General features: G+C 42.8%; 8 protein-coding genes and 2 long non-coding RNA genes across 11 annotated transcripts; 2 read left to right on the forward strand and 8 right to left on the reverse strand.

Moving 5' to 3' along the window:
* Positions 1-19,677: 19,677 nt before the first annotated feature.
* LOC310879693 (NLR family CARD domain-containing protein 3-like) lies at positions 19,678-24,837 on the reverse strand (the record flags this gene model as incomplete). Its single annotated transcript, XM_083794501.1, has 6 exons — positions 19,678-20,327; positions 20,685-20,734; positions 21,019-21,168; positions 21,508-21,681; positions 22,118-22,291; positions 23,090-24,837. 6 exons carry the CDS (start codon positions 24,835-24,837, stop codon positions 19,690-19,692), a joined length of 2,934 nt encoding a protein of 977 aa, XP_083650627.1. The 3' UTR covers positions 19,678-19,689.
* Positions 24,838-25,117: 280 nt separating this feature from the next.
* LOC310879749 (uncharacterized protein) lies at positions 25,118-30,716 on the reverse strand (the record flags this gene model as incomplete). The annotated part of the gene is made up of 8 exons (XM_083794576.1): positions 25,118-25,163; positions 26,380-26,487; positions 26,903-27,010; positions 27,633-27,746; positions 28,204-28,311; positions 28,933-29,046; positions 29,504-29,611; positions 30,601-30,716. The coding sequence occupies 8 exons, from the start codon at positions 30,714-30,716 to the stop codon at positions 25,118-25,120; spliced, it is 822 nt and encodes a 273-aa protein (XP_083650702.1).
* A 467-nt stretch (positions 30,717-31,183) lies between these two features.
* LOC310879751 (uncharacterized protein) lies at positions 31,184-33,944 on the reverse strand (the record flags this gene model as incomplete). The annotated part of the gene is made up of 4 exons (XM_083794581.1): positions 31,184-31,331; positions 32,161-32,274; positions 32,732-32,839; positions 33,829-33,944. 4 exons carry the CDS (start codon positions 33,942-33,944, stop codon positions 31,184-31,186), a joined length of 486 nt encoding a protein of 161 aa, XP_083650707.1.
* Positions 33,945-34,453: 509 nt separating this feature from the next.
* On the reverse strand, positions 34,454-37,175 carry LOC310879694. The gene is made up of 3 exons (XR_014571030.1): positions 37,072-37,175; positions 35,389-35,502; positions 34,454-34,559 (listed from the first exon to the last, which is right to left on the reverse strand). It is a non-coding gene; the product is annotated as an uncharacterized lncRNA (long non-coding RNA).
* A 1,785-nt stretch (positions 37,176-38,960) lies between these two features.
* LOC310879752 (uncharacterized protein) lies at positions 38,961-42,328 on the reverse strand (the record flags this gene model as incomplete). Its single annotated transcript, XM_083794582.1, has 5 exons — positions 42,072-42,328; positions 40,992-41,105; positions 40,427-40,540; positions 39,456-39,567; positions 38,961-38,966 (listed from the first exon to the last, which is right to left on the reverse strand). The coding sequence occupies exons 1-5, from the start codon at positions 42,137-42,139 to the stop codon at positions 38,961-38,963; spliced, it is 414 nt and encodes a 137-aa protein (XP_083650708.1). The 5' UTR covers positions 42,140-42,328.
* Positions 42,329-47,025: 4,697 nt separating this feature from the next.
* On the reverse strand, positions 47,026-48,647 carry LOC310853741. The gene is made up of 2 exons (XR_014568827.1): positions 48,434-48,647; positions 47,026-47,869 (listed from the first exon to the last, which is right to left on the reverse strand). It is a non-coding gene; the product is annotated as an uncharacterized lncRNA (long non-coding RNA).
* Positions 48,648-57,972: 9,325 nt separating this feature from the next.
* LOC310853188 (uncharacterized protein) lies at positions 57,973-72,371 on the forward strand. Of its 2 annotated transcripts, none has more exons than XM_083757428.1 (7): positions 57,973-58,100; positions 59,852-60,054; positions 60,464-60,556; positions 61,560-61,655; positions 68,617-68,727; positions 69,357-69,480; positions 70,262-72,371. In XM_083757428.1, exons 1-7 carry the CDS (start codon positions 58,061-58,063, stop codon positions 71,764-71,766), a joined length of 2,172 nt encoding a protein of 723 aa, XP_083613554.1. In that variant the 5' UTR covers positions 57,973-58,060; the 3' UTR covers positions 71,767-72,371. The 2 variants fall into 2 exon arrangements, with proteins under 2 accessions (XP_083613554.1, XP_083613555.1); XM_083757429.1 differs by having other exon boundaries at positions 58,015-58,110.
* A 3,613-nt stretch (positions 72,372-75,984) lies between these two features.
* LOC310879753 (protein adenylyltransferase SelO-1, mitochondrial-like) lies at positions 75,985-84,843 on the reverse strand (the record flags this gene model as incomplete). Its single annotated transcript, XM_083794583.1, has 9 exons — positions 75,985-76,637; positions 77,223-77,379; positions 77,779-77,964; positions 78,566-78,773; positions 79,071-79,348; positions 81,659-81,785; positions 81,935-82,122; positions 82,892-83,095; positions 84,389-84,843. The coding sequence occupies 9 exons, from the start codon at positions 84,841-84,843 to the stop codon at positions 76,449-76,451; spliced, it is 1,992 nt and encodes a 663-aa protein (XP_083650709.1). The 3' UTR covers positions 75,985-76,448.
* A 20,900-nt stretch (positions 84,844-105,743) lies between these two features.
* Positions 105,744-109,494, reverse strand: apex1 (APEX nuclease (multifunctional DNA repair enzyme) 1). The gene is made up of 5 exons (XM_083794480.1): positions 109,391-109,494; positions 108,327-108,470; positions 107,724-107,890; positions 107,146-107,338; positions 105,744-106,935 (listed from the first exon to the last, which is right to left on the reverse strand). Exons 2-5 carry the CDS (start codon positions 108,391-108,393, stop codon positions 106,421-106,423), a joined length of 942 nt encoding a protein of 313 aa, XP_083650606.1. The 5' UTR covers positions 108,394-108,470; positions 109,391-109,494; the 3' UTR covers positions 105,744-106,420.
* Positions 109,495-110,546: 1,052 nt separating this feature from the next.
* On the forward strand, positions 110,547-122,241 carry osgep (O-sialoglycoprotein endopeptidase). Its single transcript, XM_083757772.1, has 12 exons — positions 110,547-110,666; positions 111,244-111,371; positions 112,925-113,044; positions 114,044-114,219; positions 114,686-114,781; positions 114,893-114,942; positions 115,620-115,698; positions 117,832-117,897; positions 118,380-118,470; positions 118,559-118,634; positions 120,606-120,704; positions 121,815-122,241. Exons 2-12 carry the CDS (start codon positions 111,257-111,259, stop codon positions 121,852-121,854), a joined length of 1,008 nt encoding a protein of 335 aa, XP_083613898.1. The 5' UTR covers positions 110,547-110,666; positions 111,244-111,256; the 3' UTR covers positions 121,855-122,241.
* The last annotated feature ends 4,598 nt before the right edge of the window (positions 122,242-126,839 follow it).

Raw genomic sequence — 126,839 nt, forward strand, 5'->3', positions numbered from 1 at the left:
GGTGAAGTTGGGCCCAAATACATGGACCTCTATGGAGATTTTTTTTGGGCCCAATGACAGCGCCACAACAGGCCATTATATAACTTTCAGGAAATCCCGATTTCCTCAGTGGCTTCACAAAATATCTGTCTGACTGCCCCCCTGGTGCGTGCGCGTGAGAGATTTGGCAAGTGTTATTTTTAAGATGCATGTCTCACATCCATCCGATAACTTCAACACTTATTGCAGGATGATTGACGGCAGCTGTGCCTTTTCTGTATATTTTGAAATGAGGCTTTCGTTGCATTTGCTTCATTTGCTTTGTATATTTGACCCCGAGCAGCAGCTCTCTGTTATAATAATAATAATAATAACTTTAATTATAATAGCACATTTCTAGACAAGGTCACAGAGTGCTGTACAACAAATACACACTAAAAGGAGGGGAAACAGAAGTCAAAGTCGTACGATTTGTCACACACGTTACCGCAGTGACATTTTAAATAATCATAGTTAAATCATCATAAAAAAGCTCTGGGGCTTGGATGAAGAGCAGAGATGAGGCAGGTGCAGAGGAGCTGCTCTGGGGGGCCTGGATGAAGCGCAGAGGAGCCCTTCTAGTTTAGTGACAACGGCTTTCCATGATGTGTCATCATTTGTGCAGGCATGGGGGGCTGTTTGGACCCGCTCCCAAAATGTACAAGTCTGCAGTAAAGAAAAGGACGTCTTAATTGACCAATAATTGTTTGAATGAAGTCATGGAGATCTAACGGTTAACTCCAGTGTCTCTGCACAGCTCCACAGCATGTGGACCACCATGCATTCCCTCGTTTAGATTGACCTCCTCCAGCTCTCCTAAACCTGGACGAGTTCTCTTTAACTCATTTAGATCCGAGACCAGTTTAACTCATTTAGATCTGAGACCAGTTTAACTCATTTAGATCCGAGACCAGTTTAACTCATTTAGATCTGAGACCAGTTTAACTCATTTAGATCTGAGACCAGATTAACTCATTTAGATCTGAGACTTTGATTGATTGATTGAAATATTTATTAACAGTTTGCAGAATTTACAGTACATTTCAAGCACAAACTCAATACAAAGACTGTTAACTGTGAGTGGACGACCCAATTAAGCATTACACTTGTTTACAACAGGGTCCACATTGTTCAATTCATCAAAACATTTAGAGACATACAAATAGACATTTCTATGTAGCTAAAGAACAGAACAGGAATTCATCATATAGGAAGCAAAAAGGGAAAAGATACATATACAGTGAGGGGAAAGGGGGGGGGGGGTGGGGTGGGGGGGATTCAGATCTTACAGAGGCCAGTTTCGAATTGCAGCCATCCGTAGGTGCCCTTTGAGAGCGGTTTTGAAGGAGTCAAGGGATTCACATGTCTTAATGACTGTTGGTAGGGCGTTCCACATTTTGGTGGCATAGGAGCGAAAAGAATTTAGTCCCTTGTTTGTGCCGAATCTGGGTTGTACATGGTTTGTTGCACTCCCTCTGGTGTTGTGGGTGTGGACTTCGTTTACATTAAGGAAGTATTTAGACAGGTACATGGGTATCTTGGTGGTGTAACGAATCTTGTGGACCAGACCCATTGCAAGATGCTGTACTCTGTCGTTGACCCTAAGCCATCCCAGCCTGTCAAAGTGGGCAGGGGTGAGGTGGGTTCGGGGGGTGAGGCCAAGTAGGAGCCTGACCAGTTTGTTTTGGGAGGTCTGGAGCCTTGTTTTAAGGGCCTTTGAGGTGCTGTGGTACCAAGAGGTGGATGCATAGTCAAAGAAACCTTGTACGAGGGCTCCTGTTAAGGTCTTCAAGGTGTTTTTGCTGACCAGTGAGGAGATCCTGTAAAGGAATCTTGTTCTTTGATTGACTTTTTTGATTACGTTGGTGGCCATTTTATCACCGGAAAGATTGGCCTCCAGGATGGAACCTAGGTAGGTAATTTGATATTTTCGTGTGATAACATTGTCACCCACTCTAACCAAGAAGCCATCTGCCTTGCTGAGATTACTATTTGATCCGAAGAGAATGGATTCAGTTTTTCCCAGGTGTAAGGATAGTTTGTTATCAGCGAGCCAGGTGCAGATTCTACCGAGTTCAGAGCTGAGGGTCTTTTCAACCTGCAGTTTGTTCCTGTCCGAGACCAGCAGTGCTGAGTCATCTGCGAACAGGAACAAGTTGCAGTCACAAGCTGAAGTCATGTCATTGACATATAATAGTAAAGGCCCTAGTATGCTTCCTTGTGGGACGCCACAGCTCACTGGGAGGGGAGGGGACAGTGTTCCGTTCACCTCCACCATCCATCCAGATTAACTCATTTAGATCTGAAACCAGATTCCACAAAATGTCTTCTAAATCCTATCAGTTTTGGTGCTCCACCTTTTTCATGTCAAGGACCCCCAGAATTATCTGCATTTGGCCGCCGACCCCCATCTGAAAATATGTTGCTCCAGGGACGATTTTTCTAAAATAGCAGACCTACAAGCTCCTATGAGCTTGTAGGTCTGCTATTTTTCAATAGCTGAAGTGTGACATAATGCTTAAAACACCAAAAGGGGTTCCCACCCAGAATGTGTTAACTCATTTAGATCTGAGACCAGATTCTATACAAAATGTCTAAATTATGACCGTTTTCTGAAAAACCTATGTTTCTATATCAGAGGTTCCCGAAACATTTTATGTCAACCTCCAGAAGCAAAGATTTGAGTTTTGCTGCGAAATAATATATATGCAAAGACTTGCGCCACATTTGCACGATTAAAAAATAAGCAGATCTACAACTTGTATAGAGCTACGAGGTACGAGCTAAATAAAGTTTAAAATAATGGTTAAATTGGTTAAAAGCTAATTGCTGCATGACACAGATGCGTTCCAGGTCTTAATGGGTTAATATGTTAAAAGTGAATTAGTCATATATGCAATTCCCTTGATATTTTCTTTACATTTCTAAGAATTAAGCTCTGTAACCCCCCCCCCCCCCCCCCCCCCCCCAGCAATTGAGGTCCACTTCCCATGTCCTTCTAATCTAAGGGACAAACTATTTCCAGCAGATAGTTTAAAATAAGAATGATGCCGTACTACTGGAGAATGAAACAACTGAGGCCCTCGGGACCCCCTTGGGAAAACATCTCATACCTGATGCCAGATGTCTAAAAACTAAACTAGGGGGACCACAGTAGTCGAGCCAAAGGCCCCTGCGTCAACGCATGTACGATCAGCTGGAGCTATAGCGCCAAAAACTGATTCCGAGGGATATCAAAGTGCTCCTTTATAGATTTTTTTTTTTCAATATGATGTCATTTGTTATATCCTTCATCATAGAGATCACCTAGAACTTGAATCCCTTTATTTGACATCATCACCACTGTTAAAAGGGGGGAAAAGGGTGTATATTGCTGATGAAGATATTTAGACTGATTTTTTAATAACTCCGCGCATCTGTCCTCCAGATCCTCTGTATGAGATCAGTGTTGTTTTTGGCAGCACATTTAGATTTTAGTTTTAGTCATTATAGTCTCTTGAATAATTTTCATTTAGTTTCGGTGCACATTTTAGTCACCTGGAATGTTTTAGTGTTAGTCTAGTTTTAGTCGACTAAATATCATAAGATTTTAGTCGACTAAATCTATAGTTGATTTTGTCGAACAAAATGTGTTTTGGCGGGCCTTGATGGCGTCGTAATGACAGTTTTCTTTTTCACTTGCTGAAAATAGCCGATCTATAAGCCCACAACGTGACGCGTTTTGAGCTTGTAGGTCGGCTATTTTCAGTAGTGTATCTCTTATCCACTAGTCCCTTCCTAACATTTTAGTCTAGTTTTTATTTGTTTATTTGTTTTCATAGCTCATCATAGCTTAGTTTTCATGTAGTTTCCGGTAGGTAGTCGACGCACATTTAGTTTTAGTCGACGAAATCAACACTGATACACAGTGCATTTTTTTCAAGGTGTCTAACAGAGGGTGTACAGTATGCGCGTTGCATCATCATCATGTCGGAAGTTATGCGGGAACGCCTACTGAGTGGCAAAAAACTATGTTCTGGCCTCGACAGCCCATTCATTCAAAGAGAAAAGTCATATCTGATTGACAGCCTATACATCCAAACAGAAAAGTCCTATCTGATTGCATAAAACGACGTTAAACTCACTTTGCCATTGCCACGAACGTTATATATGCATGCGCAATTGCGCAATTTTTTTATTTCTGTCAGTTTGTGAGAAAGCGAATCTATAAATGTCTTTATGTTGAGTCTCCAGAGCTCTCGATCCTCTCGTTGCGTATCAATGGAGCTGTTAATGCAATGAATCTGTTTGTGTTCGCTGGGCGAGACTGTGCTGTGATGAGAGAGAGACTTAAGGTTTCAGAGAACGAGACTGTGCTGTGATGAGAGAGAGACTTAAGGTTTCAGGGAACGAGCATGAGGGAAAACACTCTTTGTTTCACCACTCGGACACGCACGCACGTGCGCACACACACACACACACACACACACACACACACACACACACACACACACACACACACCGTTTTCCTTAAGGAAAAGAGCAGCTGAGAAAGTGATTTTTCTCAGACCCTGACCCTCGCTGTGTGACACAGATGCATTTCCTCAGGAGACATGTAAAGCACACACACACACACACACACACACACACACACACACACGTGTTAACCACATGAACCCTTAGTATAGGGTTCCTATTCTGTGGCTCTACAACCTCAACGTGTCGCAACACGTTGTGAGAGGGTGGCACTGACCATATTTGACCTATTGAGATCCCATTGAGATTATATGGATCATTTCCTGTGCTAAAAGTCCAACCATATCAAGCTCATATCAAGCTACGAGCTTGTAGATCTGCTATTTTTGGGGAAGAAATTGTGTCGCAAATCCTTGAATAAATATTCTTTCAGAGTGAACATTTTTTACTCGTATATCTTTGCTTCTGGGTGGTCCCTGGAACAACATATTTTCAGAAGGGGGTTCGGCGGCCAAATACATATAGTCCCTGACATGAAATAGTTTTGAAAATCACTGATATAGAAACGCTGAATCCAGGGCAGTCGGTGTTCTTTTTCAGGCGAGCTGATTTGCGTCAAATTAAACATTCACAGACAGGCATGAACGACGCGCACACTTCAATGAAACAATGGTGGGAAATGTCGCATGCACGCAAAGCCCTCAAAGTTAAAATAAAAAGAAGTGTCCCTTTAATCAAAAACCCAATACACCATAATTATGTCTCTCTAATTGTGCTGCTATTGCATGCGTCATGGGTCCTATATTTCCTGTTGCATATTCACAAACACTGCAGGAAACAGGAAATAAACTTTTGGAATCCATTTGGAATGTTTATCTCGTGGAGCGTGAAAAGGGTCTACGGGGAAATGTGGACGCCGTTGCGAACTCACTTCACTTCCAGGGTTCAGGAATACAAACGGAATGCACTCTATTCCCTCCAAAGTGATGAATCCATAACCTTTTAGCCACTTCCTTTAGATTTATAATTAATGTTGGTAGATAATCAATCCCACCACTAAAACTAACACTGAAACTATATAGACAAAAGGTATCCTTCCTCCAAGTAGTACTGCTTGTCAAAATGTGAATTGCAGACTTGAAAAGAAAATAATCCAAGGCACTCCGTCTTTGGTGAAAAATGAAATAATTTATTTGATGATGAGCAAGGCAAATAAATAACAGGACCTACGCGTTTCGACCAAAAGGTCTTCGTCAGGGTCTATCCAACACTGAAACTAATTCCCTCCCATCTGGCACCGTATAAGTATATGTTCAAAACAAAGCATGAACTTATTTAATTGTGAATGAATACGACTTGACCCAAGCGTGGTCAGTCAGTCAGTCACACCTTTACAGTAAAACCATCTGGGGTTAATTCTGAGTTGAATTAACGCAGATTTTAACGTGTGTGAGGGAAAGGGATGAGCGGGGGAGGAGATTATTTATGACGTTTCGGAAACCACTCACTTACAGAGAGAGGGAGAGAGAGAGAGGGGGGAGAGAGAGAGGGGGGAGAGAGAGAGAGGGGGGTGAGGGAGAGGGAGAGAGAGGGAGAGGGAGGGAGAGGGAGGGGGAGGGGGAGGGAGAGACTGACGAGACAGTAGATCTAGAAAAAGAAAGCTGACCCACAAGAAGGTCACATACATGGGAAATAAAACATTGCAGATTGAGAATGGAATTTGACAGAGAGAGAGGGAGAGAGAGAGAGAGACAGAGACAGAGACAGAGGGAGAGAGAGAGACAGAGAGACAGAGAGAGCCGTGGGGATGGGCGGGGGAAGCGCCGTTGTCGTGATGATTCACACTCGCACACACACACACACACACACACAAATCCACCAGGAATTAAAGATGGACAATAATCACTGCAGTCCTCTGATTACACGCATGCAGATTGCACGCACGCACACACAGACAGTGTGACATAATTTCAATCTGTCCAGTTTACGTTCTTCTATTTTGCGCTATAGAAACAGACTGTATCAAATATGAGGGACTGACTGTCGTAAAACGATACAGAGACACACCTCCCCGACAATATTGTTGAGAGACAGTGTGTTTGTTTTTGGACCACAATGCTTATATACGAGACGATTTTAAGATGACCACATGTTGTTCTCCATATAGAGAAATGACTTCCGCAAACCACGGGATGAGCGAGTGATGTCACGTCAGTAGCATCCACCTGGGTGACAGCAGACTGCTGGGTGAGTAGCATCCACCTGGGTGACAGCAGACTGCTGGGTGAGTATCATCCACCTGGGTGACAGCAGACTGCTGGGTGAGTATATAGAATCCCCCTGGGTGACAGCAGACTGCTGGGTGAGTATCATCCACCTGGGTGACAGCAGACTGCTGGGTGAGTATATAGAATCCCCCTGGGTGACAGCAGACTGCTGGGTGAGTATATAGAATCCCCCTGGGTGACAGCAGACTGCTGGGTGAGTAGCATCCACCTGGGTGACAGCAGACTGCTGGGTGAGTATCATCCACCTGGGTGACAGCAGACTGCTGGGTGAGTATATAGAATCCCCCTGGGTGACAGCAGACTGCTGGGTGAGTAACATCCACCTGGGTGACAGCAGACTGCTGGGTGAGTAGCATCCACCTGGGTGACAGCAGACTGCTGGGTGAGTAGCATCCACCTGGGTGACAGCAGACTGCTGGGTGAGTATCATCCACCTGGGTGACAGCAGACTGCTGGGTGAGTATATAGAATCCCCCTGGGTGACAGCAGACTGCTGGGTGAGTAACATCCACCTGGGTGACAGCAGACTGCTGGGTGAGTAACATCCACCTGGGTGACAGCAGACTGCTGGGTGAGTAACATCCACCTGGGTGACAGCAGACTGCTGGGTGAGTAGCATCCACCTGGGTGACAGCAGACTGCTGGGTGAGTATATAGAATCCACCTGGGTGACAGCAGACTGCTGGGTGAGTATATAGAATCCCCCTGGGTGACAGCCAGGGGGGCAGTCAGACAGATATTTTGTGAAGCCACTGAGGAAATCGGGATTTCCTGAAAGTTCATATAATGGCCTGTTGTGGCGCTGTCATTGGACCCAGAAAAACCCATAGCCCCATAGAGGTCCATGTATTTGGGCCCAACTTCACCTAGACTGTATTACCTTAATAAAAATGGTCATGAATACTTTCTGCTTCCAGTCACTAGTTTAAAGTCTCATTTCTATGATCGGGATTCCCCTCCCACTCGAGTCAAAATAAAAACCAACGGAGAAGAAGGGGGGAAGTCCCGCCTCGTTGTCTGGGACAGCCAATGGGCCAGCTGGGCCCAAACGGATCTAGAAAGATGGCGACTTACAATTCAAGGCATAGTAGTAAATATGTATAGTTTATATGTATAGTGTATGTATAGTTTCATTATATAGATATTCCACTGTTACTTTCTTAGCTTACGCATGTTTCATGATAAATGCTTTTATGTGATGTATTCCCATGCTTTTGTTCTTGCTTAAATGTAAGTCGCTCTGGATTAAGAGCGTCTGCTAAATGCCTAAATTGTAAGGACTGACAGGCTTCATTTTACGTTCATGTTAGACCCGGAGAACACAGTCTATGGTGACAGCAGACTGCTGGGCGAGTGCTGGCGCTTTGGCATGGGGGGGTCAGATCAACATATGGAATGAATTCTGTACTGGCCATGTATGGAGGCTGTCTTCAGTGTACAGGGTTTGAAGAGGTCAGATCAACATAATGGAATGTCAGAACAGGTCAGCTCCATGTATGGAGATCTAAGGGTTTGAAGTTTGAGGTCAGATGGCCGGCTGCATATATTATGCAGATCTATAGGTGATGATCCAGTCTTCTCCATGTATGGCTATCCAGGGTAGAGGGTTTGATGTCAGATTGACGTATGGAGTGTGTCACGAGGCGTGATGGACTGACAACCATATATGGAGATTGGAGATGTAAGGGTCTTCATGGTGTCACGAGGCGTGACCATATATGGAGATGTGATGTCATGAGGCGTGACCATATATGGAGTTGTAATGTCACGAGGCGTGACCATATATGGAGGCGTGGGTAACTAACGGAGATGCAGGTTTTCATAGTAACGGTCGCACAAGAGACTAAACATGTTTCCACGAGAGTGCCTTGGTATTTTCCTACTTGCCAAGAAACATTATATATAAAAACTCATAAAAAATTGTGGGATTTGGCTTCTTTCAAAGAGAGGGGGAGAGAGAAGTGTAAAAGGGGTCTTGCACTGCTTTTCTGTACAGATTGTATTTCTTTTCCACACCAGGGTTAAGTTGTTGTTTTTTTTGTTTTTTTTCTTCTTTTTTAATCACTCTTACATAATCTGAGAGATCCTAATCTAGGAGAGAGGTGGCAGAGCAGCCCTTTAATCCGTCTATGACATCACAAGGGGTGAATCCCTCCACCACCGCAGTGAACACATCCGTTCAGGATTTAGGCTAGCCTGCTCCTCTGATGAACCAGGATTTAATTAGGAGGGAGAGAGAGAGGGGGAGAGAGAGAGAGAGAGAGAGGGGGGGGGGGGGAGGAGAGAGAGGGAGGGGGGGAGAGAGAGAGGGAGGGGGAGAGAGAGAGAGAGAGAGAGAGGGAGAGGGAGAGGGAGAGAGAGAGGGGGAGAGAGAGAGAGAGAGAGAGGGAGGGGGGGAGGAGAGAGAGAGAGAGAGAGGGAGGGGGAGAGAGAGAGAGAGAGGGGGAGAGAGAGAGAGGGAGAGAGAGAGAGAGAGAGAGAGGGAGAGGGAGAGGGAGAGGGAGAGAGGGGGGGAGGGAGAGGGAGGGGGAGAGGGGGAGAGAGAGAGATATGGCTGGGTGAGCAGAGATTATGGGACCTTTTGACATGAACTGTGCATTTATTTAGTGCTCCATACATACATACATACATCAAAGCATATTATGACCTTCTGTACAGTAAGTGTAAACCCCTTCATGCCGTAACATCAAAGCCATCCCGGTATGTACAGTAGTATACGGGGTCAATCCATGCTGCTTATTATGGCGCTGATAAGGAAGAACATAGTAAGCACGAGACTTAACCCATTCTGACCTGAGATCAGATTCTTCTACATCCTGACAGTTTTCTGAAAAAGATATGTTTCTATGTCAGTCGTTCTTCGATTTAAAAAAAATAGCAGACCTACAAGCTCATAGCGCGCCACTCGGTGGCGCGCTATGAGCTTGTAGATCTGCTATTCTTTCAATAGCTAAAGCATAGCATAATGCTAACACCAAAAGGGGTTCCCGCCCAAAATCCTCCCCAATGTTGTTGTTAGTTTTACTTAAGTAAATGTATGTAGGCCCAGGCCGTAGCGTAACGGTCTGGGCACCGGACTGGTAATCCAGTCGCAGTGTGCCGCGGGTTCGACTCCCGGACCCGACACGGCCTTTACTGCATGTCATCCCCCCATCTCTCTCCCGTTTCCTGTCAGCCTACTGTCTGTCCCTTCAAAAAATCAATAAAAGGCGTAAGCCGCAAAAAAATATCTTAAAAAAAAAAAAAAGTAAATGTATGTATACTACAATGTAGATGTACTCTGTTTGGTAAACGTCCCAGGCCATATATTTCAGATATTCCCCACATTTTTTTATTTGGGTCCGTTGGCCATACGCTGGTATCAAGTGGTTCAAAGTTTTGTGATTGACTAATATAGAACAAACGCCGTAAAATCCTCAGTGTTCATGTATTATTATTATTATGTATTTACACTAGAGTTTTAACACTGGGGATTTGTACTGTGTACAATATAGTGGAGAGAGAGAGAGAGAGAGAGTGAGTGAGAGTACTGGGCGCTGTTCCAAGGACAGCACATCTATCTGTCAACATCCAGAGCTCATTTTGACCACCGGGTTAAGTGTATCACAGGCAGCTAGGGGACTGTTTTCCACTGGGTTGTGTATGAGTTAGCCTGGGGTCTACCTATGCTTTCTATGGCACATATAGGCAGCTACGGCAGGATCCGCCGGGAGAATCTAGGCAGCTGCACGACATGAGACTAATTAATTAGAGCGACAGAGAGAGGTGTGTGTGTGTGTGTGTGTGTGTGTGTGTGTGTGTGTGTGTGTGCGCGTGTGCGTCAATTTAACAAAGGTGCAGACGATCAGAAATCAGCAGAGAGTGATCGACGTTTGCGCTACTGTATGCCACTATTGAAGTATCCCCAATACAGTATATCAAAGATCATAATCCTTAAAGCCTTGGCCTGGAGAGAGGTCATCAGGTGGTCCCCAGCCTTACTTTTCTCTTATGCCAGAGCCTTGTGTGTTCTTGGGGGATTGCAGGCACTGAGAGGTCTCTAGGACTGTGGTTTGCTTCCTGCCTATAGGTGCAGTGTGCATGCATGCATCCGTCCTAGTCCACACTTGGTCTTTCTCTGGTGTTTTTGAGTCAAGGTGGGGTTGTTTGAGCCTTCTCTGCGTCTGTGTTACTCACTGTCTTTGTCGTTGCCGCTGAATCTGTCCTAGCGAGTCTCTCTTCCTCCCCTCCTATTATTGCTAATGCTAATTTGCAATTTGGAATGAATGAATGAAGACAAAACATAACACCTTTACTCTCACGGCATGATCTCGGTATGATTTTCACATACAGTCAAGTCTAATAACGTCTGGCTCTTTCCTCTTACAATGCATAATCTATGAAGCTATTACGAGATGTGGAGAGGCTGTTTTATCCCAAAATAAAGCGGGAATGAAGAACTTCCCTATGTCATGTTTCCACAAACTCAGACTCACTTATCATCGGTATATAACTGCCTTCTGTGTATTTGCCAACGGGTCAAATTAAATCAAACAAATTAACGAGATAATAAGGAAGTGTTGTGTAAGACGTTGACTGCAGTCCCTTGTTCTGTGTCTCAGCGCAATAATTCGCTATAACTTCGTTTTTTGGGGTTGGGGACAGGTGCCATAAGGACACTTGGAGTTTCAGTGTATTTGCCACAGGCCAAATTAAATCAAACAAATTAAGGAAGGGTTGTCCAAGACATGACTGCCGACTCTTGTTCTCTTTCAGCTCAATTTGAGAAGTTAAATCCAGGCATTATAAGGACACTTATGGTCGGTTGCAACAACATAGTTTAAAATTTTAAATTGGATTAAATCATGGTTTATCTAAATCCTGTTGCACCAAATTTTAAACCTGGTTCAAATCTAGTTCACATTTAATCCTGGTTCAATTTAAACCTTTGGCAATCTCCGTTTAATTTCCACCACTAAATTGCATTCAAATATATACATTTTTTAAGTCAAAACTGGATTTGTTATATTTAAACCTCTCCGGGATGAGGTTTATGTCTGTCTCATTTTGATTGACAGCATATTTGCACATTTTCACTGGGTGTGATTAAAGAGTTTCTTGCAGGAAAATTCAAGACAGGATTTTTATAATAAAGAGTTTTCCCAGCCAAGCAGACTTACACAATCTGTCATCTGTCTCCATGGGAGTGAGCTGCTGTGCTGTGCCCCTTTTGTGTAGTATTTCCACTCCCCATCATTCTTCCACTCCCCTCAGAATTTACAGTAACTCATCGTAATTTACAATTTAGGCATTTATCAGACGCTCTTGATCCAGAACGACTTACATTTAAGCAAAAACAAAAGCATGGCATACATCACATATATAAAAAGTAGTTATCATGAATCATGTATAAACCAAGAACGTAACAGTGGAGTATATATGTCAGCTATACATACTATACTATATTATATATTATACAATACATGTGTACTATAAAGTGCTATGACTACATAAAATGCAGTGATGTCTAGTGCTGTTACGTATAACAAGCTATAACTCTGTCTAAAATACTATCTAAGTCTAAATAAAGTGCTATCTAGAATCTACAGTAACTCATCGTACAAAGGCAATCCATGTGTACAATTAAGATGTGCAACATGTCTTCGACTGATTATAACCTACTTTTTTTTTTCTAACCCTAAATCAGACTCAGGATTAATGTAATCCATGTCGGTGCAATCCTGAGCAGAGTACAAGGCAATGGCAGTGTACAGACTGATTAACACCAATCCTTACGTTTAGGATTGTTAAAGTAAATGTCCGTAAATTACAAATATACTTGAGTAAAAGTAAAGTAAAATATATTGGTATCAAAATGTACTTAAAGTACCAAAAGTAAGGTACTAATTATAATGCAGCATGTCCCATTTGTCATGTTAAAAATGTAACAAGTGTATTTGTACATTGCAGTATTGATACTTTTACTTAACCCATTGATGCCTGAGGCCGAATCTGGGAACGCCTTCTAGGGCCTAACCTAAGGTTTCTGAAAACCTTCAAATTCTGATGATTTCTTTTTAAATAGTTATGTTGCTACATGTATAGCAATAGCTGATGAGACACAGAGAGCGCGCCGGCATCAAGGGTAGAACAACGTATACGTTGCAGCAGGCGTCAATGGGTTAAGTATAACCACCACTAATCTCTTGTCATGTCTGAAGTCTGAACATGTACACCCCTTGGATAGTATATGTTGTCTGTCAGACTCCCATTCATCTTTCAAAGAGCTTTAGTCCTTAAATGGTTATTCTCTCGTTCCAAGCATTTCATATAGTTATGGGCTTTCAGTAAAACATTATCTATATTCCTGGTGACGTGAGAACAGAAACAGACATTCTCCATTTCATCTCAGTATGGGTCCACCCTGGAGCATAGAACGTGAGTGAATAGAACCGTCTTGACGATGAAAATTTGTCTCAGAAATGTTTGGTAGACCGGTACTGTGTGTCTTTGGCCTTTGTTGGCTTCAATCGCAATGTAACGAAACTGAAGCTCTGTGGTGTGGTGGCGTAGGCTATAGGGAACTCTGGAACTGAAGCTCTGAGTGGTGGTGTAGGCTAGGGAACTCTGGAACTGAAGCTCTGAGTGGTGGTGTAGGCTATAGGGAACTCTGGAACTGAAGCTCTGAGTGGTGGTGTAGGCTAGGGAACTCTGGAACTGAAGCTCTGAGTGGTGGTGTAGGCTATAGGGAACTCTGGAACTGAAGCTCTGAGTGGTGGTGTAGGCTAGGGAACTCTGGAACTGAACCTCTGAGTGGTGGTGTAGGCTAGGGAACTCTGGAACTGAAGCTCTGAGTGGTGGTGTAGGCTAGGGAACTCTGGAACTGAAGCTCTGAGTGGTGGTGTAGGCTATAGGGAACTCTGGAACTGAAGCTCTGAGTGGTGGTGTAGGCTAGGGAACTCTGGAACTGAAGCTCTGAGTGGTGGCGTAGGCTATAGGGAACTCTGGAACTGAAGCTCTGAGTGGTGGTGTAGGCTAGGGAACTCTGGAACTGAAGCTCTGAGTGGTGGTGTAGGCTATAGGGAACTCTGGAACTGAAGCTCTGAGTGGTGGTGTAGGCTAGGGAACTCTGGAACTGAAGCTCTGAGTGGTGGTGTAGGCTATAGGGAACTCTGGAACTGAAGCTCTGAGTGGTGGTGTAGGCTAGGGAACTCTGGAACTGAACCTCTGAGTGGTGGTGTAGGCTAGGGAACTCTGGAACTGAAGCTCTGAGTGGTGGTGTAGGCTAGGGAACTCTGGAACTGAAGCTCTGAGTGGTGGTGTAGGCTATAGGGAACTCTGGAACTGAACCTCTGAGTGGTGGTGTAGGCTAGGCAACTCTAAGCACTCCTAGTAGGGTTATCCCGATCCGATCACGTGATCGGAAACCGGGGCCGACCGGGGCCGACTAGGATATCCCTAGTAACAATATTATATCCATAGCATGATATTAGACTGGATATCATGCTATCGTGTGTACGGGTGTACGTGTGTGCGTCAATTTAACAAAAGTGCAGACGATCAGAAAGCAGCAGAGAGTGATCGACATTTGCGCTACTCTATGCCGAATTGAAGTGGACTCGGCCCCAGACTTTTTTTTCTCTCCCTGGAAATAAAAACGTCTGGGTTTCCGAGGCTACCCGGTCATTAACATATCTCCATTTCATGAAAGACCGCCTTAAATTAGTGCCATCACTTGTCATAGTTTCGAAAAAATATTCTCAACGGTCCTGATCAACAACAATAACGGAGAACAGAGCGACATGGAGGCTGCCATGACTCCCCATAGACAATGCATTGTGCCTCAAGAAGCCCTGAGAAGCGTTATTAGAGTTATATTTGTGACTACATTTTACTGAGCGACATTGGATTTATTTATTTATTTATTTTATGTCATCATGAAAGCAGGGAAACATAGCTTCAAATTGACATATTGGTTGTTCAGTTTGACCCACCAGTTTTGTAGATATGGTTTATGGCTTATAGAGTAATGTCTTGCAGAAAAGAGCGAGTTGAGAAAACAGGCTTGAAAGGTTCACTTCTCTCCAACATTACACCTAGCTACATGTTTAAGCATTTATTTCATATTTACATATCGATTTCACCTTTGACACTTATTTCAGACATGCTCTAGTATGCGCAATGGCAGGCTCTCAGTCAAATCTGTTCCGGTCGCGTGGTCCAAACGGGTGACGTGTTTAATAATCAACACGATCAAAGTCTTCACTATCAAACTCCCCATCCGGTGCAATACAGAAAGGATACATCGGACGCTATTTTTCACAATCTGTCCGTTCTAGTTCTGTATCCTAGAGATGCCCTTCTCGGGTGGGCACCCATAGAACCATGTATCAGGGTCAAGAGCTGAGGAGAGGGCCCCTCGGTGGGCACCCATAGAACCATGTATCAGGGTCAAGAGCTGAGGAGAGGGCCCCTCGGTTCCCATGCTTGCATGTACACTTAAAACGTTCGCTCTTTATTGGTCATGAAGGCAGCGGTCGCTCCATGCTTTTTACAGCTTACAGTAGACAGTGACCCGAAAGAGGCCCCGCTCCACTTCCCAGGACCACTTGTACAGTACAGACTCTTAAAAACTGATGTTAAGTCAATATAGGAGTTATATATATATATATATATATATATATATATATATATATATCATTAGGGTTCCCCGAGTTCTCATGAGCCCCATGCACATGTAACGCCCAGGGTTCGAGCTCAGGTCTCCCACGTGAACGTCCAATATCTTAACCACTAGACCAAAGGGACATCGCTGTCTATGGACCGGGGGAGATATTAGACTTGTTCAGGCCATCAGGCTGAGGCTCTGAGACACTATATACAGTAAATACACTATAAAATACACTAAATGGGGCGGCAGTGGCTCAGGGGTAGAGTTTCCGGATGGGCTCCCCCAGAGTTAAGTGTCGAAGTGTCCTTGAGCAAGACACTGAACCCCTAATTGCTCCTGATGTGCTGGTTGGTGCCTTGCATGGTTTCTGCCACCATCGGTGTATGAATGTGTGTGTGAATGGGTGAATGTAATGCACAATCTATGTAAAGCGCCTTGGATAAAGGCGCTATATAAATGCACCATTTACCATTTAGATCGGCTATTTTCAGCATACAACCAAGTGTAAAATGACTTGGGCTATACTGGATCTCTTGTCCACGAGTCCTAACATGTTAGTCTAGTTTATATCTCTTGATGAAATTGTCAATATATTTAGTCTTAGTTTTAGTTATAATAGATTAGTTTTCATTTAGTTTCCATTTAGTTTTCGTCAGTGAAAAAAGGTAGTCGACGGACATTTTTCGTCTTAGTTTTAGTCAACAAAAACAACACTGCTGCCCCCTATTATAATAATAATAATAATGATAAAACTTTATTTATATAGCACCTTTCAAATTGCATTACAAAGTGCTTTACAACAAACAGAAAAATATACAGCAAAGACATTTCAATAGAAAACAAAAGCAGGAAAATAGATACTAAAATGTTAGATTGGCAGTGAAGGCTATAAAAAGTGGGTTTTTAAAAGGGATTTAAAAGAGAACACTGATTCAGCACGCTTGATGTGTAAGGGCAGTGTGTTCCAAATATCGGGTCTAGGAATTGCCCCTTCGCAATTCTCCCAATATTATCAATAACTCGGAGACAGTCCTCCGGTACGGTGCGCTTCCTGCTGCGCTGCTGCAGCTATGGAGCATTATTACAAATACAAAAGACTGTATTGTACAGGCCAGCATTAATCATATTTCTATTCAGGCCTCTCTTTTTAGCCCTGTTGTATCAGTATTATATTGTACTGCAATGCTTGTTGTTGTTTATACATTGTTTGTTTCTGTATCATGTCAGTATCATGGCCAGTATCATGTCAGTATCATGTCAGTATCATGGTCAGTATCATGTCAGTATCATGGCCAGTATCATGGTCAGTATCATGGTCAGTATCATGGTCAGTATCATGTCAGTATCATGTCAGTATCATGGCCAGTATCATGGCCAGTATCAGGTCAGTATCATGGTCAGTATCATGTCAGTATCATGTCAGTATCATGTCAGTATCATGGTCCGTATCATGTCAGTATCATGGCCAGTATCATGGTCAGTATCATGGTCAGTATCATGGTCAGTATCATGTCAGTATCATGGTAGTATCATGGTCAGTATCATGTCAGTATCATGCCAGTAACATGTCAGTATCATGGTCAGTATCATGTCAGTATCATGGTCAGTATCATGTCAGTATCATGCCAGTAACATGTCAGTATCATGTCAGTATCATGCCAGTAACATGTCAGTATCATGGTCAGTATCATGTCAGTATCATGGTCAGTATCATGTCAGTATGATATGGTCAGAATTATGTCAGTATCACCAGAGATAACTGCTGTGACATAATTTATTAATCATAATTGCTGCTTAGTCCAGCGTTTGTGCGTGTGTGCCTGCGTGCGTGCCTGCGTGCTAGCGTGTGAATAGTCTAACAACATATCCATCAATTGGAATTCTATCAGACCCTAGACACATCTAAATGGAAAGCATATGTGCAAACAAACAGTAAAATAGCTACAGGCATTCTTCCAACTATAAAACTCAACCACACCAGCTGTGCAGGCCACTGCCCAACAAGTCCAATATAAAACATCACTCACTATAATATTACAGACATAAGCTTTATCTGTAAACATTATCGGCTATTGTCAACTATTTGCACTATTTGTCATTCCTGTGTACATGTTTTGCTCAGCAGGCAGAACAATATGTTTTGACCATAATGTGTGATACGCCCTGCAGTTAGGCTATAGCCTCTTGAACATGCCATAGTGATTTAGACGTTGTTTATACGCAAGTAAGTGCTTCTTTGAGATAGGCGTGGGTCGGGGTGGTTATGACTGGACATCTAATTCAGCATCAAAGATTTTTATTTTTTCCCAACAGTCTGTTTATTGATATTTTCAAGTTTACAAAAAGGACATGAACAGGTGAACGTGATGAAAACAACTGTAAATTTCTGTTAATCAGACTTTCACAATGACAACGCAAAATGCTGTAGACACGAACATTTAAATCAAATCAAAAAGAGACAGACTTTGAAACAAAGGTGTAACATACTGTGCACTTCAGGACGGCTTTCCATAAACGTTGTTTAATCATGCAGTTATCACTTGACCAAACAATCCTGTAGTTAAAACATAAACAAAGATGATGATGAGCCATGAAGAATACAATGTGTTTAATTCAAAGCCTTATACCACCATCTAGTGGTTGCTTTGATATTGACTCATATTTCCAATACCTGCTAGAAGGGATATGCTTTCATTTTCCACACGTGTGAAAGAGTGTGAAGATTAATTTTTGAGGGGCGCTAGCCCCTTCTATATTCAGCTTTGGGGTAGATTTTTGTCCTAACACAAACATGAAATGCCATTGACAATGAATGGAGAATTATGTTTATCTGTTTTTGTTGAATGCACTAGCTAGGTTTATTACATGTCATGATTTACATTTTACATGATAAGCTTATTACCCAGGCCCAGAGAGGACGTATAAGGCCTTAGTCCTACTCCTCCTCCCAGCCAACACTCCCCACTGACAGGTAGTTACCCCCCCAGACACACCTTGGAAAGCATGATTGTCTATTTCAAACAAAGTGTTTTTTGACTGGGGGGTCACATTTTGACAGCTGGAATTTGACCCCCCAGTATTAGGATGTATTACTTAGGATGTTGATATTCATTCATCAGCCAACACTCCCCACTCACAGGTAGTACCCCCCCCTTTTGATTTACATCAAAAGGGCAGGTGAGCTCAAACCCACAATTCAACATTTTGGTTGTAAGATGTTGATATTCGTTTTGTATTCATCCTTAGGACCCCAAATCACACCTTGGAAAGCATGAGTGTCTATTTCAAACAAAGTGTTTTTTGCCTGTCATAATTTGACCCCCCAGTACTCGGATGTATTAGGATGTTGATACTCATTCATCAGCCAACACTCCCCACTCACAGGTAGTACCTGACACGTGGGAGGTTACCCTGTTGGATGTAGCGCGTGGAGGGAACACCAGGGGGAGTTAGTTTAGAGACCAGGATTACTGTATGTTTTTGTGAGGGTACCTACCCTAGGGGACACGGGGAGAACATGCAAACTCCACACAGAAAGGCCACAGAAAGTGACTGACCCCAACTGCACAAATTTACTGTACGTCCAAAATTGTATTTTTTTATAAACAGTATTGTATTCATTAAAACAGTTTAAGAGCCATAAACGTCAAGACGTCTAATTGCCAATTATGTACCGGATGCCACGGACGACAAGACGTCTTCCCTTGGGATTTTATTTTTTATCCATATTTTGAAAATTCCTCTAATCTGGTGTACAGGTGATGACATGCACAATAGAATTACAAATTATTCCTTTCTTTACAATGGGAGAATTGGCACTCAAAGCCTAAACTGGTGGCGCTGAAAGAGTTTTAATGTAACTTTGGCACAATGTAAATGCAACAGCACTGGTTACATTTTATTGAAGATATGAGTAAACATACATGAAAGGTTCAACATAAATGTGAAATTACATTTTATAGGTAAAATACAATGATTTTCAAAACCCTTCATTGGAGTAATGGAAAAGAAATTCCATTATGAATGAAACTATCCAATATTCATCTTTAAATGTTCTATCCATCCTGACAGGCACTTGGCATTGAGTTGAGGCATTACATTTAGTTTGACTCGCTTCCACACATTCCATAATTATATTATATTGTTGCAATATGGCATTGTGAGCTTGTAGATCGGCATTTATCACAATTTGCCTCTTTCTTTGAGGTATTAAAAAAAAACCATAACCAAACCATATTGATTCTGTAAACACCCCCACCACCACACCTGATTATTAAATTATGATACAACACACTGTTCGTCTTTCAACACTCTGTCAGTGCTCACAGCCTGTCTGTCTGTCCTCACAGTCTGTCTGTCTGTCCTCACAGCCCGTGTGTCCTCGCACAGAGACACAGAGGAGTCGGGGTAAATCCCAAAGCCGGCGTAGAGCGGTTCAGTGAACGTGTTCTGGAAGGTGTACAGGTGCGTCAGAGTGTCCTCTAACACTCTGCAGAAGGACAGAGTCCCAGCGGGACGGTCCAGAAACACCGCTACTCGGTTGGAGCCAGAGGGACGGATAGGAAGGTTCGTGACCTTGCTATCGTGTACGACAGAGTACGCGTCGCCGTGGCGGCCATCGCTACAGAAAAGACTCCAGGACACCTCGTTCCATCCCAGAAGACTGTCCTGGCCCTTTCCTTTCCTACCGATGACACCGAGGGTCAGTGCTATGCGAGCCCGCCCGCTCCACTCCACCTCACCATACCAGCGTCCGGCCACGCTCTCTGCACACAGAACCTGAGCCACGCTGTCGAACCGGTCCGGATGATCAGGATATGAATGAGGCTGCTCCGCCCGCGTCAGCTTCCTGTTGTTCTCAGACAGAGAGACTCCTCTGTATGCCGTGTTTATGTCCAGCGTGAGACACTGGAAATCTGATGAGAAAACAACACGGTAAACATTAAAAACATTATGGCATGCACTGAGCGACACACACACACACACACACACACACACACACTCGGCCCCCTTTTTCCACCGGTTTGTTCTAATAGGGAACCGGTTCAGTTCTTTTTGGTTCTTAGTCCATGAGCCAGAGCTATTCCACTTTTTAAGTTTTTAAGCTGCTCGATTCAGTATTTAGATATTTGATATTAATTTTAGCTGCCCCGCCCCCTTCCTATACAAACCCATTGTAGCTTCAAACACATTTTAACCATGGTAGATTCATTGAAAACACCTGTCCTTTTATATGGTGACTCATAGACAGGCAGACAGACAGACAGACTCACGTCTTGTAAGGAGTTGAGGTTTAGTCCAGTGTTCTCCTTCATGACTCACACTGTAGGAAGTAGAACAACAATGCATCAAGTAAAAACCTCCACTGTTTTAATGTCTCATATGGGCCTGTTTTAGCGGCACCAACTATTTAGGCTACTAAACACACACGTTTTGATCATTCTCCCGCAGATTTTGTCCCAACACGACGCACATTGGTACTGTGATTCAGGTGCTGTCCAGACGAGGACCTATTCTGCGTTACTCATGCAAGTATTTAGCCGATCTGCCCATTTTGTCACACGGAGACAGCGTTTTGGGGGAATAATTGGTCTATAGTCTACTCACTTGACAGTCTCCACTGCAGCAGACAGTGTTTTCTGACCAGATTCTCCTAAGTGGCTGAAGTTCAAGTCCAGCTGTTTCAGCTGGGAGGATGGGTTGGATGTCAGAGCTGAAGCCAGAGAAGAACAGCCTTCCTCTGTGACTCCTGACAACCTGCAGAGAAATACATATTTAACAAACTGCTGTTGATGTTCAAGTAGAGATCCACACAGAGAGAACACACATTCTTTACCTCAGGATCTGCAGTCTACAATGTGGACTCTTCAGTACCGCACAGAGCTTACCTCAGGATCTGCAGTCTACACTGTGGACTCTTCAGTACTGCACAGAGCTTACCTCAGGATCTGCAGTCTACAATGTGGACTATTCAGTACCGCACAGAGCTTACCTCAGGATCTGCAGTCTACACTGTGGACTCTTCAGTACTGCACAGAGCTTACCTCAGGATCTGCAGTCTACACTGTGGACTCTTCAGTACTGCACAGAGCTTACCTCAGGATCTGCAGTCTACACTGTGGACTCTTCAGTACCGCACAGAGCTGGAGCAGTTGTGATTCCTGCATCCAGATGAAACTGAGGTCCAATTCTTTCAGATGGAGAAGATTAGAGCTGAGAGCTGAGAGCAGAACTTCAAATCCTGTCTGTGTCATACTACAGCCAGCAAGTCTGTAATTACACATGAAATATTTGGCTTGAATATCAGAGTTTTGGAGTAAAGACCCCAAGAGTTGCAGGCGGGAATAATGTGAAGTAAATCATCTTCCTCCAACAGGAAGATAACCTACATGAAACAGGAAGCTGACAGACAGACAGACAGACAGATATGATCATTCCATATTTCCCAAGCAGCCATGAGGGATCACATATTGTAGTTACTGTACCGTAGCATTGACACAGATCATTCCATAGCAGCCACTGTGATCACATAGTGTAGTTTTACCGTAGCATATTGTGATGCGAGAGTGCAAACTAGACAACAAAAACTCTGACCATGTTATTATTCTAATCAGTGTGGGATACCATGGTGTCAACGTAATTCACACTCTAGACTCTACTATCAAACAACATGATAAAACAGAACTAATCAAAAGAATAATCTGACCTCAGTATCTCCAGTTCACAATTTGGACTCTTCAATCCAGCAGTGAGCACGTCCATGGATTCATCCGTTATGTCATTATAACTGATGTCCAATCCTTTTAGATGTGAAGGCATAGAGCTGAGAGCTGAAGCCACAATCTCATATTCTGGCTTTTGGAGTTTAGAGCCAACAAGTCTGTAGATGTAGATTATGTATAATCAGTGGTTATCAACACAGATTAGATCAAGTTCATGTTCAAGGAAATGAACTAAAGTGTAATGTAAATTTACAATCTAGTTGGTCAGATATTGACAGATCATATAAGAACAGGGATTCAGAAAAGACAGATAATCTGTATTAAATCCTACGGTGTGTAACTTGCATGGATCTATGATTTTTTTGTATTTATTCTTTTTACTTTGTTCTTCTCATACAGATGTAAAATGACATACCGTTACATGCCTAATTTACACGTGCACACACACACACACACACACACACACACACTCCTCTCTCTCTCTGTCGCTCTAATTAATTAGTCTCATGTCGCGCAGCTGCATCTAGATTATCCCGGCGGATCCTGCCGGGAGCTGCCTATGCCATAGAAAGCATAGGTGGTCCCCAGGCTAACGACCGGGTGATTCTTCAAAGGTTTATGAAAAACTCAGTGAAGCCCATTTTACGATAAATAATTCTGGCGACAAAAGTGTTAACACGATGGACGCCAAAAGGCCTCGTAACCCGTCAGATGACGGGTTAAGATTTAACCCCGGAGGTCGCCAAACCCGTCAGATGGCGTGTAGTAAGGGTTATATCAGTACCATGCAGCCGAAGCTCAACACTAACCTTCCATGCTGCCATGCAGGCTGCTAGACAGCGCCTACGTTCTATCACTAATCACTATTTGAGACCTGATTAATATTGAATATTTTAAGTTAACCATGATTTGTACTGATACTGTTCAGTGTGACGGTAGATTGATTGACTACTAACCGAGCCTTTCTGTGGTTCCTCACAGCTGGGATCAGACAGAAATTCCCCCATCCTGACGTATTGTATTTGTCCAGGTCAAACTCATCCAGAACCTTCTCTGACGTGATGAGCATGAAGGCCAGAGCTGAACACTGGGATGGAGACAGTTGTGTCTTTGATCTGTCCCCTGAGGTCAGGTACTGTTGGATCTCCTGATGTACTGAGTAGTCGTTCATCTCCATCAGACAGTGGAAGATGTTGATGAATCTGTCAGGAGAGAGACTTCCATCCTCATTTTTAATCTCCTTCAGGTTGTTGATGGCTCTCTGCATGCTCTCTGGACTGTTCTCTGTCTCGCCCAGCAGGCCTCCTAACAGACTCTGGTTGGACTCCAGTGAGAGGCCATGAAGGAAGCGGACAAAGAGGTCCAGGTGGCCATTCTTACTCTTCAGGGCTTTTCCCATGGCTCTCTGCAGGAAGTCATCCAAGGAACTCACATCAACTCCCAGGAATGTCTTCACTACCTCCACGTTCTTCTGTGTGAAACAGTGGAACAGGTAGACTGCAGCCAGGAACTCCTGGATGCTCAGATGAACAAAGCTGTAGACCTTTCTCTGGGATTGAACAGTCTCTTCTTTGAAGATCTCTGTGCACACTCCTAAGTACAGTGCGACGTCTTTCACATCAAGACCGCACTCTTCCAGGTCTTCTTGGTAGAACATGACGCTACCTTTCTCGAGATGTTCAAACGCCAGCATGGCCAACATCAGAAGAACTTCTGTGTCAGTCTCCTCATCATACTTCTCCTTCTTCCTCTTTGTCGTCTGGATCCAAATGAAGTAGCTATACATCCCAGTCATGTTCTTGGGCAGCTGTCCTGTCTCGTCTGTCTTCACCAGGTGATCCAGGACGGTAGCGGTCATCCAACAGAAGACTGGGATGTGACACATGATGTGGATGCTCTTTGATGTCTTCACGTGTGAGATGATTCTGCTGGCCAGGTCCTTATCATCACTGAACATCTTCCTGAAGAACTCCTCCTTCTGGGGGTCTGTGAACCCTCGGATTTCGGTCACCATGTCAACACATGCAGGAGGGATCTCACTGGCTGCTGCAGGTCTGGTGGTTATCCAGAGGAGAGCCGAGGGGAGCAGATTCCCCTTGATGAGGTTTGTCAACACCTCGCCCACTGATGATGTCACCGTGACATCAGAGAGGATGTCATTGTTGTCGAAGTGAAATGGAAACCTTCTTTCATCGAGACCATCGAAGATGAAGCCAACCTTCCACACAGCGAGATGCTCTGCTCTGACCCTCTTTAACGTTGGATGGAACACATGGATCAGTGAGAGAAGACTGTGCTGCTCATCTCTGACCAGGTTAAACTCCCGGAATGAGAAGGGAACCAGGAGAATGACATCTTGATTCTCAAAACCTCTTGCCCAGTCCAGAGCAAACTTGCGCACAGAGAATGTCTTTCCGATGCCAGCGATGCCCTTGGTTAGAACTATTCTGCCAGGGAGGAGCTCGAGGGTCTTAAAGACGGCACGGCACTTGATTAGAACGTCATGGAGGGACTTCATGTTGGAGGCGGTCTCAAGCTGCCACACCTCATTTTGGTAATTAACCCCTTCACTCTCTCCCGCTGATAGGTGGAGGTCTGTGTAGATGCTGGAGAGGGAGGGCACTTCAATGATGTATGTCGCACGATCAAGACTGTCCAAAGTGACCTTATAGACCTTTAAATCCTCCTGCAGATCCTCCAGCATATCCTCTGATATGAGAAGAGAAACAATACATGTTACATATTCAGCTTCATTCATAACTAATCTGATTTCTATAGCATATCTTTACATCAGATATAGAGGGTTTGATGAGGTCAGATCAACGGAATGTCAGAACAGGTCAGCTCCATATATGGAGATCTTAGGGTGGCAGCTTGAGCAGTGTCTTGTGTGCAGGGTTTGATGAGAAATCTAGTTTTCACTGGCTGCCGGACGCGGCTGCACTAACAAGTAATAACTTTGGGGCGTCTAGAGTTTGAATGAATCAGTCATAAGGGACTTTAAGGGAGACATCGAAGACGAGGGAGGGACTGATGGGGAAGGATCAACATGTCATGTGATGTCACACGGACTGATGGGAAATGCACGTTTTCATAGTAAATGCGACCTGCAGTCACAATAAATGGAAATCTAGAATTCATAAATGAACACTGGAATTTTTCATAATAAAGGCCCTAGAGTGCCCTGCAGATGAGAGAGATTTTACTCTGAAAAGCTCCGCCTTCCATTTCCCCCCAAAACCAGGAGGTGTAGGTTAATGTTCCATTACTACCTTGTGCTACTTCGTCTGATCTCTCTTTAGAAGTGTTAATATTCCAAACGAGATGCTTGGTTAAGTCAGAAATTAGGACAGAACATCGCCAAAGATTTGTCGGCCCGCAAAACATGTACGGAATCGATGAGCAAGGCTTTGCCTAGCCTAGGGTAGGTACCCTCACAAAAACATGCAGTAATCCTGGTCTCTAAACTACCTCCCCCTGGCCCGCTGGGGCAGGTGGAGGTGGAGGGGAAAGGAACTGGTCGGAATAACCTGTCCTTCCACACGCTCCGACCAGTCCAGCCGGGGAAAACTCTCCCCCTTCAGGTGAAAAGAAGCAGCTTGGACTCAGAGGAAGTGTAGCGCCCAGGATTACATTAGATAATTTGACACTGGGTGAAAAAATGTGTTTCAAAATCGCGGGATAAAAATGTAAGAAAACAAAAGGACTTATAAAGACGTCCCCAGATGTCTTGGGCCTCCTACGTGTACTTTAATTGGATCACATGTTTTTGTCCATAGTTAGATTTGCAGCATCAATATTTGAACACTTTTTATGGACAGTCTTACCGTGTCCACTTGTGGTTTGACCAGATTTCTTCAGTCCAGGTGTTGATGTCTCTCTGTGGTGGTTAATATATCAAATCATTAGTGCTGTCCAATGATTAGAATTTTTAATCCTGATTAATTAATGGCACGATTTGTGCAGTTAATCGTATGATTAATCACATAATAATCAAAGAAAATATTGGCTCAAACTTGAATGATAAACAGAAAAGCAGTGCATTGTGTTGTATTACGGGGAAGGATGCCTTCAAAAGGCTAGTAGTGTGCGCCCAAAGTCACGGCCAAAAAATAAATGGATGAATCCCACACGCAACGTAGGAATGGTCGGAAATCCCGGTATGCTCCCGGTCTATACCCATAGTGTGTATCTTGTATAGTGTTATAGTGTTTTATATATTTCTAGGAGGATTGGATTCACATACTTGGAGTCAGGAGGTGCAGGTTCATTACTGAAGTGTGGAGGATCATTTTTAGACTTGTCACTCTTCATAGACAGAAGGCTGGGTGTTGGAGACTCTGCTCTGTGTCTCCTTGACATTGCAACAACAAGAACAAGGAATAGTACAATAACATTAATTATATACATTGCTGCATGCTTGATATTCCATAGTTTGTTACATAAATAGATAGATATTCAATAGTTTGTTACATAAATAGGTAGATATTCCATCTTTTTGTTCATAGACACATTATTCAAAAGAACCTCATGGTGGCGCTATAACAGACATGCGTCACATTTTGTCTTGAACCACGGAAGTTCATACAATTAAACAAACTAACCTGCACGGCATTGGCGAAAGATGAATGAAAGCTTAAAATAAAACACCACTCGTCCAGGTGCCCACACGTCCCTAGGTGCTATAGTGTGTAAATAGTGTGTATATTGTACAGTGTAATAGTGTGTATATTGTATAGTGTTGTATATTTATAGGAGTTTTCACATACTTGGAGTCAGGAGGTGCAGGTTCATTACTGAAGTGTGGAGGATCATTTTTAGACCGGTCACTCTTCATAGACAGAAGGCTGGGTGTTGGAGACTCTGCTCTGTGTCTCCTTGACATTGCAACAACAAGGAATAGTACAATAACATTAACATTGATGGATAGATATTACATACAGTGTTGCATACTTAGGCAGATATGATTACATAGTTTGTTACATAAATAGATGGATAGATAATTTAATAGTTTGTTTATATTCCATAGTTTGTTGCATAAATAGGTAGATATACCATAGATATACCATAGTTTTGTTCAAGGATAGTTTGTTGCAATAACACATTTGATCCGGAGGATGTATATACTCGTCTTAATTAATTGATTACGTGAGGTGCTCTTGAAGAGTAGCTCGTCTTAAGGCGTTTAATATCGCTATAAGATTGCCTCGCTATTTTCCATTTTTGTAAGCGCTCTGGTTGCTATGCACGGTGATGATGATGTAGGTGGATACGAGCGCCCTTCACTTCACACAGGTGTGATTTTTATCTTCACATTCCGTGCTCAGCCAATCAAATCATCGCTATGTGGTACACAAAGACACAAAGCTGGACATAGGAGGGGCTAGCACCCCTCAAGAACTAACCCTAAAAGGTGATCAAACATTATGATAACCATTACATACAGTAGATACTGTATAGATAAGGAGAGACATATATCTGACAGACAGATTGACATACGTTGTGTGGGAAGGTCCAGGTTCATTACTGAAGTGTGGAGGATCATTTTTAGACTTGTCACTCTTCATAGACAGAAGGCTGGGTGTTGGAGACTCTGCTCTGTGGTGAACACGTCTGGAATCATACAGACAGAAATAGCAATACATAAACAACAGAGACAGTAATGAATAGTGCATAACAGTAGCTTGTATTCCATATAGTGCAACGGTGCAATCAAATCCCTCAAAACCAAGCTACAGTCAGCTCATATATAGAATTGTCATCAGGGTTACATTAGGGAAGCCAGTCTACTGTGTATGATCATGATCTTTCAATAGGAAATTGTCAATCCTTCATCTTTGGAAGATTATTTTTTCTTAATTCCACTATTTCACATTTTCTTCAAAACACATTGTTTGCTAACTAGTCCTACAACATTTCAGCCCTGGGGAGGCAACCCTGCCTGGCGGGGGATCTGCGCTCTGAGGAGTGCACTTTTCTAGTTTGACTATACTGTAGGTCTTGTTTTATAATGATTTACACAAGGCTGATATCACCTTGTTGTTTATATTCTATAGGAGGATTCACGTACTTTGTGTCTGGAGGTCCAGGTTCATTACTGAAGTGTGGAGGATCATTTTTAGACCGGTCACTCTTCATAGACAGAAGGCTGGGTGCTGGAGAGACTGCTCTGTGTCTCCTTGACATTGCAACAACAAGAACAAGAAATAGTACAATAACATTAACATTGATGGATAGATATTACATACAGTGTTGCATACTTAGGCAGATATTATTACATAGTTTGTTACATAAATAGATAGATAGATATTCAATAGTTTGTTTATATTCCATAGTTTGTTGCATAAATAGGTAGATATACCATAGTTTTGTTCAAGGATAGTTTGTTGCAATAACACATTTGATCCGGAGGATGTACAGTATATACTCGTCTTAATTAATTGATTACGTGAGGTGCTCTTGAAGAGTAGCTCGTCTTAAGGCGTTTAATATCGCTATAAGATTGCCTCGCTATTTTCCATTTTTGTAAGCGCTCCGGTTGCTATGCACGGTGATGATGATGTAGGTGGATATGAGCGCCCTTCACTTCACACAGGTGTGATTTTTATCTTCACATTCCGTGCTCAGCCAATCAAATCATCGCTATGTGGTACACAAAGACACAAAGCTGGACATAGGAGGGGCTAGCACCCCTCAAGAACTAACCCTAAAAAGTGATCAAACATTATGATAACCATTACATACAGTAGATACTGTATAGATAAGGAGAGACATATATCTGACAGACAGATTGACATACGTTGTGTGGGAAGGTCCAGGTTCATTACTGAAGTGTGGAGGATCATTTTTAGACTTGTCACTCTTCATAGACAGAAGGCTGGGTGTTGGAGACTCTGCTCTGTGGTGAACACGTCTGGAATCATACAGACAGAAATAGCAATACATAAACAACAGAGACAGTAATGAATAGTGCATAACAGTAGCTTGTATTCCATATAGTGCAACGGTGCAATCAAATCCCTCAAAACCAAGCTACAGTCAGCTCATATATAGAATTGTCATCAGGGTTACATTAGGGAAGCCAGTCTACTGTGTATGATCATGATCTTTCAATAGGAAATTGTCAATCCTTCATCTTTGGAAGATTATTTTTTCTTAATTCCACTATTTCACATTTTCTTCAAAACACATTGTTTGCTAACTAGTCCTACAACATTTCAGCCCTGGGGAGGCAACCCTGCCTGGCGGGGGATCTGCGCTCTGAGGAGTGCACTTTTCTAGTTTGACTATACTGTAGGTCTTGTTTTATAATGATTTACACAAGGCTGATATCACCTTGTTGTTTATATTCTATAGGAGGATTCACGTACTTTGTGTCTGGAGGTCCAGGTTCATTACTGAAGTGTGGAGGATCATTTTTAGACTGGTCACTCTTCATAGACAGAAGGCTGGGTGCTGGAGAGACTGCTCTGTGTCTCCTTGACATTGCAACAACAAGAACAAGAAATAGTACAATAACATTAACATTGATGGATAGATATTACATACAGTGTTGCATACTTAGGCAGATATTATTACATAGTTTGTTACATAAATAGATAGATAGATATTCAATAGTTTGTTTATATTCCATAGTTTGTTGCATAAATAGGTAGATATACCATAGTTTTGTTCAAGGATAGTTTGTTGCAATAACACATTTGATCCGGAGGATGTACAGTATATACTCGTCTTAATTAATTGATTACGTGAGGTGCTCTTGAAGAGTAGCTCGTCTTAAGGCGTTTAATATTGCTATAGGATTGCCTCGCTATTTTCCATTTTTGTAAGCGCTCCGGTTTGCTATGCACGGTGATGATGATGTAGGTGGATACGAGCGCCCTTCACTTCACACAGGTGTGATTCTTATCCTCACATTCCGTGCTCAGCCAATCAAATCATTGCCGTAGTCTGAAAACCCACCTATTCAGACTCCACCATGGCCCGTAGCACTTGCCCTAGCCTAGCCCCTTAGATAGCATTTTATGTCGACTTAGATAGTATTTTAGACAGACTTATAGCTCGTTAGGTAGACAGCACTAGAATTGCATTTTGTGTAGTCATAGCACTTTATAGTACACATGTATATTGTATAATATATAATATAGTATAGTATGTATAGTTGACATAGATACTCCACTGTTACGTTCTTAGTTTATACACGATTCATGATAACTACTTTTTATATATGTGATGTATGACATGCTTTTGTTTTTGCTTAAATGTAAGTCGCTCTGGATCAAGAGCGTCTGCTAAATGCCTAAATTGTAAATTGGGTACACACAAAGACACAAAGCTGGGCATAGGAGGGGCTAGCAGCCCTCAAAAACTAACCCTAAAAAGTGATCAAACATTATGATAACCATTACATACAGTAGATACTGTATAGATAAGGAGAGACATATATCTGACAGAAAGATTGACATACGTTGTGTGGGAAGGTCCAGGTTCATTACTGAAGTGTGGAGGATCATTTTTAGACTTGTCACTCTTCATAGACAGAAGGCTGGGTGTTGGAGACTCTGCTCTGTGTCTCCTTGACATTGCAACAACAATAAATAGTACAATAACATTAACGGATAGATATTATATACATTGTTGCATACTTAGGCAGATATTACATAGTCTGTTATACATAAATAGATAGATATTCAATAGTTTGTTGCATACATAGAGATATTCCATAGTTTGTTACATAAATAGGTAGATATTCCATCGTTTTGTTCATAGATAGAGATTGGATAGTTTGTTGCATTAATAAACACCACATTGTGATTGACCCAGTAGGTCACCATTCTTCACCACACATTATTCAAAATAACCTCATGGTGGCGCTATAACAGACTGCGTCACATCTTGTCTTGAACCACGGAAGTCCATACAATTAAACAAACTAACCTGCACGGCATTGGCAAAAGATGAATGAAAGCTTAAAATAAAATACCACTCGTCCAGGTGCCCACACGTCCCTAGGTGCTATAGTGTGTAAATAGTGTGTATATTGTATAGTGTTACTTATAGTGTTGTATATTTATAGGAGCTTTCACATACATGGAGTCAGGAGGTCCAGGTTCATTACTGAAGTGTGGAGGATCATTTTTAGACCGGTCACTCTTCATAGACAGAAGGCTGGGTGTTGGAGACTCTGCTCTGTGTCTCCTTGACATTGCAATGACAAGAACAAGGAATAGTACAATAACATTAACATTGACGGATAGATATTACATACAGTGTTGCATACTTAGGCAGATATTGTTACATAGTTTGTTACATACATAAATAGATGGATAGGTAGATAGATATTCAATAGTTTGTTTATATTCCATAGTTTGTTGCATAAATAGGTAGATATACCATAGTTTTGTTCATAGATAGAGAAATGATAGTTTGTTGCAATAACACATTTGATCCAGAGGATGTATATACTCGTCTTAATTAATTGATTACGTGAGGTGCTCTTGAAGAGTAGCTCGTCTTAAGGCGTTTAATATCGCTATAGGATTGCCTCGCTATTTTCCATTTTTGTAAGCGCTCCGGTTGCTATGCACGGTGATGATGATGTAGGTGGATACGAGCGCCCTTCACTTCACACGGGGTGATTTTTTTGAGTGGTGCAACCACTCCAAGGAACAGCAATGTCCGTGTTCACCTATGTGTGTGCCTCTATGTATGTGTTGGTTCATGAGCACCAGTATGACTATGACTACCGTACCAGTAGGGGCGCTGTTGTGCCAGAAACAGAGAGAGAGCGATAGTATTAGTTGCACCACTCAGTTCACACAGGTGTGATTTTATCCTCACATTCCGTGCTCAGCCAATCAAATCATCGCTATGGGGTACACACAAAGACACAAACCTGGGCATAGGAGGGGCTAGCACCCCTCAAAAACTAACCCTAAAAAGTGATCAAACATTATGATAACCATTACATACAGTAGATACTGTATAGATAAGGAGAGACATATATCTGACAGACAGATTGACATACGTTGTGTGGGAAGGTCCAGGTTCATTACTGAAGTGTGGAGGATCATTTTTAGACTTGTCACTCTTCATAGACAGAAGGCTGGGTGTTGGAGACTCTGCTCTGTGGTGAACACGTCTGGAATCATACAGACAGAAATAGCAATACATAAACAACAGAGACAGTAACGAAGAGTGCATAACAGTAGCTTGTATTCCATATAGTGCAACGGTGCAATCAAATCCCTCAAAACCAAGCTACAGTCAGCTCATATATAGAATTGTCACCAGGGTTACATTAGGGAAGCCAGTCTACTGTGTATGATCATGATCTTTCAATAGGAAATTGTCAATCCTTCATCTTTGGAAGATTATTTTTTCTTAATTCCACTATTTCACATTTTCTTCAAAACACATTGTTTGCTAACTAGTCCTACAACATTTCAGCCCTGGGGAGGCAACCCTGCCTGGCGGGGGATCTGCGCTCTGAGGAGTGCACTTTTCTAGTTTGACTATACTGTAGGTCTTGTTTTATAATGATTTACACAAGGCTGATATCACCTTGTTGTTTATATTCTATAGGAGGATTCACGTACTTTGTGTCTGGAGGTCCAGGTTCATTACTGAAGTGTGGAGGATCATTTTTAGACTGGTCACTCTTCATAGACAGAAGGCTGGGTGCTGGAGACTCTGCTCTGTGTCTCCTTGACATTGCAACAACAAGAACAAGAAATAGTACAATAACATTAACATTGATGGATAGATATTACATACAGTGTTGCATACTTAGGCAGATATTATTACATAGTTTGTTACATAAATAGATAGATAGATATTCAATAGTTTGTTTATATTCCATAGTTTGTTGCATAAATAGGTAGATATACCATAGTTTTGTTCAAGGATAGTTTGTTGCAATAACACATTTGATCCGGAGGATGTACAGTATATACTCGTCTTAATTAATTGATTACGTGAGGTGCTCTTGAAGAGTAGCTCGTCTTAAGGCGTTTAATATTGCTATAGGATTGCCTCGCTATTTTCCATTTTTGTAAGCGCTCCGGTTTGCTATGCACGGTGATGATGATGTAGGTGGATACGAGCGCCCTTCACTTCACACAGGTGTGATTCTTATCCTCACATTCCGTGCTCAGCCAATCAAATCATTGCCGTAGTCTGAAAACCCACCTATTCAGACTCCACCATGGCCCGTAGCACTTGCCCTAGCCTAGCCCCTTAGATAGCATTTTATGTCGACTTAGATAGTATTTTAGACAGACTTATAGCTCGTTAGGTAGACAGCACTAGAATTGCATTTTGTGTAGTCATAGCACTTTATAGTACACATGTATATTGTATAATATATAATATAGTATAGTATGTATAGTTGACATAGATACTCCACTGTTACGTTCTTAGTTTATACACGATTCATGATAACTACTTTTTATATATGTGATGTATGACATGCTTTTGTTTTTGCTTAAATGTAAGTCGCTCTGGATCAAGAGCGTCTGCTAAATGCCTAAATTGTAAATTGGGTACACACAAAGACACAAAGCTGGGCATAGGAGGGGCTAGCAGCCCTCAAAAACTAACCCTAAAAAGTGATCAAACATTATGATAACCATTACATACAGTAGATACTGTATAGATAAGGAGAGACATATATCTGACAGAAAGATTGACATACGTTGTGTGGGAAGGTCCAGGTTCATTACTGAAGTGTGGAGGATCATTTTTAGACTTGTCACTCTTCATAGACAGAAGGCTGGGTGTTGGAGACTCTGCTCTGTGTCTCCTTGACATTGCAACAACAATAAATAGTACAATAACATTAACGGATAGATATTATATACATTGTTGCATACTTAGGCAGATATTACATAGTCTGTTATACATAAATAGATAGATATTCAATAGTTTGTTGCATACATAGAGATATTCCATAGTTTGTTACATAAATAGGTAGATATTCCATCGTTTTGTTCATAGATAGAGATTGGATAGTTTGTTGCATTAATAAACACCACATTGTGATTGACCCAGTAGGTCACCATTCTTCACCACACATTATTCAAAATAACCTCATGGTGGCGCTATAACAGACTGCGTCACATCTTGTCTTGAACCACGGAAGTCCATACAATTAAACAAACTAACCTGCACGGCATTGGCAAAAGATGAATGAAAGCTTAAAATAAAATACCACTCGTCCAGGTGCCCACACGTCCCTAGGTGCTATAGTGTGTAAATAGTGTGTATATTGTATAGTGTTACTTATAGTGTTGTATATTTATAGGAGCTTTCACATACATGGAGTCAGGAGGTCCAGGTTCATTACTGAAGTGTGGAGGATCATTTTTAGACCGGTCACTCTTCATAGACAGAAGGCTGGGTGTTGGAGACTCTGCTCTGTGTCTCCTTGACATTGCAATGACAAGAACAAGGAATAGTACAATAACATTAACATTGACGGATAGATATTACATACAGTGTTGCATACTTAGGCAGATATTGTTACATAGTTTGTTACATACATAAATAGATGGATAGGTAGATAGATATTCAATAGTTTGTTTATATTCCATAGTTTGTTGCATAAATAGGTAGATATACCATAGTTTTGTTCATAGATAGAGAAATGATAGTTTGTTGCAATAACACATTTGATCCAGAGGATGTATATACTCGTCTTAATTAATTGATTACGTGAGGTGCTCTTGAAGAGTAGCTCGTCTTAAGGCGTTTAATATCGCTATAGGATTGCCTCGCTATTTTCCATTTTTGTAAGCGCTCCGGTTGCTATGCACGGTGATGATGATGTAGGTGGATACGAGCGCCCTTCACTTCACACGGGGTGATTTTTTTGAGTGGTGCAACCACTCCAAGGAACAGCAATGTCCGTGTTCACCTATGTGTGTGCCTCTATGTATGTGTTGGTTCATGAGCACCAGTATGACTATGACTACCGTACCAGTAGGGGCGCTGTTGTGCCAGAAACAGAGAGAGAGCGATAGTATTAGTTGCACCACTCAGTTCACACAGGTGTGATTTTATCCTCACATTCCGTGCTCAGCCAATCAAATCATCGCTATGGGGTACACACAAAGACACAAACCTGGGCATAGGAGGGGCTAGCACCCCTCAAAAACTAACCCTAAAAAGTGATCAAACATTATGATAACCATTACATACAGTAGATACTGTATAGATAAGGAGAGACATATATCTGACAGACAGATTGACATACGTTGTGTGGGAAGGTCCAGGTTCATTACTGAAGTGTGGAGGATCATTTTTAGACTTGTCACTCTTCATAGACAGAAGGCTGGGTGTTGGAGACTCTGCTCTGTGGTGAACACGTCTGGAATCATACAGACAGAAATAGCAATACATAAACAACAGAGACAGTAACGAAGAGTGCATAACAGTAGCTTGTATTCCATATAGTGCAACGGTGCAATCAAATCCCTCAAAACCAAGCTACAGTCAGCTCATATATAGAATTGTCACCAGGGTTACATTAGGGAAGCCAGTCTACTGTGTATGATCATGATCTTTCAATAGGAAATTGTCAATCCTTCATCTTTGGAAGATTATTTTTTCATAATTCCACAATTTCACATTTTCTTCAAAACACATTGTTTGCTAACTAGTCCTACAACATTTCAGCCCTGGGGACGCAACCCTGCCTAGCGGGGGATCTGCGCTCTGAGGAGTGCACTTTTCTAGTTTGACTATACTGTAGGTCTTGTTTTATAATGATTTACACAAGGCTGATATCACCTTGTTGTTTATATTCTATAGGAGGATTCACGTACTTTGTGTGGGAAGGTCCAGGTTCATTACTGAAGTGTGGAGGATCATTTTTAGACCGGTCACTCTTCATAGACAGAAGGCTGGGTGCTGGAGACTCTGCTCTGTGTCTCCTTGACATTGCAACAACAAGAACAAGAAATAGTACAATAACATTAACATTGATGGATAGATATTACATACAGTGTTGCATACTTAGGCAGATATTATTACATAGTTTGTTACATAAATAGTTAGATAGATATTCAATAGTTTGTTTATATTCCATAGTTTGTTGCATAAATAGGTAGATATACCATAGTTTTATTCAAGGATAGTTTGTTGCAATAACACATTTGATCCGGAGGATGTACAGTATATACTCGTCTTGACTCTTAATTAATTGATTACGTGAGGTGCTCTTGAAGAGTAGCTCGTCTTAAGGCGTTTAATATCGCTATAGGATTGCCTCGCTATTTTCCATTTTTGTAAGCGCGCCGGTTTGCTATGCATGGTGATGATGATGTAGGTGGATACGAGCGCCCTTCACTTCACACAGGTGTGATTTTTATCCTCACATTCCGTGCTCAGCCAATCAAATCATTGCCGTAGTCTGTGAAAACCCACCTATTCAGACTCCACCATGGCCCGTAGCACTTGCCCTAGCCTAGCCCCTTAGATAGCATTTTATGTCGACTTAGATAGTATTTTAGACAGACTTATAGCTCGTTAGGTAGACAGCACTAGAATTGCATTTTGTATAGTCATAGCACTTTATAGTACACATGTATATTGTATAATATATAATATAGTATAGTATGTATAGTTGACATAGATACTCCACTGTTACGTTCTTAGTTTATACACGATTCATGATAACTACTTTTTATATACGTGTATGTGATGTATGACATGCTTTTGTTTTTGCTTAAATGTAAGTCGCTCTGGATCAAGAGCGTCTGCTAAATGCCTAAATTGTAAATTGGGTACACACAAAGACACAAAGCTGGGCATAGGAGGGGCTAGCACCCCTCAAAAACTAACCCTAAAAAGTGATCAAACATTATGATAACCATTACATACAGTAGATACTGTATAGATAAGGAGAGACATATATCTGACAGAAAGATTGACATACGTTGTGTGGGAAGGTCCAGGTTCATTACTGAAGTGTGGAGGATCATTTTTAGACTTGTCACTCTTCATAGACAGAAGGCTGGGTGTTGGAGACTCTGCTCTGTGTCTCCTTGACATTGCAACAACAATAAATAGTGCAATAACATTAACGGATAGATATTATATACATTGTTGCATACTTAGGCAGATATTACATAGTCTGTTATACATAAATAGATAGATATTCAATATTTTGTTGCATACATAGAGAGATATTCCATAGTTTGTTACATAAATAGATAGATATTCAATAGTTTGTTGCATAAATGGTAGATATTCCATAGTTTGTTACATAAATAGGTAGATATTCAATAGTTTGTTACATAAATAGGTAGATATTCCATTGTTTTGTTCATAGATAGAGATTGAATAGTTTGTTGCATTAATGAACACCACATTGTGATTGACCCAGTAGGTCACCATTCTTCACCACACATTATTCAAAAGAACCTCATGGTGGCGCTATAACAGACTGCGTCACATTTTGTCTTGAACCACGGAAGTCCATACAATTAAACAAACTAACCTGCACGGCATTGGCGAAAGATGGATGAAAGCTTAAAATAAAACACCACTCGTCCAGGTGCCCACACGTCCCTAGGTGCTATAGGGCCTGATTCTTCAACGCGCTTCCGCTTATATATTGACGTGACGCTAGCGGAAAGGCATTTACGTGGATTTCCCACATTAATTTGGAATTCATGAAAATGGCCGTGAACTTGACGCTGGCTTTGCTTCGTCGGAAATTCCGCTAAATCCTCCGCCACCTCTTTAGGTGGCGGAGAAATTTTCGGAAGGATACACTTGCATATAGATTTATTCAGAAGGCTTTAGTCTTCATGCTGAATCAATAAATAGTCCCCAAATCTCAGATAAAATATGTAGGCATGTGCCCCCAACATATTGGTCGATCAGCAAAAAACGATATATATATATATATATATATATATATATATATATATATATATATATATATATATATATATATATATATATATATATATATATATATATATATAAAAGCCGAGTGCACTTGTATGCCTAAATGCATGCATTCTAGAGGCAAGTTAGCCTATAGAGTCCCATAAGGAAACTGCCCCTGCAAGCCCCGACACCTTTTTATTTATTTATTAGGATATTTCTATAGCATGCCATGCGCGATTGCGCTGCTCACTGGACAGCCTTCTCTAGGCTACTCGCAGTGCAACGCGTTGTGAGCTTGTAGATCGGCTCTCGCGGACTGCATGTTAAAAAACAAACTCACAATTATAATAAGAACATAGGCCTACACTTATCTGCATTTTGCACTGTACGAATCTAACGTTGTTTCGGTGTGTGTGTGTGTGTGTGTGTGTGTGTGTGGGGGGGGGGGGGGGGGGGGGGCAGACAGCAGCGTGCTGCCGATCCGATTCACATTGGAAAATGAATAGGGCTAATTAGCCCTATATAAAAAATAGAAGACCACATTTATAGCCTAATGAATGCAGCGTGTTTGAAAGTCGGCCAGTCATATCAGTTTTAAACCAGCTCACCTCCACTCGTGAACATGACGGACAGACAGACAGAATTTATAATAATGTATATTGATATTGATCACATGGATGCCACACACAGAATAGTTTAACTCACTGGATAAACTCACTGGATTATAATTTCTTCAGACAAGAGGATCCCAGGCCTAGGTAGGTCTATAATATATTTACTTATGAATGTATGGGGCTATGGGCTACTGTTCTTTATCGCGCAACAGTGTCGAGGGCCCATGCAGCCCCCCTCCCTCTCTCGTCTCTCTCTCTCTCTCGCTCTCTCTGAAAAGACGACTTTTGCATTGACATATCTATCGGATATGTTTTACCTCTGCATAGGTGTGAGAGAGCACCCGCCTTGGTCCCGAACTTAATTAAATAAATTATAATTATATTGCTTCAGCGGAGCACGCACCGTTGCAAGCTTCGATAGCAGTGACCGCGGCTGTGATCTCAGACAAACTGCTGTCTGCTGAGTCATGCTTGAAGCCTTTTATGGTATGAAATTGGGCGTGGATCAATGCAGATGAGGTTGTCGGGTGCTTTTCCGATCACTTTGCACCCGCTGCATTCAGTATGACATACACCTGCGATACACCTGCGCACCTGTGGTACACACCACTCTCTGAATAACACGTCATCTCAACGTAGCTTGATCGGACGGATAAATACGATATCTGTTTCCGCCACCGTTACACTCTGGCGCATTTCGTTTTTGAAGAATCAGGACCATAGTGTGTAAATAGTGTGTATATTGTACAGTGTAATAGTGTGTATATTGTATAGTGTTATAGTGTTGTATATTTATAGGAGCTTTCACATACTTGGAGTCAGGAGGTCCAGGTTCATTACTGAAGTGCGGAGGATCATTTTTAGACTTGTCACTCTTCATAGACAGAAGGCTGGGTGTTGGAGACTCTGCTCTGTGTCTCCTTGACATTGCAACAACAAGAACAAGGAATAGTACAATAACATTAACATTGATGGATAGATATTACATACAGTGTTGCATACTTAGGCAGATATTATTACATAGTTTGTTACATACATAAATAGATGGATAGATAGATAGATAGATAGATAGATAGATATATAGATATTCAATAGTTTGTTTATATTCCATAGTTTGTTGCATAAATAGGTAGATATACCATAGTTTTGTTCATAGATAGAGAAATTATAGTTTGTTGCAATAACACATTTGATCCAGAGGATGTATATACTCGTCTTAATTAATTGATTACGTGAGGTGCTCTTGAAGAGTAGCTCGTCTTAAGGCGTTTAATATCGCTATAGGATTGCCTCGCTATTTTCCATTTTTGTAAGCGCTCCGGTTGCTATGCACGGTGATGATGATGTAGGTGGATACGAGGACCCTTCACTTCACACGGGGTGATTTTTTGAGTGGTGCAACCACTCCAAGGAACAGCAATGTCCGTGTTCACCTATGTGTGTGCCTCTATGTATGTGTTGGTTCATGAGCACCAGTATGACTATGACTACCGTACCAGTAGGGGCGCTGTTGTGCCAGAAACAGAGAGAGAGCGATAGTATTAGTTGCACCACTCAGTTCACACAGGTGTGAAGTGTGATTTTATCCTCACATTCCGTGCTCAGCCAATCAAATCATCGCTATGGGGTACACACAAAGACACAAACCTGGGCATAGGAGGGGCTAGCACCCCTCAAAAACTAACCCTAAAAAGTGATCAAACATTATGATAACCATTACATACAGTAGATACTGTATAGATAAGGAGAGACATATATCTGACAGACAGATTGACATACGTTGTGTGGGAAGGTCCAGGTTCATTGCTGAAGTGTGGAGGATCATTTTTAGACTTGTCACTCTTCATAGACAGAAGGCTGGGTGTTGGAGACTCTGCTCTGTGGTGAACCCGTCTGGAATCATACAGACAGAAATTGCAATAAATAAACAACAGGGACAGTAATGAATAGTGCATAACAGTAGCTTGTATTCCATATAGTGCAACGGTGCAATCAAATCCCTCAAAACCAAGCTACAGTCAGCTCATATATAGAATTGTCACCAGGGTTACATTAGGGAAGCCAGTCTACTGTGTATGATCATGATCTTTCAATAGGAAATTGTCAATCCTTCATCTTTGGAAGATTATTTTTTCATAATTCCACAATTTCACATTTTCTTCAAAACACATTGTTTGCTAACTAGTCCTACAACATTTCAGCCCTGGGGACGCAACCCTGCCTAGCGGGGGATCTGCGCTCTGAGGAGTGCACTTTTCTAGTTTGACTATACTGTAGGTCTTGTTTTATAATTTACACAAGGCATCACCTTGTTGTTTATTATTCTATAGGAGGATTCACATACTTTGTGTCTGGAGGTCCAGGTTCATTACTGAAGTCAGGAGGCTTTCCCATAGACGTGTCACTCTCCATAGACCCACAGCTGGGTGTTGGAGACTCTGCTCTGTGGAGAACACTTCTGGAATCACAATGAATTTTTATAAATTATCATGTGAATGAAAACTACTGTTTGTTCAACATTATTTAGTTAGTTGGATAGATAGTTAGTCAATTAATCAATTAGTTAAATAGATAGTTAGTTAGTTAGATATTAGATAGTTAGAAGTGAGTTAGTTCATTTATTTTGGTCATTTAAGGAAAAACAATAAAAAAACAGTTGTTTGGCCAAAACGTTTATATTGCCCATCTTATTACCAAAATATCTATATATCACTAGAGAAAACGTAAGACAAAATACAATGAACCATCACAAAGCTTAAAGTATTACATTTCAGAACAGACGAAACAAAAACAAACAACATTTCGGTTTACATGTAATAGTTTTTCAGACGTAACCTTTGGACCTATCGGTCGTGTGAAACTTTGCACACGGTCCCAGTCAGGGCCGAGGACGAAACTCGACCCTAAAATAAATTATTCAAATCAGCCTCCTTGTTGGTGCTAGAGCAGAGCTCTGCTTCATATTTTGGTCTATATAACATAGACAATCCACATGTTTAATTTGTCATGTTATAGAGCGTCGCAGTCCCGCCCCCTCGAGAGACCCGGAAAATAAATCCCCGTTCATTTTCCTCATAGACTTTTCAGAAAGTATTTATTTAAAGACGTTTACGCCGCGGACAAAGCCAACTCTTGTCGTGACAAATCATGACAATAAACACTTTTTTTGTTCTTTTTCTTCTTTGTAATTATTTGTTTGGTCCATGATTTGTCACGACTCGAGTTGACTTCGTACGATGCTTAAAAGGTCTTTAAATAAATTCGTTTTGAAATGTCTATTGTTAAAATGCATTGGGAATTATTTCCTGGGCCTGGCGTCGTCATGAAAGGGGGTGGGACTGCAACGCTCTATACTTGTTGTGCATATTGTATAGTGTTATAGTGTCATATAGGCATATTGTATAGAATGTTTGACATAGCCTACTGTGTGTGTTCAGGTCCAGGTTCATTAGTGGAGTCAGGAGGTCTTCCTCTGGACCGGTCCAGAGCCATTTAATAGAAGAGTTGCGACATTGAGGGGGCAGAAAATAGCCCGGTCACGTGGTTCATGGCCTCTGTCTTACTCTATGGCTCTGGACCGGTCACTCTTCACAGACACACAGCTGTCTGTTGGAGACTCTGGTCTGTCGGCTCCCTCCTCCTCCTCTCTCTCCACACGCTCGCTCATCTTTAGCTCTTTATTACACCTGTCAATGAAATAGATCATATTTAGGTCTTCATTAACCCTAACACACACACACACACACACACACCAAAATCCGTTTCGATATCAAATATTGATATGCGATTAAAATGTATTTAATTTCAATTCATTCATTACAATGCATCAAATGATTTTTTTTTTTAATCGAGTTACAGCCCAAATATATAAATATGAAAGGAGTCAATAATATCACCATCATATCCTGAAGCTTCACTAGATGTAATACCTGTACCAACCAGTAGGTGTCCTACCAGACCACACTGGGAGACCAAACAAGAGAACTATACTTGCTGTATGCATGTATGTATGCATGCATGCATTCATTCATTCATTCATTCATTCATTCATTCATTCATTGTCATTTCATCGTCTACTCAGGTGTCCGTGAACAACTTGGTCAGTTTTTAACATATTATGGACCTTTACAGGTCTGTAACTGAGTGTACAAATGGAACTAAATGGACCCTTACAGGTCTGTAACTCTGAGAGTGTACAAATGGAACCAAATGGACCCTTGATCAAGGTCAAGTTTATTTGCATGTGCCAAATTGGGCTATTCAGTTTAAAGCAGGTAGAAAAGCTCTAAAAACAGTAAACTAAAGACCAGTGTTGATTTAGTCGACTAATCCTAGATGACAAAAACTGTTTGTACAAAATGGAAACTAAATGAGGGGTTCCTGGAACAACATATTTTCAGATGGGGGACGGCGGCCAATTTAATTTATTTTTGGGAGTCCTTCGCAAGAAAATGTTTGAGAACGACTGACATAGAAACATAGGGTTTTTCAGAAAACTGTCAGGATTTATAAGGCATTTGTAGAATCGAAGCACCTGCTCGTCACTCAGGCAGGTGAACTGTACGCCAACAATCTTGCTCGCCACCTTGACAATCCCTTGAGGGCATGTTTCTGTCTAAGGCCAAGGTTTCCATACCAACAAAATGGCGGAACAGGTAATAAAAGATTCTGTGAACGCCCTGTGGAATAGAATCATCAGTGACTTATCTACCCCCAGCATCTACCTGACATTTAGCTAGCTTCCTTATCCCATTCCGGGCGGGAACCCCTTTTGGTGTTAGCATTACGTTATGCTTTAGCTATTGAAAAATAGCAGATCTACAAGCTCGTAGCGCGCCACTCGGTGGCACGCTATGAGCTTGTAGATCTGCTATTTTTCAATAGCTAAAGCACCAAAATCGGTTCCCGCCCCAAAATGCGCTGCACAAGGTGCCCCTTTTTTCACTTGAGTACCTGCCCCTCTAAATGTCTGTGCACGCCGCTGGTTAATAACTTAACACAAGTGTCATGTCATGTCATGTTTCATAAACAAATGATCACCTTCACATTTACAGAAATAAAAGGGACGTTTGCAAGACCGGGTGGGGAAATAAATTACTTCTCTGTTCTACCTACTGACATAGAAACATGGCTTTTTCAGAAAACTGTCAGGATGTAGAAGACATTTATAGAATCTGATCTCAGGTCAAAATGGGTTGGCGCTGCTGACCTTTCTTACACACCATTTCAGTATTGGAGTCCAATTTCAGACGATTATCAATAATGGACTCAAGATATTTATAAGTGGTTAGTGGTTACCAAATCCACTGACTGGACATTTATGCCACTATACTTATGTTCTAACTCACATTCTTTTATAATAAGTTATATTAACTAATTAACTCTTACTGTATATTAGTATTATAATACTATAATATAATTAGGCTACAGACATTTAAATTGAAGCTCCTGTCCTGATGTGCAGGTTGGTGCCTTGAAAGTTCCTTTGCATAGGCCCATATATTTATTTTTTCCTGTTCTTGAGGTATGTCATGGATGTATTATTTGGCTGTTGTGTAATGTAATTTGACATTGAAGTGTAATTAGTTTCTGCCTCTTGGCCAGATCCCACTTACAAAGAGATTCTGCCACAATGTGTGTTTTACTGGTTAAATAAAGGTTGAATAAAATTAAATGGTCTCCTCCGCCATCGGTGTCACGGTCGGGTGTGTTGAATTGAATCATAGCACTTTATAGTACACATGCATATTGTATAATATATAATATAGTATAGTATGTATAGTTGACATAGATATACTCCACTGTTACGTTCTTAGTTTATACATGATTCATGATAACTACTTTATATATATGTGATGTATGACATGCTTTTGTTTTTGCTTAAATGTAAGTCGCTCTGGATCAAGAGCGTCTGCTAAATGCCTACATTGTATATTGTAAATTGTGTGAATGTGTGTGTGTGTGTGTGTGTGTGTGTGTGTGTGTGTGTGTGTGTGTGTGTGTGTGTGTGTGTGTGTGTGTGTGTGTGTGTGTGTGTGTGAATGAGTGATTGTAATGCACAATCTACCGTATGTAAAGTGCCATGGATAACTAAACTACTGTACATAAATCCACCATTTAGTACGATTAGCCTATACATTCATTAACCATACCTGATTAATAACACTTACCCTACACATGAATCTTTGTGCTTTATCCCCCATGGTGAAACATCAGCCAGTCCAACACTGTTCAGAAACAGTTCAGAGTAATTGTGACACTGTGTGTCAAACAATAACATACTGGGTGTGGTGTGTCTAGAGAGAGAGAGATCATATGACGCATGTATGTACTAGTCTGTACCTAACATCACCTGACCTCACCTGAAGAGACAGACAGATGGAGAGATCGGATAACTTGGTTTCAGCCAAACAAGTTCAACAAGACACCCCACCCCACACACACACATACACTGTAAACACACAGCAGGTGCGTGTAGCAACCTGAGAATGTAGTTCATTCAGAACCACAAACACTAAATTATGTTAATAACTTTCTGCTCGTCAGCTCTGCTCAGCACTTTGATCACGTTTATAAATTCATATGTTATATATAGGACTAATCTATCAGAATGATAAGAGTACTTTATTCTCAAATGGAGTTGTGGCGGATAAGTGGGATTATTAATGAACCTTTGGCCTTCCTATCACCTCCATCTGACCAGGGGGAAGCAGTATAGAGAGCAGGATTAATGCATGTTTGTTTTTTATTAGGGTACATACCATAGGGAAAGAAATAGAGTCCGCAACACTGGTAAGGAATAACTCAGCTCCACTGGTTTATTAATTCAATGTTTCATTCACATTCCTGAAGAGAGGCACACACACACAATATAAATGTCTTTAAATTACTTTCTAAATAGTCTCTCGAGACACTGTTCCCAGATTGATGTGATACCGACACCAGGATACTAAGAACACATAGCATGACGAATAATCAAATATTAGGCTTGACCAGCCATTTATGAGTTAGGCAGTAATGTAGAATTATCACACAAGTAATATTTAGGACATAACACGAGGCTTTATTCACACATTGAGGCAAGGCGATATGAAGTTTCATTGTAAATTGTAAATGTTCAATTTCAGAATAAGAAAGTCAGTAGCTGGAGACTGAGGCTTATTGTCGGTTATCCCCCTCTCACAATACACTGAGGTGGAGTGCAGCACCTCAGCTGCCAGAATGTTAAAAATGTATTGTATGTATTTTATTTATTTAAATTATTTTCTTTGGCTAAAACAAGTGTTAAATAGCTCTGTATTCTGATATAGTGTTTGTTCAGTAGCAAGAAACTCCAGCTCTTTAATAAATAAGTCAGGATAACGTGGCAATTTTATCCAACCAGGACATAGAACTCAGTCAGGATGTGTACATTTGAAAGTGATCACATTACACAAAGAAATGTACTGTAGACACTAGTAGACAATGAAGCTGATAAATGGGTACTCTCCTGATTGGCTGAAATGTTGTCACCTACTGTACACCTACTGTACCTACCCAACATAATTTATATTGTATAGATTTCATTAAAGAGCTGGAGAGACCCGTTACTGAACAAACACTAGTCTATACTAGCAATATATAGAGAATACAGTCAACTGTAATACAGTCAACTGTAACAGAGTGCTTTATTTCTTTAACAGAAACCTTTTCACTTTCCCAAAGAATATCCCCAAATACCCCACCTTTAAATTAAATACAAGATCTTAAAGCATCTCAATACAAATTACATCTCCAGCCCATTTCAAATGACAAAATACAAAAAAAAAGTGCTACTGAGATAAAAATAATAATAACAGCCAACAGGGCAAAGAAAAAGACATCAGGCATATGCACATTTGTCTTGAGGTTAAGAGTTCAAATTCAAAGTAATTTTTAGTGTTTGAAAGTTAGCGATCATTGTCTCAGTCAGGCTGGACGGCTTTTGCCCGCCTGTCCGTCCGTGGGTCTGACACATTAGACTGTGGGTCTGTGTGCAGCTAATCTTCAGAACCGTTGGGCTGGTCTTTGCAAATACCCTGCCAGCAGGCCAAGGAAGAACCTCATATGTTTAATATCGGCCTAATGGTTGCACTAGAACAGGTCGCTTCACATTTTGGCCTTGAACCTTAGGTCATAAAATCTAAATTATTTTAGGTTGTCAAACATTTTTAAATATGAATGTACCTAACATGTGAATTATCATTTCTGTGTAGTGTGTAAAGATAGCAGGCTAAAATATAGATGATGGTCAAGCTGCTCAAAGACAGTTTGGTTTCTTAGTACCGTATGCATTGTGAATACCATTTTACTTGCAAGGAAATAGTACGTTTTAGGATAGAATTAGAAGCAAATAGAAATAATTTAATATGACTTTATTTGTAGGGTATTCCATGGGCAGCTTTAGCAGCTTGGACCAATTGGCATTGGATCCATATAGTTCTATTGTTCATCCTTTGTAATAGGCCATTGAACAAACATTCAAGAACGTCCAGTTGTAGGAAGTAAAATTAACAATAATATTGTCATCTTCTGAAATGTGAAATCACTAATCTAGTCACCCCAAGAAATTTGCGACATAATCAATGAAGGTATTCGGACAAAAAAAGTTGGGTTTTTCCCTTTACATAGTAAAGAAAAATGTATAATTAAAAGGCAACTGCCAACATGTTTCTATTTTCTACCTTGGGAGGTCTTCATTAGGGTGGAGGAAAGGGGGAGAAAAGCTAAATCCCTACTTGTCTCTTCTCCAGAGAAGTTAACCTCATTGTTAAATGGACAATCTGGTGGTGACAGAAATTAAACACACCAGTAAACCTATATGGCAAATGCACAGTAATACAAGAAAAATAAAAGATCACATCAGTGATCGCACTGTGTGCATAATCACTAGTGTCTCTTTATCTAATGACTCTTGTCAATTTTACAATTGCCCCGGCCAGGAAGTACTTGTTGGGGAATCATATCCCTCATAATTATAAAAGAGTCATTTTGAAATATCAGCCGTGGAAACAGAATGCCCATGCAGGGAATGAAGCTTGAAAATAACATCTTCTTGGATCTTTGAAATGGGTTGAATGATATCCGCCAAAGTTGTTGTAGCATTTCAGTATCAAGAGTCTAAGCAGTAGTTGCCATAGCAGCTTGGGGCAAGGACAGCACTTCAGGGTTTCCACTTCCAGCTTGAATGTCTGACTGACATGTCTAGAAGAAAGATAACAAATATACCGTCTGTGACAAAATAATGTGTAAAAAAGAAATCCTGTGTTAAATCCATCTGTAAATCAATTTGGTTAATAGTGGTTACGTTTGTACATTCAGTGTTAAAGCTGCAACTTATTTTATCCAACCTAATAATACTAATAATAAAAATGAAATGTGTTTATTTTACGCACTTTACATTTGAAACAAAGCTACAATGCAATCTACAGTGGATAGTCATATGAGATGATGCACTAGCTGTGAGCCTGTGACACAAAAGCCATTTACTATCATCACCACCAACCCTTCAGGGTCAATAAGCTAAATTGGTCAAACAAGTGGTTTTCCAACCTTTTCATGTCAAAGGACGACCCCTTTGATATGTCTTTCTTTAGCCACGGACCCCCGTCTGACTATTGTGCCATGATGATGAGACCCCCATACAAGATTTATGTTATATAAAAAGAAGTCTCAAACAAAACACGCCTGCATGTTTCTTTAAAGTTGTACACGGTGGGCTGGCAATAACTTCCAACAAGGAACTGAAACTCAACACACTTGACTTACCCACTACTATTAAGGGACTACGAAGTACATAACCAGGAAAAACGCCACGTCAAACACCACGAACACCCAGAAGTCGAACCAGTAGGAGTGTTTCGGTAATAGCGACGACGACGCCGCGGCTCGTTGTTCACTCGTGACAGTGTTCTCCCCGGACCCCATGGTGGTGGTTGTTGCTGCTGTAGTAGTAGACGGTGAAGACGAAGCTGCTGTCATTTCTGCTGTCCGCCGGTGTTCTAGTTTGTCGTCAGACCATGTCAACTTCAGTCCCTTGTTGTCCGCGTCAACCGTCGCCGTAGAGACGGACCCACAACGACAGATGTTTTTCACAGTGAAATAATGCGTAGCTGTCCGCGTCAATGCCTGTGTTTCCCCTTTATTTTAATCACAATTCCAAACAACATAGCCTATAGCCTACCGATGTGATTCTTGTCTTAAGCGTCGGGCAGGCGTTGTGTGGAGTCTGTGGACCTTCGCCAGGTTTTGTTGTTGTTGACAGTCACGGGAAGAAGGGGTTGTCTGACTCTTTCTGTTTCTTAAATTATCCATTAGCTTTTATACATTCTATTCTATTCGCCATTGAAGTATGAGTACGTGTCACGTACATTAACCATGTAGCCCAGCATGTAGTGCGTGAAAATAAACGCATTGATGAATGAAGGAATAAAAAATAAAAATAAAAAACCTTTCTGACGGGATTCGAACTTGTCTTGTTCTCAGCATAAGTTCACCCGTCTGGAGCATAGTCCAGTGTGCCATTCTATCCATGACGTTAAGCAACCACAATCACATTATCTAGTATGGATGGAACCAGCCATTAACGCACAACCATGATCACTAGGTTAAGTTCAGACCTCAGTCACCACAATGGTTTGCAACATAGCTGTTTAATACTGATTTGTTAAACATCTCTCACCATCATCACCTAAATTCACCTTAGAGTCATTATGTTATACAGGCTACTTAGAAATTGTAAATAATTGAAGCATTATAGGGTAGACAGTGTGTTTATAACATGACTTCATAGACAACAAAGATCACTAAAGAGGCCAAGTAAATCAGCCAACCACATGATTTAAAAGTAAAGTTATTTTATTTGGCACATCCCATACATAGTACACAAGAGTAACATTCTTGCCTTGCCCACTGTTCTACAGTGTGGAACAAAAATGACCACAAAAGGGCACACTGTCTGATGTCTGATTGCTCCTGATCACATCAGGACAGTGGTTGCAGCTCCTCTGTATCAGTTTGTAACCTTTCCATGTTGATGGAGCAGGTGACATTGGTTGGCAGTGTAGAAATTCACCATAATAGATGTTAGGGTTGAACTTATCATTTAGGCATTTAGCAGCTTTAACTTATCCAGAGTGACTAACAAGTTACAATAAGCAAGGTAAACATGCATCAAATGCAGAGAGACAAATGTTGCCTCAGTAAACCAGGATTACAAATAATTTACACATTGAAACTATAGGATAGTATATACATAATTAACCTAGTATCTAAATAGCATTCCATCTCAATTTAATTGGAATCTTTGCATAAGTATGTATGGTCATCCAGACTAGGCCAAGACCAACAAGACAGGTCATCTTTTCTTTTCTCCCACGATTTTGTAACACATTTTACCACCAGTGCCAATTTCTTAAAATGTAATCCTGGGAGCTACTCACCCTCTGCCAACCTGGAGAGAGCCCCAAACTGAACTCATCCTTCAATGCATGAGGAGTGAGCAGTGTTTTTAAACAAAAGAAATAAGGCCCAAGCTGAGCTCATCCTTCAATGCATGAGGAGTGAGCAGTGTTTTTATTACTTAAAAAAAAAAGAAAAGGCCCAAGCTGAGCTCATCCTTCAATGCATGAGGAGTGAGCAGTGTTTTTATTACTTAAAAAAAAAAGAAAAGGCCCAAGCTGAGCTCATCCTTCAATGCATGAGGAGTGAGCAGTGTTTTTATTACTTAAAAAAAAAGAAAAGGTCCAAGCTGAGCTCATCCTTCAATGCATGAGGAGTGAGCAGTGTTTTTAAACAAAAGAAATAAGGCCCAAGCTGAGCTCATCCTTCAATGCATGAGGAGTGAGCAGTGTTTTTATTACTTAAAAAAAAAAAAAGGTCCAAGCTGAGCTCATCCTTCAATGCATGAGGAGTGAGCAGTGTTTTTAAACAAAAGAAATAAGGCCCAAGCTGAGCTCATCCTTCAATGCATGAGGAGTGAGCAGTGTTTTTATTACTTAAAAAAAAAGAAAAGGTCCAAGCTGAGCTCATCCTTCAATGCATGAGGAGTGAGCAGTGTTTTTATTACTTAAAAAAAAAGAAAAGGCCCAAGCTGAGCTCATCCTTCAATGCATGAGGAGTGAGCAGTGTTTTTAAACAAAAGAAATAAGGCCCAAGCTGAGCTCATCCTTGTGTTTTTAAACAAAAAAATAATAAATAATAAGGCCCAAGCTGAGCTCATCCTTGTGTTTTTAAACAAAAAAATAATAAATAATAAGGCCCAAGCTGAGCTCATCCTTGTGTTTTTAAACAAAAAAATAATAAATAATAAGGCCCAAGCTGAGCTCATCCTTGTGTTTTTAAACAAAAAAATAATAAATAATAAGGCCCAAGCTGAGCTCATCCTTGTGTTTTTAAACAAAAAAATAATAAATAATAAGGCCCAAGCTGAGCTCATCCTTGTGTTTTTAAACAAAAAATAAATAAATAATAAGGCCCAAGCTGAGCTCATCCTTGTGTTTTTAAACAAAAAATAAATAAATAATAAGGCCCAAGCTGAGCTCATCCTCATCCTGTTTTTAAACAAAAAATAAATAAAATAAAAATTATGGCTGGCCAACGAGTGCAGTGATTTATGCACAGGGTATGCAGGCTGGGCACAAATACTCCTCATCCTCATGGTTCTCATTTATGCCTACACATAATTGGTGGTACCATAAGGCACAAGAGGTGCATTGAATCTGAAAGAACATGAATACATTGTTATTCATGTATTTAGTTAAAGTTCACTCACAGTTAGGTTTTTGTATTGAGTTGTGCTTGAAATGTACTGTAATTCTGCAAACTGTTAACGAATACCTCAATCAATCAAATTAAAGAAAGCATGTGCTCTCCATGTAAAGAACTTTAAACGTTTCCTACCCAGTCATCCACAGCAGATGACCTTCCTGCCTTTCCTGTTGTTACCTCCCCACAAAAGCGGCAGAGTTTTGCCAGGTCATCTATGAAAATATATTATTCAGTTAAGTGAAGTCAAATGTTTTGCTTTTGGTGAGGCTAATAAAAATCAAATATGTATATGAAGCCTACCAGAGTCCTCCATTAACTTAATGCCAATGTTGGCCCTTGTGACATTTATGTCGGACTCGTACTTGGTCCCCATGAGCAGCTGCTCTGCAATCTTAAAATACAGGTTAGTGTTAGTTGTGTTCTTTTAGAATGTATGAAATTAATTGTTACTATAGGATATAAATTATAGTCTATATAATTACTTTACTTACTTTGCATACAAGCACCCCACAGGAAGTTGCATCCCTTTGAGGAGGATGAGAGACAGTCTCACACTGCCACCGTGAAATGGTGCCGCCGCTCATCCTTCGTATATAAGCTCTGAAGAATAAACAAAACTGTGTGTTACGTGCACGTCAGAAACCATTGAACATATTTACAATGAAGCACAATAAATGTTGGATTTTCTTGCCTTGTTGCATTCTCACATGTCTTCACCTTCTGGGGTGTAGCCATCATTGGGTCAACAAAAGTAACCCTATTCTCCCTGGGATACATGACCTTCAGTAGATAGGATACATTAATACTTCAAAATATTAGTTGTAAATATAGCTGCATAATTTGCATTAATTAAAGTTCACTTACTACAAGTGTGTAGTGGCCGTCTTTGCACACTGCCCCCATTATGATTTCCCATGCCAGGGGATCAATCTGCAATTGATCATTTAATTTGTGAACATGGTGTGATTGTAACACTGTAACACTTTTAAAAGCAAACGTTATCCTTACTTTTTTAACGCCCCTGGATTTTAATTCCCATATAAGGGTCATCTCCGATACAGGTATGACCTTGATTGCCCTTTTGGCCTTTTGGGCCACCAATGCCAGGTATGCATTTATAATCTACACACACACACACACACACACACACACACACACACACTAAGTTACAATTAAAAAACACTTGCATATCAACACTTGCTCACAAAACAAGACACTTACTTCGCAGTGGACCATTGTTCCTGGAGCAAGGCTCTGAATGTCCATGGTCAATACTTTGAATTGGTCCACCTTGGACCATATAATTTGGCCTTTTTGACCTCTCCATACAGCGTGGAGAACTGCAAAATCAGAACATTTCAGTCATTCAAAATTGTACATGGCATTATTATTCTGGATGTCACATTATTGAAGGTATTTACCATCTTTATGATCCTCTCCTGATCTGGCAGGTGGTGAGTTTGAGATGCCTGCAGATGGTGGGTTGTGGAGGGCAGGTGGAGGCCCAGAGGGGCTGAATGAAGGCTGTGCGGGGCCCAGGTCAGGAAGAGGGCTGGAACAGGGACTGGGTGACTGCAGTTGGGGAGGGTGAGGAACAGGAGGGTGAGATAAAGGACAAAGCGGTGGTGGAGGGGGGTGAGCCAGAGGAAAGGTTCCAGCTGGCTTTAGAAGCTTTGCTGGAATCCTCTCCTCTGGCTCTACGTAGCGCGAAAGCTGGTCCAAATTAGCAATAAGCTTCTCATGTTTGTTCCCAACCAAGTACACCGTTTTGTCCTTTATGTCGGTGATGGTGTATGGCCCCAGCATTGCTGGGGCCATTTTACCTCCCTTCCTCTGCTCCTCCCTGATGTTTTTTTTCAGGACCAAATCCCCAACTGCAAAGTCGTCATCCCAGCCCTGCTCCAGCTTCCTCTTCCTGACCTTGTCCTGTTGTTTTTTGACATTGCCCCGCACAGCCTCATATATAGCGGGTTGCTTTTTCAGCCCCTCAAAGACCTCCTCCTGCAGCACCAACTCCTCCATTCTTTCTGGTGTCACCTAAAGTACAGAAAAATAAAAAAAATAGCAAATGTATAACGGGGTTTCAACGTGACTTGGTGCTAACAAAAGGAGCCACTTACATCATAGTCCACCAGAACCTCCGAGGGGTACCTCGCCTCTCTCCCAAACATCATGTAATACGGCGAGTGCAACGTGGTGAAATGTTTTTTGGTGCGCACAGCAAACATTGTGGCCTGCAGATGTTTATCCCATGTTTTTGGGGTTTTAGCACAGTGTGCTCTGAGAGACCTGAAAATGTTCACAATACATATAGCAGACATTAAGATGCATTCAATGTAGTCTACAGCAGTCTACAACATGAGTTGTGTAGGTGTGTCTGGACAGAGATGCAATTAACTTACCTCTGGATGGTGCTATTCATTTTCTCCACCTGGCCATTTGTCTGGGGATGGTATGGCGCAGAGAAGCTGCGCTGGATGTGAAGCTGTTCACAGAGCCTCTTATTCACCTTAAATTACATTTTGCATTCATAATAAATTAGATTTCTAATGGAATTTGACACAAATAGCAAAGTGCTACATTGCATCAAAGTCTCAAAGAAGTATCATAATTCTGCTCAATGGAATGATTGAGTCCCAGCCCCGACTATACACAGCTACTACAAATTATAAAAAAGAAAAAAAAGAAAAGAAAAAAAAAAGTATAATTTGTAATGTACTGTATATATTGTATGTACTGTACCTGGTTCCTGAATTCTGAGCCTTGGTCAGTCAAAAGACGTATAGGTGCCCCCCACTTGTAGACATAATCTAAAATACACGCCGTGACCGTTTCGGCATCCTTTGTTTTTAGGGCGTATGCCTCGGACCACTTTGTGAAGTAATCGACTATTACACAGATGTATTTGTTACCATCCTCTGTCTCTGTCAGGGACATCAGATCCATTCCCACCAATTCAAATGGCTCCTTGACCTGAAAATAAGTTTGTTTAAAAAGAGCAATTATACAGAGATCTGTATAATTGCTGGTGGTAGCCCATCTTAGCACATTAAGATGCATGGGATATTCAGTTGCACAAGACTCACAGAGATGGGGTTGTACTGCACTTTGCCTTTTAGGTTGCTCCTCTTTAGTTGGCAACTTGGACACTCTGCAACCTTAAGTCAAATGATATGCACATTAACTCTCTCTCTCTCTCTCTCTCTCTCTCTCTCTCTCTCTCTCTCTCTCTCTCTCTCTCTCTCTCTCTCTCTCTCTCTCTCTCTCTCTCTCTCTCTCTCTCTCTCTCTCTCTCTCTCTCTCTCTCTCTCTCTCTCTCTCTCTCTCTCTCTCTCTCTCTCTCTCTCTCTCTCTCTCTCTCTCTCTCTCTCTCTCTCTCTCTCTCTCTCTCTCTCTCTCTCTCTCTCTCTCTCTCTCTCTCTCTCTCTCTCTCTCTCTCTCTCTCTCTCTCTCTCTCTCTCTCTCTCTCTCTCTCTCTCTCTCTCTCTCTCTCTCTCTCTCTCTCTCTCTCTCTCTCTCTCTCTCTCTCTCTTACCCATTTTCTGATGTCCTTTTCCATACCAGGCCAGAAATATCTCAGTATGATAGCATTGTGTGTTTTCTCTGACCCACAGTGACCTCCAATGTCACTATTATGGAATTCATCAAAATACGCTGATGCCTCCGCAGCCGATAACACAACCTACATAGTTAGATAGCATAGAGATGAGATAGACAGATCTTTTGTTACCCATGGGTAATTAAAGTCTTTGAGCACCAAAAGTAACAAATATATTTACCTTAGCCAAATGTGGCTCTTGGTTCTTCCTGCGTTTGCACCAGTATTTCAGCACACCATCTAGTACAAATAAAATTCAACCTTAAATGTGATGGCAAAAATATACAATTTCTGATCTTATAAAACAACTTATGGAGATTGACAGTGTAACAGCATACATACCATCAAGCACGTAATTCTCATCTCTCTTCTTTACATTCCACCTGTCCTGCTTTGTTAATGTTTTTCCTTCTTCAGGCTCTGGATACTTTTGGTGTAACTTGAAATCCATGATCTTTTTGTATAGTTTTGGGTCCATATTTTCTCAGTATATTCAATCTTAATGTAATGCAATGTAATGCTACGTAATGCTACGTAATGCTCCTACTCCCACAGAGGTGTGTGTTTTGCACAACCTTATATTGTGTTTGTTAATTGAGCAAGCCAATTAGCATCACACCTAAGTCACCCCCCCTCTACATTTTTTCACACCATGTTAAAGGGATAGTTCACTTTCAAACATGTTTGGGTTGATTTTAAAATCTAAGCTGGCTTTTGTGAGCACCCCAGACAGTTTTAAAAGTTTGTTGATTCAGTCTGATATTTGATATTAATTTTATCAAACATTGCCAACTTCCTATACAAACCCATTGAACTTAAAACTGATGAAATATGCCTATGTATTTAAGCCTGGATGCTACTACTCACATTAGTCAGGGGACATGAATAAAATCTGGGAATACATTTCTTACCAAGAAACTGTCAAACTAGGGGGTTTTCATCATGATTCTGAATCCATTCCAAACATTAGTTTTGCACAAAAACACTCCTTGGGCTTAAAAAGAACATAGTCGTCATCACAAATGTGATGAGGTCAGCACATTCGGGCACATTTGGGTAAGTGTCTATGGCTGTTTTTAGCCCAAGGAGTGTTTTTCGTGCAAAACTAATGCTTGGAATGGATTCAGAATGATGAAAACCCCCTAGTTTGACAGTTTCTTGGTAAGAAATGTATTCCCAGATTATACTGATAATATTCCCTGACTATGTATGATATGGATGGTTACTAGTTGCTGTCATGGTTACTAGATCTAATGAGTTAACTGAGCAAAGGCTGTGCTTCATGGCCAGACCAGTTTGCTCAGCATTAGCAATATAAGCGCGTATTTGCCTAGTATTCTATTATTATTATTATTATTATTATTATTATTATTATATATTTTTCCCCCTTCTTTTGAGAGAGAGAAGACAACATGACAGACTATTTGATGCCCTCTTATGTTGGATATTTTAGGGGGCCTGAAGGGATTGGCAAGCCGAATAGTTATTAAAATAACACAAACAAAATAAATGCCCCCCCCAGAGTTGGTGCACCCAGTGGCCACCTAGTTCACATATAGAAAGTACTGTAAAAACTCAAACTGCAAAACAGAACAAGATGTGTGTGTGTGTGAGAGAGACCAGGGGTCAATGGGTCATTGGGTCGTGCTCAGACATGGAGACATACAGACATACAAACTCAGTCAGTTATGGGAGCAGTTGGCACCGCTCTGAAATGAAGAAAAAAATATCTTAACTAAAAATGTTTCCATATGGTGCCCAGATGTCCCTAATGCCCACCTATGCTGTATCTAAAACAAACAGTTTGTCTACCTATAATGCTTCATATATTTAAAATGTCTAATAAATAACGATCAGTCCCTAAGTAGCCTGTATAACATAATGACTCTAAGGTGAATGTAGGTGATGATGGTGAGAAATGTTTAACAAATCAGTATTAAACAGCTATGTTGCAAACCATTGTGGTGACTGAGGTCTGAACTTAACCTAGTGATCATGGTTGTGCGTTAATGGCTGGTTCCATCCATACTAGATAATGTGATTGTGGTTGCTTAACGTCATGGATAGAATGGCACACTGGACTATGCTCCAGACGGGTGAACTTATGCTGAGAACAAGACAAGTTCGAATCCCGTCAGAAAGGTTTTTTATTTTTATTTTTTATTCCTTCATTCATCAATGCGTTTATTTTCACGCACTACATGCTGGGCTACATGGTTAATGTACGTGACACGTACTCATACTTCAATGGCGAATAGAATAGAATGTATAAAAGCTAATGGATAATTTAAGAAACAGAAAGAGTCAGACAACCCCTTCTTCCCGTGACTGTCAACAACAACAAAACCTGGCGAAGGTCCACAGACTCCACACAACGCCTGCCCGACGCTTAAGACAAGAATCACATCGGTAGGCTATAGGCTATGTTGTTTGGAATTGTGATTAAAATAAAGGGGAAACACAGGCATTGACGCGGACAGCTACGCATTATTTCACTGTGAAAAACATCTGTCGTTGTGGGTCCGTCTCTACGGCGACGGTTGACGCGGACAACAAGGGACTGAAGTTGACATGGTCTGACGACAAACTAGAACACCGGCTCATCCTTCTCTCCTTCCGGGTTCTTTTGGATGGAAGGAGTGGTCGGGTACTCGGGTCGACCGCACGCGCACGCACACGCGTACACTCCTTCGTGTTTCCGGAATGTCAAAATAAAATGTGATTTTTTTTTTATTGATTGAAATATTTATGAACAGTTTGCAGAATTACAGTACATTTCAAGCACAAACTCAATACAAAGAGTGGAGCGCGAAACGGCCGTACGGATGGACCATCAATTCGGCTTCATTACTTTTATTTTGAAAACGATCCGAGGGTGACGCTGATGGCCCAAAAAACACTTCCGCAAAACACAGACGTCAATCCGTTTATCTGTAAACTATTTGGTGTTTAATGTTTTGACTAGTAATATTTATATCTGGACGGAAAAAAAAAACAAAAAAAACACCATCCTAATATTCGTCAAGATTATGGACGCTTGTGTCACGTCCAAGCAGTTGGGAAGTGCAGGTATGTTTAGGTAAAAGTGTGTTGCTATAAATTGCTTGTCTTTTTGTAACTGCTGCTGCTGTTAGCTCAGTTGCTATAAGGTCAAAGCTAACAGTGTCCACATGAGCTGCAAGTTAAACAAACGCAATAAAGTTACAAAAGTAACGTTTAACGTTAGGTTTTAATTAATGTACACCTCCTGTGTACGTCTCTAAATGTTTTGATGAATTGAACAAGCTGGTTGGCCCTATTGTAAACAAGTGTAATGCTTATATGGTTTCGTCCACTCTAGTTGAGTTGTGCTTGAAATGTACTGTCATTCTGCAAACTGTTAATAAATATTCCAATCATTCAATCCTCGTTGTTGAGTGAATAAAAATAACAATAACTGACACATACATATTCACATAGATGTCATGAGCTGAGATCATAGGCTTAGATGAATGATTGACTGATATTGGAGAGAGAAAAAAATAAATTGACAAAGTATGAGAAAATAACTTCCAATATCACTATCATCACTATATCTGGTTAATTATGGCTGGTTGATGTTCAGCAAATCATGCATTGATTTAATTATTTAGTAACCGTATGCAGAATGGATACATTTCAGTTGACAATACAAAAACTGTTACTGAGTGAGGACGACACTGGTAAAGCATTCAAAAATATAAATATATTTTCGTGTACGGAAATGGCAGGCTTGGCAGCTTTCTTACTCGAATTTCGGGAGGTGTAAAGTTCCAGATTGTGGAATAGTTGTCTGGCTACGCGAGACTCCACTTGTTTACAACAGGGTCCACCATTTTCAATTAATCAGAACAACGAGACGCACAAATATACACTTCTATTAAAAAAAGAAAATAAATAATTAAATAAGAAGTGACTGAAAGAGAGCAAAGTGTGACTGTTGGCCTTATAGGAAAGGCTTCAGTAAAGAGTTCCAGTTCCAACAGTTACTAATGAGTAAGATACAAGTGGATGGGGTGTGGTCACGGTGCCACATCCTCTTATTAATCGTAACCATCATGATGGTGATTAGAGTGGAAGCAAAATGATATGAGGGAGACAGTAGGACAAATCCTATGGAATGGATGTACAACAGAAAAGACTCCTATCCTATCCATCCATCCATCTTCAACCGCTTATCCGTAGTCGGGTCGTGGGGGCAAAAGCTCCACCAGAGAGCTCCAGACTTCCCTCTCCAGAGCAACATTAGTGACTTCCTCCTGGGGGGATCCCGAGACGTTCCAAGGCCAGTGAGTCAATGTGTTTCCTCCATCTGCGCCTTGGTCTGCCCCGGGGTCACCTCCCAGTTAAGTGGGACGTGCATCGAGGACCTCCCTAGGGAGACGCTCGAGAGGCATCCTAACCAGATGCGCGAACCACCTAAGCATGGCTCCTTTCTAGAAAGGACTCCTAGTCAGAGTTATTTTCCTCCTAATTAACCCATTTTGGGCGGGAACCCCTTTTGGTGTTAGCATTACGTTATGCTTTAGCTATTGAAAAATAGCAGACCTACAAGCTCGTAGCGCGCCACTCGGTGGCGCGCTACGAGCTTGTAGGTCTGCTATTTTTTTTAATCGAAGAACGACTGACATAGAAACATAGCTTTTTCAGAAAACTGTCAGGATGTAGAAGACATTTTTAGAATCTGATCTCAGGTCAGAATGGGTAAATGGTTCCAACACGTCATGCATTGGCCGCTCAAAGGTCTATTTGTCACCTCAGGCCACATCATGACGTTGTACACCCATGTGACCAATATGCAGATTTATTCCTCCCGCTGTCGTCTCTACGCCTGCTCATACCGCCGCTGCGACTGGTGTCCGCCGCCATGTGGCAAGTGGCCCAGCGAAGAGACGTCGTCGACTACGCCAAGCTGGACGACTTTGTGACGCTGGTGACGGCCGTGGTCCCAGACCTGCTGGAGCCGAAGCAACGAGGGAAGCTGCTGCTTCGACTGAGAGCCAGAGTACGTGCGTTGAATGGGTAGTCGGTAAAGTCTTGTTGTTCCAATAGTGGTACACACATATATACTGTATAAATTGTTGTTGTCTTTCACGGTATCGGTGTTGATTTTGTGGTGAAGAGCAAACCACCACCACCGCTCCAGCCCTTCTCTCTGTTTTTACTCACCACCGCTCAACGTTATTTCGCGTTGGTCGTGGTGGTCAGCTCACCACCGAAAATCCAGACTATGAATAGGCCTTAACACTAAAACATTCCAGGTGACTAATATAAAATGTGACTGAAACTAAATGAAAGCTATTCAAAAGACTGAGCAAAACTAAAATCCAAAAATGTCCTCTTCAAAAACAACACTGCACTGTATGTATCTCAGAGTGATTTGCTAATGGGACGACCGTTTTGACTCATTGCAGCCTATATTAGAGTTGTGTGGTGTGGAACAGACGGCCAATATCGTATCTGTACAACCCCACCTGGAGAGGATCCGTCCCCCGGGACACAAAGGGGTAAGTGAGACCAGATTCTACAAATGCCTTCTAATTCCTGACAGTTTTCTAAAAAAAAAGCTATGTTTCTATGTCAGTCGTTCTTCGATTAAAAAAAAATAGCAGACCTAAGCTCTATGAGCTTGTAGATCTGCTATTTTTCAATAGCTAAAGCATAACATAATAATAATGTTTCTATGTCAGTCGTTCTCAAACATTTTCATGTCTAGGAGCCCCAAGATTATATGTAATTGGCCGCCGACCCCCATCTGAAAATATGTTGTTCCAGGGACCTCCCAGAAGCAAAGATTTGAGTTAAAAACGTCCGCTCTGAAAGAATATCCATCATTTTACACTCTCAAGAGTTACATTATTGTTAATTAAACATCTGCATTACCGGTACTTAATTTTCAAGAAGTCTACACAATTAGAGAATGTAGAAGAAGAATTGTTATTTTGATCAACGTTTGCCTGTTATCTCTCCTGTGGTACCAACATCAATACAGCATGGAATTGTGGACAAGATCGTATCCAATGACAGCAAAATATTGGGTCTGAGAGGTCTAAAATCTAAATGTGGTCCGCGGATCAAATGCCAAGTAAATAATGGGCCTTGATGTGAAAAGGGTTGAAAACCACTGGTTTGAGCGAAATACAAGGTTCACTCGCTCACATGTACTGGCTCGTTCGCCCAGGCACAGGGGCTGCGGTGGCCGAACGGTTTGCGGAGTGGTCTTGATACCGGAAGGTCGCTAGTTCGTATCCCCGGACCGGCACGTTAAAATTACCACCGCTGAAGTGCCCTTGAGCAAGGCATTGAACCCCTACCATGAACGAGCAGGGCCTGGCTGTAAACAAGTTATTGAGCTTAGTCCAGTTACCCTGGGTAAACATAGTAACTTTGCTTTGCTTTTTTTTGTTTCCTTTGAAAACAAAACGCCTGCGGTTTCCGAGGCCTACTTTCTCCCTCTCTCTCTCTCTCTCTCTCTCTGACCTGCCGGTGGTAAATGATCATCTCTTCCAGAGTGGGGAGGCTGAGGTGGATGCTGAGGAGGCCATCTTCCTGGAGCTTGTCCAGACGCTGCTAAATGACCCAGCAGAAAGAGAGCATTTTTACCAGGCAAGACATCTTCTCAGCTCTGTGTGTCACGCACCAAAAATAGCCTGTTTACTGTTTACAAGCTCAAGGCATTAATAACGCATCAGTGCAGTGTCGTAGTTTTTCTGACTCCCAGAATGTAACTGGACATTAGGGGTTCAATCTTGCGCCTCCCTTATCCCTAAACGTATTTACAATGTTTTACTATTTTACATTAAAATAGTTCAACTAGCCGAACTACATCGAGACATTGTGAGCTTGTAGATCGGCTATTTGAACTATTTTAAAAGGGGGTTTTTTAAATAGTGAAAAATGGCAAATTAGTTTAAGGGGTGGTGTTAAGATATAGCCCTAGATCCCCACATTGACTATTAGTTCTGTGTCTGCCTACCTTTTGTGTCTTGTCTCTAGCCCATACTAGCCCACTTGACCCAAAGTGCCTGTTTGGCTTGGTAGTGTTAAAGGCCCGCTGACACACCCCTCGGGAGATAAGAACGGCTATCAAACAATGCTATCATGATTCTGACGTCAGGCTGTGACAAGCTTTCTCCATCGACTTCTATGCGGGCTCGCCGGGCTTGGTGGCCGTAGTAGCATAGCAACTTATGCTACTATTTTGGTGTCACATTTAGAGTCATATTTCCTATAAATGTAATTGAAAAAAAATATTTTTTCGCTCTAAAATATTCGTTACAATGACATTGAGTTGACGTGTAAGTTTGAGGGTAAACTGTTGCATATTCGCAATTTCGCGTGACTAGTTCCAGAGAGCTGGGATGCAGCTCTCTGTAACCCCGCTAACATGGCCTCAAATTCAGCCTTGTGCAGAGCCCTGTTCACAGGTTCACTGCCTGTCTATAGCAGCATTGCACCGGGCTAAAATGCATATCAGTCTTCAAATATCTTATGTACCACAGCATTGTTCAAGTGAACTGTGTGTTTATGCTTGTTCATTGTAATAATCAATATCGCTATGATGATTTATCGCCGCGTCACTCGAGTGACGAGTCCCGTCCCGTGGCCGGGCCATCCAGCCCTCTGTCCCCGCCGTGGCGCCGTCATATAGTGCCTCTAGCCGGGGCACTGCTGCCGGCTCAAGTAACCTGACCGCTCTCTCTCTCTCTCTCTCTCTCTCTCTCTCTCTCTCTCTCACTCACTCACTCACTCACTCACTCACTCACTCACTCACTCACTCACTCACTCACTCACTCACTCACTCACTCACTCACTCACTCACACACACACACACACACACACACACACACACCATAGGCGGAGCTTGAACTAGACGCCAGGGGGTGCGACAGCTTGGCGAGCGGCCAGCGATTTTTTTAAACCTTTATTTTATTATTTTAGCGTTTTTACAATGCCCTAACCCCTAAAGAAATAGTTATTTAGGTAGTACAGCAGCACACTACTACCTGCTGTACTAATGAAACTCCGTAGTGCTGTGTGTGTGCGCACACACACACACACACACACAGCACGGGGTTTCATTTTTTTTGCTGCACGCCTGAAATGTGACCCGACATTACGGAGGCACCGTCATAACTCTGAGCAACAATTGGGATGTTTTTTAAACCACCCATCTCCAGTCCTGTGTTTATAGCGTCCACTATATCAGCTGCTGTAAGGCATCAATTATAGGCTACTATAATGCTGCCCATACAGTAGTTCACCCTGCAGCAACAGAACACATTACAGATACCAAGTTACAGCAATGACACTACTGCATGGGGTCTAGTCTATCTACTTTGTTATAGCTTTGTTAAAGCTCCACAACAACACAGTGAAACAGGATTTAAAAGGAATGTTTCACTGTTCACTGACATGCATGGCCTTCATGAATCACTCATCATGTACTTAATTATCTGTTTTGAATCTCAGGTATGTTTCCATTGCATAGTTGTCTCATCAACCTAGAGTACACACCTTAATGAACTGACACCAACTATTTAAGCTACGTTGACAAACAAAACTAGTTTAGCCTGTAGAACTTCCTGTCTCCTCATGTCCCCAAGTAACACTGTCCTCTGAAAGGCCATCTGCAATAATTCACCATTCACCTTTGCAGCTAAGGGTCCCTTTCTCGGACTACAACTGTACTTACTGTATAAGACCCATTTATTGAAATCCCAAACATGGAATATACTTGGACCATGCATTATTTATGCCACATATAATGCCTGTCTCAGGACGGCCACCTGCCAGTATACAGTGGATAACTTCCCAGTCTTGCTGGGAAGTTAGTTGGGTAACTATATATCCAACTACTTTAACCCTGACATCCCGATTTTGGGCATGTCATTATAGGCTAAGAAGAAAGGACAGTTGCTGATCTACAAGGTCACAACATGCCGTAAGCTTTTCCCCAAAAATAAGTGACTTATTTTAAAATGTGTAGCGCAGTGGAATAGAGTAGACAATATATGACACGTCAAGAGTCTATTAGTACTGTAGGCTATACATTTGTGTTCTGGTAATATCATTGATCACTTGTTTTGCATGTCCGTGGCAAAAATAAAACATTAATGCAAATGTCGATCACATGCACAAGCTGGCATAGTGATGCCCCCGGGTGCAGATAGCTGCTGTACTATCATGTTTATTGGTGGTGAAGACAATACTAATAATGTTAGTCTGGATATATCAAATCCTGTGTTGAGGATCACCAAGAATAGCATGCACTTTATGAACAAAATAACACCCAAACCAGACAATTAATTAAATGGTTTCATAATTACAGTCTGCTTGAGGTGTAATGCAGCTTTAAACAAAATAGCACAGTGCCACTGGTACATATAACTCATCTTCTCCTCCTACAGTGCCTGTCAACCACATTAATCCCTGACAATCCCCACATCAATCATCCTTTCATACCAATCGTTGCATAAAAGCGTCATGGTTTTGTTATACACACCCACGTACACACCCATGGTACTGTGCCAAGAGAACTCACAAATCAAGATAAACGCACGCACACGCAGTCAAGTTGTCTACCGATGTTAACCATCTCAAACCCTCACCCTAACCTCCCACGGGACAGCACACCTAAACCTAACCTAACCCTTAACGCACCCCTCACCAACCTTAATCCGGTCGTCTTAAGGCACCCCACACCAACCTTATGTCTAACCAAAGGATGCCTCCCACTTCCAATGTGATTGAACTATAGGCTCTGGGGCTGACAAATATTAGCCCCAATGTTGAGTAAATCAACAAAGGTGTTTCAGCACCAGGAGAGTGTGACCCAACTTAATGTGTTTTAAGAGTCTGTTTAATTATTTAATAATTTCGTTTCATGAAGGTTTACAATTAATACTGTGAATTAATTGCACTAGCAAAGTGTAACATGCAGTGAGGACGGAATGTTTGTTCTAGCCCAGGTTCTCTGGGGTCCCAATATAAGGAGCGCAGCTTCCGGTTCCCCTCAGTTACATTGTGGAAAGAAAAGCAACACTCATTGCTCCGTCTTTATCCCTGTTTATTCAGGTTCAGTTTTATTAATGAGGTACTCAGCAGCCCTGAGACCCGTAACAGAGGCTTGTCATGTCAGCTGTCAATCAATCAACTCAATGAAGGCCAATGGAAGACGATTTATTGGGCTGTAAAACAATATGCCCATTTTGACCTATTTTGTTTTTCTCGCAAATATTTAACCTATATGGACAACCCGGTCAATTTTTTTGTGGCGGCCATATTGGATTTCATGGAAACTTGCAATACAAAAAATATCCCTCAGTTTAAAATGTTGCCCTATTCACCCCCCATTATAACTAATAGGGGCTAATATTGGGGCGGCCATATTGGATTTCCAGCAAAGAAATTGACCGGGTTGTCCATATAGGTTGTGATCCTATGGGGTCATAGATATTATTTCTGGTGGACAACCTTTGAGGTCATGGCAAATGCAGTTTTCCTAAAAAAAGGGTTGTTTGCCCCCTGGGTACCATGCACCATTTTCAATTGACCAACAACAACAAACTGGTTCTAAATGTTCTCCTTTGACAAACAACATTGATTCTAAAGGTTCTAATATGAGAAATAAGCAAATAAGCAAATAAACATGAAATAAACATGGGGCGAGATATCCGTGCTTTGGGGCGAGATATCCACGCTGTGGGGCGAGATAACCACACTTTGGGGGCGAGCTATTCATGGCTTTGGGGCAAGCCGCCTTCACTTTTCGAAATCCCAGGGCGACCGTGCTTCACTTTTCGTGGGGGTGAGTTGGAAAAGGGGCGAGCGTACTGTTCTGGTTTTCAGTGCGCAACACTGAAACAGGCTTATACTCCATTTTACACCAGTTCCGACATTTATATTCAGAGCTGTAGCATTAATTACCTTGAGTTAATATAATATTTGATATACATAAAATGATCACCCATACAAGTTGATCATTATAGCCTAAATAACGCTATGTCAATGATTAATGAGATGAAAGTTTCATTATACTTCTGGTGGTGACGAAGACATCCAGTCATGCCTTCTTCTGAGTGTGGCTATTGGAGAGCTCCTATAGTTGCGCACGGATACTTGTTATTTTTTCCAGTGGTTCCTAAATGCTAGTTTCTTCGAATATATCTAATCTTCACAAGTTGTCGCGCTGTGATGCGTTTTATTATTATTAGAGAGAGAGAGAGAGAGAGAGAGGGGGATACGGAGGGAGAGACTGGCGGTGCGTAAGGCAGTCCTATGCGCGCTGAAGGCTGATGCAAGACGCAGTGTGTGAGACGTGTGTGTGTGTGTGTGTGTGTGTGTGTGTGTGTGTGTGTGTGTGTGTGTGTGTGTGTGTGTGTGTGTGTGTGTGTGTGTGTGTGTGTGTGTGTGTGTGTGTGTGTGTGTGTGTGTGTGTGTGTGTGTGTTGTCGCTGCTCCCTGGTGATCGCTGATCGGATAGGATGTATACAATTCAATTCAATTCAAAGGGCTTTATTGGCATGAGAAAACATACGTTTACATTGCCAAAGCAGAAAGAACAGTACAACAATACAGCAATACAATCAAAACAAAAACAAAAATTATGTACTTTGTCAGATTCTTCAATAGATCAACTTCTATGTTCAAGATCACTCGATGCAGGTATAGTGCAGGCATATACACAATGATTAGTCTTTACGGTGGTTGTGTTCCATTTGATATCCTTCTCCTATCACAGCAACTCACAAATCTTGCTGCTGTGTTTGCACATTGTTGTACTTCGCCCAGCAGATATGGGAGTTTTTTGTCATTGGTCATGTTTTCAAAATCTCCGTGTGTGGTTGTAATCTGTGGGAAGTATGTGTCTCTGATGTCTTGGTACAATGGACAGATGGTTAGGAAGTGTAGCTCGGTTTCCACTTCATTTAGTGTGCAGTGGGTGCATAGTCTGTCTTCTCTCGGGATACAGGTCTGCCTATGACGGCCTTTCTCGATCGCGAGACTGTGCTCACTGAGTCTGTACCTAGTTAAGATTTTTCTTTGTTTTGGGTCGGTCACAGTGCTCAGGTATTCTGCCACTGTGTATTCTCTGTTTAGGGCCAGATAGCATTCTAGTTTACTCTGCTTTTGTGTTGCCACTTTCCAGTGTGTCAGATAGTTTTCCTTTTGCTGTTTTATAATTTGGTTTAGTCCAATGGGTTTTCTATCTCGTGGCTCTGTTTGTGTTTGTGCCCGGAGTTCCAGGGCCAGCTGGCTGAGGGGGCATCTCTCTAGAGTTTCACTGTGTGTGAGTGCCTTGTTATGGAGTGCATCTAGGTCACTTTCTTTTAGGTGGTTGTAGAACTTAAGTGCTCTCTTTTTTATTTTGATTATGAGTGGGTATCGTCCTAATTCTGCCCTGCATGCATTATTTGGTGTTTTTCGCTGGGTACGGAGAATGGATTTGCAGAATTCTGTGTGTAGGGTCTCGGTTTGGTGTTTATCCCATTTTTCAAGGTCACTATACAGCAACTGGACTAATCATTATGACTGACTACTATTGGTATGTCTGTAAACCTCGTCCTTCCAGTCGCTTTGTAGCAAAGAGTAGCGAGTGTTTTGGGAAACGCAAAATGTCTTTTTCAAGGCAAAGATAAAGTAATTCAGAAGAAGCTGTGAGTCGGCTGTCAGAACTCAGCAGCACCAGTGCCCGCACGGTTCACAGTTCACACCACTGCAGCAACACTGACACGTTCAGCGGAGTGACTGCGGTCTCTGTGCCGTCTGTGAAGAGCCATGAGCCATGAGCCCCGGAGGGGCAGCAACACCGCCGGGTAATCTACACTGACTGACTCAAAAGACGTTCAAACGTCGTTCTGTGTATAGGCTAATTCATTGGTAAAAGAGAGAGAGAGAGACAGAGAGAGAGTGTGTGTGTGTGTGTGTGTGTGTGTGTGTGTGTGTGTGTGTGTGTGAGAGAGAGAGAGTCGAGAGAGAGAGAGAGAGAGAGGGAGAAGAGGGCTCAGGTTAGCCCGGCGCTGTGGCGCTAGACAGGCAGTGGTAACCTGTGAAGCTCCGCACCACGGAGCCCTGTTCAGCACTTAGCCGTGTTTGAGGCCATGTCAGCGGGGGGAGGACGGAGAAAATTACGATTATGCAACAGTACACAGTACACAGTAAAACTTACACGTCAACTCAATGTCATTGTAACGAGGATTTTCGAGCGAAAAAATATATTTTTTCCAATTTCATTTATAGCAAAAATGACCTAAATGTACCGTCAAAAACGCTAGCCTGAGCTAGCTAGCAGCCACTTGTTGCTAGCGCGGCGCGCCGTAGCCCTGTCTCAAACAATTTCAAACTGTTTTCAGTCATACCACGTGATGTGCTGTACCACCCATATTAATTTCGGGGCGTGTCAGCGGACCTTTAAGAAAGGTATTTGGTTATTTAGGGCATATTCTCCAGGGGGACGTCTTTAGGCAAATTGCTGATCATTTATAATGAACAATTATGTATGCTTATTCACAACTCAAACATGCTCACCAAATAATAAGTTATTCATGAAAGTTTTTCTTTTGCAGGAGGTTTTTCCAGTCGAGTATGGAAACGGCTATGACACAGACATGCAGCTTCTTGTGTGGGAATTTCTTTCCAAACTTGAGAAACTACTGCCAGTGCCAGACCTCGGTCAGGTAAGAATGTCTTTCAATGGTTTAAAATTGATTTACATAATTATTTACAGTATTATCACTAATAATATGTGAATAATATGTGCACGTCAAATCTAGCCTGACACACCTTCGTTTCACACCATTATTCGACAGAGAATATCTTTTTAATAGCCCTGGTTTGTGATTCAGAGGCACAAGCTGTGATTGGCCAGTAATAGTTGATGTGACTGACAGTACTTAACCTCAGTGAAACTATGCCTGCCAGGAAGCCAATCACACACGGGCTAATAATAATAATAATATCTCAAACTTATATAGCGCTTTTCTGAGTACCCAAAGACGCTTTACATGGGGGGGCTTTACAGAGGTATAACAAAACAAATAAAAACAACTTTATTAGAAAAAAGAAATAAACACTAAAAGCTATAAAAAGACAGTGAAAAGGGTTAGCTAGGGAGGGCATTCCACAGGGTTGGGGCAGCAAAGGCAAAAAGCTCTGTCACCCCATGTCCTGAGTTTGGTCTTGGGTGACGTCGAGGAGGTTTGCATCACCAGACCTGAGGTAGCGGGAGGGGACATGACGTTTGAGGAGGCTACATCGATTCAGAAAGAAAGCATTTTATTCATTTGGATTTATTTTCTCTTAACAGACAGTCTCGTGGCTCAGTGCTGCCCCCTCTGTACTGGAGGACTGCATGCAGGCGCTTTCCGATCCCAACGATCTGAGGTCCCTCCTGCAGCATCACAAATGCCTCGAGGATCTTGGCAGCCAAGGCAAGTGGGGGCGTTATGATTTACATCCAAAAAGGGACACATTTGAGTTACGTTATATAGAATATTTAACCCATTCTGGGCGGGTGTTTTAAGCATTGTGATATACTTTAGATATTGAAAAATAGCAGATCTACAAGCTGCCGCGCTACGAGCTTGTAGGTCTGCTATTTTTGAAAACGTGACAATTTGGCGCAAATCTTTGAATACATATATACACTTTCAGAGCGAACGTTTTAACTCAAATCTTTGATTCGGGGGGGTCCCTGGAATAACATATTTTCAGATGGGGGTCGGCGGCCAGATACAGATAATTCTGGGGCTCTTTGACATGAAATAGTTTGAGACAAAGAAGCATTTCTATGTAGTTTTTTCAGAAAACTCATGATTTAGAAGGCATTTATAGAATCGTCCTCAGGCCGAAATGTTAATATGGATCTACCAATCTTCCAACCAGCTCAGTGGCCTTGTGGTTAGAGTGTCCGGCCCGCCCTGAGACTGGGAGGTCGGGGTTCGATCCCCGGCCGGGTCATACCAAAGACTCTAAAAATGGGACCCAGTGCCTCCCTGCTTGACACTCAGCATCAAGGGTTGGATTGGGGTTAAGTCCCTGCGACATACTGTACTAGCGTCATGTCCAGGGGGTGTACTTGTACATCAAGCTGCCTCACGCTACAGAAACAGGAGATAGGCTCCTGCCCTATGGGCCTCATGGCTCGGCAAGGCTACTTACTTACTTACCAATCTTCCACTTCTTTCTTCTTTTCTCTTTATATACATGCAGGTAACACTGTAGAGGTGTCTTCTCAGGTCTTCGCCTGCTCCCAGTGCTCCTTTTTCCACATGCAAGAGTCCTACCTGCTCCAGCACATTGAGCGCAGTCACCCCGAGGAGTACAGCAAGCTGCAGACGGTCGCGGACGGCGCCGGCGCGACCAAAAAGAGGGCCCAGAGGCCCGTGTTCCCCAAGCCCTTCCCCATCCACAGCCGGCCCGACCCGCACACGTGTCAGGAGTGTGGCAAGACGTTCACGCGCGCGTCAGACGTGACCCGCCACCAGCGCATCCACACGGGGGAGCGGCCGTACACCTGCACGGAATGCGACAAGGGCTTCAAGAACTCCTGGGACCTGACCCGGCACCAGCGCATCCACACCGGAGAGCGGCCGTTCCTCTGCCCGCGCTGCGGCAAGGGCTTCACCCAGATGGGACTGCTGAAGCTGCACTTTGAACGCTCCACCGTGTGCAGCTCGTGCCACGATCCGCCCCTGGAGACGGAGACGGAGGAGGTGGTGGTGGTGACGGAGGGCGAGAAGGCCAGCAGGTCTCGGTACAAGTGTCAGAAATGTGGCGAGAGCTTCGACACCATCCTGGAGCGGCTGACGCACAGGCAGAGCCACGTGGCCAAGCGCGTGCGACAGTACAAGTGCTCGCAGTGCGAGAAGATCTACGGCCGCGCGTCGGACCTCCGGAGGCACCAGATGAAGCACACGGGAGAGAGGCCCTTTCCCTGCGAGTGCGGCAAGAGCTTCACCCACGTGTGGCTCCTGAACAAGCATCGACACATCCACACCAAGGACCGCCCGTACCCGTGCACGGAGTGCGGCAAGAGCTTCACGCAGCTGCAGATCCTCAACAGGCACCTGCTGATCCACAACGGCCAGAGGCCCTTCCAGTGCTCGTACTGCGACAAGAGCTTCACGCAGCTGGCGGGCCTGACGCGGCACGAGCGGATCCACACGGGCGAGCGGCCCTACCTGTGCGCCGTCTGCGAGAAGACCTTCCTCACGCACGGCGAGCTGGCGCGCCACCAGCGCAGCCACAGCGACCTGCGGCCGTACGCCTGCCCCCGCTGCCCCAAGAGCTTCAAGACCAAGCGGGCGCAGGGCGAGCACGTGAACACGCACACGGGCGAGCGCCCGTTCGCGTGCGCGCACTGCGGCAAGCGCTTCGCCAAGTCCACGTCGCTGGTGCGCCACAACCTGATGCACACGGGCGAGCGGCCCCACCGCTGCGCGCAGTGCGCCAAGACCTTCCTGACGTCGGGCGAGCTGCTGCTCCACCGGCGCATCCACACGGGCGAGCGGCCGTACCCGTGCGCCCACTGCGACCGCCGCTTCCGCTGCTCCTCGGACCTCAGCATGCACGTGCGCACGCACACCGGCGACAAGCCGCACGACTGTCCCTTCTGCAAGAAGTGCTTCTCCACGTCCACGCGCCTCAAGAGGCACGCGCGCACGCACGCGGGGAAGGCATCGTGGCGCGTGCCTCTTGAGGCGGACACTCAATGAGATGTGTGTCCGCGAACGACCCGGACCTTTTGTTTTGTTAACGCATTCAGGACTGAGACCAGATTCTACTAAATGTAATCTAATCTATCCTGACAGTTTCTATATTAGTGGTTCTCAAAGGGACCCCCAGAAATTAGATGTAATTAGCTGCCGAACCCCATCTGAAAATATGTTGTTCCAGGGACCCCCCAGAAGCTTTTGAGGGGAATTTTTTTTTTCTTTGTAGAATGGGGTCAATAAGTGGTGTCCTGGTCTTAAGACACAGAGTGGGCAATGGGGGGGTGCCGTGGGGCGTCCTCAAAGAGGTGCTTGCGCCAGAGTTTCCAGACCAACATACCCGTGCCCTTAACCCAGGGGACCTGGCCCTTAACCCAGGGGACCTGGCCCTTAACCCAGGGGATCAGAGTTTCCAGACCAACATACCCGTGCCCTTAACCCAGGGGACCTGGCCATTCTGGGCCGTAAGGTTCGACTCAGCTGGCTCCTGGGATGTGGGGGTGTTTGAGGTAGCAAGCGTTCAGTTTGCGTAGTACATTTGCTGTCCTCACGGGGAGGCCTTTTGGGCACAGGGGCTGGGGAGGCCTTTGGCCACAGGGGCTGGGGAGAAGAAGTCGCGTTTGAAGTCCGGACCGAACGACAGGACCACTCGTTTGGTCCCAGTGTATGTTTTGTTGGGCTTTTTGAGCCATGACTTTGGCCGCATGAAAGACGGATGTTCCGTCGAAACACGTCTATTTGGATCCCAGCATCCAGAATCATGAGTAGCATATTTAGGTTGCCATCCCCCTAGTATAACAATATGATTTAAAAATGTCCGTTGTGAAATAATATATATTTCAAGAATTGCACACATTTTTACGAGTTTTCAAAAATAGCAGATACAATATTCAGTATTTTTCAATAGCTAATGTTTAAAATAATGGTTAAAGTGGTTAAAAGGTGACATTGATGAGTTCCAGTCCTTAATGGGTTAAAGGATCACTTCACCACTTTTCAACCTATCTTCATATAATTGTGCCTCACTAATGTTCATGATAAAATAGCACAATTACTTTCTACTCAGTCTGTCTCACAGGATGGCTGTGGGCTAGTTCGGAAACCCGTCCACCAGTGACATCATCGATGGGGAATCCAAGCTAATAGAAACTGCAGGCTTTCTATTCCTGAAAAGTTGCAATGCGAAAATGGAAGCTATTGCTCTCATAATAAAAATCTAAATATATATATTTTATTTAACCCATTTTGGGCAGGAACCCCTTTTGGTGTTAGCAGATGTACAAGCTCATAGCGCGCCACCGAGTGGCGCGCTACGAGCTTGTAGGTCTGCTATTTTTGAAAAATCGAAGAACGACTGACATAGAAACATAGCTTTTTCAGAAAACTGTCAGGATGTAGAAGACATTTTTTTAATCTGATCTCAGCTCAGAATGGGTTAAGTCATGAATGACAATGCAGGAAAAGGTCTATCCGGCATGGAATCGAATGCGGGGAGACTCGCTGATCACGTATTATGCGCCTTAGACGCCATACTCCTATTTTTAGAGCCGAATGAAAGTCGGTTCGGCTCTGTAGAGCCTACAATGTGACGTAATTTGAGGTTCAGGGGGGGGTGGGCTCTTCGGTGCTACTGAGAATGTCTGACTAGCTGAAATCATTTCGGCACTACAGCGGTAAAATAGGAGTATGAATCGGCCCTTAAGAACCGCCTTAATGTCCTCTTGGGTCGGCTAAATCAGAGGTTCCCAAACTCTGGTACTTGAGCCCCCTCTGGTGGTCAACAGAGGAGTCACCCAAAAATGAAGAAAAAAGACAATAGTGGAATTTTATATTTTTATCAACCATTGTCTCTGCTAATGGTACCAACATCAATTCAGCATGGAATTGTGGACAAAGTCTTATCCAACGACAGCAAAAATATTCTTTAGTTTTGGGTCTGAGAGGCTAAATGGCATCAAGTGTTGTTCCATGGCTCGAATAAATAATGGGCATTGATATGAAAAAGGTTGAAAACCACTATTTCTATGCTATAATAAGATTGTTATACGTTCACAGAATTATTTGCATTGTTGTACATTCACTGAATGTTTACTATTACTAATGTGTATTTATTTGCTGTGGCCTATTAAAACTTGGATCGTTGGAACCTCTAACTCCTGTTTGCTGATTTGCGACCTAGCCCAGCCTACTACTTCAGAACGCCATGCCTCTCCTGTTGCCTAGCAACCAGCCACACCCCTACCACATCAGACAGCGCAGGCACACCTTAGCGCACAGCCGCGGACAGACGAAGCTGACGCCCGACCTCATTCCGGCTTTTTAGACAGCTGGTGGATGGAAAAGAAGCTCCACCTCCGCGGCTGACTGACGCGGAGGAGAGCGTTTCCGGGAATCTGTCCGTCGCGTCAGTCATCCGTGGAGGTGGAGCTTCTTTTCCATCCATGATCCACCAGCTCCGTCATCTTCGTCTGTGCACTAAAGTGTGCCCCGGCCATACTAGCATCTGTCTATGCCAGGGGTGGGCAACTGGTGGCCCGAGGGCCACATGCGGGCCCCACCTTCACTTAATGCGGTCCGCATGTTAATATCAGAATACTGATATAGTATTGATTTCAGCTGTTACAATTCCAAACCCGCTTTAATTACTTCATGACTAGTATTAAATGATTAGTACTTAATGACTAGTATCTTATTGTGGGAGCTTTATTGAGGAGCCCAGGACAGAATTCAGAAGATATAATTAATGCACAAGGAATCAAGGAAGATCATCTGAACACTCAGTAAAACTCAATAAAAAAGACGTGATTAAGGCTAATATTAAAACGTTTAAGTTTCCGCCTAAAATAATACACCCTAGTCCTACAGTCTATTCTAAAGTTGAAGTTCCTGTATTGACAAACTATGGCATAGTTTGTCAAATGTCAATATTCCTATGGCATAGGTGTGACTTCAGTTATATCAATGGACAGATTCAAAATAGATTAGCAAATCAAAAGGAAACCTATGTAAAGGTTGTTATGAGGCTAATAATAAATTCACTGACGACAGATAATTCTTTTAACTTTAAGGTGTTGTTGACATAATTTTGGAGGTAGGCCTATATCTAAATATGTTCCTGTTGTTTCAGACCCAGACGGGACATAATTTGTCTTGTCATCTGGGTCATCATTCATCATCGTGTAAATGCAAGCACTAATCTCTACTAACAGTTTGACGTCTTAAAACCACCACTCTGGGACAAACATTCAGCAAACCTAGCAGATCTACAAGCTCACAATGCATCGCAGCATGTTGTGAGCTTGCAGATCGGCTATAGAGGGTATGCACTTGACTTGGAGATATGCAGGAATGCCTAATAATGAGTGACAAAAAAAATACTTTCTGGCCTTGACAGCCCATACATCCAAACAGAAAAGTCCTATCTGATTGACAGCCCATACATCCAAACAGAAAAGTCCTATCTGATTGACAGCCCATACATCCAAACAGAAAAGTCCTATCTGATTGACAGCCCATACATCCAAACAGAAAAGTCCTATCTGATTGACAGCTCCATACATCCAAACAGAAAAGTCCTATCTGATTGACAGCCCATACATCCAAACAGAAAAGTCCTATCTGATTGACAGCCCATACATCCAAACAGAAAGGTCCTATCTGATTGACAGCCCATACATCCAAACAGAAAAGTCCTATCTGATTGACAGCCCATACATCCAAACAGAAAAGTCCTATCTGATTGACAGCCCATACATCCAAACAGAAAAGCCCTATCTGATTGACAGCCCATACATCCAAACAGAAAAGTCCTATCTGATTGACAGCCCATACATCCAAACAGAAAAGTCCTATCTGATTGACAGCCCATACATCCAAACAGAAAAGTCCTATCTGATTGACAGCCCATACATCCAAACAGAAAAGTCCTATCTGATTGACAGCCCATACATCCAAACAGAAAAGTCCTATCTGATTGACAGCTCCATACATCCAAACAGAAAAGTCCTATCTGATTGACAGCCCATACATCCAAACAGAAAAGTCCTATCTGATTGACAGCCCATACATCCAAACAGAAAGGTCCTATCTGATTGACAGCCCATACATCCAAACAGAAAAGTCCTATCTGATTGACAGCCCATACATCCAAACAGAAAAGTCCTATCTGATTGACAGCCCATACATCCAAACAGAAAAGCCCTATCTGATTGACAGCCCATACATCCAAACAGAAAAGTCCTATCTGATTGACAGCCCATACATCCAAACAGAAAAGTCCTATCTGATTGACAGCCCATACATCCAAACAGAAAAGTCCTATCTGATTGACAGCCCATACATCCAAACAGAAAAGTCCTATCTGATTGACAACCCATACATCCACACAGAAAAGCCCTATCTGATTGTGTTAAATAACGTTAAACAATGCTAAACTCACTTTGCCACTCACTTCATGCATGTGCATACCCTCTATTTTTGGATTCCAGTCAACCAAGTACATACTGCAGGGTTTAATTGGTTGATCAATACACATGATGCTTGTGCATGTGTAAAATGCCCTTATTAATTCTCTGAAACACTAAAAAGCCATACATAAAAACAGAATCCATGCAAATACAGATGAACACAGGAACACAATTTGGATGAATAACTTCTCTCCTTTTGTAGGTGACGATCTATGTGGATCAAGTGACACAGATATCTCTTGCCCAAGCAGGGGGTCTGCTGTCGTAAGGGCCGATGCTCCGATTGTCAATACCATTGTTTCCGTTTCCTTGGCTCTTGGCGGCTGTTCTGTCGTCACACACGTCCAGGTGATCGAAGCCTGACGTGTCGGAGAACGGGCACTCGAGGACTTTGAGGATCTGACAGACCTGAGGGACAGAAATTAGGTTAACGGGTTAGTTCACATTGAAGCTGTATGAAATACTTGCCATTAATATAGTGGTTACAAAGGTATTAATTTTTTTGCCCAAGTCCCGTGGTGGGAGTTCTGATCTGGTTCTGGTGAATATTGAGGAGTTGCTCCAGTCAGTTGGTGGGGGCCACGCATAAAAAAACCCAATGAATCCACAAAACTAGCGTAATTTGTACACTAACCGGGAATAGTGTCCATTAACCGGGAATAGCTATATATATCTTGTGTTGTGTTTATAGCAGACTCCTCACTCAAATGTGCACAAGCAGTTTGGGCAACTCGAAAGCAAACTCCACATGTCCCAACATTGTATTTACCTGCCATAGTGTCAACCCCTTACCCCTGTGTCGGATCTGTGCTTAGACTGGCATATTTGCCGATATCGATATGACCAAATAAGGGCCGATACCGATACAGTATCGGGACATCTCTAGTAATTTGTATTGTTGACCTATTGCCATCCATATAGCGCAACTTTCGTTCAACTGGGACCGCGACGCTTCTATTCAGCAACTATTCAGAATGACATATATCCACAGACCTCAGAGAAGTCTCCTTTCTCCGCCAGCTGAATTGCATTGTGGGCGATGTAGTTGCGGAGGACCACGCGCGGGTTTGTGTTGTCCATGACGCTCACCCTCTGCTTCTTCAGGGAACTCAGGTCGGTCACTCCGTCGCTCTCTTTCGCCAAACGCTTCCTGTGTTGAGAACAGTGGTGGAAAGTACAACCCGCGTACCTCTCACTGCAGACAGCAGGGGCTATATCTGGCACCACCCCTTACCCCATTTTGACCTGAGATCAGATTCTAAAAATGTCTTCTACATCCTGACAGTTTTCTGAAAAAGCTATGTTCTTAGTCGTTCTTCGATTTTTCGATAATAGCAGACCTACAAGCTCATAGTGCGCCACTCAGTGGCGCGCTATGAGCTTGTAGATCTGCTATTTTTCAATAGCTAAAGCATAACATATTGCTAACACCAAAAGGGGTCCCCTCCCGAAATGGGATAAAGATATCAGCTGTTCATTCCCTGTGTGCGTGTAACCCATAAAATACCCACAACACAAGGACCGGCTGTGGTTTCTTGTGTTTTCTGACCTGTATTGACCGGTCCAGCGAATCCAGTCGTCACGCTGCTTCAAGCGGAGCTCCTCCTGGTCGGTGCTGAGAAGCTCTCTCAGTCGGCCCATCTTCTCCAGCTGCTCAGCCACTTCTGGCCTCTCGGCCACCATGTCGAACAGGCCCGGATTGGTCTGCGCCATGGACAGGATCATGGCCAGCTCACTGCAACACGGACCAAAATACCAGGTTTTGGATACAACGACAAACAGAAAGGCTCGACGGGTATAACATTTTTGGAGAGAGATCTATGAACTAATTGAGTTACTATAATGGACTATTCAGGCCGCTAACCTATCTAAGCTCACACGCTATACGCTACTAGTAGCCTATATCTGCCAAAAACACATTTAACTCACACATTTTCTTGGGAAGCTTTTTCTCCAAAATGCTAGCAGATTGGAAAAATGAAATACAAAATAGTTTAACACAATGTGTGCGTCTGCGTGCGTGTGTGCGTGCATGCGTGCATGTGTGCATACGTACGTACGTACGTACGTACGTACGTACATACATACATACATACATACATATGATAATGTATGGTGGGATGGTAGCAAATTGTCTTTCAATAAGCAACTCCAGGGTCAAACTATGGCAAATTCCATGAATACATTCTGAATTTAAATCTGCTGGACATTGAAAATAGAAAGTGTGACAGGCTTGGGGTTTCTCCCCTGGCTTATTCTACTTAATTTGTTAATTGGTCCTAAATTTAAACCAAAAAAAAACATACAGGCTACCATACCACCACACACACCCTCACCCGTCCTCCATAGTAGGTCTGTTGGCCACCTTTAGCTCCTCGATGGATGCACACTGCTCCAAGATGAGATCCACCACTGGTCCGACTGCTGTCCCCTCACTGTCCCCGTCTGTCCCCTCACTGTCCCCATCTTCTGTCCCCTCACTGTCCCCATCTTCAGGCCACGGTATTCTGCTGAGCAGACGAAAGCTGTTGGTAAAATCTGCGCCTAGAAATGTGGGGAGGAAGACATGACTCAATGACATAATATTCATTATTATGCCACCCCCCTGTGAAGGCACCGGAAGAGAATTCCCCATTCATTTTTCCATAGACGTTTCAAAATATATTTATTTAAAGACCTGTAAGTCTCGGACAAAGACTACAGCCGATGATGACAAATGATGACAATAAATACATTTATTTTGGGCAGAATAAATAATTTTAAAAGAAGAAAAAAAGGGCAGGGTAGGCTACAACACAGTTTTTGGTCTTTCTAATGATTTGTAATGGTAATAACTTGTACCTGTGTTGTGCATGAGACGCAGCAGGTCTGATATGAGCTCTGTGTCCTCCACCTCTTCTCTCACCAGAAGGCCCAGCTTGCGCCTCATGTTGCCCAGGTGGGAGGCCTCATACGTGGGCATGAACTCGTCTAGGATGGCCCCTGCCTCCGCCGCGTGGAGCTCAGATCCCAGGGCCTCGGCCAGGCGAGCCAGATTCCAGCGGCACACGGACGGCTGAGCTCGGTAGGAATAGCGCCCTCTTTTGTCCGAGGCATTGCACACATATTCTGGATCGAATCTGCCGCACAAGAACAACGTCATCAATTCCCGACGCAGCTGAGAGCTGAACAGTAGTCACTCATGGTGCATGATTATGAAATGATGAACCGATATCTGATCTCCGATTGTTTGCAGGGTCATATCTGCCGATACCGATTCTGACCGATTCTGATATTATATATTCTGAGGACGACAATGAAAACAAGCCTAGGCCCGCCCCTAGGAGATTGGCTCAAAGCCTCTTAATATAGTAACAGTCACCATTACAGATTGACGTTGACGATTAATGTCACACAAATAATTGCGATTGAATTGTGTTTTGTTTTTTGTTTTTTTTTCATTTAACGTTGGAACGTTACAATTCATATTTCTTTTTGCCTTTTAGGCTTCGCAATCACAACTTACACAGGGCAGATATGACAACTGAAATATACAAAGAAATCACTTTAAGTAGTACTTTTGTCTTTCTAAAAAAGGATTTAATAGCGGGAATAACAAGTTATTTTTGAAAGATGTATGGAAACGATTGACAATTACGCAAAAAAGTATTGTGATTATCTCAAATAACTGCTATTAGGCGATTATGTAATCATTATGACATTATGCCTATATTACTGCGGAAGGATGGTTTAACTTTAACCCATTCTGGACGGGAACCCCTTTTGGTGTTTTAAGCATTATGTTATACTTTAACTATTGAAACATAGCAGATCTACAAGCTCATAGCGCGGCACCGCTATGCGGTCCCTGGAACAACATATTTTCAGATTACATATGATTGTTGGGGTCCTTGACATGAAATAGTTTGAAAAAGAAAACAGATTTTCAGAAAACTGTCAGGATTTAGAAGACTTTTGTTGGATCTGGTCTCAGAACTAAATGGGTCAACCTGTCCATAAATGACCGTGAGAAAGGATGGTTTACCTGTCCATGAAGCCAAAGGGGCCGTAGTCCAGAGTTAGACCTAAGATACTCATGTTGTCAGTGTTAAGGATGGTTTACCTGTCCATGAAGCCAAAGGGGCCGTAATCCAGAGTTAGACCTAAGATACTCATGTTGTCAGTGTTAAGGATGGTTTACCTGTCCATGAAGCCAAAGGGGCCGTAATCCAGAGTTAGACCTAAGATACTCATGTTGTCAGTGTTAAGGATGGTTTACCTGTCCATGAAGCCAAAGGGGCCATAATCCAGAGTTAGACCTAAGATACTCATGTTGTCAGTGTTAAGGATGGTTTACCTGTCCATGAAGCCAAAGGGGCCGTAGTCCAGAGTTAGACCTAAGATACTCATGTTGTCAGTGTTAAGGATGGTTTACCTGTCCATGAAGCCAAAGGGGCCGTAGTCCAGAGTTAGACCTAAGATACTCATGTTGTCAGTGTTAAGGATGGTTTACCTGTCCATGAAGCCAAAGGGGCCGTAGTCCAGAGTTAGACCTAAGATACTCATGTTGTCAGTGTTAAGGATGGTTTACCTGTCCATGAAGCCAAAGGGGCCGTAATCCAGAGTTAGACCTAAAATACTCATGTTGTCAGTGTTAAGGATGGTTTACCTGTCCATGAAGCCAAAGGGGCCGTAATCCAGAGTTAGACCTAAAATACTCATGTTGTCAGTGTTAAGGATGGTTTACCTGTCCATGAAGCCAAAGGGGCCGTAGTCCAGAGTTAGACCTAAGATACTCATGTTGTCAGTGTTAAGGATGGTTTACCTGTCCATGAAGCCAAAGGGGCCATAATCCAGAGTTAGACCTAAAATACTCATGTTGTCAGTGTTAAGGATGGTTTACCTGTCCATGAAGCCAAAGGGGCCGTAGTCCAGAGTTAGACCTAAGATACTCATGTTGTCAGTGTTAAGGATGGTTTACCTGTCCATGAAGCCAAAGGGGCCGTAATCCAGAGTTAGACCTAAAATACTCATGTTGTCAGTGTTAAGGATGGTTTACCTGTCCATGAAGCCAAAGGGGCCGTAGTCCAGAGTTAGACCTAAGATACTCATGTTGTCAGTGTTAAGGATGGTTTACCTGTCCATGAAGCCAAAGGGGCCGTAATCCAGAGTTAGACCTAAGATACTCATGTTGTCGGTGTTAAGGATGGTTTACCTGTCCATGAAGCCAAAGGGGCCGTAGTCCAGAGTTAGACCTAATATACTCATGTTGTCAGTGTTAAGGATGGTTTACCTGTCCATGAAGCCAAAGGGGCCGTAGTCCAGAGTTAGACCTTAAGATACTCATGTTGTCAGTGTTAAGGATGGTTTACCTGTCCATGAAGCCAAAGGGGCCGTAATCCAGAGTTAGACCTAAGATACTCATGTTGTCAGTGTTAAGGATGGTTTACCTGTCCATGAAGCCAAAGGGGCCGTAGTCCAGAGTTAGACCTAATATACTCATGTTGTCGGTGTTAAGGACACCGTGGCAGAAGCCAACACACTGCCACTGGGCCACCAGCTGAGCCGTACGTGTTGCTACCTTGAAAACATAAAAGACATTTATATATTCATATATCATGAACATTAGTGAGCACCAGTTATATGAAGATACTTTGAAAAGTGGTGAATTGGTCCTTTAAGGTGAAGAAAATGCAATGTGTTGTAACTTGCTATATTAAAAAAACCTGCCTCTTTGAAGAAAGCTGTGTTCCTGTCTTTGCGGTTGCCATGTTGGTGACTATGGTGTATGTCGGGATAGAAAGTCTCGATGACGTAGTCCAGCATTTGAGCGCGAATGTCATGCCGTCCAGAACTCGGACCGCAGAGTCCTGAGAAATCGTCTTGGGGCAGAAAGATCTCGAAAGATCCAAACCTGGAAAAAATAGAACACATAATTATATCCTTAATCCTGGGCCCAAACAGATCAAATCTGTTTTAATGACGTCACGCCTATACAATCCCTTAACTTTAAGACCTTTATGCTGTATATACTGTATAGGGAACTCATTTCGCCACCAGTACTGTGAAATGCATATCTTAAGATTAAAAAACACAAACTCTTTAACCCATTTTGGGCGGGGAAAAGAAAATAGCAGATCTACAAGCTCATAGCGCGGGAACTTGTAGGTCTTGTAAGCTATTTTTGAAAAATCGTGAAAATGTGCCTCAAATCTTTGAATATATATATTATTACAGAGTTTCAGTTTTTAACTCAAATCTTTGCTTCTGGGGGTGTCCCTGGAACAACATATTTTCAGCTGGGTGGCGGCGGCCAATTACATATAATCTTTGGGGTCCTTATAATATTGAGAACCACTGATGCAGAAACATGAGGTTTTAAAAATGTCGACGTCAGGCAGGCCTAAATGGGTTAAACATTTCTAACACATATAGGCATATTAATATACACATCAGAGTTGAACGCTACAGGGAGCCATGGGGGTGACGCTGGGGGTTGTGTGCAGGTTTGGTTCACCGATATGAGCGCCCGCCCCCCACCCCCCTCCTCCCTCTAATTCTAGGGGTCTTTATGAAATAGTTTGAGAACCACTGACTATAGAAACATATGGTTTTTCAGAAAACTGTCAGGATTTGGAAGACATTTTGTGGAATCGTCCTCAGGTCTAAATGGGTTAACCCACCTGATGAAGGAAGGGGCAACTCGCAGGACAACCGAACACCTCTCGGGAACCCGCCGACCGTTGCCGAGCGGGTCTCTGCTCACGTAGAGGTCAGAGGTGACGAGGGTGGCGGCGCGGGTGGTGGGGACGCCCAGGGCGGCCATGGCTTCGCTGCAGAGGAACTCTCTGATGCTGGAGCGAAGCACCTTCCTTCCGTCTCCGTTTCTGGGAGAGAAATCACTTATTATTAATAATCAGGCCCATTTGGAGCACACAAAAAATTACACCATAACTATCACAACTATCATAACCGGTTAGTTTTAATTATAGGTTCTAAACAAACATTAACATATTTTGTGCTATGGACGTGTAAGTCGTGTATAGACACCTCACACAGCGGTGGCCGAACGGTTTGCGGAGCAGTCTTGATATCGGAAGGTCACTAGTTCGTATCCCCGGACCGGCACGTTAAAATTACCACCGCTGAAGTGCCCTTGGACAAGGCATGGAACCCCTACCATGAAATTTTCTATGAGCAGGGCCTGGCTGTAGGCTAAACAAGTTCTTGAGCTTAGTCCAGTTACCCTGGGTAAACATAGTACCTTTCCTTTACACTAGCTTTCAACTTGAATCTGTCTGTTGATTCAGCCAATGAAAAGGTGAACTATAAACATTGCATTTAGTGAAGTTATAGTTTTTTTGCTTTTGTGTGGATGTATATATCTATGGCTTGTTTCTTTATATGAAACAAAATGTGTTACACGATGTATTTACTGTATATATCTAGTCCACATCCCACATGATGCCTTACACATTGTCATTTACTGCTCTAAACAAACATTAAAAATCCCATAGACTCTGCTGCCATATGATGTAATCTTCAAAAGCCCTACGTAGATTAACAATGGAATGCTGGGCTGCATGCATTGTTTCACAATATGGCTCAAGCGTCCCAAGCAGATTAATATCTTAAGTAGGTATTCTTAGGTTTGCTTCTAGTATAGTGCATGCATGGCTGTGACTTATATAGCCTTTATATAGTGCTTCTGTTGTTGCAGTTTGGCTAAAAAGGGAAAATATTGTATCTATAGGGTATAGGTTAAGCCACTCCATATTCAATTGCATGTGTTACACAAATAGGCAACCTGTTATTTCAATGTTGTTTCCGGCTGCTATGAGCTTGTAGATCTGTTATTTTCAAAAGAGTTTAAAGGCTATACAGTTTTTAGTATTTGAAAACCTGTGAAATGGGACCTTCTGTAAAGTTGGCCTACTTTTGGTATAGGGTAATCAATGAAATCATATAGGCCTACATTTACAATTACACAATCTGCATTTTCGCCAATTTGTAGGCTATATAGGCTATAGGCTAGCCTACTTCATTTGGCTATACTTTTACTCAAGTAGGCTGCATAGGCCTACATTTTAAATTCCGGACTTTTACTGTATACTCTACTGCAGTATTGATACTTGTAGGCTACTTAAAGTTTTTTTTTTAAATCAGTAAAATAAAAAGACCTGGAGTATGGTGTGACGCCTGCACCCTTCGCCTGGATCTCCCATCTCTCCTCCCGGTCCTCCACCTCCACCTCGCCCAGGTACAGCGCCGCTCCGTCCCCCAGCTGCCCGGCGAACAGCCCGAACTGGTGGCCGGCGTAGCAGTGCGCCGCCGGCTCCGATCCGCACGGCAGCAGCCTGGAGGCGCTCAGGTACGCCGGAGCCGCGGGGTCGCTTAGCACGTCCCGCGCGCTCAGCCCGAGCAGCGCCAGCGCCGGCCGCGACACGGCCACGAACCTGGCCCCGGGCAAAGGCTGCAGGGCGCGGACGCGGGAGAAACACGCCCCGTGGACCGTCCGACAGCCCGGCTTCTCCACGCCGTGGTCCTCCTCCTCCACCGGGAGCCTCCGCAGCGCCGCGTTACGGAACCGCAGGCGCTCCAGAGGAGAACTCTTCTGCGGAGAGGAGGGTTCCATGGTGAATGGATGCGATATGGGAGCGGTGACAGCGCCCAGCGGTGCTGTCTATGCCTGGGTTCGATCTCCTCCGAGTCCCCACTGAGTCTCCCCCTCCAGTCATGTGCGCTGTTCGTTCGTGGTGCTGAAATCCCTGTAGGCTTAAAGCCTGACGACGGTGTTGTTCCATCACGTTGTGTGCCTATATAATTTCAGCCGCGCGCAAGTCAACAAAGTAAACTATAGGCTAATGGATAAACATGATGGTGTAGGCCTATAGGCTAGCCCAGGGTTTCTCAAACTTTTTCATGTCAAGGACCCCTAAATTAATGTGGCCGCGGACCCCCATCTGAAAATATGTTGTGCCAACTTCTGCCAAGGGCCCCATACTACAAGATTTGGGCAGGTGCATGTTAAAAATGTCAAAAGATATTCTAACATTTTCAAAGAATGACAATATAAAATATAAAAATAAAATAAAAATAAATAAAACACATACTTTGAGAACCCCTGAATTGGACCACATTATATACCACACATTTACCACATTATACCTGCACCATACCATAACTCTGACCCTAACGGGTCCATTTGGTTCCATTTGTACATTTACAGCCACATCAGTGTCCATTTGGTTCCTATTCCTATAACTATCGATAATTTATCTGGGGACCCCCCCTGGAACCAAGGATCCCTGGGGGTCCCCGGACGGCCGTGGATATACACGGCTTCCCAAGCCGTGGATATACACGGCTTCCCAAGCCGTGGGGCGAGCCGTCTCAGAGAGAGAGAGAGAGAGAGAGAGAGAGAGAGAGAGAGAGAGAGAGAGAGAGAGAGAGATTTTTACCTGTACTTTTAAACAGAGAGAGGAGGAGGTAACTCAAGTTTTCAAATGGAGTAAAAGAAGTATTGGAAATTGGAAATACTCAAGCATATGAACTCAATAAGCATTACAAATAACCCAAAATTGTAAGTAAAGTACTTAAGTAAAAACTGTTTACCCTATAGTTGCTTGCTTTACACCACTGGTTGAGTTGGTGGGAGTCAGGAGCCAGAAGAGTGTGATTTTTAGCTCTGTGGTTGTTGTTACGCAGTGACGTGGACAGGGGGCGCTAAACTGCGCCAGCTGGCATTTGCTCTTCCACACAATGGAACAGAGAACAAGAAAAATACACTTCCACGGAACTGACGTATGTCTGGGATGCGCTCTCAGGCAGTGTTGCCATGTCTGCTCATTATAAGCGACCGTGGGCTTGTGTCTCTGTGAAGCTGCTTGTAAATATTGGTAGTTGCTTATTCTGGGGATTTTTTCATAATAAACCAGTGATTCTCAAACATTTCCATGTCAAAGACCCCCAGATTAAATCTGTCCATCTATTGGACCCTACATCTAAAAACAGTTTGCAGAATGACAGTAAATTTCAAGTATAACTCAATACAAAAACTTAACTGTGAGTGGACGACACCATAAAGCATTACACTTGTTTACAATAGGGCCCACCATTTTCAATTCATCAAAACATTTAGAGACGCACGAATATATATATATATATATATATATATATATATATATATATATAAGTCAAAACAGGAAATCATCATAGGAGGTAAAATGGGAAAAGATATACAGTGAGGGGGAACAGGGGTGGGTGGGGGATTCAGATTTTACGGGGGCCAGTTTTGAATTGCAGCCGTCGGTAGGTGCCCTTTGAGAGCAAGGGATTCGCATGTCTTAATGACTGTTGGTAGGGCGTTCCACATTTTGGTGGCATAGGAGCAAAATTAATTTAGTCCCTTGTTTGTGCCAAATCTGGGTTGCACATGGTTTGTTGAACTCCCTCTGGTGTTGTGGGTGTGGACTTCGTTTACATTAAAGAAGTATTTAGACAGGTACATGGGTAACTTGTGGTGTAGCGAATCTTGTGGACCAGACCCATTGCAAGGTGCTGTACTCTGTCATCAACCCTAAGCCATTGTGGGCAGGGGTGAGGTGGGTTTGGGGAGTGAGGCCAAGTAGTAGCCTGACCAGTTTGTTTTGGGAAGTCTGGAGCCTTGTTTTAAGGGCCTCAGAGGTGCTGTGGTACCAGGAGGTGCAAGCATAGTCGAAGAAACCTTGTACGAGGGCTCCTGTTAGGGTCTTCAAGGTGTTTTTTGTTGACCAGTGACTCAGTGAGTAGATCCTGTATAGGAATCTTGTTCTTTGGTTGATCTTTTTGATTATGTTGGTGGCCATCTTATCACCGGAAAGATGTGCCTCCAGGATGGAACCTAGATTTGTGTTGTTAAAATGTTTCAAATAACTAGTTTATTTATAAATAATAAACTACACATTTTGTCACATTTTCTTCCAAGATTGTTTTGAAAATTTGTATTTTCAAATATAGTCAGGCTTATTTTGGGCTTGTTTTCATGGACCTGGCTGCTTATTTCTCTCACACAATCTGGCAACACTACTCTCCCAGGCTGTTTGTTTTGAAAGCAAAGCAGCAGCTGTGATTAAATGTGAATATCTAACTGTATGGATTATGGATACAATGTGTCGGGTACAATGGACGTGTGTGTGTGACGTGTTTGAGGGTTACATTGTAGCTTCTTCTGCCCTCATGATTGATCACCTAATAACTAAACATCTCGTGAAATGATGGATTCAGAAGAAGTTTTCGAGGCCGCCTTTACAGGTTAGTTTTCAGTTGTCAGTTGATTGTTTCCAACCCATTTCATAAAGGTGGACCATTTGAGCCACGGACCGCTATTTGATGACATGTATTAGCCTCTCAGACCCAACACTTAGAATATATTTTATATATATATATTTTTTATATATATATATATTCCATGCTGTATTGATGTAATATATGGAAGATAATAGCTAGGCAGTCGTTTATGAAAATAATAATTATTCCACACATTCTCTAGAGTAGTGAGTGATAGTTTAGGCTTCTTGTGAGCTTGTATTTGGTATTTTACACACACACACACACACACACACACACACACACACACACACACACACACACACACACACACACACACACACACACAATTTGTTTGGTTAATTGTGTCATGTCATGTGGCATGAGAAAAAAAAATAATAATAATTTATTCGTTCATTCAATTGATAACTTGAGTTTTGCTTTAGGTAATTCCAAGTACATTTCAATGCCAATATCTTTGTACTTCTACTCAAATACATTTTGAATTCCGGACATTTACTTGGTTGCAACACTAGTATTTCTATATTGCAGTATTGATACTTTAACTTAACATTTTGAGTACCTTTTTTCCATCACTGTACTGATATAGTCTAGCTATGACATCACTCTGACTGCCCTCTGAGTATGCAGGGTAATGACATCATACGTACATTAGCCAATGACGACGCCTAGTAATGTTCTGTATTTCCCGGTATATATATATATATATATATATATATATATATATATCTCTCTCTCTCTACTAATAATAATAAAACTTTATTTGTATAGCACCTTTCATGACATGAAATGCAGCTCAAAGTGCTTTACAGAGCAATGGAGAAAGAAAGAAAGGCATAAAACATACAAAACTAGAAAAAGTGCCCTTCTGGGCACAGGTCTCCACCAGGATTCTTCCTCAGCCTAGTGGGAATATGCGTGCACAGTTTCATCGCAATGGGACGCTGCGTTGAGGAGTTGTGGCGATTTGTACAAAGCGGGCTACTCCTGAAAACTGTAGGAGCCAATCGTGGCCAATCAGGATGGAATATGAGAAATCAAACAAACCTGTCTTGATCACATGACTATGGAGATCATTTGTACCGATTTGCGTGAAATTTGGATAAAATCTGAAGGAGTAATAATAGAAAATGTGTTTTACATATGTCGGCCTCCTGGTGGCGCTATAAAGAGCAGATGTGAAAAATTCCAGACAAAGGTTTTTCCTTGGCCTCTAGGGAGTTGGCATACAAAGTTATCCACAGATCCGTGCAGTTAGAGGTAAAAACACTTTTCGGCCAGTTATAGCGCCACCTTGAGGCTGAGTTGAAATTGTTCATGTGGCATTTCGTCCTCGGCCTAGTGGGAATGTGGGTGCACAATTTCAGGGAAATCACGCGATGTGTTCATGATTTGCAGCATTTTGTTTGAAACTGAGCACTCCTGTGAACTTTGGAAGCCAATGTTAACCAATCAGGATGGAGTGTGAGAAATCTGAAAGACCCGTTTCGTTGAATGGCTCTAGAGAGACTGTGTACCAATTTGCGTGATGTTTGGACAAAATCTGTAGGTGTACTGTGCAAAAACTTGTTTTGCACAAAGCGGCCTCCTGGTGGCGCTATAACAGGCCGTTCTGGAAAGTTTGGGGCAGAGGTTCATCGTTGGCATCCAGGGAGTGTGTGTGCAAAATTTGGCATCGACCGGGTTAACAGTGGCCGAGATTAGCTGCTCACGGACACACAGACGGACGGACACACGGACGGACACACGGACGGACGGAGTGCAAAACATACTCCCCCCCCCCCCATGCCTTCGGCCTGGTGGAGACAATAATAGCAGTAATGCAATACAGTGAGAACATGAATAACAAAAAAAATAAAAGATCAATTAAAAGCAAGAGTGTGTAGAAGTGGGTCTAAAATGTCTACAGAGGCTGCCTGTCGAAGGTACAGTGGGAGTTTGTTAAACTACAGAGGCTGCCTGTCGAAGGTACAGTGGGAGTTTGTTAAACTACAGAGGCTGCCTGTCGAAGGTACAGTCAGTGGGAGTTTGTTAAACTACAGAGGCTGCCTGTCGAAGGTACAGTGGGAGTTTGTTAAACTACAGAGGCTGCCTGTCGAAGGTACAGTCAGTGGGAGTTTGTTAAACTACAGAGGCTGCCTGTCGAAGGTACAGTGGGAGTTTGTTAAACTACAGAGGCTGCCTGTCGAAGGTGCAGTGGGAGTTTGTAAACTACAGAGGCTGCCTGTCGAAGGTGCAGTGGGAGTTTGTTAAACTACAGAGGCTGCCTGTCCAAGGTAAAGTGGGAGTTTGTTAAACTACAGAGGCTGCCTGTCCAAGGTACAGTGGGAGTTTGTTAAACTACAGAGGCTGCCTGTCCAAGGTACAGTGGGAGTTTGTTAAACTACATGCTTTTTTCCACCACTGCTGATTTCTGTTCCGTCTCAGGTGTTCTCCCTGCCTTGTCACTTCCATCCCTGCGTCTCCTGGTCCCTCCCCTGCAGCTCATGACAGCGTCCATGTGGCAGGTGGTGAAGCAGCGAGAGGTAAAATGTGAATGTTTGTGGAACGCCCTAACGACAGTCATTAAGACATGTGAATCCCTTGACTCCTTCAAAACAGCTCCTGTTTTTTGTTATATAGAAGTGTCTTATTTGTAGTTGTACTACGTCCCTAAATGTTCTGATTAATTGAAAATGGTGGACCCTGTTGTTGTAAACAAGTGCAATGCTTTATGGTGTCGTTCCACAGTTAACAGTTTTTGTATTGAGTTGTGCTTGAAACGTATACCTATTCTGCATACTGTTGTTAATAATAAATCTTTCAATTAATCCAGGTCATGAGCTACTGGAAAGTGGCAGAGTTTGTCTCCTTGGTGACTGAGGTGATCCCGGAGCTGCTCGTGCACAAGCACAGCACACAGCTTCACCTGGGACTACGGGCCAGGGTGAGTGTTTAGGCCTGGGACCACATTCTACAAAATGTTTGCAGAACATTTTCATGTCAAGGACCCCCAAAAATATATGTAACTGGCCCACCGACCCCCATCTGAAAACATGTTGTTCCAGGCAGAACAGAAATGGCAGCATCCTTTCTCGGATTTCGGGAGATTGTTGAATAGGAAGGAAAACTATCTGACACATTGGAAAGAGGCAACAAAAAAGCAGAGTAAACTAGAATGCTATCTGGCCCTAAACAGAGAATACACAGTGGCAGAATACCTGAGCACTGTGACCGACCCAAAACAAAGAAAAATCTTGACTAGGTACAGACTCAGTGAGCACAGTCTCGCGATCGAGAAAGGCCGTCATAGGCAGACCTGTATCCCGAGAGAAGACAGACTATGCACCCACTGCACACAAAATGAAGTGGAAACCGAGCTACACTTCCTAACCATCTGTCCATTGTACCAAGACATCAGAGACACATACTTCCCACAGATTACAATCACACACGGAGATTTTGAAAACATGACCAATGACAAAAAACTCCCATATCTGCTGGGCGAAGTACAACAATGTGCAAACACAGCAGCAATATTTGTGAGTTGCTGTGATAGGAGAAGGATATCAAATGGAACACAACCACCCTAAAGACTAATCATTGTGTATATTCCTGCACTATACCTGCATCGAGTGATCTTGGTACATAGAAGTTGATCTATTGAAGATTCTGACCTTCAAAGTACATAATTTTTGTTTTGATTGTATTGCTGTATTGTTCTTTCTGCTTTGGCAATGTAAAACGTATGTTTTCTCATGCCAATAAAGCCCTTTGAATTGAATTGTTGTCTGGCTACGTGAGACTAGCCCTAAGACAACTACATGCACCATACTGTACACTAGTACTGTATTTTGATCTGCAATTGTTTTATTTTCCAGTATATTCTTGAGCTGTGCCGTAGTGAGCAACTGGCAGATCCTGAATTCATCTCGTTGTACCTTGACAAAGTTAAACCAGTGGCCCCCAAGCCTGCAGAAGTAAGTGTGAAGATTCCAAGTGTACCTTAACAGCTATATCAACTATAAAAGCATTGTAAGTAAGTAGCCTTGCCGAGCCATGAGGCCCATAGGTCAGGAGCCTATCTCCTGTTTCTGTAGCGTGAGGCAGCTTGATGTACAAGTACACCCCCTGGACATGACGCTAGTATGTCGCAGGGACTTACCCCTAATCCAACCCTTGATGCTGAGTGTCAAGCAGGGAGGCACTGGGTCCCATTTTTGGTATGACCCGGCTGGGGATTGAACCCCAACCTCCCAGTCTCAGGGCGGACACTCTAACCACAAGAACACTGTGTGATTACAGTTATAACTCATAAGTACTCATAATGCAATCTCAATAGAGCCTTTTAAAACAACTTAAAATGGTCACTCAGATCTTTTTTTCTTTTGGCCCGGATCATAGGTTTATTATAATTCTCATAGTTGTAACTTGTTATACATGACATTGTAATATATTCATATTTATATCATGCATTATAATCACTGTTATATGATTTATAGTGTGCAGAAGTAAGTAATTCCAAGTGTACCTTAACAGCTATATCAACTATAAAAGCATTGTAATCAGCTTATAACACTGTGTGATTACAGTTATAACTTATTAGCACTCGGTCATAAGTACTCATAATGCAATCTCAATAGAGCCTTTTAAAACAACTTAAAATGGTCACTCAGATCTTTTTTTCTTTTGGCCTGGATCATAGGTTTATTATAATTCTCATAGTTGTAACTTGTTATACATGACATTATATAATATATTCATATTTATATCATGCATTATAATCACTGTTATATGATTTATAGTGTTGAGTCACTATCCGTGCTCATTGAGTGCTGATAAAGCCAGAGTCAAGAGTTTCACTCTTTTGGATGTGGAGTACCAAGTCAAGACCAACAGCCCTGATGAAGACCGTATAGGTCGAAACGTGTCGGTTCAATAAAGTTTTCCTTCTTTTTTTTTCTTTTTTTTTAAGATATTTTTTTGCGGCTTACGCCTTTATTGATTTTTTAAGGGATAGAAAGTAGGCTGACAGGAAACGGGAGAGAGATGGGGGGATGACATGCGGTAAAGGCCGTGTCGGGTCCGGGAGTCGAACCCGCGGCACACCGCGACTGGATCACCAGTCCGGTGCCCAGACCGTTACGCTACGGCCTGGGCCAGTTTTCCTTCTTTTAACATCAAGTGTGACCGGATCTCCAGACAGTTTTCTGAAAAAGCTATGTTTCTATGGCAGTCGTTCTTCGATTTTTCAAAAATAGCAGACCTACAAGCTCGTAGCGCGCCACCGAGCTTGTAGATCTACTATTTTTCAATAGCTAAAGCATAACGTAACACCAAAAGGGGTTAGCATTACTCAGAGTACTGTCTGTATGTGACCCGAGTTCTCACCTGTGCTTAACCTTGTTGCAGGAGCATGATGTAGAAATGGACGTGATGGAGACTCCATTTCTGGAACTTGTCCAAACTCTGCTTAAAGACTCTGAAGAGAGGGAACATTTTTTCATGGTGAGACATCACTTAATACTCACTTACAGCAACACATCTATAGCACTCTAATGGTAGATGGAGTCCTCAATGGGCCTGAAAACTAAGGCCCGGTCCTAACTGGGATAGCCCAAGGCCAGGCCAGATTAATTGGCATGCATTTTAGCCTGGTTGTAAGTAGCCTTGCCGAGCCATGAGGCCCATAGGGCAGGAGCCTATCTCCTGTTTCTGTAGCGTGAGGCAGCTTGATGTACAAGTACACCCCCTGGACATGACGCTAGTATGTCACAGGGACTTAACCCCAATCCAACCCTTGATGCTGAGTGTCAAGCAGGGAGGCTCTGGGTCCCATTTTTAGAGTCTTTGGTATGACCCGGCCAGGGATTGAACCCCGACCTCCCAGTCTCAGGGCGGACACTCTAACCACAAGGCCACTGAGCTGGTATGCATGTTAGGTACCCAGCCCTAAAACATCAGGTCGGGTTTGGGCAGAAGTTGAGTAAAAGTGAAACACCAGTCAGCACCATCTTCATAATAGATAAATACACACAGACACTAAAAGCTGCACATAGGAGGGGCTAGCGCCCCTCAAAACACATCTTTTTTTCATGGAGGCATGGCATGGCCAGGCCCGACTAACTATCATACATTTCATGCCGGCCCGGTCCGAAAAACGTCGGTAGATGTGTTGGTGGTATATTTTTAAGATGGCTATTTTGGAATCTGGCAAACGAGCATGAGCAGCAACTTTAATGATCATTCAGAAATTGTCCACATTGGCGAAAGGGCCTTTCTGTGTGGAGTTTGTTTGCATGTTCTGAAAAAATCCAGTACACTTTAGAAACAAGCCTGTGTCCAACATGACCTTGTTGCTGTATTGCTGTACTCCCCCCCCCCCCCCCCCCCCTTTTTTCCCTCACTGTATATGTTTCTTTTACTTCCTTTATGATGAATTCCTGTTCTGTTCTTTGACTATATAGAAGTGTCTATTTGTACGTCTCTAAATGTTTTGATGAATTGAACAATGTGGACCCTGTTGTAAACAAGTGTAATGCTTAATTGGGTCGTCCACTCAGTTAACAGTCTTTGTATTGAGTTTGTGCTTAAAATGTACTGTAAATTCTACAAACTGTTAATAAATATTTCAATCAATCAATCCTATTCCCCCACAGGAGGTGTTCCCTGTAGAATATGGACCACACTATGACAGTGATCTGTTCCTATTCCCCCACAGGAGGTGTTCCCTGTAGAATATGGACCACACTATGACAGTGATCTGTTCCTATTCCCTCACAGGAGGTGTTTCCTGTAGAATATGGACCACACTATGACAGTGATCTGTTCCTATTCCCCCACAGGAGGTGTTCTCTGTAGAATATGGACCACACTATGACAGTGATCTGTTCCTATTCCCTCACAGGAGGTGTTCTCTGTAGAATATGGACCACACTATGACAGTGATCTGTTCCTATTCCCTCACAGGAGGTGTTTCCTGTAGAATATGGACCACACTATGACAGTGATCTGTTCCTATTCCCCCACAGGAGGTGTTCCCTGTAGAATATGGACCACACTATGACAGTGATCTGTTCCTATTCCCTCACAGGAGGTGTTCCCTGTAGAATATGGACCACACTATGACAGTGATCTGTTCCTATTCCCCCACAGGAGGTGTTCCCTGTAGAATATGGACCACACTATGACAGTGATCTGTTCCTATTCCCTCACAAGAGGTGTTCCCTGTAGAATATGGACCACACTATGACAGTGATCTGTTCCTATTCCCTCACAGGAGGTGTTCTCTGTAGAATATGGACCACACTATGACAGTGATCTGTTCCTATTCCCTCACAGGAGGTGTTTCCTGTAGAATATGGACCACACTATGACAGTGATCTGTTCCTATTCCCCCACAGGAGGTGTTCCCTGTAGAATATGGACCACACTATGACAGTGATCTGTTCCTATTCCCTCACAAGAGGTGTTCCCTGTAGAATATGGACCACACTATGACAGTGATCTGTTCCTATTCCCTCACAAGAGGTGTTCCCTGTAGAATATGGACCACACTATGACAGTGATCTGTTCCTATTCCCTCACAGGAGGTGTTCTCTGTAGAATATGGACCACACTACGACAGACAGTGATCTGTTCCTATTCCCCCACAGGAGGTGTTCCCTGTAGAATATGGACCACACTATGACAGTGATCTGTTCCTATTCCCCCACAGGAGGTGTTCCCTGTAGAATATGGACCACACTATGACAGTGATCTGTTCCTATTCCCTCACAGGAGGTGTTTCCTGTAGAATATGGACCACACTATGACAGTGATCTGTTCCTATTCCCTCACAGGAGGTGTTCCCTGTAGAATATGGACCACACTATGACAGTGATCTGTTCCTATTCCCCCACAGGAGGTGTTCTCTGTAGAATATGGACCACACTATGACAGTGATCTGTTCCTATTCCCTCACAGGAGGTGTTCTCTGTAGAATATGGACCACACTATGACAGTGATCTTCAGACTCTGTTCCATGAGTTCCTCTGTCGACTCGCTCAGTTCTTGCCGACTCCCGACCTCGAGCAGGTACAGTACAGTACAGTAACAGTTTACGTGAAGTCATGATAAATGCTAACGAGGCTTGCCAGACTAAACCACATGAAACAAGTGTTGATTTCGTCGACTAAAAATAAAACGAGAAATGTTCGTCTGCCTTTTTTCATTGACGAAAACAAATTGGAAACTAAATGAAAACTAAGCTATGATTGATGACTAAAAGAGTCATTTTACACTTGTTTGCATGCTGTAAATAGCCAATCTATAAGCTCACAACGCGTTGCGGCGCGATGCGTTGTGAGCTTGTAGTTCGGCTATTTTCATCAAGTGTAGCAAGCTTGTCGATCGCCCTTTTCAGCAAGCTTGTAGATCAGCCGTGACGATGCGACGGCATCAAGGCCCGCCAAAATACATTTTAGTCGACTAAATTAACTGTAGGTTTAGTCGACTAAAATCTTATGATATGTAGTCGACTAAAACTAGACTAACACTAAAACATTCCAGGTGAATAAAATGTGACTAAAACTAAGTGAAAACTATTCAAGAGACTGTGACTAAAACTAAAATCAAAATTTGCTGTCAAAATCAACACTGCATAAAACCTACCCTTCCCGGGGGGCAAATATTTGTGGGAAAATATCAGATCTACTAGCTCACGATGCATTGCAATGTGGTGGAGCATTGTGGGCTTGTAGATCAACTATTTTTTGGGCAAAGAGATGTGATGGGGAGGTGAACAGGTCAAGTATAGAGTCCTGGTGAACTCTCAGCATTGCATACTTATTTTATCAAGTTATGAGTGAATTAGATCCAGAGGGTACATGCAGCAGATCCGGCCTTTTTCTCAATCTCAGTTCAGTTCAGTTTATTTACTTTGGTCATTAAAACAAGGAAAAAGACAGATTAATACAGTGCCTGCATTGTTTTTGCAAAGGAACATTGACCAAAAAGGTGTAGGCTGAAGCCTTAGCTTATTGTGCCTACCCTTCTTTGTCTTGCATAGGTGAAATAAAACAACAAAGCAAACGAGAAAATATATATATACTGGACGAAACTGAAAAGAACGGAAAAACTAAGTAAACTAAATCTAAACAAAGAAAACGAAAGGAACAAAACATCATATCAATGGTCTATATTTATCTACTATTTTTGATCTATACAATTTTTTGAATTTGTTTATTGTACTACAATGTTTTTTAATCTCTCACAGACCGTATCCTGGCTCTGTGGTGCGACCTCCGTTCTGGAAGAATGCGTACTTCTAGTCTCTGCGCCGACGGATCTAAAGAACCTGCTTCAACACCATAAACACCTCGGGCATTTTGAGCAACATGGTAAGTGAAGAATCACATTTCACACATAGAAGTGATGCTGCAAGATAAGATAATCCTATCCTGCTAGTAAACCAGAATACACATTGTTCCATCTTTTTGTTTAATCCGTTTTTTTGAGGGGCGCCTATGTCCAGCTTGAATGGACAATTCAAGCTGGACAGCTTTAATGGACAATTCAAGCTGGACAATGAATTGGACAACTTTGAGTGTTTGTGTAAACACAAACATTGCGTAACACAAACATGGAAGACGGCACATTGTGACTGGCCTGAATGAGATGATGTATGATGATGAGATCGCCCCTCACTTCACACAGGTGTGATTGTTTTGAGTATTGAATATAGGAAACTTCGTCCTATACAAACATTAAATTCCCATTGACAATGAATGGAGAATCTTGCGTCATAGTGTCTGAGCAAATAGGTATAGTGTCTATTTTACGTCATGATGATGTACGATGATAAGATTTGCCCCTCACTTCACACAGGTGCGATTTATTTGTTTAATGTGATTCTTGTTTTTGTCCAGTTCCCCCCTCGTCCATGGGTGACTGCATCGTTTCCACCCTGTCCGCCATTCACCCTAGCAGAGTGACAGCGGCTACAGATCAGACCATTCACCCTAGCAGAGTGGCAGCGGCTACAGATCAGTCCATTCACCCTAGCAGAGTGGCAGCGGCTACAGATCAGCCCATTCACCCTAGCAGAGTGACAGCGGCTACAGATCAGTCCATTCACCCTAGCAGAGTGGCAGCGGCTACAGATCAGCCCATTCACCCTAGCAGAGTGACAGCGGCTACAGATCAGTCCATTCACCCTAGCAGAGTGACAGCGGCTACAGATCAGTCCATTCACCCTAGCAGAGTGGCAGCGGCTACAGATCAGCCCATTCACCCTAGCAGAGTGACAGCGGCTACAGATCAGTCCATTCACCCTAGCAGAGTGACAGCGGCTACAGATCAGTCCATTCACCCTAGCAGAGTGACAGCGGCTACAGATCAGTCCATTCACCCTAGCAGAGTGGCAGCGGCTACAGATCAGTCCATTCACCCTAGCAGAGTGGCAGCGGCTACAGATCAGCCCATTCACCCTAGCAGAGTGGCAGCGGCTACAGATCAGCCCATTCACCCTAGCAGAGTGACAGCGGCTACAGATCAGCCCATTCACCCTAGCAGAGTGACAGCGGCTACAGATCAGCCCATTCACCCTAGCAGAGTGGCAGCGGCTACAGATCAGCCCATTCACCCTAGCAGAGTGGCAGCGGCTACAGATCAGTCCATTCACCCTAGCAGAGAGGCAGTGGCGGCTACAGATCAGCCCGGCTGTGACAACCAAATGAACCCGTTGCAATGCCCCAACGACGACACCAACGGCGTGTCATTCGTCGACGACGTCGCCGTGACGGATTACGCGGAGGTGGAACTGGGGACGTCAAGTGCAGAGGACGCCGCGGAGGTGGTGGTGATCGACGGAAATTGCTTTGTTATCGAGACGGTAACTGAAGACATAATGGAAACGCTTCCTGGGCTGCAGCCGGAAGTGCTTCGGGTAGAGAAAACGGAGGGAGCGGAGGTGGCGCCCGAAGCAGGAGAGGACGTCGGTCCGGCGGTCCTCGTCCACGGAGAAGAAGCTGTGGACGACGACCGGGTGTCATCTCGCCACAAATCCACCTCCGGGCCTCACGTCTGCCCACAGTGTGAGAAGAGCTTCAAGTTCGCCTCCTCCCTGCTGGCGCACAGAGTCATCCACTCCGGCGAACGCCCGTACCACTGCAACCAGTGCGATCAGCGTTTCTCCTTCCGCCAGTCCCTGGACCGACACAAGCACACGCACAACAAGCCGGGACACACGTACGACTGCGCGCTCTGCGGGGAGGCCTTCCGCTCCCAGGCGGCTCGCTCGGAGCACAGGCGGACGCATAAGAGAGACGGCGGCGCACACGTCTGCCTGCGGTGCGACAGAAGGTTTGGCTCAGAGTCGACGCTGGTGAGACATCTCAAAGGTGACGCAGAATGTCACCAACACCACCACGCCCACCACGCCGGGTCCGACTCGAGCGGACTCGACGAGACGACGACGGTGAAATCCACGCAAGGCGAAGAAGAGGTTGCTGTCGCGCTTCCTGAAAGTGACGGCCCGGTGGCTCCTCCGCGGGTCGACGACCGTGAGCATGTCTGCGATGGTGATCCAAAGGGAGAGGGCGGTCGGAACAGTCCTCGCCGCCCTTCCTCTCAGCCCGGAGATGATGATGACACCACGGCGGAGACCCCGGTGAAAGTCCGCACCAGCGGCCGCAGGCGGAAACCCACCATGAAGGTTCAGGCCATAGATTCGCAGAAACGCATCGGGAAAGATTCAGCCGCTAAGAAAAGACGGAGGAGTGGCTCCACTGGCTCGGCACTGGAGAAGACAACCGTTTTGAAACCAGAGCCTTTCAACAGGTAATATAATGATATGAAACCAGAGCCTTTCAACAAGTAATATAATGATATGAAACCAGAGCCTTTCAACAGGTAATATAATAATATGAAACCAGAGCCTTTCAACAAGTAATATAATGATATGAAACCAGAGCCTTTCAACAAGTAATGTAATGATATGAAACCAGAGCCTTTCAACAGGTAATATAATGATATGAAACCAGAGCCTTTCAACAAGTAATATAATACTATGAAACCAGAGCCTTTCAACAGGTAATATAATGATATGAAACCAGAGCCTTTCAACAGGTAATATAATGATATGAAACCAGAGCCTTTCAACAAGTAATATAATGATATGAAACCAGAGCCTTTCAACAAGTAATATAATGATATGAAACCAGAGCCTTTCAACAAGTAATATAATGATATGAAACCAGAGCCTTTCAACAGGTAATATAATGATATGAAACCAGAGCCTTTCAACAGGTAATATAATGATATGAAACCAGAGCCTTTCAACAAGTAATATAATGATATGAAACCAGAGCCTTTCAACAAGTAATATAATGATATGAAACCAGAGCCTTTCAACAGGTAATATAATGATATGAAACCAGAGCCTTTCAACAGGTAATATAATGATATGAAACCAGAGCCTTTCAACAGGTAATATAATGATATGAAACCAGAGCCTTTCAACAGGTAATATAATGATATGAAACCAGAGCCTTTCAACAGGTAATATAATGATATGAAACCAGAGCCTTTCAACAAGTAATATAATGATATGAAACCAGAGCCTTTCAACAAGTAATATAATGATATGAAACCAGAGCCTTTCAACAAGTAATATAATGGTATGAAACCAGCGCCTTTCAACAGGTAATATAATGATATGAAACCAGAGCCTTTCAACAGGTAATATAATGATATGAAACCAGCGCCTTTCAACAGGTAATATAATGATATGAAACCAGAGCCTTTCAACAGGTAATATAATGATATGAAACCAGAGCCTTTCAACAGGTAATATAATGATATGAAACCAGAGCCTTTCAACAGGTAATATAATGATATGAAACCAGAGCCTTTCAACAGGTAATATAATGATATGAAACCAGAGCCTTTCAACAGGTAATATAATGATATGAAACCAGCGCCTTTCAACAAGTAATATAATGATATGAAACCAGAGCCTTTCAACAAGTAATATAATAATATGAAACCAGAGCCTTTCAACAGGTAATATAATGATATGAAACCAGAGCCTTTCAACAGGTAATATAATGATATGAAACCAGAGCCTTTCAACAGGTAATATAATGATATGAAATCCTCTGAAATAAATATTTTCACGATTTAAAAAAAATAGCAGACCTACAAGCTTGTAGATCTGCTATTTTTCAATAGTTAAATTATAACATAATGTTTAAAACACCAAAAGGGGTTAATTAATTTTTGACAGTTTTCTGAAAAGAAAACATGTTTCTATGTCAGTCGTTCTCAAACATTTTCATGTCAAGGACGGTGAAGGACCCCCAAAATTATATGTACAGTAATTGAGTAATTTGAGTTAAAAACGTTTGCTCTGAAAGAATATATATTCAAAGATTTGATCTTCCCGATTTTTCGGGAAGATCAAATGAGCAAATGAGCAAATGAGCTTGTATATCTGTTATTTTTGGTGTGTGTGTGTGTGTGTGTGTGTGGGGGGGGGGGGGGGGGGGGGGTTAATGGGGTAGCTGAGCATCAAGTCATGAACCTAATATATGAAAACACATTGTACATGTTTTTGAGGTTACTTCATTATTCTTACAGTATGTATCATCATTGCTGTAATTCATATTCTGCTGTTCACGTTTCTGTCAGCAGCACCGAGCATTCCTACGGCTCACCGATGCTGTCGGCAAAGGATGCTGATGAAGGTGAGCCTGCAGTACATAAAGTACAACACTTTATGATTGGGGATTATGTGATTTGCACATGCATAATATGCATAATATATTTCTTTCCAAGGGAAAGATGTCAGCCCTAAGAGGGGCTTATACGAGAACCTCACCGTTTATGAATTTATTAATATTAAAAAGAAAAAGAAACTAGAATGATATAAAAACAATTGAAAAAGAAAATAGGATAACAACAATATATATTATACTATATCCAAAAGTGTATTCCACAGTGAGACTCCTTTATATTTTATGGAAAACTGCCCCCTCTGGTGGTGGTAACATAGAGGGGCATGTCATTGATTTTTGTTAAGAATGAAAAGCATTAATTTAGAACCTGATTACATTTTTGACCATGCCCCTTTTTTGGGGTGGCTCAGTAATATCCAGTAATGGACACCTGCTCTCCCCTATCATCTGTTTTTTAAATATACTCATTAGTGTGTTGTTATAGTGTGTACTAAGCTGTTGAGGACTGTTTAAAATAAATAATATTTGTTAAACTACTGCTGTTTTTAGCCTCTTCGTGGGCCATATTATTCATGAGTTTCAGGTGTAGTCCTACACCTGCCATGTTGGGCTACACCTGCCATGTTGTGGACCAACACGGCGGTTTCAATTTGTCTGAACATTCTGATTGCCATAGAACTAATTCATTCAAGTTTTATTTATTCTCGAAAATTACACTGACTAATCAAACTCATTTTCAGTGTCGTCGAGTAATACAATCACAGAGGATCAGGAAAATAAAAACAAAGAATACAATACAATACAGGGTATACATGTGAAATTACATAGGTTTACAAATAAAAAGCTACAACTAATTTCAAATAAAAGCTAAAACTAATTTCAAAATGATCTAAAAACAGTTTCACATTGTGGGGGTCTGTATGCTCAATTGCTCACCAAGGTTTTAAAACTATGCAAGGGTACCAACGTGGTCAATTTTAATGTATTTTGTAGGTAGTTCCATGTATTAAGGCCACAGAAGATAAAGGCAGATTTACCTAGTTCAGAGTTAACTTTTGGTACCTTGAATTTGGGGAAATTACTTGGTAGGTGTTTGCAACAACTATTGGCAGGTGTAGTAGGACTACATTTGAAACTCATGAATAGAGCCAGCCAATGCAAGCATTTCTTATCCTAGTAAAGCAAAGTTATTTGTTTACCCAGGGAAGTGGACTAAGCCAAGGACTTGTTTACAGCCAGGCCCTGCTCATAAAACATTTCATGGTAGGGGTTCAATGCCTTGCTCAAGGGCACTTCAGCGGTGGTAATTTTAACGTGCCGGTCCGGGGATGCGAACTGGCGACCTTACGGTATCAAGACCGCTCCGCAAACCGTTCGGCCACCGCTGCCACTAATTGTAGTCTATTGTAGCCTATTGTAGTCGAACATTCGATAGAAAGTGTTTGAGAATAGAATAATGCTACAGACCTCTGTATATAAATATAATCATTGTTTTTCTCTTCGGGGCCTGTAGGAGACGGACCGTCGCCTGCCTTCTCCTGTCCCACGTGCTCCTTCTGTCACACGGACGTAGCCGAGGTCCAGCAGCACGTCCATGACGTACATTCCGCTGAAGGCGGGGACGGCAAACCCGCCGCTGCCCCCCCGCCGGCGCCGCTCCTCCTCCCGGAGGGAGACCCGGGGGAAGCGGGTCGTTTCGGCTGTCCAGACTGTCCCAAGTGCTTCAAGTTCCGCTCGCTGCTGAAAGCCCACCGGCGTCTCCACACGGGGGAGCAGCCCTATCTGTGCTCGCAGTGCGGACGGCGTTTCTCCTTCAAGCAGTCACTGGAGAGGCACCGGCAGACGCACCGGGACGGCTGCGAGTACGAGTGCCCCGTCTGCGGCCAGGTCTTCACGTCCCTGGCGGCGCTCAAGGAGCACCGGGGCAGCCACATGGAGAACGGCGACTACGTCTGCACGGAGTGCGGCCGCGCCTTCGCCTGGAAGTCGGCCCTGGTGCGACACCTGAAGACCCACAGGGACGACGAGGACGAGGAGAAGAAGGCGGCCCAGCGCCCTCACAAGTGCCCGCACTGCGACATGGCTTTCGGCAGCGCCGGCCACCTCGGCAGACACCTGCAGACGCACCGGGAGGAGCGGGCGTACGCCTGCGACTGCGGCAAGAGCTTCGCCTACCAGGCGGCGCTCCGGGCGCACCGGCGCGTCCACCAGGAGGAGCGCCCGCATCGGTGCGCGCAGTGCGGCAAGGGCTTCCTCTACAAGGGCGGCCTGCTGAGCCACATGAAGGTCCACTCCGAGGAGATGCCCTACATGTGCTCCTTCTGCGGCAAGAGCTTCAAGCGGGAGAGGAACATGAAGAAGCACGAGCGCTGCCACACCCGGGAGAACGTGTTCAGCTGCTCCCAGTGTGACAAGAGCTTCGTCTACAAGGCCACGCTGACCAGGCACGAGCTGACGCACTCCGGCGAGAGGCCCTTCCTCTGCGCCGACTGTGGAAAGGGCTTCTTCTCCCACGCGGAGCTCCTGAAGCACGAGCGCTTTCACACGGGACACAAGCCGTTCCAGTGCCCACACTGCGGGAAGCGGTTCACCCAGTCCTGCTACCTCACCATCCACCTGCGCTACCACACCGGCGCTCGCCCGTACTCCTGCAACGACTGCGACAAGAGCTTCCTCAGTGCCAATCGACTCAAGAGGCATCAGCGGACGCATACCGGCGAGAAGCCCTACCTGTGTGTGGAGTGTGGCAAAGGATTCAAACAGTCGTATCACCTCAAAATGCATCAGCGAACACACGCCCTGAAGTTGTAACTCGGTTGACTGTTACGTGGTTAGCTACTTAGTTTAAGGGATGGATCCTAGATAGATGTTAAGCCAGGCAGTTTGTTGGCAGTATCTAACTAAGGGGCAGACAACTTTGATGATGGAGAGGGCCACTATATTTCCACGCTTACTCCAGAGGGCCACTATATTTCCACGCTCACTCCAGAGGGCCACTATAGTTCCACACTCACTCCAGAGGGTGATTAATAGATAACCATCAGCCTTTTGTTATAGCGGATGTAATAGCTGGGTCACAAACTATTGAATTATGCTTTATTTCAGATCAATGGGTGTAGAGAGACAGGAAACAGAAGGACAGAGAGAGAGGAGAGACATGTGTTGTGATTGGAACCTGGGCCCTCACGCTTACAAGGAGCATTTTGTCTGTGAACTGGCAACAACTGGCAGAACCAACAGCCAGGCATTCAGAGAGAATGCAAATCATTTTAGTCAGTTATGAATTATTTCCGGAGTGAATAATTACAACAAACACAGTGCAATGTTGATTTTGACAGCTAATTTTAGTTTTAGTCACCTGGAATTTTTTTGTGTTGTTAGTCTAGTTTTAATCGACTAAATATCGTAAAATTGTGGTCGACTTCAGTTGATTTAATGGACTGAAATTGGCTGGCCTTTTTACACTTGCTGAAAATAGCTGCGACACGTTGTGACTTGTGAGCTTGTAGATCGACTATTTTCAGCATGCAACCAAGTGTAAATTGACTTATACTGGATCTCTTGTCCACTAGTTCCTAACATTTCAGTCTAGTTTTTATTTGATGGAATTGTCAATATATTTAGTCTTAGTCATCATAGCTTAGTTTTAATTTAGTTTCCATTATAGTCGACGAAATTTTTTTGTCATAGTATTGGTCGACAAAATCAACAATGACACAGTGCTTGCTACAATTCTGAAAGACTGAAGATTTGAGTGCAATACTTTTATAAAAGATACTGCATCCATTGCCCCCAACCAGTGTACAATTTAAATTAATATACCACTTAAATTAATTTCTGTGAATATTGTTTTGTAATGGTTATGTTCATATTATAATGAACCCCAGGTAGTGCATTTCGGTTAAATTATTTGACATTTTGTTTCTGTCAATAGTAACAGGGCTTCCTCAAAAGGGATATTTCACCATAAAGCAGACCAAATCATGCCTGTAATCTCACGGTTTCTTGATAACTACTGTATGCATATTTAATTTGAATTATCTGATGAGGATATTAAAGTTAAATAATGAGAATGACTTCTATCAGCATGAAATAATTTTGGTTAGATAATGGAATGTTCAAACACAATAAAATAGCTATTAGCCATTTTATGACCAACAGTGAGACAGGGTTACACAGCTAACTGTAATTTAGACAGCATCTTATTCTGTTAAGTTATAAAATGCTTACACTATACTGTGGGGGAAAAGTATGTCATTAGTTTTAATTGTGGGGTTATTTTAGTTATAGCTCTAGTGCTCTACACAAAGTGGATTTATTCCACTATCATTTATTTAATGCCCCCAATATATTGTTGCTGAATTTTCTTTACCAATTGTCATTAGCTTTGCAATTAATATAAAGGAGAGACCACACAAAACCATTTGTGATATTTACATACTTTTCTAGATGCTTTTTAAGTAATTAAAAATAGAAAAAAGGACATACATTCTATTTGTATTTATTAGTATGGGTACATTTTTCAGGACAGAAAACATACAGGTTTGGAAGAGACACATGTATATTTATAACCTTACAACGTTCTGTCCAGGTCAAGTCATCAACAGTTGGTCAGATTCATAACATTGTTTATATTGCCAAAACAGGGTTGACCTGTAAGCACCACGTTTAGGAACAGATTACCGACTTTCTTTAACGTACAATATTACATCTTGTAAAAAGATGGCACCACTATGTTTATGGTTTGACAATAAGCCCAAGTCCGGTATTATTAATCCCTGAATCTACAGAAATAAGTAGAAGTTTGGTGATTCATCCATGAGAAGTTACAGCAGGACATCAGGGGGTCTATCCCAGTAATGGTAGATCCACTCAGGCCCCTTTTCCCCCAGGGTTGAACCAGTTCAGAGTGTTTCCACTGGCAATGAATTGGTTCACAACGAACCCCAAAAGTTGGTTTGGAACTGGAACCAAAACAATGGCCGCTGGTTCCAAGAATCTATAACGGAACCAGTTCTATAGAACCAAAGTTATTTTGGTGGAAAAAAAGGGGCCTCAGATGGTGTACATTGGCAACCATAGTAGTTTCAACAACTAGTAACAACGGTATAGAACACACAGTGAAAACAATGCTAAATGAATGGCTTTTTAACTTTTTTTTTTTGTGACAGTGAGTGACCTAAAGTCCTAAACGGCTATGTGCAGCGTGATGGGGCAGTGGTCGCTTCCCATGGCCTTGTTTCGGATCTTGTTGTCGCACAGGCCCGGCACCAGTGCGGCAGACAGCACGAAGTAGTCGAGCCTCCAGCCCACGTTCTTGGAGCGCGAGTTCATCATGTACGTCCAGAAGGTGTAGGCGTACGCCTGCTCGGGGTAGAGCTCGCGGAAGCTGTCGACGAAGCCGGCGGCCAGCAGCTGGCTGAAGCCCTCGCGCTCGTCTGGCGTGAAGCCGGCGTTCTTCTTGTTGCCCTTGGGGTTCTTCAGGTCGATCTCCTCGTGCGCCACGTTCAGGTCGCCGCACAGCACCAGCGGCTTCTTCTTGTCCAGCTCGCTCAGGTAGGCCTGGAAGTCCACGTCCCAGGTCTTGCGGTAGTCGAGGCGCACCAGGCCGCGGCTGGCGTTGGGCACGTAGGCCGTCACCAGGTAGAAGGCGGGGAACTCGGCGGTGATGACGCGGCCCTCCTTGTCGTGCTCCTCTTTGCCTGGTTTGGTACGAGTAAAGAGCAGTGGTAAATAAATGGTGCATTTATATATAGGGCCTTAATCAAAGGCGCTTTGCAGAGATTTAAGCAATATTACACTCGAGGGTGTGGTTTAACGTCATTATTGCCACGACATCACTGAAGTGGCAATAATCACGTTAAACCACACCCTCGAGTGTAATATTGCAATTATACAACAGTCTCACTCACCAATGCCATAGGTCACATTGAGGGGCTCAGTCTTGCAGAGCATGGCCACTCCGCTGTAGCCCTCCTTCTCCTCGGAGGATCCCCAGTACTTGTGGGGGTACTCCTCCATGGAGGTGATGTCAGCAGGAAGGGCCTTCTCCGCACACTTGGTCTCCTGCAGGCACAGCACATCTGGAGCCTCCTCGCGCACCCACTGGAAGACAGACACACACGGTAAATGTATAGCACCTTTTACCCACTGGAAGACGGACACACACACACGGTAAATGTATAGCACCTTTTACCCAAAGCGCTTTACATAATTAACAGGGTTGTTAAGGGGGCCAGCAAAATTGTGGGGGCAGAATTCAGCGGCCTGAGTTATTTATATGATGAGCAGGTGCTAAAAAAAGCATCATGTATTAGAGCAGACAGCACCGAGTGGCGCGCTACGAGCTTGTAGGTCTGCTATTTTTGAAAAATCAAAGAACGACTGACATAGAAACATAGCTTTTTCAGAAAACTGTCAGGATGTAGAAGACATTTTTAGAATCTGATGTCAGGTCAAAATGGGTTAAACTTCATCACATCAGACTCACATCCAGACCGTTCTTCTTCACCCAGGCCCTCAGGCCGTCCACGTTCCAGGAGGTGATCTTCATGTTGGCCGCGCGGCCATCCTTGCTGGTCATCTTGTCCGGAGGATCCTCGTACAGTATCGGCGCCTCTGGCTCCTTCCCCGACTTCTTCCCTTTCTTTGCCGCGGCTGCGTGGAGGTTGAAGCACAGTGTGACGTTCGTGGACAAGAAAGAAGTTTGTCCCATTCAGGACGGGAACCCCTTTTGGTGTTTTAAACCCATTTTGGACGGGAACCCCTTTTGGTGTTAGCATTATGTTATGCTTTAGCTATTTTTGAACGACTGACATAGAAACATAGCCTTTTCAGTAATCTGTCAGGATGTAGAAGACATTTTTAGAATCTGATCTCAGGTCAAAATGGGTTAAGCATTATGTTATACTTTAGCTATTGAAATATAGCAGATCTACAAGCTCGTCACAAAGTGACGTGTTGTAAGCTTGTAGATCTGCTATTTAATTTTAAACATTGGAACGATTATGTAAAACTAATTGTGATTATCTCAAATAATTGCGATTAGGCCATTATGTTGGCTTAGGAGGAGTGCATAATTCAGTAGACGTACCAGTGCCGTTTTCCTGATCTCCATCTAGGGCCTCCTCCTCGGTCTCCTTCTTTGACCTTTTGCTCATGCTTGAAAGCACTCTGGCACCACCACGCACACGCTGTAGACACGCAACACGCACAGCTACACACAACAGCCGCTCCGCTGCGAGGGAGAAGAGAAGAGGGAACAGGTCAGAGAGAGAGATCACTTTATAAACTACTGGTCCGGCAGCAAACGGGTTTCTTTTGTTTAACCCATTTTGGGGCGAGAACCCCTTTTGATGTTTTAAACATTACTAGACCTGTATGTGCCCGTCGCAGTCGGCCACCGGCCTACGTGGGAACGATGCAACTTCGGAACCTAATGATATACGTTGTCATAGCACCCGTTTTAACTGTCAGCCGGTGTCCCACATGGAGATCTGTGTACATGCCAGTGTCTGAAGACTGCAAAATGACTGAAAAGGGTACTTTGCAATCAATTCGGCCCACTGGCAGTTCCCAGAAGTTCTATTTTTCGCCACTAGGGGGCGAGAAAATCTAAATACTAAACAGTGCCACAATGTGCACAACATGAATAATAATACTATCGAAATGGTGCCACACAAGGTGCACAGTATGCATATATTATCAAATAAATCGAAATTGTGCCCCAAAGTGCATAGTATACAACGATATACATGTGTAGCATCTAAATAGTGGCACAATTGTGCATTATGCAATATTGCCACAATGTCCATAATTACGCAATATATGTATTGTCTAAATAAAAAACATGCCACAGTATTCTGCATAGCCTAAGTATGCAATGCAACGCATGTACATGCATATAATGATGCATGCATGCAATCTGAGGGGATGTGTACTGTTGTGCTGTAGTGCAGTGTGGTGTGAATGAATGAATGGGCCGAGTGAGTGGCATCGAAGGCTATGCTAAAGCTAGTCTGACAAAGAGATGTGCAGCTGGCTAACGTTACTACGTATTGTAATGAACTTTTGTTTAGGTTTTAATCATCAAATGCAAACTGCGATTAAATGAAAGTGTCCTTAAGAATGCCGTCTGATATTTCAAAGAAAGCTTACTTTTACGTGTTCTCCACAATAAGTTGTATAAAGACAACTATGCACAATGTTCTGTTCTGCGATTTGCTCCAGTCCACTCACACACAACACAAAGCCCACTAGCCCAGGCAGTGTTGTTGCCAGATTCTGCGACAGGAATAAGTGACCAGGGTCTATGAAAACAAGCCTCAAAAGTTGCCACTCCACAAACGAGCAAAATCTAAATATTAATAAAAATAATAATATCATCTAAGACAATTCTCAGAAATCTTATGATGAATTGAACAAGGTGGACCCTCTTGTAAACAAGTGTAGTGCTTTATTGGGTGAGTGAGGTGAGGTCGTCGGATCGTCCACTCAAAGTTAACACTTTTTGTATTGAGTTGTGCTTGAAATTTACTGTTTGATTGATTGATTGATTGATTGATTGAAATATTTATTAACAGTTTGTAGAATTTAGTATTTACAGTAGGCCTACATTTTAAGCACAAACTCAATACAAAGACTGTTAACTGTGAGTGGACGACCCAATTAAGCATTACACTTGTTTACAAAAGGGTCCACACTGTAATTCTGCAAACTGTTAATAAATACTTCAATCAATCTCAGAAACAAATCCATAGAGTTCCTTGACATGGAAATGTTTGAGAACCACTGGTTTAAACTACGCTAGGAAACAAGCCCAAATAAGTAAAACTACAAACAATTAAGCCGCCCAAAAACATGCAACCGCCAATATTTACAAGCAACTTCACAGAAAACAAGACCACATAAAGTAGCTTATAATAAGCAGACATGGCAACACTGAGGGTGAGCGTAGCCTTGCCCGGGTCGCGCACGTAAAAAGGCCGATCTACAAGCTCACAACGGATGGCGCCACGTCGCTTTATTGAGCTTGTAGATCTGTTTTCTTGTTCCGTTTCGGGCACGTGCGCTCGTGGAGCGGTGGGTTGTCCAAACCAATGCCTGATGGATATTCAGTCATCCATCCATAAATTAAATATCTATTTATAAAACACATTTTCGTGACATCATCATCACCCGTTCACCCGTATATTACGTGGATGTGTAAAAATAAAAAATAAAATAAAAGTTTGACAGGACTTTATGTTATTTTTAAGGCGAGGATGAGACCTTCCATTGTTGTGGGTCCTACTAACCGACATGCAATGCATGCCTGGGAAGTGTTCATGTTGTGGTGCAGAAATTGAAGCTCGTTTTAGAATTATTTATAGACGATAAATAATTTGACTTGAATTGGCAAAGAAGACTTATTGGCGGCTAAAGATAAAGCAAGGTAGTTTGTTTGTCCCTAAAGTATTTAGTTAAATGAAGTATGTCAGTGCCATTGATTGTAGCAAATACGGTTTACTCAGCTGAGGTTTTTACTGTGTGTAAGGTCTATTTATTCGGCATTTGAGCCACTTGACACCATTTGATCTGACATTTAGCTACTTACTGTAGATCCATGCTGTATTGATGTGGTACTATTAGGAGAGATAACACTCTAGGTAGGCGTTGATACAATAACAATTCTACATTCTCTAAATTGTGTAGACTTGTACATATTGTAAATTAAGTAAGAATAAGATGCAATTGCAGACCTATGTTTAACAATACTTTAACTATTCAGAGCATACAATAAAATGTGGGGTTTCATTTTACACTCGAGAGTTAAAGATTGAATAAGAGTGCATTTGGTTACCAACTCATCATTTAACTGGGGCCCACTTGGAACCCCCTCAGGGACCACTGGTTGAGAACCACTGTCCTAAGAGACTGTACCCAGAGTCTACTGATGTATGTGGCACAAATGTATGATTTTGTGTGTGTTGCCATTTAAGCCCCTGTCATCATCTCATACTTTATTTTAGGACCTTAGCTGTCATGACTGTGGTGATCGGCTTCGAGGGCAGTGCCAATAAGATTGGCATAGGAATAATTAAGGATGGCGTTGTACTTTCCAACCCCAGACGCACCTACATCACGCCCCCAGGCCAAGGCAAGTACCGAACATTCATTCTCAAGACTGCTGCTAGTCCAGTAGGGTTGGACTCAGTAGGGGTGGGGTGGGCGAACATGGGAACATATAATATCACAATCCACGGTAGCCCCTTTCGGGACCCTACGTAAAACTTTTTTGATATTTTGTTGAGTTTTACGTTGGGTCCCTGCTCACTACTGTATTTTCGTATGGAAATTCCTAAATGCGGATGTGGAGATTCTCTCTAAAATAGGACCCGCGGCATGTGACGCCATTATTTTCCTTGAGTTATTCTGAAATCGGTAACTTTAAGTAGCTATACATCCAGCTGCGAATATCTCCTGTGGCGCGGAAGCCGTTAAGTATTTTTAATCTTTGTTTGACCGATTTGGTCGCTTTATTTCTTCTTGTTTGTTTACCGTTTATTGTAACGCCTCCCGGTGTGCGGTTGGCTTGTGAGGCTACGTCCCTGCCTCTGATCTGCTGTGTCATAGCTATAGCGCCACTAGCTAGCCAGATAGGCGGTACAATGAGGTGTCAATAAACAAGGAAGGAAAAGAAGAATCCAAGCTTCCAAATCGGGCAAACATATATTAAAAATACTTAACGGCTTCCGCGCCACAGGAGATATTCGCAAAGGTATGTATGTGTACTTATACTTTACATATTCAGAAAGCCTCATACTGAAGAATATCGTCAAAGAGCGCGGGGAGGCGTTTTAACATGTAAACATGAGCCAGTAAATGTTTTAATCAGGTGGCATGGACGACGTGGAACAGGACCCAATGCACTGGGTCGAACAAATGTCAGAAACTTCAGTAGCATTTGGGTTCTGCTTGGAGGGCTAAATCCACGGTATTATTATCACTATATTGTTCATGCAGGTTTTATGGTTCTTTTTCAAGTTACTTAACAACAGAGTACAAACACCTTACGAGGCAACAAAAACTAAAAGAAAAGGGAGTAAGTTGTAACAGACCATTTAGACCAGTACGGATGATTACCACCATTTGCCATTTTGGCACTTTTTTGGGAGGTGCTGCCCACACGTTTAGCTGTGTTGCTCATTCCACAAATGCCTGGTCCTTACAAGTTGTACCTCGTTGTAAAGGTGACTAATCAACCATGAAAATGTTATAAAACACAATACCAATTGGTGGTATTAAAGGGGAGAAATAATCGACCAAAGTTATGTTTCTGAACTTTTTGTGAGGAGTATATATTTAACTGTACTGGTCTTCACCAGTAAGACACTGAGGTGGAGCGCCACACCTACCATCAGCTCCCGGTACTTACCGCACGACTTGCTGCACCCAAGCCGCGCTGCTCATACGCTGAGTTGGCGGTGCCCGGGCTCGAACCCATGAAGTTGTGGTCCAAAGGCGAGAATCCTACCGACTGAGCTACCCAGATAAAACTAATGACTAATGATGACTAATAACTAATATTTATAATCTATAATGCAACTGCTGAAGTCCTCACAGAGTGAGTGTGTGCTGTTCACAAGCGCTAGTTGCACAAAAGGATTCCCATAATTTAAAGTGATAACTTCTTGTATTTCTTCCCGTCAGGGTTCCTGCCCAGTGAGACAGCCAGGCATCACCGCGGTGTCATACTGACTGTCCTGAAGGAGGCGCTAGAGGAAGCGGGACTGAAGCCTTCTGATATCGACTGTGTGGCGTACACTAAAGGTGAAACATCGTACTAGATTCATCATTTTCAACCTGTTGTCCCTCCTGTTTTGGTCATGTGGTTTTATTGTCAAAATGGTTAAACTACTCTTTTCTATTCATCGTATAATTAAGTCTATCAGGCTTAAGTGGGTGATAGTGGGTGATAGGTTGAGAAGTTCAGTCACACGGGAGAGACTATTGAGTAGAGCCGCTGCTCCTTCGCCTTAGTTGGTTCGGGCATCTGGTTAGGATGCCTCTCGGGCGCCTCCCTAGGGAGGTCCTCGATGCAGGTCCCACTGGGAGGAGACCCCGGGGGAGACCAAGGACCAGTTGGAGGAAACACATCAACTCACTGGCCTAGGAACGCCTCGGGATCCCCTCTGGAGAGGGAAGTCTGGAGCTCTCTGGTGGAGCTGTTGCCTCCGCGACCTGACTACGGATAAGCGGTTGATGGATGGATGGATGGATGGATGGAGGCTTAAGTGGCAAATAATTGAACTCAGTCAGAATTCAGATTGCAGCCATGTTGTAACTTGTACATTTGGGTGTCCATATGGTCAATGTTTTTCATTTCAGTAAAGTTTAAGGGTGCACTTACACCAAACTAGAACTTTTCAATGGGAACGGAGTGGTTTGTTACATTAAGTGGATTTCTCCCCAAAAAATACTCTGTTCCCATTGAAAAGAATTGGCAGAATCCAGTGCAATCCACCCTCATAGGCAGTATAGAGGGTATGCATGAAATGAGTCGCAAATCGAGTGGCAAAGTGAGTATAACGTTGTTTAATTAATGCAATCAGATAGGACTTTTATGTTTAGATGTATGGGCTGTCAACTAAGGCCAGAAAGTTGTTTTTTGCCACTCAGTAAGTAGGCTACAGTAACTTGAAAATGATGTTTACTGTGATTAGGGTAAGCTTACATTTCATATCACACAAACACCACACCATGTAGTGAAAACTCCTGTAACTGTAACCAGATAAATCAAATCAATAATCTCTCGTCTGGTCTCCTCAGGGCCTGGGATGGGTGCTCCACTGGTAACGGTGGCTCTGGTGGCGCGCACCGTGGCCCAGCTTTGGGGTAAACCCCTCGTCGGTGTCAACCACTGTATCGGGCACATCGAGATGGGCCGGCTCATCACCCAGGCCGATAACCCCACGGTGCTCTACGTCAGTGGGGGAAACACACAGGTTAGTAACCCCACTGTGCTCTACGTCAGTGGGGGAAACACACAGGTTAGTAGCAGTTTTGTTTTTGGCAATCTTGTAGATCTGCAATTTTTCAATAGCTAAATCATAACATAATGCTAACACCAAAAGGGGTTCCCGCCCAAAATGGGTTAAAGATTAATATTTTGTCCTTGCTCTCAGGGCAACAACAACCAAGTGAAACTTTTACTAGGCTGATATTGGCTACAAAGAGGATTTAAAAAATACTTGGTTTTGATTCTACTCTACCAGCCAATTTCACATTTTCCCCATGCTTGGCTAAGACCCACCTTTGCATATGCATTTGTTGTCTTAGAATATGGTTCATGTAAACATCTAGCGCGTCAGAGGACACGGGGTCATTTTTAACTGTTACTCTTTCAGAAGAATGTCTGGATAATCAGGCAATTGTTTTAGGATTTATTTTGTTTTTCTCTCCACCGTGGAGGTCATCGCATACTCGGAGCGGCGATACCGAATATTTGGGGAGACCATTGACATTGCTGTCGGAAACTGCCTGGACCGGTTTGCCAGAGTCATTAAGGTGTGTACCATGATTACCGACACCGTATGTTCTTCAGAAGAATGTCTCTCATCATGTCATATGTGTTCCATAATATCTCCATCCCTCCATTTGGAACCATTTCTGGTGTAGATTTCCAATGACCCCAGTCCTGGTTACAATATAGAGCAGATGGCCAAGAAGTGAGTACCAGCATTCCTTTATTTCAGTAGTTTTCAACACTTTTCATATCAAGGGCCATTACATATTCGGAGCCACATGGACCACCATTTGATGAGATTTAGCCTCTCAGACCCAACACTTCAATAAGACTTTGTACACAATTCCATGCTGTATTGATGTGGTACCACTAGGAGAGATAACAGGAAAATGTAGATCAAAATTCAATATACAATTCTTCTACATTCTCTAATTGTGTAGACTTCTTGTAAATTAGGTAATGCAGATGTTTAATGATTTAACTCTATGAGAATGTAAAATGAAACCAAATGGACTCGTGGTCATTTTACGAGTTAAAGTAAGGGTCCGGTTGGTTACCAACTCTACATCGTTTAGCTGGGGACCACCTGGAACCCCCTCAAGGACCACTGGTTGAAAACCACAGCTTTAGTTTTTCTTTAAATTGGTAGAGATGCTGATATGAAACTTTATACAGTACATAATGCTTCGGAAAGACGGTTGGAGTCGTTTAGAAATTGTTTAGTATTTGTTTTTATAGTCGACCCCTATAAAATCTTAATTCTATCTGAGGATGGCTCATATTACTTGATTTGAGTTTACTGAGAAGAATGAGTTCAGAAGATATTAGCTAGGACAGGGTCTTATTTATTTCAAACTTCTTTTCCACCCACATTTACAGGGGGACCCAGTATGTGGAGCTACCATATACGGTCAAAGGGATGGATGTCTCATTTTCAGGGATATTATCTTTCATCGAGGTAAATCAATTGCACTTTGATTTTTTTATTTAAATGGTACAGTAAATGGTGCATTTATATAGCGCTTTCATCCAAAGCGCTTTACATACATTGTGCATAAAAATTCACCCATTCACACTGTTGCGGTCTCCAAACAAAGTATATAAGAAACACAAGTGGCTCGAATTGGAGACCCCAACATAAAGGAAGGACATCACAAAATCACAAGTTTAACGGTTTTTATTAACCAACTTCCCCACAGAGGGATCAAATCACTGGGTACATGTGAGCAACCAAAATATCAAACAATATACATTTCAGTGGTACTTTACCAACTTAGAACAAAGGAAGACCTGGAGATGCCGGCAAAAACAGGAGAATGAGGGGGGGCCCAGGCCACCCCCTGTAGGGACGTCGAAGCTGTTTCCCCCCTCCCCTAACTTACAACCAACTAACTAATAACGAAAACAAAGACTGCCGGCCATCCCCAGGCCAAACTAAAGTAAATTAAGGTAAACTCAAAACAAGGATTGACATAGTGTGGGACTGAGTTGTTGCTGGGTCTGTGTCTGCCATGACACTGAGCTGGCTGGCTTTTATAGAGAGGGCTGCAGCAGAGGACAATTAGGGGAATCTGCTGCAGGTATGCCAGTCTGGGTGTGACAGTCTGAGTGGGGAGGAGAGACAGATAATTAACACAGACAATGATTGAATGACTGAGTGTGTGTGTGTGTGTGTGTGTGTGTGTGTGTGTGTGTGTGTGTGTGTGTGTGTGTGTGTGTGTGTGTGTGTGTGTGTGTGTGTGTGTGTGTGTGTGTGTGTGTGTGTGTGTGTGTGTGTGTGTGTGTGTGTGTGTGTGTGTGTGTGTGTGTGTGTGTGTGTGTGTGTGTGTGTGTGTGTGTGTGTGTGTGTGTGTGTGTGTGTGTGTGTGTGTGTGTGTGTGTGTGTGTGTGTGTGTGTGTGTGTGTGTGTGTGTGTGTGTGTGTGTGTGTGTGTGTGTGTGTGTGTGTGTGTGTGTGTGTGTGTGTGTGTGTGTGTGTGTGTGTGTGTGTGTGTGTGTGTGTGTGTGTGTGTGTGTGTGTGTGTGTGTGTGTGTGTGTGTGTGTGTGTGTGTGTGTGTGTGTGTGTGTGTGTGTGTGTGTGTGTGAGTGATGTCATGGCCACACGCAACACACACACCCATTCATACACCGATGACGGAGGAAACCAACCTGCTATTTGGGAGCAATTAGGGGTTCAGAGTCTTGCTCAAGGAAACATCAACACTAACTAACTCTGGGGGAGGGGGGGGGGGGGATCAAACTGGGAACCTCACAGATGATCCCATCCACTCCATCTACCGGCCACCCATAAGGTGTGTTCTGAAGTTACAAATATAGGAAGTTTGACACCGGGCAATTAATGATACAGAGCTTAAGCTTTGTGCATAATTATTATAATCATTTCCTTCCGTTATCTTAGCTAAGATTTGTATCCAGCCAAGGTTTAATTTGGACAGTCGTCTTTGCATGCGTTTGTATATTCTCTATTGAGCACGGTGGATTTTCACCGTGAATGCTATGCAAATAGTCTCAATGTTACTTTTTTTTTTGCAGTTGTGGTCCAGGCGCGATGCATTGCAGTGTTGTTTTTGGCAGCAAATTTCTATTTTAGTTTAGTCATAGTCTTTGGACTGAAACTTAATTTCGTTTTAGTCACATTTTAGTCACCTGGAATGTCTTAGTGTTAGTCTAGTTTTAGTCGACTAAATGTCATAAGATTTTAGTTGACTAAATCTACAGTTGATTTAGTCGACTAAAATTTATTTTGGCGGGTCTTGATGCCGTCGTAATGAGTGTTTTTACACTTGCTGAAAATAGCTGATCTAAAAGCTCACAAGCGTTGTGAGCTTGTAGATGCAACCAAGTGTAAAATGACTTATACTGGATCTCTTGTCCACTAGTCCATTCCTAACATTTTAGTCTAGTTTTTATTTGTCGACAAAATTGTCAGTATATTTAGTCTTAGTTTTAGTCATCGTAGCTTAGTTTTTATTTAGTTTCCATTTGTTTTTGTCAGTGAAAATAGGTAGTCGACGAACATTTTTCGTCTTAGTTTTAGTCGACGAAAACAACACTGATGCATTGCAATCCTAACTTACAGTTATATTTGTAGGAGGCTGCTCACAAAATGCTGAGCTCTGGCGTGTGTACAGCGGAGGACCTGTGCTTCTCCTTACAGGTCAGTCCTAGAGGTGCACGCACATCCACTTCCACACATACATTTGACAGGTGCTCAGATAAAAATGACAGAAAATGGAGAAACAGGAGAAATAGCCGCACACCGTCTTCAAACTCAAAGCTCATAACATTGTTAGTTTGGTGATCATACTAATCCGACAACTATAATAAGGAAAATAGAAATAGATCAATTCGATGTCTGTCACTCAGACAAGTGCCTTTCCCCATTCAAATCACACGTACAAGGTACACATTAGGCCTACTACTGTTGGGAATATACTGATAATAAAATATGGTTCATGTACTGTATGTACCTGGGGAAGTAGACCTCTGTAGGTTGGAACTAGAGCCCTGCATTGGGAGCGGGATCCCGCGGTACCATCCTACACTCCACCCCATAAATGTGTTGACCTGCACATGACTAATAGTAGACATTATGATCACATGCATACGTTCAACGTGTGGCGTGTTCTCCCTGTGCAGGAGACCCTGTTTGCCATGCTGGTGGAGATCACAGAGAGAGCCATGGCCCACTGTGGTTCCCAGGAGGTGCTCATCGTCGGGGGAGTTGGCTGTGAGTAAAGGTCCCCCTGCACACTGAGTGCGTTTTTCGGATTTTTAGAAAGAAAGGTCCCCCATGAACTGTGTGTTTTAATGTGCAGGTAATCTACGGTTGCAGGAGATGATGGAGAAGATGTGTGAGGAGAGGAAAGCAAAGATGTTTGCCATCGATGAAAGGTAATCCAGTGTGTCTAGGCCAGTGGTTTTCCAACCACCAGTCAGTGGGCAAGCCAAGATCTCCAAGCACAGTGGAGTGTTTGTTTGTTTGTTTGTTTGTTTATTTTCACATACAAAAATATTTCGGAAATGATACACAAGGTCAATAAAGAATGTGAAGGAGAAAGCCTAAAAACCCTCCAGGGGCTTGCAAGTGGCTTCTCCAGGCATGTTTATACATTCATAGTTGTTTTTGTTTGTTTAAAGAAAAAACAATCATATTGAACAGGCAGATCTTAAACATTAGAATACAGACAATCTGAGAATCCCATCGTCAAATATTCGGGAAAACAGCGCCTCCCCTGTTGTTCCTCGAAATTTGACGCGAGGCAACAGTCTGTCTTGAGAGACTAGAATACAGATAAAACACAGGGACAGTGAAAGGACGGAAATGTACTGTATAACAAGAAAAAAAAAGCACAATAGACAGAAGTCAGACAATAAAACCGCTATAGGAGAACATTGGGTACACCAGGTTAATTTAGCAGACCGCATGGGAAGTACTTGGTGGTTAGGAGAAGTGATTTTAGAACCTTCTTGAATTGATGAAAAGACAATTGCCATAGATGTAAAGGTAGGAAGTTCCATATTTTAGACCCTCTGAAGCCTATATTAAATTGAGATTGAGACGTACGGGCATTTGGAGGTCTGAGGTGATTGCACAGACATTTAGAGGGGCAGGTGCTCAAGTGAAAAAAAGGCACCTCCTGCAGCGCGTGACGTGGAACCGCCCTGTTGCCTTAATAGTGTGATATTTAAAGATTTTGGGGCCTAAATAATATATTAGAAGCTTTTTATCAAGAATTGACCAATGTCACCATGGTCCACATACTGTTAAAGTGTTTGCTTTTTTCAAAAGGGCACATTGCCAAAAAGGCACTAGAGGGTGCTCTAGCACCCCCTAGTGTCTTATCTGTGCACGCCACTGTCGAAGCACACCTTTATTCATAGAGAAGATAGACGATCTACAGGCTCACAACGTGAGCTTGTAGATTGGCTATTTTTTTTAAATGTGTCTAAAAATAAATAGAATTACCAAAATAGTGATGCCCGGTTGATATATCTTAACATATGTTTTTGAGTGTATTACCTCTGTAACTGTACTGATATAGTACATTTAAAATAATTCATAACGTTTTGTATAGTTCTCAATTAAGGCACATCCATTTGGCAGTGGCACACAGTTTATGAACCACTTGCATGTGTACCCTCTGATCCACATATATGTGCATATACTTCCACGTAAAGTGAATAACGGAAATTGCCGATCTATAAGCTCACAATACATTGCAATGCGACACATTGTGAGCTTGTAGATTACGTCATTTGGCAGCCAAGTCTATGACTTTTAATGTTTGAGGCGCCCCTCACTTCACACAAGTGTGTTTTTGTTTATTTTCTTCCTTTTTAATAAGAGCCTGCCCTAAATAGGCATACCAAAGTGGAAGTGGTTAACTTATAGCAGTGTTATAAATTTTAACACATTGTACATTTGGGAGCACTGCATTATAACTTATAATGCAGTGCTCCCAAATGTACAATATATACAATTGACCTATAGCTAAGCCCCTCCCCAAACTGCTATGGTCCAATCACAGCTAAGCATAACATGGGTTAATCAAACCTCTCCACCAGTAGTTTTCCTATATTATAAAACATTGTTTTAAAAAAGAAATGCCACGCACATATTTTTCCAGTGCATATGGCAGGCCTTGTTGACGGATTTGGAAGAGATTTTGAAGGTCTGGTTCAAAATATGAACCAGTATTTAATGTGTAAAATCCATGATATTTACATTGGCATGAATGAGCCCGGCTGGAAGGTGTCTAAATGGGTGAGGCCGGGTCTTAGCTATAGGTGAATTTAATTCTAATCTTGCAAGCATTCTGTTCCAGGTTGAGTACAGATAGCATTGTGTTTGTGGTCTTACAGATTTTGCATCGACAACGGGGCAATGATTGCACAAGCTGGCTGGGAGATGTTCAGGTCTGGCTACGTAACAGAGTTAGAGGACTCGTGGATTACCCAAAGGTATGTGTCTTCATTTAACCCAGCCACTGTAGACTAAAGGCTCATTCATAGTCTGGATGTTCGGTGGTGAGGTCTGAGGTGACCACCGCTCTGGTGGTGAGCTGACCACCGGAGCTGAAATAACGTTGAGCGGCGGACGGTGGTGGTGAGTAAAAACAAAAAAAGAAGGGCTGGAGCGGTGGTGGTGGTTTGCTCTTCACCACGGCTCGTGACGTCATGCTGTAGTTCGGTGGTCACCTCACCACCGAAGATCGAGACTATGTAAAATGCTTTTTATGTGATGTATTCCCATGCTTTTTTGTTCTTGTAAATCGCTCTGGATTAAGAGCGTCTGCTAAATGCCTAAATTGTAAATTGTATGTATGAGCCTTAAGCTCATGCTGCAAAAATGCTGAATAAATAATGGACCTTCATATGAAAAATATAGAAGTGTCTATTTGTACATCTCTAAATGTTTTTGACGAATTGAACAAGGTGGACCCTCTTGTAAACAAGTGTAATGCTTTACTGGGTCGTCCACTCACAGTTAACAGTCTTTGTATTGAGTTGTGCTTGAAATGTACTGTAATTCTGTAAACTGTTAACCCATTTTGGGCGGGAACCCCTTTTGGTATTATTGATTGATTGATTGGAATATTTATTAACAGTTTGTAGAATTTACAGTACATTTTAAGCACAAACTCAATACAAAGACTGTTAACTGTGAGTGGACGACCCAATTAAGCATTACACTTGTTTACAACAGGGTCCACATTGTTCAATTCATCAAAACATTTAGAGACATACAAATAGACACTTCTATGTAGCTAAAGAACAGAAACAGGAATTCATCATATAGGAAGCAAAAAGGGAAAAGATACATATACAGTGAGGGGAAATGGGGTTATAATAATGTTATAATTTAGCTATTGAAAAATAGCAGATCTACAAGCTCATAGCGCGCCACCGAGTGGCGCGCTATGAACTTGTAGGTCTGCTATTTTTGAAAAATCGTTAAAATGTGCCTAAAATCTTTTTTTCGACGTCAGGCCTATTAATAAATATTTCAATCAATCAATCAATGATCTATTCTAATCTAATCTAACATAATATGTCTCTCTTGTGCTGCAGGTACAGAACGGATGAAGTGGAAGTGACCTGGAGGGACTGAGAGGATAGAAGAATAGTACGGCTTCAGAAGATTTAAGGAAATTAAAAAATAAAATGCAAAATACATTGTCATGCAAAACGAAATGCGTTGTGATGTGGCATGTGAGCATTTAACTAGATTGGTTATTTTTTTTCACTATTCTTTTTTGTATTGTTTGACAGTAGGCTACGTGGCATAGAAGAAATAGACGATCTACAAGCTCAAAGGTGTGACATGCCGTGAGCTTGTTACTGTAATCTATATTATATTCTGAAAGGTTGCTCAAAACAGGTTAATTGTACTTTAATTAAGCTGTCACATCCGGGTTCGAACAGTTAAAGTGTACTTGTAAGAGGCCGGGTGAATGCCAAGAAAAGTGGATGTGATAAATGACCTTACAACAAATGTTGCAGTTTGATCCAGATGTGGCCACTGCAAATGTAAACTTAAAGGTGTGTGTGTGTGTGTGTGTGTGTGTGTGTGTGTGTGTGTGTGTGTGTGTGTGTGTGTGTGCGTGCAAGCCATTGTGAGATAATATTAGAAGTTGACACACTGTTTTGTTATTTATTATATATTTTATTGAAGTTGTTTGTTAAAGACTTGTAAGAACAGATAACAGAAACAACAAAGGACAACATACCATCTGAATAATTAATGATGAAAATCAAAACAAGAAAATACAGGATATTATTGTTAAAAAAAAACAGCAAGTCCGCTTTGGTCCATTTGTACACTCTTTACATTAAGGACTTTACTGTGTAGAATAAGAGTCTCCTGTTGGTCCCTGATGCTGATGCCCACTGGCCTCATGTTCCTCTGCTGCAAGTCGAGACGCCAGTGCCTGCAAAGCTATTCCTGCTCCTGCGTTTGAACAGTGTTTTGGGGAGGTGAAGAGAACGACTCGTCGTCAGGTGAGTCGTCCTCTCCTGCATCAGCGCCCTGGTGTTCTTAATCCACTCCTCTTTTGCTTCCACGTTGGATGCCCTGAGTACGGTCAGGTTGTGGGAGGTGGGTTTCCTTCCGACCGCCAACAGAGCAAACTTACAAGGGTCCCCCTCGACGTGTTCAATCACCCCCAACAGCTCCGACGTCTGTATTGTATTCTTGAAGCGGTACTTTGTCCCGCCGGCGGAGTCCCTGACCTCCTTGCTGAAGACCAGTGCCTTCTCCAGCAGGAACAGGTGGCGGTGGAGAACCTTCTGAATGAAGGAGCTGGGGTTCTGCACCTGGAAGCTGTCGTGGAGGATCAGGTTCCCCTGGACCTCCAAGTTCTCGTGGAAACCCTCCAGCGAGGCAAGGTGCATGGCGTCGTTAACTCTCTGAAGAACACCCAGGATCACCTGCAGGCCGTCCGCCACCTCGTCCTTCTTTCCCTCCTCGCAGCACGATGACAAGTCCTTGAGCAGGAGCTGGTACTTCGTGATCCTCTGCACGGGTTTCATGAGGTGGGACTTGATGGAGTTTGCCCGATCGAGGCCGCGCCTCCGCTGGATGCCGTCGAAGAAGGTTCCGGCGTGTTCCGCCACAAGCCGATTGGAGCCGGGCGCGTTCTTGCAGTAAGTCACGTACGCCTGGAACTTCTCTGCCCACGCGATGAAGCAGTGGCCCACGTCCTCCGGCAGCTTGCAGTCGACCAGGTCATCGCTGTGGAACTCGTAGAGCTCCCGCATGTTCCCGAAGATGGCCTGCTCCTTGTCGAGGATGCCCGTGGGTATCCCCTCCTCCTCCTCCTGCACTCCTCTGGCCATCTCCCACAGGTACGTCTCCAGACACTCGCGCAGATCCCTGACATAGGCCTTCTCCGTCTGCAACAGCTCGTCCATGATGTAGCCTCGTTTCTGGGCCGACCTGCTCCTCTTCTCCTGGTTGCTGACCTCATGGTTGTTGTGGTCAGGCAGCTTATTGACGTCCTCAGCTGGTATGATGATGGCTTTGTGGTGGTGTGGCTCCAGCAGCATCATTCGCTCTCTGGCGAGGGCTCTGCGCTCCAGCGTGGACCGAACAAATGCCAGCAACAGCCGGGCCTGGGTGTTGTTCACCTGATTGTTGTGCAGGCACTGCTGCAGCAACTCCTTCCAGGCATCTTCTCTCTGCTTGGCTGTTCTCAGCCTCCAGGCCAACCTCCTCCATGTCATGATGACACCATCACTGCACTCCATCACACCTGACCTCCGCTGGACACTCATCTCCATCATCTCCAACATTCATAATGAGCATGTGACTTGTGACCTGTCGCCTTTTAAAGACCAAACCTGTCAACAAATCCATTCAACAAACTGGGTGAAACCCATGGCAACAGCGTCACAGTGTGGTCGGTCGATGCAATGGCTCTGGGTCAATGCCACGTAACGGTCAAGTGGAGACACGCCCACCCAGCGTGCTACAACAAACAACGTCAGCGTTTTCAGATCAACATAAATTGTAGCTCATTTTACTGATGGAAATTGATTTAACATGTTTTCTCTGGGATTGTTATTGTATTAACTCAACCTAAATCCGGGAGAACTTTATTCATACCTAAACATGTACCAGTTTATTTATTTGCATTTGTTGTGTCAACAACGAAGCTGGGCAGTTCGGCCTATGGGATCTGTTGCTGTGTATGCCCAAAAGGCTGTGTTGTCATGGTTACGGACCGTGTACCCGCAGGCGATGGGATTGGGCCCTCTAGCTGCTGTGAAAACTGCGGTTGCCATGTCCGCTTATTATAAGCAATGTTGGGATTAGTTTTCTGTAAAGTTTCTTGCTATTGATTGATTGATTGAAATATTTATTAACAGTTTGTAGAATTTACAGTACATTTTAAGCACAAACTCAATACAAAGACTGTCAACTGTGAGTGGAAAACCTGCCAACACGTAGGCCTACTGTTAATAGTAAGCAGTCGAATCGATGAGTGCAATCATGTTCAAAAACTTCAAATGAACCGATGTTTTATTTATTATTACGTGGCACAACAAGCTTAATAGCTGTCTGAAAATTAAACAACATAAACTTCTCTCATCAGGCATTTATGGCCATGCCACGGTAGGTAGGCCTATAGCATTCAAATCACCAGACCTCACACTTGTCAATTATGGTTGTAACATTTAACCCAGGCCATCAACCATGAATGAACATAGCCTAAGATTATAGATTTTATGTCAGAATCGATAAATACATGATGTATCTACGAGAGTCTAAATTTTAGGCTAGAATGAAAAACAAATCAAATTGTGTCCTCCTTTCAAAGGACCAAAAGACAAAATATCAAGTGATGCAAAACAAAAGATTACATTGAACACAAATATAACACAAGTAGCCTACCAATAAGACTGTTGATTTATTGATTGTTTAACACTAGTTTGCAGAATGGGTACATTTCACATGAAAGCACAACTCAATACAAAGACTGTGGACGACACACTGATAAAGCATTAGGCCTACACTTGTTTACAACAGGGTCCACCATTTTCAATTCTTCAGAAAAGAAACTACATACTGTTTGCTGCATTCAACTACACAGCAAGAAGAATCAAACCGCTTTTAATCAAAGATATACACACATGTCATCATGACATTAACATTAACAGTAGTATTGTAGCTCACATCCATGTGTTCATAATACAAGTCATTATGCTGTAGGTATAGGCCTATATAGTGTTTGCCATTACTCATTAAACGCTTGACAGAAGTTTCCAGGCTTCATCATGCTATCATCATGCTATATTTACAGTAGAGTCTAGACCAACTCTGATCATACCTCAATGTGGAAATGGGTCTTACGTGTGTGTGTGTGTGTGTGTGTGTGTGTGTGTGTGTGTGTGTGCGTGCGTGCGTGCGTGCGTGCGTGCGTGCGTGTGTGTGTGTGTGTGTTGGACTGTTTGGTTTTTTTAAAACAGTATATAATGACAATGTGCCTCTGTACTAGGAAGCAAATGCAGATAGTAGCCTACTGTGGAGCTTTGATTGATTGATTGAAATATTTATTAACAGTTTGCAGAATTACAGTACATTTCAAGCACAAACTCAATACAAAGACTGTTAACTGTGAGTGGACGACCCAATTAAGCATTACACTTGTTTACAACAGGGTCCACATTTCAATTCATCAAAACATTTAGAGACATACAAATAGACACTTCTATGTAGCTAAAGAACAGAACAGGAATTAATCATATAGGAAGCAAAAAGGGAAAAGATACATATACAGTGAGGGGAAATGGGGGGGGGATTCAGATTTTACAGAGGCCAGTTTCGAATTGCAGTCATCCGTAGGTGCCCTTTGAGAGCGGTTTTGAAGGAGTCAAGGGATTCACATGTCTTAATGACTGTTGGTAGGGCGTTCCACATTTTGGTGGCATAGGAGCGAAAATAATTTAGTCCCTTGTTTGTGCCGAATCTGGGTTGTACATGGTTTGTTGCACTCCCTCTGGTGTTGTGGGTGTGGACTTCGTTTACATTAAGGAAGTATTTAGACAGGTACATGGGTATCTTGGTGGTGTATCGAATCTTGTGGACCAGACCCATTGCAAGATGCTGTACTCTGTCGTCGACCCTAAGCCATCCCAGCCTGTCAAAGTGGGCAGGGGTGAGGTGGGTTCGGGGGGTGAGGCCAAGTAGGAGCCTGACCAGTTTGTTTTGGGAGGTCTGGAGCCTTGTTTTAAGGGCCTTTAAGATGCTGTGGTACCAAGAGGTGGATGCATAGTCAAAGAAACCATGTGCGAGGGCTCCTGTTATAAGGTCTTCAAGGTGTTTTTGTTGACCAGTGAGGAGATCCTGTAAAGGAATCTTGTTCTTTGATTGACTTTTTTGATTACGTTGGTGGCCATTTTATCACCGGAAAGATTGGCCTCCAGGATGGAACCTAGGTAGGTAATTTGATCTTTTCAAGTGATAATATTGTCACCCACTCTAACCAAGAAGCCATATGCCTTACTGAGATTACTATTTGATCCGAAGAGAATGGATTCAGTTTTTCCCAGGTGTAAGGATAGTTTGTTGCAGGTGCAGATTCAGAGTAAAAT

Source organism: Protomyctophum parallelum, assembly GCF_964188405.1.
Source record: "Protomyctophum parallelum genome assembly, chromosome: 22".
In the NCBI taxonomy this organism is placed as follows: domain Eukaryota; kingdom Metazoa; phylum Chordata; class Actinopteri; order Myctophiformes; family Myctophidae; genus Protomyctophum; species Protomyctophum parallelum.

Coding starts and splice junctions, on each gene's coding strand:
- LOC310853188 (XM_083757428.1), top strand. CDS start 58,061: ATGGACGCTTGTGTCACGTCCAAGCAGTTGGGAAGTGCAG. Junction 58,101..59,851: donor CAAGCAGTTGGGAAGTGCAG/GTATGTTTAGGT, acceptor ACCAATATGCAG/ATTTATTCCTCCCGCTGTCG. Junction 60,557..61,559: donor GTCCCCCGGGACACAAAGGG/GTAAGTGAGACC, acceptor CATCTCTTCCAG/AGTGGGGAGGCTGAGGTGGA.
- apex1 (XM_083794480.1), bottom strand. CDS start 108,393: ATGAGCAAAAGGTCAAAGAAGGAGACCGAGGAGGAGGCCCTAGATGGA. Junction 107,339..107,723: donor TGAAGAAGAACGGTCTGGAT/GTGAGTCTGATG, acceptor TCTGTCTTCCAG/TGGGTGCGCGAGGAGGCTCC. Junction 106,936..107,145: donor CAATGTGACCTATGGCATTG/GTGAGTGAGACT, acceptor GTACCAAACCAG/GCAAAGAGGAGCACGACAAG.
- osgep (XM_083757772.1), top strand. CDS start 111,257: ATGACTGTGGTGATCGGCTTCGAGGGCAGTGCCAATAAGATTGGCATA. Junction 114,220..114,685: donor TCAGTGGGGGAAACACACAG/GTTAGTAACCCC, acceptor TCCACCGTGGAG/GTCATCGCATACTCGGAGCG. Junction 117,898..118,379: donor ACCTGTGCTTCTCCTTACAG/GTCAGTCCTAGA, acceptor CTCCCTGTGCAG/GAGACCCTGTTTGCCATGCT.